This window comes from Agelaius phoeniceus, chromosome 1 (assembly GCF_051311805.1).
Source record: "Agelaius phoeniceus isolate bAgePho1 chromosome 1, bAgePho1.hap1, whole genome shotgun sequence".
NCBI lineage: Eukaryota > Metazoa > Chordata > Aves > Passeriformes > Icteridae > Agelaius > Agelaius phoeniceus.
Genome location: NC_135265.1, coordinates 3,782,976 through 3,927,154, shown reverse-complemented (window position 1 = coordinate 3,927,154; position 144,179 = coordinate 3,782,976). Strand labels below are relative to the sequence as shown.

At 41.3% G+C, this 144,179-nt stretch overlaps 2 protein-coding genes across 2 annotated transcripts; both read left to right on the top strand.

Annotated features, from left to right (window-relative positions):
- Positions 1–45,977: 45,977 nt before the first annotated feature.
- AQP1 (aquaporin 1 (Colton blood group)) lies at positions 45,978–64,437 on the top strand. The gene is made up of 4 exons (XM_054631145.2): positions 45,978–46,527; positions 60,621–60,785; positions 60,900–60,980; positions 62,467–64,437. The coding sequence occupies exons 1-4, from the start codon at positions 46,138–46,140 to the stop codon at positions 62,644–62,646; spliced, it is 816 nt and encodes a 271-aa protein (XP_054487120.1). The 5' UTR covers positions 45,978–46,137; the 3' UTR covers positions 62,647–64,437.
- A 28,022-nt stretch (positions 64,438–92,459) lies between these two features.
- Positions 92,460–113,341, top strand: GHRHR (growth hormone releasing hormone receptor). Its single transcript, XM_054646752.2, has 13 exons — positions 92,460–92,592; positions 97,009–97,114; positions 97,658–97,765; positions 99,399–99,499; positions 102,181–102,278; positions 103,761–103,893; positions 104,752–104,905; positions 106,202–106,262; positions 106,368–106,437; positions 107,949–108,040; positions 108,545–108,674; positions 110,115–110,156; positions 112,036–113,341. Exons 1-13 carry the CDS (start codon positions 92,536–92,538, stop codon positions 112,156–112,158), a joined length of 1,275 nt encoding a protein of 424 aa, XP_054502727.2. The 5' UTR covers positions 92,460–92,535; the 3' UTR covers positions 112,159–113,341.
- The last annotated feature ends 30,838 nt before the right edge of the window (positions 113,342–144,179 follow it).

Sequence of the window (144,179 nt, the reverse complement as noted above, 5' to 3'; positions counted from 1 at the left end):
TTCCTCTTCCATGAGATCATCTCTGTCTTTTTGCTTGCCAAACAGTCCAGATTTTCTTTTTCTCCCATTTTCTACAGATCTGGAAGTGTTTCAGGCCAGGCTGGACAGGGCTTGGAGCAACCTGGTCTGGTGGAAGGTGTCCCTGCCACGGCAGAGGTTGGAACTGGATGGGCTTTAGGGTCCCTTCCAACCCAGCTGTTCTGGGATTATGTAATTCCATGGCCAGTGGGTTTCTGATTTAATATTTTCTCTCATCTTTTCCATTATAAAGGTGAACAGTTATGAAATGCCAAACCAGTGTGTTGTGCCTCACATCCAACCCAATCACATCACATCCAATCACAAATCCAAGATTAAATGCCAGGTGTCTAAAACAAGTTTTGTTACTGATTTTTAACTCCATGGCACCCCACTGAAACTCTAACACCAGCTTCTTCTTTGCTGTGAGTTTTAATGGCAATTAGTATAAAAATATTCTCATTATAAAAAAATGTCCAATATCTAGACAGATACAAGCAAAGAGAATTTATATTATGGATAACTTTGATCTGTGATGAAAATCCAAAGGCAAACCACTGCCAGAGCCTTACAGAAAATCAGATCCACTCTCTTCTGTTCTTTATCTTCAGAAATATTTTATGCTTAGGTGTGCTTACCTGCTCTTCACCAGTGCATGACCTTGATTTTCATCTGTGGTTTGTGCTTTTCAGTTTATTGCTAAGAATTTTAAAAAATAAAGGACTTTTTTAATGAACAAGCTCATTAACTTATCTCAATCAGGGTTTCCTGGGAAAACTCATGGCTAATTGTGCCTTTTGTGCTATTAAAGTCTGCAAATCATACACAAATTTTAAGTGCGAAAACAGAGAACTGGAGAAAAAAACTATTCAGATCAGGAAAGTGATGATTAGCCAGGAGATTTTATCTGGGTTTAAGTCAAAATCATAGCTTACCTATTTCTTGTAATCACTTTTATGTTCAAAAACAAGTGTCCCTTCCAGCTGAAGCAAAGTTGCATTTTGTTTATTGCAGCATGGGTCTGCTTTCCATTTTACACCAAAAATGGGGCAAAATGAGGGGAAGAGCTTTACTTTTCATCCCCTCTGACAAACATAAAGTTCTCTTTGTGAGGGCTGTGAGGACGTGTTTGAAGAGCTGCTCTGACAATCTGTGTCAGGGGTCTGAGCACCTGAATTGGTACCTGAATATCAGAATTGTGTGAAATGCTGCTTTCCTTTTGAGGTAAAACCTGTCCATTTTAATTTTAGGTTTTTTGGAGCTCATCACCTGACCCAACTTTTAGGACCATCCTGACCCAGCCTTTGGAGTTGCCTTGGGAATCCACAAAAGCAAAGCCCAGCAACACATGATGAATCATAACTTCAGAGGCATTTTCCCTGTGCTCTTTCTGAGTTTGCAGAGTCTTTAACTGCTTGGTTCAGCATCAGGGTCGGTGTCTTTTATGCACGAGGAGCCCTTTATGCTCTCAGGGCTCAGAATTCTCTTTTCCAGGGGGGATTTTTGAGCAGTCCCAGTGCTGTGTGTAGGAAACGGCCTCTGGTGACATTTCTCTGCTTTTTGTGCCAGTGCCAACCTGTGCCAAGATGTTTGCTGCTATAACAAGTGAACTCAGCCACGGTGCACTTGCCCTTTGTGTAAATTAGGAGTGAGAAGGGTGAATGCTCCAACATCTTCCAGAGCTGGAGTGTAAAACTGCTGCTTTATCCAAAATGAGCAGCATTTGGAAGCCCCAATTTAGCCTTCACATCCTTCTGAAAGCACCCATGTTGTAAATGACATCAAGTTATTATTAAATTAAAATTGACTACTTAAAATGTCCTCTCTTCTCTAATTTGAAATTAAAATAAAGAATATAATGACAACAGCAATACATGATTGCAATAAGGGGAAGAGAGTTTGGGAGAAGAAAGAAAATAGCTTCAAATAAATTCAAATAAAGTGGTCTCATCCAGTTTTGTTTTTTTTTTTTGTTTACTTCTGTCCTAATATGCTTAAGGATATTCAGGGAAGTCTTTATTGACTGAGTTTAATATCTCAATTATTTCAATTATTTCTATTTCTTAACAGCATGGAGTGTGAGAACAAAACTGGCATCTTTGTACTCTAACATGCAGAATCTCATTGCAAAATAAAAAGCAAAATTCCCCTGTAATTTTGAGTGGATGCTGTAAAATTAGAAAGGAAACAGTTCAAGGCCAGGTTGGACAGGGCTTGGAGCAACCTGGGATAGTGGAAGGTGTCCCTGCCATGGCAGGGGATTGCAACTGGATGATCTTCAAGATCCCTTCCAACCCCAAACATTTTGGGATTTTCTCAGAATTAATCAAGGAAGTTCTGTTGTGCCTTTAATACTTTTCAGAATCCATCAGTATCATGTCTAAAGGGCCTTCTGTCCCTACTGGCAGAAGATGTTTAGAGTAATACATAGCAGGCCCTTACAGGCCTAGACATTCACAGAATTCACAGAATTCACAGAATTCACAGAATGACCAGGTTGGAAGAGACCTTCAAGATCATCGAGTCCAACCCAGCCCCAACAGCTCAACCAAACCCTGGCCCCCAGTGCCACATCCAGGCTTTGTTAAACACACCCAGGCATGGGGACTCCACCACCTCCCTGGGCAGCCATTCCAGAACTTTATCACCATTTCTGTGAAAAACTTTTCCCTGCTATCCAACCTGTATTTCCCCTGGTGCAGCTTGAGGCTGTGTGCTCTGGTTGTGTCAGTGCTGCTGCAGAAAGAGCCCAGGGCCAGCTGAGCACAGGCACCTTTCAGGAGCTGCAGAGAGTGATGGGGGCAGCCCTGAGTCTCCTTTGCTCCAGGCTGAGCACCCCCAGCTCCCTCAGGGCTTCCTCACAGGGTTTGTGTTCCCAGCCCCTCTCCAGCCTCGGTGCCCTCCTAATTCCCAGCTAATGAGTCTGGCTGATCTCCACCCATCACTTCTTTGAGGAGAAAAGTTTTATCATGGTGTTGAAGGAAACTCAGTGTGAAAGATGATGTATCCCATTAAAAGGATTTAAAAGTGAAACTCCACTCCTTCTGAAATCAATATGATTTGATTTCAAAGCAAAGATAATTTCACTAAAAATCGGCTTTGAGGTATCTGGAATCAAATAAAAATCCATAATTGAGAATAGGTTCTTGATTTGGTAGCTCCCAAAGCACAGAATAAATAAATATAATGGTCATAATCCAACTGACTGTGTGATATTCCATTGGGCTGGCCTATTTCAGCTGGGGTTTATGGCCATGGTGCACTTTCAGTGCTAAGTCAGTGATGGATGGTTCCTCACAAAAATAATCATATGGTCTTTTTCAGATTAATTAACTGGGTGAGCAATTACAGAGTCCCAGACAAAATGTAGCCTTGACTTAAACAGAAAAATTCTGCTCACTTAATATAAAAAAAGAAAAAAAAAAGTACAACCATTTGGCTACACGAAGATCTTGTTTTTTATCTGTTAATTTGGGTTCCCTATCAGGGAATAAATGTCTGCACCCATGAAGTTTTTACCAAAGAAGGAAAAATGCAGAGCCTTTAGCCAGGTGAAGATAATCACTCAGGACCTGACAACTGAAGGACTGTTTACCAAGGTTAGCAGGGAAAAAAAAATTAAGAAAACTTGGAACTGAAACAACTGAATCACTGATTCAACAAAAAGTGGGATATGAAAAAGCAGCACTGCTAGCAAGGCAAATGAGCTGAAAAACCAGCCTGGGCCAGGGGAAATGGGACCTTTCCCTGCCCCAGGAGGATCATTAGTGCCTAATCAGTCCCTCAGCATTCCCTGGGAAGCACTTTTACAGTGCATGCTCCTCGTCTCCTTTTTAGGGAAGCGGTGTGGAGTAGATGATCCCAGAGCCTTCTCTTGCCAAGGAGCCAAAAGAATAATTTCTCTGTATTTAATCAGCCTCCTTAGGCTTGTTCTGTAAGAGAAAGGACTGAGAAGAGGCAGGAATTCGTTGCATGTGGAACACTTTAATACTGGAATCTCCAAGAGATCCCAGCTTCCTGCTTTTAAAAGATATTTCTGAAAACTTAATCCCATTTTTAATTGGTTTTCACAATTTTGGAGCTGTCAAGGTAAGGGAAGCTTTAGGGACTGTTGATATAATGACAGAACTCCCTTGCTTTCTGTCTTTGAGCTTGGAAACAGCAGAGCAGGTTGAACCCATTTCCATTTTAACCTCTATTTGAGATGTCTCAGTCATGCTATAGCTGCCTTAAGCTTTCAATAATGTCCAGAGCTATTTTATTTCCAAAAAGTGATGCAGAATTCACATTCCCCTCTAATGACTGAGTCATTAGGCTGAGCCAATCATACCCTGGGCAGTGTGGGCAGCAGATTGAGGGAGGGGATTCTCCCCTTTTGTCCCTTGCAGAGCTGCTCCAGCCCTGGGACCAGCACAGGGAGGACGTGGAGGTGATGGAAGGAGGCACCAAGATGATCAGAGGGATGGTGCAGCTCTGCTGGGAGGAAAGGCTGGGAAAATTGGGATTGTTCAGCCTGAAAAAGAGAAGATGTGACCTCATTGTGGCCTTGCAGTGCCTGAAGGCAGCTACAGGAAAGATGGAAAGAGTTTGCAAAAGCCTGGAGTGACAGGACAAGGGGGAATGGCTTCAAACTGACAGAGAGCAGGTTTAAATGAGATATTAGAAATAAATTCTTTCCTGAGAAGGTGGTGAGGCCCTGGAATACATGACCCAGAGAAGCTGTGGCTGCCCCTGGATCTCTGGAAGTGTCCAGGGCCAGGTTGGATGGGGCTTGGAGCAGCCTGGGATAGTAGAAGATGTCTCTGCCCATGGCAGGGGGATTGAAAGAAGATCATCTTTAGGTTGCTTCTGACCCAAACTTTTCTGGGATTCTGTAAAAGCAGCAAGAGCTTGTTAACAGACAGTGGGGTCTGAGTGTTTGGCTTCCATATTTTGAATCCCAATCTCCCAGATTTTTGTTTTCTAACAACTTAGTAGGGAGTTGGTAAATAATGTTGAAATTCATGCCAAATACAAAAAAAATGTTCTGGTAACTAAGGGTACAGCAAGCCCAGAAGAAGCCTTAAAATTCACTCTTTTCCATGTCTCTCTGCTGATATTATGGCATAATCAAAACTTAGTAACCAAAATCTAAACTACACCATGGTACCCAGCACAAATCATTTTTATCCATTCCTGGCTCCACAACAGTTTGGAAATGAAAAAAATATATTTCCCTTTCTCTTCCCATAAATCAATGGTAACTTCTCATTAGGTTTTATTTTACATGTCAGAATAAAACTTGAATGAGGCTCCAGAGTGCAGAGTCCTAGGCAACACTTTAGTTTTATTAAAATTATTTGCATCTGTTAAGATGCATATGAAGATTACTTGATTCTTTTTTGTTCCTCTTTCCAAAATACTTGGCACTCAACCTATGTGATGGAATTTAGAGTTCTGACCCTTAATACTCCTGTCAGCAAGCTGAGGATACAAATTGCTTTGGGGTTATCATAGCTCTGAAAAGACTGAGCTAGATTTAACCTGGTATTTAAATCAGCTTGCAATCAAATAGAAAAGCAAAAATAGAATAATGGCTCATATTTTTTAATGTAGACATCTGAGATTTTTGTGGGTTTTTTTTCATCATATAGACCAGCACTGTTGGAACATTGGAGGGCTTTATAGATGATTTAATTTTTCATTTACCCAACAGGTTTGGTCAGAGATGTTGAAGATTTTTGCTAGCTACTTCTGGAAAGATATGGTTTGGCAGTTAGAGAAGATCTTACAGGGAGGCCTGAAGCTGAACAGAACTCTGTGTGCAGAGAAGATCTGCCTGTTCCCAACAGGTAGTTCTTGTCAAGGACCTGCAGGTTCAGCTCAGGTGATCTCTCAGAAGTTGATTATTCGGGTTTGAAACTTAAATGTCCTGGAAATCAGCCCAGAACTTGCATTTAAGGACAAAATCAAAACAAATCAAAACTTTCTGGAAGTTACTTCTGAGGTGATTGCCGTGTTCTGTGAATTTAAAATAGAACGAAGCTGGCTTAATTGTGTTGACTGGGTCTGAAATACCACGAATCCTACGCCTTCCGCATAATCCTGGCAGGTTGGTGTTCTGTCCTGGCCAAATCTCAGTTGTACCAAAGAAGGAAAACATGTAAGAAAATGTTATTTCACGGAATTAGTCAATTTTTCACATGTCAGGAAAGCTACAGATGAAAGCTACAGATGAAAACTGAAGTGGGTTTTCATTTGTTCAAAAGTAGATTATCATCAAAAGAACAGAGCAGAAAGAAAAGTCTGTTTTTCTCTAGAACTGAATCTATAACTTGTGAATAAACCTTTGACAACATTTCAGTTTATGTTGAGCTGGTTCAAATTATGTGCTCAAATTTTATGCAATATTTGGCTTCCAGAAAAAGAGAGAGCATAAAAGTGGGAGATAAATTGACAGGCAAACCACAGACTCTGCCTAGAAGTGCAGAATGTGCCTTGTGATTTCTGTCAAAGGTGTTTATGAGACCTTGTTATGTGCAGGTAATTGCAAGAATCTGCCACTAAATTCACAAAATGACTAAATTAAAAATTCTGAGCATTCCATCTGGGTTTGGGGAAAAATGCTCTTTTAGATAGAGTAGAAATACTACTTAAAGAAAAAATGAAGCAGCAAAAGCAGAACAGATTGTAAATGAGAAATGTATCCCAACAGAACTGCAGCAAAGAGTGCTACAAGCAAACCTTCAGCCAGACCGCCTCTGACAAAATGCTCTCCCAACTGCTCCCAACTATGTGCTTCTCTGCCAAGGCACATGAAGCAGTTCATTGGGAAGAAATGCCTTTATCTATTGGCCCAGAGTTGGGAATGTAGGTGGGGTTACACCACTGTGTCCCACAGAAGGGGCCAAGCTCCCACAAGAGGTGAGGTTTGTTGTGTGGTCGCTCCTTCTTGTTCCCCATTGCCTTTCGTGGTCAAATCTTCCACCCTGGCCTCTCCTTGTCCTTTTCCCTTTGGGAGTCACCTCCAGCTATGTCTCTCCTGCAACCCAATCTGCTTTCATGGTTCCACACCTCACACTACAGAACAACATTTCATCAAAACCCATTTCTAATTAATATGTGCTGGATTTGGTCCTGCCTCGGAGAGAAAGTCCAACTGATTTGGGTGGGAGGAAGATCAATCTTTGTTGTGTTCTTTTCTGTTAGGAATGTACCAAGATCCTGTGAAGCCTAATCAAATAAAGGGATTTGTCTCTGACAGTCTCTCTGTCTCTCCTGAGTCTTTAGGAGGCTGTTGAGTTCATTAAAAGCACCTTGGAAAATGTTGCTCTTGGAGACGGCGAAAGGCACAAACATGATTAGCTGCAGATGAGCAATTTCTTTTTAAAGATCAGGAAATTAGAATCCAGGCTTTGGAAATCTTTTCTGCTCTGTGGCACCAGCAGTTCCTTCTCGCTGCACTTGGGAAGGATTATCTGAGAGGTGATTCTTTCCTTGCTGTGTGTTTGGAAGTGCACCACCACAGCCAAGCCAAGCAATGCACACCAGCACTGCTCTGTCAAGAGAGTCATGCTCTTTAATGGCATTTCCACCTCATGAACTGGTGTAAAATATTCTGCTGGAAACACATATTTCCAGGGCTGGAAAACCAAGTAAAAAATGGCTGGGAGTGCACCAGAGCATGTGCTGGATTGTGTAGGGGCTGCCTGCTGCCTTCGAGTCGGTATTTTCCTGCTGGGAGGTGCTCATGACCAGGGATTCGAGTTAACAGAAGCCAAACCAAAAACAAAATTGGAAAAATCCTATTTCTTTCTTTTTCTTTCTCTTTCTTTCTTTCTTTCTTTCTTTCTTTCTTTCTTTCTTTCTTTCTTTCTTTCTTTCTTTCTTTCTTTCTTTCTTTCTTTCTTTCTTTCTTTCTTTCTTTCTTTCTTTCTTTCTTTCTTTCTTTCTTTCTTTCTTTCTTTCTTTCTCTTTCTTTCCTTCTTTCTTTCCTTCTTTCTTTCCTTCTTTCCTTCTTTCCTTTTTTTCTAGCAATACCTACAGGTCCAAATCAACCTTGTTGATTTGACAAGACAACCTTGCGTCTTTTTGTCTTGAGCATTGTACACTTAAGCCGGGTTTATGCTGTTAAAGATGACCAGGGCTGGGCCTGCAATCTTCCATAGTGATCTACTCCCTGAAACATTTTCACTCCGTGCCGTTTTTCTCTTTCCCAGAAAATTCTCAGAGATGGTTCAAATACTACCACGGGTCAGAGCCTGTTCCCAGGAGGAGGTGTGGGTGAGGCCACTCTTTTTTTTTTTTTACATGGACAAAAATTTAGTCATATGTCCATAAGATGAATCACACCACTTGCCTTCAGGGCCAAGGAACAGGTCCTGAACTGTTTGTCCTGCTTGTGTTGGTGTATCCTTTTGTAATCAGATAAAGGGCTTGCCTTTTAATACTTGCAATCTCAACAGAAAAGAAAATCAAAAGGGAAAAATAAAAGAAATATTATTTTCCAGATGGTACAGAGAGATTAAAGACATGTTTGCCTAGTGCAATGGAGCATTGTGCAGATGTCCTCGAGCTAGTGCTGACCTGTGGTTGATACATGCTCACCACAATGATGAATAGAATATCTTTGCTGGCCTGTCCAACTTTAGAAGTCGGCTCAAATTCCATAATAACCAAAGACCACTGAGAAGACAGTCAATAAAGTAGCAAAAAGACAGTTGAAAGGAGACACAAAAGGAGGAGACTTTATTATAATCCTTGTATTTCATCTGGAGTGTGACTCCAGCACGTTTGGTTCCATGCAAAACCTCAACTGCTGAGCAGTTGCTGGTGTCTTTTTCTGGTGGCATTTCCCTGCCTCAGAGCTGCAAGTCCCTTCAGCTTTTCATGGAAGGATCATTGGACCTCAGCAGTGCCTGTGATCTCCATTCGGCACCTTCCTTTTTTTATCTCCTGGAATTGTAAGTTTTTCACCTTTTTAGAGTTCTGAAAGAGTCTGAATCCTGATAGAACAGCAACATGAACTCTTTAATGTGAAAATTGGGTATTTATGCTCATCATGGGCCATTCCACCTTTTTTACAGAAGGACACCTCTAATCAAAGCATACTGAAACATCCCAGCTCAGTTTCCCTTTGCTGTGGGTGGATGAACTGGGGTTTTATGACCCTGTCCTACAGTAGTTTTAATGCTGACCACATTTCCTTGATTTTTGCCCCTTTGCCTTAACCACTGGTAATTTTCCCTCAAATCTTTCTGGCTGAAGACTTGTTCTGTATCTTGACTGTCCACCCAGTGAAATACTTGTGACTAAATTTATCTGCCTTTTAAGTTGTTTTTAAATTGCCCTTAGCGTGTGATGTTTCCTTATCTTGGACAAGAGAGAGGAAAAAGGAAGGAGGCTATTTCTGCCATCTCTTTCCTCCCTCAAGAAACCCTCCTCCCCCTTCCCTTCTCCTTGTCTTCCAAAGCTTTTGTTCATTTAAAATTAGCCCTTTGAGGTGTTCTTGGGAAAATCAGGCTGTGCACGGCGAGCAACTCCCTGTGGGGAGGTTTGCTGCAGTAAACACGGGGCAGAACCTCAGTGAGTCACCTGGCTGGCGTCCCCCCACTGCAGGAGGGACAGGCCAGTAGGAAACCCATAAAGAAACATGCCACCACCACCAGGGATACCTCAGTAAAACCATTTCCCATCCCATCCAGGCATCCTACCAGCAATTCCCTGCAAGCGTCAGTGCGCGCAGTAATTAGCGGGCACTGGATGCCTGGCTCTGATCTCATTGCCATTGTTTGACCAAAGGAAGGATTCAAAACAAGGCTTGGGGCCAAAAGTAAGGTCTAGAATGCTTTTAAAATTCAGGTTATCTTGCCCCCATGCTTTTTTTTTTTTTTTCCTAATTTCCCTTGCAGCTTAATTTTAGTGACACCCACTGGCCAAGACTCAGCTGTAAAGAACCCCTGGTAGCCCTGGTTGGCTGGGAGAGAAGGTGTTGTTGGCCTGCAGTGCAGCAGAGCAGTCTGCCCTATCTGTCTGCTCACACCTGCTGCTCAACCCAGCCACTCAGAAATGCTTGGGGTCACTGTTGCACCCAAAAATGCCTCTTCTGCAGCTTTTCCCAATAAAGGCATTGCAGGAGCGATGCAGAAAAACAAATTATCCTTTGCCAGCCTTTGATGAAAAAAAGAAAGCATGTGGGATGTTTTATTCAAACCACCTGTCAGGATCTTCCACAGAAGCTGCGTGAAACAGGAAGGAGAAGAAATACACAAAATGACCTTTTTTGGCATCTCCATTATCTGTTTTGTTGCTCTGCAGTGGAACACATGGATGGAGGCTTTGTTTTTCAGGAGAGGGAGGATGACAAATGCTAACAGCCTGCTTCAGGGGCTCTGCTGGGTGGAAGGTTTATAGCAGCTCCTGACAGCTTTGAGGACAGAGGGAAAGGGCTTTATTTGACATTTCAGTGGTACCTGGGCAGCTTGGATGATGAACTTCTTTCCCATTCTCTTGCTTTTCTCTACATGTAGGTCAAACCTGAGGTTCTAGGAATTCCAAATCTCACCTTTCTAACACTGCAGTTCTGTACATCTTCAGTGCTTGCCTTAAAACACTGATGACTTAAAGCTTCCTTGCATTTAGAAAACCTTGTTTTCAATGAGTAAAAGGGATTTTTTCCAAAGTCTTGCCCTGCACTGTAAATGTAATTCTGATACCATGGGATGAATTTATCACCTATTTTCAGCTGGTACCTTCAGCCAAGCCAGCTCTTGTTGTGGAAGTGGAGCAGCCAGGGCAGCAGAGGTCTCAGCATGGGGGGATTGTTCTGCCAAGGGGTGTTTTGGTCTGGCCCATCAGACACTGACCCCACAGGGATGGCATTCACTGCTCACAGCAAACACAGGCTGGGAACAGCACATGGCTTTGAGAGGCTGCATAAAGGAGGGGACTGTTCCTGAGCAAGGGCCCATCCCTGTGACACTGGAAATTTACAGCTCGGGGTGGAAATGGTTGTGTGTTTGCTGCCCCACCAAACAGAAAGCCTTTCTTCAGCTGGATATTTTACTGATCTGTTAGGATTTTGTGGTTTTATGGCATGGACACGCTTATCATGAAGGAAAAAAAACACAGAATCAATGGTAGGTCTGATATTTCATCCAGAATAGAGCAGTGGCTCAGAACCAGGACATTTCATATTACATTTTCATCTTCTGTTTTAATAGACATCTTTCAAATTTACATTTTAAAACCATCTATAAGTTCATTTTCAAAAAAATACCCCCAAAGACAAAGCAAGCACATATCACCTGTCAGAACTATAATAATGAATAGTGTTTTCAAATCAAAGATTTTATAAAAATGAATAAATATCAGAGTTAAGAAGTCATGCATATGTACACCACCAGGAAAGTATTTCCTGATCTAATTTTTTTAATAATTCCTTAATTTCTAAAGATTTTTTTAAATTAAAAAATCAATTTTGCACATTTAGCATTTCAGAAGATTGATCAAATATGATAAAGAAAAACAAATAGGAAGCCATGCCTGAGTAAAAGAATAATGAAGAAATAAAGGACAGAAAAATGTTGTCTTGAAGTAAAACAAACAAACAAACAGGGGAATGAACCTAAAGAAGAAAACCATAAAGAGTAAAAAAATGCACAGCTCAACTGTCTATGGCTGAATTCCACCAGATTTCCATTGTGGTGAATAATAGAAGGTGGACTTCTATCCAAAATAAAATTTCATCTACCTTAAAAGAATTCTGCTTGTCCTTCCCATATCTGGTGGGAGGACAAGTCACAATGTCAGTGTTTCTTCTGCCTCAAAGATTTTACATGGAAGAGTTGTTTGTGGCTCTTATTCTGATGATCTTGATATCACGCATGGTAAATGTTAAGACTGCTTAGGAATTTTTAAAGGAAAGTTTTCTCAGATTTTGAAACATTTTCCTTCCTGAGCACTGATATTTGATGTAATTTGATTTTGCTGCACAGAACTGTGCACACCTTTACAAGGTAATGAGGAATTCCCTTCCTTTAGTATTTGGAAACAAACAAAAAGGCAAAAAAATAAGTTTTGCCTCTTACATTTTGCTTAGTATACAGTTTCCATAACCTTTTCCTTTCAGGAACAGACCAGCAGATAAAACTTTTTCCTTAATATCCTTAATATCCTTGATTTCCTGTTGTATTCTGGTCCCTCTTGAGCCATGGCCCTCTGCTGACTAATTGAACAGGACGAACGGCGTGACATTGAGCTTCAAGACAACACACAGACAGGTCCTGTTGTTACCTACAAGGAAAGATGAAGCTGAGGGTTGTCTTTGGATTTCCAATGGCACCACCAAACACCGGCATCAGTCCTAGGAGAGATTGGAAGTTGCTGTTCATAGCCGGTCTCTGATGGGAGCTTGTTGACCTCAGTGTGAGCTCCTTTCTCAGGTCAGTCTCTTTCCTGGGCCCTGACCAGCTCTTCTGGGCTCTTTGATACCTCCTTGCTCCATCCTGCCTCTCTGGTCTGTGTATCTTGGAAATATTTCCAGTGGATGTGTGATAGCTCAATGAACTGTAAACCACCCACTTAGATCACCTTCTGCATGCCCTGAAATGAATTTAGCACTTGTCTTTAACAACTTCAGAGGTTTTTTTCTGAGGAGAGTAAAGAATTTAACCAGGTTATAGAGGATGATCCTTTATCCAGCAATGTCCAGCCCAGACTTCATTTTGAAGTTAAGTAAATACAGGTGCATGTGGAGCTGGTTGCAAAAATACATTATCACAGAAATATAAAATATTCTGTGTTGGAAGGGACCCACCAGGATCATGGAATCCAGCTCCTGGCCTTGCACAGGACACCCAAAAAATCCCACCCTGTGCCTGAGAGTGTTTTCTAAATGCTTCCTGAAACCAGGCAGACTTGGAGCTGTGCCCCTTCCCTGGGGATCCTGTTCAGTGCCCCACCATGCTCTGGGGGAAGGACTTTTTCCTGATATCAACCTAAACCAAAAATTCTATTTGTCTCCATCCAAAAAGGACACTCAGGCAAGAGGAACTCAGTGTTTTAGGGGGGCCCTAGGTCTGCCACCCCATGCACACCTGGGATACTGGGAACACTCTCTTTGTTCAAGGGAACAAGCAAAGTGATGCCCCCATTCCCTCTATTATGAATCCCCATGGCTCTTTGCTATACATGAAGGAAGGAGTGGGGGAAATAAAATAAAACATAAAAAATTCCAGAAGCATCTTGAGGAATGTCAGGAAAAATCAGGTGGGCCATGAACTCAAGCTCTGTAGCTACAAGCAGTACTTGTTGCTTTCTTTTTGGAAAATCACTGCAGATGTTCAAGGAAATTGAAGAAAACTTAGTAAGAGCCTGTGAAATGAAATCATGTCTTCCGTTATGAAGCTTGTTTGCTTTTTTTTCGGAGCCCCAGAGAGGATTTTAAAATGCTTTAAATTGTTTGTTTTGACTTAAGTCAAGATTAATTAAGTTTTCCTTGGATGTAGCTGGGCATGTCCAGAAACAATTGGATGAGTATGAAATAAAAGTGTAAATGGTAGGTAAGAACTCTAACTTTTCATATTATTTATAAATCCTGAGGCAGATGACTCCCAGTTTCAATATTGACTTGAAAATTATCAAAGGAATAGGGAACCTTTTGTTCTCTTGATGCTTTTTAAGCCTTTCTTTGTAAATAAATTTCTGAAAAAAAAATAGTAGAAACTGATATTGTCCCATGAATTCCAGAGAAGTTAGCAAGTTCAATAGCTGCAAGGATAGGTGGATTTAAAAGCTAAATGAGATCATTTTAATTATGTGGCTTGAACACTTCTTAACCCAGGCCAGCATATCTAAGCCAGTAATTCCTGTGGTGAGTTTCATAACATCTGGTTGAGATAACCCAAGTGTTTCTTAACTGGGTTTCATAAGGCACCTCTTCATCTCAGCCCTCACCTCTTATCAGTATATGCTGTTCTATGAAATATTCCTGTTTTATCAGTAGAATAATGGAAGGAATTTTCAGGGGCGTCTCAGAGAGGGAAGCCCTTGAATTTCAGCTGACAGAGACTTGAGCAACATGAAGGACTTCAATGCAGGTTTAAAAAGGGCGTCTCCACAACCATGGGCGTGAGGAGGTGGAAAATGAGGAAGATCTCCTCCTAAACCTTTCAAATTTGCCCAGAGTGCTCATTTCCCATCCCTTGGAAAACCTGAAGAATATCCTGCATAGCAGGAACAATTTTCTGAGCTGGTCAACACTTTTCTCCCTCTGTTTTCTTCATGTTGTCAGCACACTGGCTTTGGTTTCAAACCCAAATTAATCACCATGCAGGCAAACAGGCTGGCTCTAGAGGTCTGCAGCGTTTTCTTCAGAGGGTGGGTTTATTTTGGAGGTCAAGGGAAGAGTTGCCAAGCAGCTGCCAGGGCTGATGGATAGAAGGCAATTGCAGGAATGTCCAGAAATGTTTCATTGTTCTTCGGTTGTTTAAACAAATGGATGCAGGATGAACTCCAGGTTGTTCTGGGTGTGGGCATTGGCCAAAAGAGAGGACTTTGCAAATGCATATGTATGTATATTATATATAATATAATGTACAATATATATAATATAATGTATATTATTTTTTAATGGAATTTTGATGTTATTTCCACTGTTTCTGCATGCTGGAGAATTCCAGGAATATAATAACTTTACATTGTTGTCATTGTTGTTGAAAAAAATTATTCAAATTCAGAATTTGTTTGAGAAAGAATTTGTAAGAAGCTGGGACCTAATGGGCATAAATCACTTCACTCTGTTACAGTGATTGCTGAAAGTGCTGCTGATACCACCAAAAAAGCCTGACTATTTTTATCAGAAAATGGTAACTCCACATGCAGTGGTGTCTTTATATTAGAAGATTACATGAGCACACACCATGAGGCCATTTCATATTCTGGGTCGAAGAAGTTTCATACCCAACTGATTCCTGGAATAAATGCCCCTTCCAGGAGTTGGGTTGAATTAGAAAAGAAGTTATGTGGAAAAGAAAGTTGTGGAAAAGAAAGCACAGCTTTTAAAGCTGAAATTTCTCACATGCACAAACTGCATGTGAAACACAAATAGCTTATCCCTCCATCATGCCCTAGGATTAATTAATTAATGAGTATTAATTTACAGAATGAAGACAAATAATGATGACTGAGGACCACTGAAGTGCCTGATATTTAAACAATACTTACACTACAGGAAAACACTGAAATTAGCCCTGAAATTAAGCTTCAAAATCTGTCTAGAAACCAACTGCTGCTGGTGGAAAGAATGGTATTGCACATCTGGAAAGTCAGAGAGTGTTCAAGTGTTTAAAAATTGGGTTATGATTTAGCTCTAAATAAATGGTAAAAAATTCCTTTGCCTCACTGAGGCAGCACCAAGCCTTTAAACAGATTAATTAAACGTTGACAGTGGTAATGACAGATTAAGGGATAATTTGCCTATAGAGGATTTGCTGTTAATAATGGAAGCTGTTACCAGTTGTTAGGTTTTATAGGCTGAATTTTGCCTAAGTAGGAGAGTGAGGCCCGCTGTAAGTGGACTCATTCCCTGCTATCTTCAAAGGTATTTTCAAACTTTCTCATGTGGTTTTGGAGTTGTTGAAAAGGAATGCAATGACTCTGCAACCTGCAGTATGAAATATTATTCATCATTTTGACCTTTTGTGAAGGTTTGGGGTTTTGGGATGGTGTTCTTTATTGGTTGGATTTTTTTTTTTTGGGTTTGGCTTATTCTGTGGAAAAAAATGGAGATTAAAAAATCAGAGAAGGAAACAGTGGAGTGAAAAATGATGTTTTCTGAAATATTTTTACTGTGTTAGAGACAGGAGTTTCTTCTCCACCTCATATTTTGTTATTCAGGGCCGCCCTGTTTTCTTGCATTGACTTGAGATGTCAAGAAATCTCAAGGATATTTTGGTCACATTAAGCAGGAATGGAAAAATCAACTAAATAAGTCAGAATCAAGTCTTATCATGGGGAATATGGCCCTTGGAGTGTCTTAGTTTTCAGTTATCAAGTTTCCAAAACTATGTGCATCCCTGTGTAGGCTCCAAAATTCAGGGAATAGACATTGTGGGGAGGGAGATGTTCCTGTCACCTTGTTTTAAAACTCAAAGTTTGACACAAAAGTCAGCAGTTTAGGATCCATGCACTTATTCAAAGGAGAGGGATGTGTTTGTGAGAGCCTCTGGAGAAGCCTCTCCTTCAATCCAGGAGACAAATCCCATAGCTGTGATCCTCTTCCCATGATAATCAGTCCTGAGGGACCACAGCATGGGGATTTGCAGCCCAGAAAAGGCAAAACCTGAAGAAAAAGATTATTCTTTGGAAAGAGGACAACTTCCCAGGGAGGACCGTTTGTCCTGCTGGCATTGGCTTGGACCCAGTCTCTCTGAAGCAAAATTTAGGCCTTGAGTCAAAGATGTTATTCCTTGCAAGGGCTGAGTAAAGAAATGCTGTGTCTGGAGTAAATCCTCGTGGGTGATGCACCAGGGCTGGCTTTAGGGGCTGTGTGCAACCTGGATATTGGCTTGTATGAAGTGAAAGAAGCTTTAGTGAGGAAAAAAAACTTTCCTTCTTCTGGTGTGTTCTTAATGCAGCTGGTCCTCTGATATCCCCAGAGCCTCAGGACTTTCCCTTCTTTCTGCTTCCTCTGGCAAAAAAGATTTTCTCTCTCAAATCACTCGTCTGTCTTTAGTTAGCAAGAAGGAGTGGTTCCCTTTGGGATTTATTCCCTGCTTTGGGGCTGATCCCCCCATATCTGCATCAGTGACCATTGCATTCCCAGCTGGGCAGGGGCCTGCTCTGGCTTCCAGTGAAGCCAACAGGATCCATTTTGTGGCCTTCAGTGGCCAGCTTTGATTATCCTCTGAAGGCCAAAAGACAAACATAAATAAAAATGTTGATCTATCACATCATCAGCAACACAGAGTGAAGCATCAGGAAGGCATTTATTTCACATTAGGATAAAACTGTCAGAGAAGCCAGAATCATTAAACCTGACAGGACATTAACAGGCAGGAATGATTTAGAGGAGGCTGTCAGGGAAATCCCAAGACTGAAATATAAATTATGTTGAAACAGTGCCTATTCAGTGATAAGTTAATGTTCAGAAACACATCTGCAAGGTTTTCTCAGATCCACAAATCCTGAAGCAATTCCATATGAAATTAGAGCTTCTTCTATCAAGGCATCTTTCATCTCATATCCATCCCACTCTTGGAATGGTTTTAATACAGGCACAGAAAATATCTGGAATGACACCAGGAGGTGATTCATAGGCAAAACCCACGTGCAGAGGGTACACAAGTTTGTTTTCTTGGGCAGAGACCCTGCCCTTGGCTCTCTGGTCTGGAGATAGGTGGGTCTGGAGATAGGTGGGTCAGAGGCATGCACTGGGAACGAAGTTGGAAAATAAGAAAAAATGTTGTTCCTCTTCCTCATCAGCTTTGATTATCTTCCTTCTTGTTTTTCAGAATTTTCCTCATGACATTAATAAGTAATCACAATAATAAGGGAATTAGAATGTCCCTGTTAATGACAGGGCATGGTCTTTAGAGCAGAGCAGATGTTCTGGGCATTCCATGCTTCCACTCTTGGCTCCATCACATTCCAGGGTCACAGGATGGTTGGAGTGATCTGGTTTGGGAGATTGCATGAGCTGCTCTAGGAACTCTCCAGCTGTTTCTTCCCTTTGGACTGATGGCAAACTACTGCAAAACATCTCTGTGGCTCCTTCAATCCCCAAAGATCTTCACAAACCAGAGATGTGTTTCTGAGACCTGCTTTCACAGCTTTCTGAAAGTCTTCTTACCTTTACTATGTTTCCCACAGGAGAGGTCTAATAAATGCTCCCATTCCTTGCCAGCACAGGTTTTCTGTTCAGTGCACACTTGTTGGTTTGGAAAAAAAAAATCACATTTAGTATTTCAAGAAGCTTTATGCTCATCACTTCCTCAGGGCAGTTATTATGCAATAGGTCTTGTTGGGAAAGTTTCTCCTCCACCTTGATAATTTGTCCTGGATTTTCTCTTCCTAGGGGTGTATATATATATATATATATAATATACATGTGATATATGATTACTTTGTATGTATATATAATTCAAAGAAGTTCCTGATTCTGTTCTTTTAACACATCATTAAATCATATGATACCCTAGAGCCCTTCCTGTTCTACAGCTTGGATAAACTACTTACTCTCATGAGCCTTTTGCTAATATTCATTATTTTTCCTGCTTGCTTCTAGGAAGTCAGCACAGCCCCATGGCTGCAGGTCTGGGAATACCAAAATTCAATTTCTTGCTCTGCCATATTCTTTGAATCAGACTCTGAGTATTCATCATTAGTTCTCTTCATTCCTTGTCAGTGCAAATATTTTGCTTGCTTTCCTTTTTCTCAGCTTCATCAAGACTGAATCTCACACTTTGCTATTTTCAAGTCTCTTCTTGTCCCTATTCATCTTCAATTTTTCTTATTTTTCTTTTCTTTTCTTTTCTTTTCTTTTCTTTTCTTTTCTTTTCTTTTCTTTTCTTTTCTTTTCTTTTCTTTTCTTTTCTTTTCTTTTCTTTTCTTTTCTTTTCTTTTCTTTCCTTTTTTCCTCTTCTCTTCTCTTCTCTTCTCTTCTCTTCTCTTCTCTTCTCTTCTCTTCTCTTCTCTTCTCTTCTCTTCTCTTCTCTTCTCTTCTCTTCTCTTCTCTTCTCTTCTCTTCTCTTCTCTTCGCCTTCCCCAGATTAATCCCCCCTATACATGCAATAGAATTTAAAGGCTCCTATTTTTACTTTTTTTTTTTAACCTCCCTCTCTCTCTGGGAGGAAAAAAAAAAGCTTTCCTCAGAAACGTTGATGGTTCTGGCCAACAAGAGCTGCTCTAGAAAGGAGCAAAACTTTCTTGTCTTTATTTGTGGCATGTTTTTGGTACAGGAAATACCCCACTCCCTCCCTTCTCATCTGATTCATCCAGTGATTTCAAAGAAAATAACAGCAGATAATTTGAAAGGAATTACGGCAATTTATGCCTGGTGGGCTTGAGAAATTTTGCGGTATCTTTCCTCTACTTTTGATGAAAACTCTAAAGATTTCTGTGTGGGGAGAGATTGGCAGGTTGTTTTTGTTGTTAAGCTGAGACAGCAATGTGTGGGTGGAAGAAGGTTTTGTTTGATTCAGTGCTGGGAAATGGGGGGGGGCTTTAATCTTGCCTCCAATATCCTGCATTTCTCTGTTCAGTGGAAAACGCTTGAGTGAGCAGCTAAAAGTCTCTGGGAGCAGCAAAGTGCTGGACAGTCTTGGTCAGCAGCCAAGGACAATGCCCAGAGAACACCTAAAATTGTGTTCTGTGTCTGAAAGCCAAGGAGAAGAGAGGTCAGAAGGCAGCAGCTGCAGCAGCAATATTTGCATTGCCATAATTAACATGTAAATTAGGATATTTTAACCAGGGGAGCCTTAATGGGTCACCACCTTCCTTTTTATCCTGCCTGGATTGTGCAGATCCCAGAAACCTAAATGGGCCAGGGGAATCTGCTCCATGAGTTGCTCATATTGCACACGTGGAAATAAATGGAATTCTTCATCCCAATCACATCTTAGGTCTGAAACAGGTTACCTGATTTTCTTAGTTAGGGGCCAAAAAAGAAATTGGTAAACATTTTATTCGTCCTTAAAAAAACAAGAGAAAGAAACCCTTTTTGAATCTGCCAGCAAAGAAGAGTTGGCTGCATATGGTGCCCACCTAGTGTGGGCAGGGGTATGGGCAAAGGAAAACAGGAAGAAAATGCTTCTTGGGAAGAACACTAACCAAAAAAAGAATTGTATTTTTTCCACCAAACATGATTTTATTTCACATGAAGTGCCATTCATACTGCATGAGGACTTTATCAGGCTCTTTACACAATACCAAAGGATGCTCCATGTGGAAGTAGTCTGGATTAGCCTGAAAAACAAGGCTGGCTGCTTCAGTCCAGTGCAGGAATCCTTGATAACTCTGAGCCTTCTACAAAATTTAGACAGTTTAAAAGTGTATCTTAAGAGACAGGATGAAGTTGAGCAGAAATACAATTTAACTTGAGCCAAAGCCCACCTTTATAAATATTTTTTAATCTTGAATGTAAAGAGGTCTCCTCTCTGGCATTGTTTTATGTCTGTTTTAAATTGGTCATCCTGGCTGCAAAGCAGAAAATATAAAAACTTGGCTAAAAGCAGTGATTGAGCTTTGGCAGCTTTGGCTGGGTTTTTTTTTTGTAGTAACTTTGAAGAAAGATGGAGAAGTGAAAAATAATTGTTTAAGGTAAAGCATGGCACAGGGATAGTGGGAATAATCTGAAGAGTAATATATATGTGTTTTGAAATGAAATGTTCCTGGCCATGCTTGCACTGAAGTTTGGAAACAGCTTTGTAATGGGAGAAACAGAGGAAAGAGAGGTAGAGGTGACTGTGAGCTGGAGCTTTATGCATTTACTGAAGTCAGAATATGATATGGATTCTTTTTAACAGCAGTGAATTGAATTTAATTATGGAAGAGGTCATGCAACTCACTTCACTTCCAAGAAACAGATGCTGGCAAAACCACATGGGCCAGTGAGGAGATTGTGAATGTCATTCACATCCATGCAGAGGAAGCACATGGAATGAAAATGTATCTCCCTGTTTTTCTCTAATATTTGTGCTCCAGGGTTGAGATGGTTTAAGAGATTAAGGACAGGATATGGAAGATTTCAGCAGAGGAAAGCTTTTGAAATCAGGCTGTGGTTCTCAGCAAATGAAGAGGCTGCTGTGTGTTCAATAAAACAGTGTGGTTATCTCAGTCTATTTTATTTTATGGGGATGCACATGCAAGGCTACTCCTTCATGGCCCAATTCATTGCATTCAGCAAGATCAGAGCAAATTTCTCAATCAGCTCATGAATTTGAAATAGTGGAGTCAGAATTCAAACCAGGCTATAACTGATGCCATTGGAAAATCACTCTGCTCATCCCTGTACTGGAGACCACTGGCCAGTGCCAATTATGGTGACTTTTAAGTCAAATTTAATCCAGCTGTTCCTCTTTGGGTGCTTTGTTTGGTGTGCCTGAGGGATTTCAAGCTGCATTAGACTTTGTTGGCTTTCATGGTCAGAAAAGACTCCAAATTCCTTTATTCCTACCTCCTGTACTAGATGAACCAATTCCTGCCATCATGGGAATTTTTATAGTTCTTCTTGATAGAAATAGAAGTAGAAATATATCTGCTGTTTGCTAGTATATACTGCTAGTACACTGCTTGTAAACTACTACTGCTCTACTGGTCCAGTGTGAGGGAAAAGTCAAAAGCAGAGAAAAGTGGAGAAACTTTGTCTGCATTTTGCGGACTCTGGCATTTGTTGCTTTTGAACTCTGGACACAATAGGAAGAGAAAGAATCTGGAAATCATTTCTCATGCCCATCCTGCCTCCCTCTATGCCCATCTCCCTCCAAGGCCCCACACTGACTCTGTGAGTTATTAAACCCAGGTGATGCATCAGCCAGACATTAAACCACTTGATCTTTACTACCTGACACTCATGTTACATAAAAGGAAAAGAAAAAATGCAAAAGCCCTGTGGCCAAGCCAGCTAGAGGAAATGGAAAACCACAGCAGCCTGCTAGGAAGGAGGAGAGATTATTACAGTGCAGTGGGGCAGAGCCTCTCCTCTGGAATTGTTAGGAACAAACCTTTGGGGCAGGAGCTCTGTCCTCTGCCCTCCACTGCAGGAGTAACAGGAACCAAATCAAATGTCTGCCCTGAAGATGTTAATCCATAATTTCTTTTGCTGCCAATGCCAGCATGTGGCACAACTGGATGAATGGGAAATATTCCATGTCACCATCCTAATGCCTGCCCAGAAGAACTGAAAGTAGTCCTGCTGAAAGTCCACAGAGGAGATCCCACCACCTCATCCTCCTCTCTCACTCTCTTGGTTTGAACAGACAGGTGTCAGCTAAGGAAGGCAGGAGCCTCCCCTGAAATGGAAAATGTAAAACCCTTCCTCTGAATTATTATAATTTTGAAATTGAGGGGCTCTCAGGCAGAGATATGGGAATAGGAATAACAGTTCTTTATTAGGGAAGAAAATAAAAATAAAATGAAAAAGCAGTGATATAGAACATCACTGCCAGAGTGAGAAGAGGATCTGCCCCCCTGTGTGTCAGGGGGTGGCACAGCCCCATCCCATGGGGGCTCAGCCCTCCTGCAGTGCCAGCTGTGGCTCTGCTGGAGCAGGGATCCTGCACAAGGGGGGAGTTTTCCTCTGCAGCTCCAGGGCTGCTGCAGATGGGCCTGGGCTCCCTCTGGCCATGCAGGGCAGCAGAAGCTGCTCCTCTGCCAATGCACTGGGCAAAGGCTGCTGGGCTGGGCCAGCACCTCAGATTGGATCCAGGGAGGAATGCTTGGCTCCTCCCCTGGGCGGAGCATCTCCCCATGGGATGCTGGGATTGGCTCAGCCCTGCAGGGACACTCAGTGGCCATGGACAGCAGAGATCTCCTGCAGGGAGGATTGGCTGGGGGAGAGAGAAAGCAAAAACTGCCCCATGGACAGCAGAGAACTGCCCCAGCTCTGACAGATGGGAATAACAAACCCCCAGCCACATCTTCCAACCTAAGGCACGCACCTTCTGCATCCAGGTGATTGAAACTGCCTGTGTTTGTACAATAAAACTGAACAGGTCCAGGTCCTGGGGTGTGTCTCCTGCAGAAAACCATTTGTGTCGTAAAGTTTCTACCATCCATCATCTCTAACAGGGTGTGGCTGTCTCCACAATTTTTTCTCTGGGAAAGGTAGGCTGATAACTTTTCAGAAACACCAGAGGAGGATTTAAGCCCACCACACCTCTTGGCTGAAGCAATGAAGCTGAGAACCTGGTTGTTACAGGCTGGGATGCTGGAGTTCACTGGCTTCTCACCTGAACTTTTGGAAGGCACCCAGCTACATTTCTACTGATAGTTTGGCCTTAGTTTCCCCCCTGAATTTGTAGAGAAGCTGAGCCTACGTGGTGTGATTCACATATTATTCCCTCAAACAGCACATGCTCTGGAAGTGCTGTGGATACTTTCACAGGCACTTGGTTTTAGCAGGGCTCTGTAGTCTCAGAGTCACTCCTGAATATGGAGGGGAATGCAGAAAGATTTGAGACAAAACATTAAAAATATATTTTCTGTCATCACGTGGGGTCGTGCTCAGCTGAACACTTGCTACTACTGGTGTGTAGCCCAGTATACACAGTTATATACACTATAACTGGTGTATAGCCCAGCCCCAAAGATCCTTATTTTCCATCAGCACTGGTTGAAAAGAATAGAAAATAGCAATAGATTATTGATCACGTTTTTCTCTGCATGTTGACAATCAGTGTAATAAAAGCTGATCTCTGTGATTATTACCATGAGTCAGTGAGTGCCATCTGTCTCTTGGCACTGATAACTCAGCCAAGATCAATATCTGCATCATCCTACCTTCAAGTCTTTCTTTTAAAAATTGTTTTAAATTGCTCTGAGTGATCTTTTTTTTAAGGGCTTTTCAAGCTTTTGGTCTCTCTATGGAATAAGTGTATTTATAAATCCTAGAAAACAGCTTTGGAATTCTTACCCATTTAAGAATATCTGCCTTATACATTAGCAACTTACCATGCTCAAAATACAAACAGAATTTCTGAACGCTTTTGCAGGAGCAGGGGGTGTGCAGAGCAGTGGACAGTGAGCCAGGACTCTTGGATCACCCAGGAAAGGCTCTGAGAGCTCTGTGGGCCCCCCCAGGTTTGTTTTTACAAGAAATCCTTGACACCAGCCAAGGACTGGTGCACTCTAACATCCCATCCAGATGGGAGCAGGAATGTGCCTCTGCCAGCCCCTCCCCACCTCTTTCCCTTGGCTGCACAAATTCCCAATGGTTTGTCAAGCCATTTGTATTTTATTTTAAAGCACAAGGCTCAAACACTCTGTGACTACTGGAAGTCTTCCAAATACCAGTTAAACCCCAGCCTGAAATAAGCTATTTTCTCCTTATTTGAAGCCTTCAAAACAATGCAAGCAATCTGCTTTCACTCTGTATCATCCACAAGGCCATGGATCGCTGATTAATTTCTGTTTCTCATCTTCTAGGACTCTGTTTTGTCTCTTATCTCACATTTTATTTCCATGCATTGTTATCATGGAAGTTGCTATCAAGACTATTCTGCTGTTATTTAAATTTTAAAGATAGTTCACAAGAAGTGCAGCAAAATTAGAGTGTTTTTCACCCTGTGCCAGTCCTAGTTATAATTAAAAAAGAAAAATGGTGTGGCCCCTGAAAAGTAAAGGTTTTCTTCTTAAGCCTTTTCTCTTGAGCCCCTGCAGAAGAGATCAGCTGTGCTAATGTGGATTTGCCACATAGCAAGGAAGGCTTATGGTATATTTTTCATGGTGTGTTGTTGCTCTAAAGAAGCTGTAGATGGTATTTAACCACTCTGAATACAGGTTTTGCTGTAGGCCATGGCCTGTTGTGGTCAGTGGCAGAAAAACCAACCATGAATCTGCAATTTCAGCCTGTGAACTGCTGCCCTGGGAAGGAGCATCGTTGGAGAGCAATTTTAGGTTTGAATCAAAGGCCCAGGGCCAAAATCTTCACAACATGGGCAGGGTGAAGCTGACAGGCCCTTGGAATAAATTGCTGTGCAATGCCCCATTCATCATAATTCTGATTTCTAGAGAACTGGTTACAGCATCACAAATGTACCATGAGGAAGGCAGTCTCACAGCCCCAGCTCTTTTCACCACCAAAAATGCTTTTTCTCCATCATTCCTTCACAGTGCACCACCATTGTTTTCTTCTCCTGGAACATTTCCATTTATTGTCCTGGGAAGATCTGTGCTGGCAAATAATATCATGGAAGGGTTCTGAATTATTTTCCCCACATTCTGTAAGTTCTGTTTCCACAGGATTTTTGCTTATTCACATGTGGGTAAAAAGGTTCAGAGCTAGGCCCAGGACAGTTAAACATCCCATTTTCAGGTGGTGAAGGAAAAATGCAGCTGGAAACTCTAAGTTCACCAAGTTTATATCTAGCCGATTATTTTATTCTAATTTTAACATGTGGTGAGAAGGGGGTGAAAAAAGTGGATATTTTGAGTTCGCTGTGTTTTTGTTCTCATGAATAGCTGGCATATTGCTTTGCCAAATGGCACTGTGCATCCATGATGGAAAAGGTTATGCAGAACCCCTCATTTCTCTTCAGAATAGATGCAGCTCCTGACAGAAGAGAGCTGGATTTAAAGATGATGCAGGGCAGACCTTGGGCACTGAGGCTTATCATGTTTGTCCAATTGTGAAAGTTGCTAAGCATTCAGAAAATATCATCATCCTAAAATACAGGCAGGCAACCCACAGAATGAAGTTTTTGAGTGTTTAATAGTTAAATTTGACATGTCATGGCTGGAAAGAAATTGTTGTGAAATACATTATTCTTGATGTACAACTTCTACATAGACACAGCAATGAAACCAGAGAAACAGCAAAGGCTATGAAAAGGCTAAAACTGATGAAGAAAAAAGTTTCATAAATAACCTAATGCAGCAATGCTGGAGTGGCTTAAAAATAATATTGAAATAATGAGGCAGATAAGTGCAACAGAGAATAAGAGACCCAGTGCTATTAATGCAGAGGAGTTAGAACTGGATGATCTTTAATGTCCCTTCCAAACTAAACCATTCTAGGATTCTATGAACATCACCAGGAGGATAAAGCAATAGGAAAGAAAAAAAATGTAATTTAAACTTAATGCAATAAACAGCTTTACCTGTCAGACCCTAGACCAGTTTTCCAAGGGTAGTAAATAAATCTCCACAATGAAGAGATCTAAATTCAAGCTGGAGAGAGAAATATAAAAATACTCTAATAAAAAGGAATATAAAAATAAGCAAATGTAGAATTGATATATAAATGTTACAACTGAAAGACAATCAATACATAAACACTGCAATTGAAAGACACCCATAATGGTTTGAACTGAATGTATTTCCATTTTCAGTGTTTGCATCCAGGAATTATTTTGGAGAAGTTTCTTGGAACCAGAAATAAACTGGACCTTTCCATATGACTCTTCAGTTTTAAAAATAATTGGAATTGTCCACAGCATTTGGCTGCTGAACAAATCCTAATATATACTGATTTCACTTTCCTTGGCAGATCTCCAAACCTTCTGCTTAAATAACTACAACCAACAACCCTCAAAATATTTGGTATTTTTCTTCGACATGTGGCTTTTTTTCCAGCTGTTACTTGAAACTCTGACTTGTCAAGGAATATATTGGGTTGGAGACAGCGAAATTGGAACCAGGTTGTCGAGAAATATGTGATGGGTTTCACCTGAGAGATGAAGATATTTATATATTGATATTTATATATTGAGGTGCTTACATGGAATTGTGTCCCATTTCCCACTGCAGTCTGTGGATGTAATCAGTGGAGTCTAGAGAATAATTAAACTGATTGGATGTGTGCATTTTCCTCAATGCAGTGTTCAAAACTCCCTAAGTTCTGTCACTTTTACCCCTTGATTCTGCTGTCTAACGATGGGGTCTTGTGCCATTTGGGGTAAACCCATGTGGAAAAGGTGGGCATAATCAGGAGCTACAGATTTATGGACTATCAGCTGATTATCAGATGGAAAATGGAATCCCAAATAAAATCAATTCCCCTTGACACAAAAATATGGTGCCTTGGTACCTATATTTAGGTAATTTAGTTAAATCCCAGATCTCAACATACAAGGATCATATGCACTTAGTTTGCATGTAGATATGAACACTGAGGCTTCTGATTTTTTGAGCTGAATGACAACAGAAATCATCATTAATAAAAAAAACCCAAAGCTATAAATCCTGGTGTTCCTAACAAGTTCATGCACTTTCACACAGGTAATGAGTTTTTCAGCATGTAGGTTTGGTTTCTTTTGGCAGAATTCATGGATTGTTTAGTATAAGATGTGAATATTTTATCATTTCCTAGCTGGTCTTGGAAGAGAGATTATAGAACTTCCAATAATAGGAAAATAAAATACCTCAGAAAAAAAATACCATGGAGAATACCATGTTTCAATCATAATACTGCCCTGTTTTACCCCCAAGGATTATGTCATGTGGAGTCTGAGGGTGCATCACATGAAGTGAGGCTGTGGGAAAAAACAAATTACCTGGGCTTCTGGAATTTACTGACCATTTGAAATGTGTAGCCAAAGAAAACTCTGAGATTTGTCTCGTTGGTTTTATTGTCACAGAGATTTGAGCCATCATCCCTTTGTGGAACAGGGATGGACCAGATCCCCTCCAGAGGTCCCTTCCAGCATCAACCACTCTGGCATTCTGTGAACAAGCAGAGTGTAAAACAATAAAATTGTTCAGAACATTTCAAAAAATAATTTTTTTGGTGTATAAAACATAACCTGGGAGAAAGTCTAAGATCAGACCACGAGAAAATGGAATGAATAGGTGAAGATTTTTGTCCTCACTGCCTGCTCAGATTTTTCTATCAGCTTGTAAACACTAAATGATTGAAAAGAAGTCATTGAGAAATGACTCCTGAGAATGAAAGTGATTTTTCAGATTAGAAGAGTGGGTCTGGACTCTTCTAATCTGAAAATCCCTGAGAATGAAAATGATTTTTCAATCATTTGAATCATTCAAATGATTGGATGATTTTTCATGTGATAGGAAAGGAACGAGATGAGAGATCAGAGGAGGAAGACAAAAGATTAATAACTCCCAGTTAAGACTCATGGAGGATTTTAGATTTGGATGTTCCCAAGGCAAAGTAACCAAAATAACAAGGCAAGGTTGTGTAGCTTAAGATCTGGGATAAAAGAGAAGAGATGATAAGAACCCAAATGAGATCTGCCCTTCAGTGGATGGACAGAAAAAGCAATATTAAATAAAATATTATGTGGAATGAGGTGGGATGACTCAGGACATGAAAGTTTTTCCCAGTAACACAGAAACCTCGAAAACTGTGGAATTTTGCAGCTCATCTCTAGTTCCTCAAAGGGAGGTGAAGAGAAGAAGCCACCCTGAGCAGGGTGACAACCCTGAGTGGACAGGGCTGTGTGCCACCTGCACAGGGGCAGGAGCTGGGAAAGGAGGCAGAGTTGAGAGGTGGAAGGGGAAGCACGAGGTCAGGGGTGCTGTGAGTCATTCTGACACACCATTCATTATGCTTCCAAGCTTGGAGTGAGATTGTGTCAGTCCTGCACTTTTGTCAAGGTGGGAAGTGCTGGCATGAGCCTGTGTGTGTGTGTCAAAGAGGCTTCCAAAGGGATTTAGGTGAGGCTGAAGTGATTCCTTATGGGTGAGTTACATTCCATCCTCTCCCAGGAAGAGAAACAGTACTGCAAAAATGTGCACTGAGCTTGATGAAAGCTCAGGATGCATATCACCTTTAGCCATCTGAGGATGAAGGAGCAGCTCTTTAGGGAGAAGTTGGTACTTCCAGGGAATGGTTTGCATCACCTGTCTTGGATGCTGTGCTGGGACAGGATGCATTTCCATCTTTCAGTACCTTCAGGCTACAGAAATGTCACCCTTCCACTTCTCCAGGCTGAACAACCCCAATTCTCTCAGCCTCAGCCCCCAGAGGGATTCTTTGTCTTTCTTTTCTTTTCTTTTCTTTTCTTTTCTTTTCTTTTCTTTTCTTTTCTTTTCTTTTCTTTTCTTTTCTTTTCTTTTCTTTTCTTTTCTTTTCTTTTCTTTTCTTTTCCTTTCCTTTCCTTTCCTTTCCTTTCCTTTCCTTTCCTTTCCTTTCCTTTCCTTTCCTTTCCTTTCCTTTCCTTTCCTTTCCTTTCCTTTCCTTTCCTTTCCTTTCCTTTCCTTTCCTTTCCTTTCCTTTCCTTTCCTTTCCTTTCCTTTCCTTTCCTTTCCTTTCCTTTCCTTTCCTTTCCCTTTCCTTTCCCTTTCCCTTTCCCTTTCCCTTTCCCTTTCCCTTTCCCTTTCCCTTTCCTTTCCCTTTCCTTTCCTTTCCATGATAATTGTCTTTAATATTCTGCTTCACCCCTAACCTGCAGAATTATCACAGAGATCACAATTATGGGAAATGGTGCTGAAGCATCCAAAGTCTTGCCCAGGCTTCATGTCCTTTCAGACATGCACAGATGTCAAGAAACATGGAGCAGATAGAAAGTTTTCAAACCAGAGTCTAAGATGGTGTTAGAAACCTCTCAGTTTTCTCCTTTTCACCTCTGTAAATTGGATATACAAGTGCTCTTGGGTAAGACTTCCCTGTCTGCCACTAATAGGAAGCATATGTGCAAGAATACACTGGAGAAACAGTTCAAGAACATGTTATTCTAGGAGAAACATTATTTATGTGATCCTGCCAAAGATATCAAGACTTTTGATTACTGGCAATGTATCTGCTCACTGGACAATTCACTACCCACCCCTGTGCAGGCAAAAGTTCCTACAAAATATCTTTATCATTTAGGACTCTGCATTAGGGCTTATTGTCCCCTTCTTTCACAGGTGGTGTGGTTATAGTGACTCACTCAAAGTGTTTATTCTGGAAAAGTCAATGCACATGAGCCTTTAGAAGACCAAAATCTGAGCCTCAGTTCCACTGTGAGACCCTGAGCCCCAGCCCCTCAAGAGCTCTGATTTCTGTCCTTAGTGTGAGTGAAAGCAGTAACTGCAGAGTTTTGGAGTTTTGATGAGCACGGGGAAGGACAGAAGTGTGAGCCTTGGACCCCAGGCACTCCTCACCCACTCTCCAGACCATGCAGACATAGAGCAGCAAGTCACAGAAGCAATTTCACCATTGCTTGTTATTTAACTTTTGTTTGTAACTATAGCTTTTGGCATAAAGATTCAGAAAGAAAACTTTGGAAAGTCTTGTGTGAGTTAAAAGTGTTTCTCTTCATGTTGATAATCCTTCAGGAACCAAAGAGTCCAGCTCTCCATGAACTGCTGGCCACTTTGCAGAGGGTGTGAAGGACTGAGGTTGAGTTCCTTTGGTTTTCCCAGTGTGGGAAAATTGCACCTGGGTGCAAAAGGGTCAAGAGATAAGGGCAGACAGGGAGCATACAAACACTGGGAACCCCAGAGATGGAAAAACAAAGTGCATCTACAAAACCAAAAGCAATAAATAAAATAGCAGTCTGCAGGAACCTTCCACAGAAAAAGTTATAGGCATGGATGCAGGGAACTGAGAAATTGTTTATTTTAAATGCAGCAGATATTGGACCAAATTGAAAAGGCCTCCAGAAATGTGTAAAGTGGATAAACCAAAAAGCCAGGTTTGTCTTGTACTGAAACAATAAGGATTATATTTTAAAAATTGGAAAGACTGGACAGAATTTTTCAGTGAGCCACCAGCAGTGCAGTTGTCTGTTCTCCTGATGAGGAAATGAAAGACCCTTCCTCAAGAGCAGGTAACATTGTGTGGTCAGCAGAAGAGACACTTTTGGAAGTGGTTTGTCCTGTCAGCCAATGATTTTATTTTATCATATCATAAACATTTGTTATGTTATCAAGTGTTCCAGAGATCTTTCACATTCTCTGGGCTTCAGGAAACCACTGAAGAGAAGAAAAACTGAAGTTAATGTTGCTTCAGTGCTGTCTAATGGTAAGGAACCATCCCATGAGAAAACTGTGAGTTCAGTTTTCTGGTATCACAAGAAAGACAACTTAGTAAATAATCAGTAGGAAAGGAAAGATTAATTATTCAAAGTCCAATCAAAGTTGTTTTAATGAAGTCAAACTGAGGCTAAAATGTCTGGGAGAAAAGACTGCAAGTTCTGTGTGTGGGAGGAGATAAATTTATCTGGCAAGTGGCAAATGAGGCACTGATAGCTTTCTCAATGGCAACTATTGCAAAATAAAAACCAGTGGAACTTTTGGATGTACATGGAGAACATTCAGTAGAAGGTGGGAAGTGACCTTGCCTCTATAAACTGCTCCATTTAAAACTTGTTAAATGATGTGTCCAGTCATCTAAACAATGGAGAGAGTTCAAAGGAGAACTGCAAACACAATCCAGGGCAGGAAAGGAAATCTTTCACCACAGAGCCTAAGAGGCTTAAATTTCTCAGCAAAAGGCCAAGGAACAACGTCATCCCATCAAAACAGCTGCTGCTTCACCACCTTAATGGCTCTACCTGGAACTGCAATCCCCATCTCTTTGAGAAGGCTGGAAAATGTTGTAGCTTGCTTTATATGTGGCTTTCCAGCAGGTTAAAATAGAAAATGAAAACAAACACTGCCACTCTAACACCTTGAAGAATTGGAATTCGAGTATATTTTGGGGTAGGGTGAGGCATCAGAAGTTTCCATCCAAATCTTGCATGGTATTGAATATTCACGTGGCAGGGGATATTCTAGAGATATTCTAACCACCCACCTTACCTTCTGTGACCACAGTATAACCCTGACATCATTGCTTTTTAGGAGTGGGAGATATCAAATATAAACAAAATATTTCAAACTGCCAATCCACTGGAAAATCTGAAATAAACCTGCATTTAATTGGTGTAATTTTATTCAATATGCATATTTACTCCTCATTTCAGTCCCATTTCAGATTACTACATTGCATAGAGTGTTAAAAAGACTGGGGATTGCATTTGGTAAAACTATTATTTAAAAAAACTTAAATCACAGTCCCAGTTTGGCCAGTTGGGTGAGAGAGAATGTTCTTTTCAGCCATTGCAATTCCTTGGCCATGAAAGCCAAAATTTGTAACAATTTGATGGCCTCTACATGATTTCAGAGTGATGGAGACACAAGCCATGGTTGGTCTTTCACCTCTGTGGCACTACAAGAACTGTGGCCTGGAGTGGTTTGGTATTCCCAAAGGGTCAGTCCCTGATTCTGAAAGCAGCTATTTAGGAAGCCCAGCTGAGCTCAGTTATTGTTCAGATCTCAGAAAATTTGTGCAACAAAGCCAAAACTCCTGCATGTGCAGAGAACAATGTCCAGCTGTTCCTTTTTTATTTCCCTTGAGCTTCCCTCTCTCAGATAAATTGACATTTTTCCTTCCACCATAATCCAAGCATAATTCTCATCTGAAACATACACAGCTGAGGCAAACTTTGCAATAATAATTTCTTCAGTTATTAGCTTTCCACTCCTTACTATTCATTAGTCTGGATCAATGGTGGTGGATAATCAAAGGAAACAGGATTACACCCTAATCCAGGTCTGCAGCTGCTTTGCTAATAGAAATGTCACTCCTCGGTGGCAGTGGCAACTGTCCCTGATTTTGAGGGGTCCAGCTGTGCCTCAAGAAGCTTGGAAGGCTCTGAATTCCAGGAGAGCTGAAGCTCCCATAGATGTTCTTTACATTCATGCTGTAAATGTCCTTGCTCAAACTTGCCAAATCCTGTTATTTTTCTTGTCTTCCAGACCAGGGAAAATCATCCAGACCCACTCTTCTAATCTGAAGAATTTCTTCTTCTTCCTCTCACCTCCAGTGACCCAGTCATTATGGAAAAGTGAATTAATTGCTAGGACAGACTTAATTTATGGAACACTCTTGAGCCCCTATTGCTCTCCAGCTGAGCAGAGACACATCCTTCCAGGACCCACACCTTTCCCAGTGCCAGTTCCAAAATCCCTGCTCATTGTACACTTTTCCATCACAGATGTTTCATTCATCCACAAGCTGGAGCAGTTTAGGGGGCAAAAATCTAAAGGGATTGCCTTGGGAATCCCTTGGAAGCTGAAGTCCACCCTGAGGAGTTCTGCTGGGTGCTATCAGACTAAGAGACTTCTCCCCTCACTTTCAGGCCAGCTGAAGGGTCTGGGGAGGAGATTCCCATTTCCTCTCCTTCCCTCCAAAGGAAAAAAACAGATGCCGGGCCAGTACAATTGAAGAAAGTCATCCACCATCTAATTCCATGGTTTTGGGATCCAGCTGTCATGTGAGTGAACTCTTCCTCATAGAGGGAGGGAAAATGAATGCTGACATGAGTTTTGACCTTTTCTCCTCGCCCTGGAGCTGGTGGGTACACTATCCCATATGATGGGAGAAATCTGGTTGGGGTGAGAGCTGTGGGAGGGAAATGACTGCAGGTTGAGTCAAACCAGGCAACTGACTGTTTTTTCCTGTTTCTTCCTTGTTTAGAAGGTCTTTGCCATTGAGTGCCATCCTGCCTTCCATTTTCTCCACCCTTCCTGAAGACACGCAAGTCCTCCTACCACGTAATCCATGGGATAAAGTGGGAATGCAGAGCAGGGATGAGTTCTAAAGCCCACAAACTCCTGCAAGTCTCTCAAAAGCAGTCAGTTGGAGCCATTTTTCCTCTTCACTGGTATTCAGAGTTAAAATTCCTACGCTGAGTTGATTGTCCTTGGGCTTTGCCTTGTGAGCTTTGTTTCTCAGAATCTCTTCTTTCTTTTAAACCAATCTTATGGCAAATGGCAACGATTTTCTTTTTATTTTTAATTCTTTTTCTGGGAGTTGGACAGATCACTGCAATCTTTATGTGCTATTAACAGCAATGAACACAGACAAAGCATTTGAACTACTCACGGGTATCCTGACAGCCCCACTGGAAGACAAAGCTTGGAAAACTGTGTCATATAAAAACACACACACACATTTCTACAGCAGAACATAAATACTGAGTCTGGAATTACTGAGAGCTCTGCAAACCCTGGTGGGGGGTGTAATTATCCCAGCCTTCAGTGGCTGAAGGGAATGAATGCACAAATTGAGGGTGTGACCCAGCTCTCTCTGTGCCACATTGGCCATCGTGGGCTCCTCTCTGACTCTCTTTTCCCATTTGTTAAAGAAAAGTTTCTTCCCAGCTGGCTGAGACACACCACCACAGCATGTGCACATCCAAAATCTATTTCTGTCCCAGCCAAAGGGTTTATTTTAAGTTGCTGCCTTGTGGGCACTTGTGAGTTTTCCCTGGACATGGACCCTGACCCCAATTTACCCATGGGATGGGGACTGCAGTGCAGGGATGGCACAAACAGGTCTGAAACCTCCACAGAAAGCTCTGGAAAATCTCATTGTATGGCATCATCACTGTTCTATGCTCTGCTGCAGCATCAGTGTGAGCACACTCAGGGAGGTGCTACCTCACCCTTAGAGAGCACAAATCCATAAGCACTTGACACTGGAGTCTTATTTCCTTATGACATCAGGAAGGGATGGAAAATTAGGAAGGAATTTAATGGGGACCATTTGCTGCTGCTCAGATGAGAATGGAGTAGTGACAGAACTACAAAATTGAGAGATGACTTCGAAAAGGCCGAAAGTTTTAACACTTACTGGATCTCAGCTTTGCTTCTGTTATGGAAAGCTGGGACCCTGTATAATTTTTTCTTCTTTTTCTTTGTCTTTTTTTCTTCTTTTATTATTTTTTTTTTTTAGATGTGCATCTCTGTTTTTTGGCAAACTTTCTATACTCCATGGTGCTGCACATTGTTGCTTTTCTACAAGGAAGGAAAAGGGTGCTTCCTATAAATATACTCATATTTTTTGTGAATTTATTAGAATTAATTTAGAATTGCTTCTGCGAGGAATAATTAATTCATTTCAGGTTGTAATTGAAGGAATAATTAATCCATTCACCACTTGTTCCTGAAGAAATGGGGTAGGTCTTGCTAATAATTGGTGTCACAGACAAGCACTGTGGTTTTGTGCATCAGAGTTCACTTGCAGGTAAAGATCTGGTCAGTGTGGTTGATGGTGTCTCTGAGCATCCAAAGTGGATTTACAAACAGTCATGTGCCAAAAGTGCCTGTTCCTTTCCACTGACTGCAAGGGCAACAAATAAAATTAACAGAATAGGAAGTGTCTTATGTTAGATGGGGTGAATGCTACTATTTCTAAGGAATTTCTCTTTTTTTAAGTGATTTTCAATAGTTATCACTTGTTCTTAGTCAAGCTTTGAGTTTTCTGCTCCTGTAAGCAAAGGAAGATGAAAGAAGCTAGGATTCTGAGTTTGCAGTAAGCTGGAAAAATACAGCTAAGAGATAATATTCAACCATTCATGATCAAAACTGAGGAAGTGATGGAGGTAAAGGCTTTGCTGGGATCTTGTTCTGGTGTGGTATTTCCCATTGGTTTATGCCTGGAGTGGTGGAACAGTGAGCAGGAGTAAAAGTCACGAGCATTATTGAGTTAAAGGGGGCAGCCATACTCTGGAGGCACAAGGTTAGAATTAAAATGAGCCTTGAGGATTATAAAACTGGTCTGAAGCACAAAGGAGGTTCTCTATAGAGAAAATTCACTGTACTATGATCATAAAACATCTGATAAAGAGCTACATTGACAGGAGACAAGAGAACCGAAAGAGGAAAGTTTGCAAGAAAATGAGTTGATCAGTCTCAATAAAAAAAAAAATAAGATGGAGAACCTTTAAAAATCTTCCAAATTTTTGAGAGGGAGGGAATTAATATTTTCCAGTACCCATGTTTTTTAGCTTTTATTACAAGGGAGATTTGGAAAATCTGGATGAAAATACTGGAATCAACCATCTAAAGGGGTGCAGGAATCCCCCTCCTGGAGGAAGGTCTTTGGGACAGCCCAGAGGAGCTGCTGTCAGGGGCATTAAGTGTAATGAAAATGCAGGGAAGGCTCAGGAGCTCCCAAGGATGATCCATTCACTGCAATTTTCTGGCACAGCTTTCTGTAAAAGATACAAGTGCTCTGCCTGTGTTGATTTAGTTTGGTTGCCTCATTTCTGCAGCCTTTATTAAATGCTGAATTCCTTTGTTGCTGCAATGTGATCTCACAGATTTGACAATTCCAGCTGACGCTTCCCAGGCTGTGTCTGTGTGATAAACCTGACAAAGTTCACCTCAAGGCTTTTTTCTGCTTGGGAAATAGGTCACAAGTTTCACCTCGAGGTCTCCCTTTTATTTTCCCTATCAGTTCAACATCCAGTGCCCTATAACACTTGGCAGTTAAAATAAATTCATTATTCTGGAGAAGTCTGTGATGTTGAATCAGCACCTCGGACTGTGCCAGAGACAAGCTGTGAGCCTGAGCAGTGGAGCCACGGGGAAACAGAGCACAGAGCACACACAGTGATCAAATCTGGTGACAAAACTCATGGAAATCACATTAAAAACCTCCCTGGAAACAGCCAAATCTCCAGCATTACTCTCATGGAGCTTTGCAGCTTAGGGCAGCTGCAGCTTGGACTGTGCTTTGAAAAATCAGGCAAACTCTGATCCACACTGAAAATATTCCTATAGCAATAACAATGGTTTATTCACCTCCTGTGTTTGTGATGAACTACCAAGGCTTTCATTAGCACAGTCACTGGTGTGTCATGCCTCGTATTCCTGGCAGACTTATTATTTTATGTAACACAATGTGCGGGGCAAAAAAAAGGAAAAAAAAAATTGGTCAACCTCCCAGCGATGAACTGGGCACAGGAAATTCAAAAGGACAATTGTTGCTAAATATGTACACTAAGAAAAATGAATAATGTTTGGAGTTCAGCCCTCAATGTGGTGGTATTTTCTGAGATTGAGAAACAAAATATTTCACAAGAGAGCTGGGTTTAAATAAAAAGTATTTGAGATGGTTTGTTTGGAGAAAGACATAAGATTTTCTTCTCTTTTATGGTAAGTGTTCATACCCCCTTTCTCACAAAAATGGCTTTCCCTCAGTGTGCATTGATGTTTGTTTGGTTAATATCTATTGCTGATATTAGAAGGGCAATTATTAATATATTTATGCTGCTGGAAGTTTGCTGCTGCTATCAGAAGAATGTGTGGCTTCTCTCTCCAGCATAAGCGTGGGGAGAAAAATGCCCAGTTTGGAAGAATTTGTCTGAATTTTGCCTTCTGACAGAAGATATTCCTGATGAAAGAGAACTTTTCTGTTCCTTTTCCCTGGCACTCCGTGCTGTGTGCCAGAGAACAGGCAGTTGTGAAGACTTTGTGGTCCACATTACTGCATCCTCTGGAGAGATGCTGCCGTCAAACTTGGTGGCACAAGGAAATCAAAAGGATAAAGAGCTCTGCTTCCTGATGCAGGCTGGTTTAGCAGTTCTCTGGGAAATTCCCTTTTGTGTCTGGTTTGGAAGATAGTCATCTTTATTATTTCATGTCCCAGAAGTGTCAGAAAAAGGGTAATAGCTGTCCTGTCACTGTTTGGCAGCTGCGCAGCTCTCGTGGCCAGAGAATCAGGATTTCCAGAGAAGGGTAAGTGCTGACTCTGGAGCTGGGCAGCCCAGGCAGCCTAAAAAGTTGGTTAAATGCAGGCAGTGCAGTGTAAGTGTCTGAAATCAAGGGCTGTGATAATGCTCTGAAAATGTTCATAATGAGTATTCATTGAGGGGCAGGCAAAGAACATCAGAGCAGCTGCAGCTGTTTTCATGGTAGGCACCTACAACTGGGGACAAAATGCCACCCATGTGGCTTTGTTGTTTCTGTGATGAAAAACTCTGCTGTGCTGATGAATTTCTCTCTGCATTATAGCTGTTTTTTGGAAGTCCAGTGGGGTCTTCTGTTCTCAGAGGAGAGAACAACTTGAAATTGGAAGGAAACTCTCTGAGGACATTCAAGAGCGATTTTCTCTTCAGATGCCTTCAAAATCTCCTTCAAGAGAAAACAAATCTTAAATCATCTTTTCTATCATTCTGGGCTAAATAGTCGGTGATATCAGTATCAGCCTCTGCTGATACTGAATTTCTTTTTAATTTAATTGTACAAACACAGACTTTGCCCATTTTATATTCACTAATAAGCTTTTCTCTTCTATTGTTTTATTATGGTCTGGAGGGCAAAACCAAAAAAAAAAAAACAAAAAAGGAAAGAAAATGAGGATCATAAACAAGGAATTGCTGTAGCAAGGAGGCTCAATATGTAGTGAAAAGTTTTTTAAAAATCCATCAAAAGAGGATTATGTTATCTAGGTGAACATGGAGGAATGTACAGACACTTTTTGTGTATAAGAAATAAAAAAAATTGTTCAGTCTTCAAAACCTGCTTTGATTTCACTGAATCATGAAGTACCTAAATGAAAATTCATCATGAGAACTTTATGCCTTTGGATTTTGCTTGTTAGAGGGTGACAGCCCATCTTGCCTCCCAAAAGAGCAGGTGACTCATGTGGTGGATAAATAACTGCTGATCCCCCCAAGAGGAGTTTGTGAGAGTCCAGGTCCAGCTCCACAAAGGGATTTCAGTGTCCGGCCCCATGAGGGTATTGCAGGCTCTGAGTTTTCCATACAGGGTGTGGTGTTCCACTGTGGGGAACTGCAGAGAGAGTTCTCTTAAAAATGGGTGGTTGGGAATGAAATTAGGCCAAACTAGGGGTGAAAGAAAGTCAGTGCTTTATCTGAGAACTGCTTATTGGTAATGGAAACAAGAAGGAAAAGGAATCACCCAAACAAAAGAGGGCTAGAAGAGACAAAGGAAAGGGAATGGAAAAGGAATGGGGGAGAAGAGATGTTGCAGTCTGGCTCTCTGCAACTCCAAGACCAGTCCAGCTGGAGGGAGCATGGCAAAAATAGAGGGAGGGGAACGATGGAATTGCCCAAAAAATAAAGAACTTTACTAGCAAAATAACAAATGCAGAAACTGCATCATCTGAGGGCCAAGATCCAAAGACGAGGGGCATGGCAAACATAACAATTTATAGGGGTATTCTAAGGGCAGGGGTCCAATCATGAACATGAACTCAGAACATGACCTTACATGTTACAGGTCATGAACAAACTGAGAACAAGGACCAGAAACATGACCTATTCTAGAATAATTCCATTAACATACCAACTCCCATGAGCACACTCTTCTCACCATGACCTGACCTGTCGCAATAGGACACAAAATGAACTACACGCACGCTGAAACTTCCAAGGTAAAAAAGAAGGAAGTTTATTTCTCTACCTTGATATATATAGAATTCTAAAAGTGACCCTGGATTGGAGAATGAAATTGCCACCTCTCTAACGACACTGGTCAAACCAGCAGTCCATCAAATTTCTCTTCCTCCAGAAAGGAATCCAAAACCAATCATTATTTACATAAAAGTGTGTGAGAAACTCCATTACAAAAATGTAAACATCAGAAGGTTTAGAAGAACTCAGAAGAACAGGGTGACATTGACCCGATATTTCCCTTTCAGTGTCCTGCTTCCCACGGTCTCCGGTTGATGCCTCCTGTATTCGCAACCAGGGCTAAGCTACTGTTCATCCCAGCTGGTTGTGTTCCCACAAGGACAGAGGGAGAAAACAGAGGGGAAAAGAGGGTGTTCCCACCAGCTGATCAGGGAAGAGCTGTTGGTGTCCAGCTGGCCTGTGTAGCTTCACGGGCACGGCTTCCACGGTGGCGGCCGCACACGCGGTCAGTGGCGCTCGGACAGGAGGTGCAGGACCCTGGACAGAGTCGTGGTGAGGATGGCAGTGATGGGCTGGGTCAGGAGCCAGGACATCCCTCTGGCTGTCCTGAGCAGCCCAGAGCCCTGCCAGGGGGCTCAGAGACCCTGGCACAGAGCCCAAAACACCTGTGGTTTTGATTATGACCCATGGAGCAAATTACCAACCTTAGATGAAGATCTGCAAGCCATGACAAATTAAGTAGAATGACAGTGAATTTATCACAAGGTGAAAAAGTAGATTTTGGGGTTTTTAGAATGGGGGTTCAGGGCAGCAAGATGGAGGGAATTGGGCGTGTCCAGCCTTTCTCCTTCTTCTTCTTGGCCTCCATCTTCTGCTGTGATGTTGGCACTTTTAGATTGGTTTAGAGTAGAAGCTCACTGTCTAACACAGGTGATAGGTATTGGGAAGTAATTGTAAACATTGTATATGTAGTTTTTAGTATAAAGACATAACACTGCCCTGGAGGCAGGCAGAGTGCCTCGGACTGTCTTGTTGAGCAGACCTCAGTTGGACAGGAGAAAGAATTTTATAGATAAGATACAATAAACAACCTTGAGACAGAGAAATGAAGAGCTCTGACTCCTTCTTCAAGTGCCAGGCTGGGAAAAGAGACTGAAACTCTTCTCGTGGTCACTCTGACCAACTAGAGATCCCGACAGGCTGGGTCGGGGAGGGAGGGTTGAATGCAGGCCAGGCAAGGACATGGGGGAGAAGTGGCAGGGTATGGAATGAACATAAGATAAAATCCTCTGAATCTTCCCCCCTCAGGGAACTCCCCGAAGCCTTGCCTTGGGGAGACTTGCCATAGAGTGTTTCCCCACGTGGGCGGACAGAAAGGAGTTCCTCATGGTGGTCTGCAGCCCTATTGCCAATCTACATCATGTTGCTTTACCCATTGGCCAGTTGATCCTACCCACCCCAATTATTCATCCCTCATCCCCCCTACAGATTGCTGCCTTTTGCCCTGCCCTTTGTACCACCCCTGTGCCCTCCCATACTTAAGCTTGTGCGCTGCACATGTTCTTTGTCTTTTGTCCCTTGTTCCCCTTCGGCATGCTGAAATAAACCTTGCTGGAACTTGTCACCCTGATTTTTTAAGATTTTTTTAAGCTTTCTGATGTTTACATTCTTGTAACAAACTTTCTCACACATTTTCTGTAAATAACTAATTGTTTTGCATTCTTTTATGGAAGAAGAGAAATTTGATGGACTGTTGGTTTGTCCAGTGTCATTGGAGAGGTGGCACTGTCACCCTCCAATCCACTGTCGCTTTTGGAAAAATATAAATGTTAAAATCAGAAAATAAACTTCCCTTTTTCTTCACCTTGAGAGCAGCAGTGTGCGCTTGTGCTCTTTCATGTCCTATAGTGACAGAAAGTGACCATATATAAGGCCCTTCTTCCTCTCTTCACTGAGCTTGCCATGGTGACTGTGGTGTGCATGGACTTGACTGCTTTGCCTGAATGCTTAGCCAAATAGCTTTTCCACTGGAAATCCTCATTGGGAAATAAGATATAGGTAGCAGCAACCACCATCTAAACCCCACGCTGCTACAGCAGGGCGTTGGTCGGGGTACAGGGAGGCTGGACAGGCACGAGGGCAAGCAAGAGTCAGCCAGAGTAGGAGAGCCAGAAGGGCAGGGCAAAGGAAGCAGAAAATGGGCCAAAAAACAGCAGCAAGCCCCAGGGACAGTGGAGAATATTGGCCCAGTCCATCCTTTCTTTGCCACCTATTGATGGAGACCTTTCCGTGACCTGGTTGGAGAAGCCCCTCCACCGTGTCTCCTACCGACTGCCCCATGTGAGGTGCTGCCAGGCTGAGGCTTCCCAGAGATGAGGCTTCCCCCACTCCTGGCTGCCCCCTACAAGTGGCACCTGTGCACTCTTTCCCTCTCTTCCTCCCCTCTCATGTCTCTGACACCCCTGACAGCCAGCATTGAGACTGAAAACCAAATTGGATCATCACTCAGGGAGCAAAGCCAGCTGAGCAGCTCAGGAGAGAATTCCCATCAGCTGGCAGATGGAGCACACGTGGGTAGTGAGACTGGCTGGTAGTGAATCCCCTGGAGAGGGGGAAGTGTGTGAAATATTCCATCTTCCCCAGATTTAGGAGTGTTAAGTCAGGGATTCAGTCTAAAGCCCCTCCCAGTTTGCTCACACTGACAGGCGTTGGTTGTGATCAGGCAGTTGCTGCAGAGAAATCTCCAAGCATCTTTACCTTTTCTCAATTTCCACCCTGTACTTTTTACATCAGCAGCATGGAGAGGTTGTTTCTATCCAGAAAGTGATTTGAGTCCAGGAAGCAGCTTCTGAGTGTTGCTGCAAATCTGTTGAAGTTTGTGAGTGTTATTCTTGCAGGAGACTCCACCTGTGAACTACAACTTTCTGTATGTTTTCATTCTATCCGTCAGTGCTCAAATCCTCCCCATTTCTGAGATGTTTTAGGCAGGATACATGGATCCCCTCGTTCTTCCCTGCTCCATGGCTTTGCTGTCCTCCGTGGTGGTGAGAGTGGTGATGGCTCAGAGGGGTGAAAGCCCATGGGCACAAGTGGGAATTTCTGTTATCTCTGAAACTGGAGGTAAAAAAGCTTCCCCAGAACTGCTGCTTGCCTGCTGAGAGACTCATCTGGCAGGGTCACAGCATAACTAATTCTTCTCAAGAGAGGAGTAATTGTATTTTGCTGAACTCCCCCTGGATCTTTCAATCATTTGACTGCTGGATTTATGTTCATTCCTTCTACCCTTAGACTTTGACTGTTCCTTCATCTAAGAGGGAAATTCGCAGAGATTTCATGTTAGCCAAGACTTTGACTGTTCCTTCATCTAAGAAGGAAATTCGAGGAGGTTTCATGTTAGCCAAGACCAAATGTGAAGTCACTGACATTTGTTTCTTGTTCAGAAAGCAGAGATCCTGCACAATCTGATGGGTTGGATCCCAGAACAAAGCCTAGCACTTCAACAAGTACATTTGTTTTCTGAATGAAATGTTAAGGGACATTTGTGCTTCAGCCCTCCAAAACTGGATTTGTTTCACACAAAAAAGGAGTCAGCCCTGAGATCTTGGCAATGAAAAACCTATTCCTATGAGCTTGATTTTTCACTCAGCTGTCTCTAGAGTAAGTAATCAAAGAGAGGTTGGGAATACTCTGGTCTAAGTCACATGTGAAGAAACACCCCTCAGACATAAAGCTCATTTTTCTTTCTTGTTCCCAAAAGATCTGTTCTTAATTGCCTGTCCTAAACATTGACTTAAGTTGGGCAATCATCTCTATTTCTAGACAAATCCCAACTTCACCTTTGTGAAGTAGTGTAGGTGTATCACTTGGAGAGAAATTTAAGTTTCAGGATTTGTAGTATGTTGTGGATGGAAACAAGATAAAAGGCACAAGGTTTTGTTCTGGGTTTCTTCTTCATGCTTCTTTTTCCTTCTTCTTCTTGCGTTTGGGTGGCATTTTGTAATTGGGCAGAAAAGTCCACATTGCAAGCTCTATAAAATCAGTTATTGAGTTAAAAAAGAAAATAATCTAAGTGTCAGTTCTTAATTTGATAGTTTAGTCTTAAAAGACCTTGGAACAAGAGATTGTTGGTCATTTTGTGCCTTCTAATGAAAAGCTACCAAACTCACAGTAGTAAAACTATTTTACTAATAAAAATAATAAACACTTGAGTCCAAACATAAACTACTGTCTCAAGTGCCTTCAATTCAAACACAAAAAACCCAACTTATACCACCACAACCTTCAAGTGTGATGGATAAGTCAAAACCGTGCCCAGAAAAGCTGTCTGCAGAAACTCCAGCTTATCTGATATGCAGGAAATTGGATTTTGGCCTTTTTTGGGGGGCTTCTCCTGGTTTTGGGGTCTGAGTGTACTTTTTTTACTTTACCAAGCTCCAGGGTCTTTGCCGTCAACCTGAGCAACATGGGATGGAGCTTGGTTTTTGGAAAAGTGACATAGTGCCCTGGGCACCAGTTAGATTTGTGTGGTGGTGGACATTTTGGGCACCAGTTAGATTTGTGCTGTGGTGGACATTTCTGAAGAAGTCCAACTGATGTGTGCTTTCTCTGCTCACATTTTCTCTCCCCTTTTTCCTTGTTACACTCACACAGTTGCATAATTTAATTTGTCCACAATTCCCTCTATTTGTGCAGAATATTTGTTCTTTTGTTGCCATCCCTTTCTGTTTCCTCACTTGGAGGTTCTTCTATGTACAGGAAAAATCTGTCTCTTTTATTTGTGTGTGTTCCCTGTGGTTGTCTTTAATTTATTTCAGATTTTTTTTTTCCTTTTCTGTCTGAATGACCGTTTTGTTGATTTACTGTGGCACAAAGTTCCAAAATATAACAAGAGAGGTTGGTAACATTTATGAAAAGACAAAGGGAGAGTCCCAGAAAATGCAAGTGTGAGGTGACCAATGGGTTCCACACCAAGGTGGTGCCCCATCTTCTCCTCTTGAGGTACATTTAATGTTTGTGTTCCTCATGTAAAGGTCTGGCTTTCCTGGGCTCCTGTCTGTGGCACAGGCCAGTCAGGGGTACCAAGAGGAGACTGCAGAAATCAGGGGAGCATTTTACAAGACTTCCCCGGTCTATTTTCCCACCTTCTGCAAGTTTTCCTTGGAGGGGCTCTTCCTCACCTTATCAGTACTGATACAGAGGTGGCTTGGTCATCCAGTTCCTAATTGTAGGAAGAGGTGAGTAAAGAGGGAGTTTCCTGTGGACAAGGGTGACTATCTGGGTAGCTCCATCCCACAGAGGCCAATTTGGGACACATGGAAACTCTTGCAAACCGTTCACAGAGCTCTGCTGTCTCACTTCCCTGAGGTGTGTGATACATGTCCTGCCTGGGTTTTGGGCACCCTCTTGGAAGGACCAGGGAAGCTGATCACTGCAGATCTTTGTCTCAGATAGTGTTTGGAGTAAATAAAAAGTTCCACTGGACAGGATACAACTACAGTCAACTGTATCTTATATTAAAATTCCACTGCATTCCACTATTTGGCTAAATTAGATTTTTGGTTTGTCTGTCACTTTGTTCCTCATTGAAGTCCCACTCTTTACTTTTTCCTTTTTCACTGGTGCAGTCCTGTTGTGTAAGTGTATCATAAAACAAAAAGGAAATAAAATTGGCTATGTGAAAAATCAAGAACATCTGATGCCTAGAAAGAATAAGAATTTGGGTATGTCAAGCTGCAGACATCTGGGCTTTTATTTAAACTGTTTTCAGCTCTGTCACTGAATCATCTTTTGAAAACCAAATATATTTTAAAACCCCCCTTATTGGCTGTCTAATACTATCCAGGTGTGTGCTCAATTTTTTCCTTCTTCCTGGCATATTGTCCACATGAAAAAGCCTTGAATTAATTTAAGAACAATTCAGAAGATGTTACCAGTGCATTAAAGAAAGAAGAGAAAAAAGGAGAGGCAGAGAAGCAGGCTGCTTTTAAACACCCATCCTTCAAGAGTTGTGCCTGGGGAATTACCTCCTCCTTCTGGAACAGATTTTCCTTGGTTTGAAGTCAGAGCAGACCCCGGGATTTCCAGCTGGAGGCACCCACAGCTGCAGAGCAGGCAGGGATCTGAGAGCTCAGGGGTTAACCCGAGCCCTGTGGCCCAGCCCCGCCGAGGTAAAGCCAGGCACTGGGACCTTTAGCTCCGAGAGGCTCTGGCACTGCCGGGAGGTTCATTTTGTCTGCAAAACCAAGCATGTAATTTCCCTTCTCCCTTGCTGTCCCCTCTGTCTGGCCAGTCCTGTGCCTCAGCAGCAGCAGAGTCTCCCTGGAGACAGCCAGGGCAGCTGAGCTGACCTTCAGCAGGGTGGTGAGAGATGGGCTCTCCCTGCAGGACCTGGGCTAGGAAGCCCCCAAATTGGCTTTTTTCCTTCCAGTAAGGCTGGGGAAACCCCGAGACGCCTCCATGCTTGGAAGCAGAAAAGTGAAGAAATGACATAAATTTAAAACAATAACTTTAAAAAAAAATCATCCTTGGCATCCAAATTACATGCATTTAAAGCTTCCAGCTTACCACAGTGTTATGGCAGATTTACACAGAGATTAAAAATGATCCCTCACGAGTGAGCAGCAGCTCGTGTGAGCTGTGTAAATCCAAGAGTGTCCGTGCAGCCGCCAGACTTGGCATCCAAAACATCTCCGAGTCCACGGAGCCAGCAGAAGGGACATTTCTACCTTTTGTTTTTCAAAAGAAACAGAGCTACTGAAGCCTCTGGAGTGTGGATTTAGCTGTCAGTCTTATTTACTACTTTCAGCTGTTATCTGCTGCTGCTGAAGCTGAGTGTGAATAACTTACCAGCCTGCACTGAAAACTTTGCTTTCTGTTTCAGCTCCAGACAGAAATCCCATCAAAGCTTTCATCCCGATCCACACGCTGAAAGATGACACAGGAGTGAAAGAAGTGAGGCTGAAATTCCTAAGGCTCTCCTAAGGATTTTTCCAAGAATTTCAAAAAGCCTCTTAAAAACGGCGGCAGAGATCGAACGCCGTTAAGGGAGGGGAAAAGAAAAAAAAAAAAAAGGAAGAAAAAAACTTTGGCAGGGAAACAGTGTCTTACATCAATCTAGCAGTCAGCATCTATGTAGATGTTCTTTCCTCCTTTTGTGCAACACCCCTTCCCTCCTACAGACCACCCAAAGCCCTATAAATAATCCAAGGACTGTATTTTTCCTTCAGATTTCTCTTCAGACCTCTAAGGGAAAATATCAGGCAAAGGAAGGGAGAGAGGGAGAAGGGAAAGTGAGGAGGGAGAGAGAGAGAGAGAAAGAGGAAAGATGGCTAGTGAATTCAGAAAGAAAATATTCTGGAGGGCAGTGGTGGCTGAGTTCCTGGCCATGAGCCTTTTCATTTTTATCAGCATTGGCTCTGCTCTGGGCTTCAACTTCCCCGTGGTGGCCAACAAAACATCAACGAGGTCTCAGGACAACGTGAAGGTTTCCCTGGCTTTTGGGTTATCCATTGCTACCATGGCTCAGAGCGTGGGCCACATCAGTGGGGCACACCTGAACCCAGCTGTCACCCTGGGGCTGCTGCTCAGCTGCCAGATCAGCATCTTCAAGGCGCTCATGTACATCCTCGCCCAGTGCCTGGGGGCAGTGGTGGCCACGGCCATTCTCTCAGGAGTCACCTCCTCTCTCCCAGGAAACTCCCTGGGGCTTAATGCTGTAAGTACAAACTTTGAATTCCTCCTTTATTTTGTTGTTTTATTTTTTTAGAGGAGAAATGTAGCAGCTGTAATTTACTAAAGACGTGGGGGTTCTGTTGGTGCTGGTGAGCTCGGAGAGCTTGGCTGTTTATTGTAGGAGAGAATCCAGTCCTGACTGATAACCAGGATGTCATAGGGATGGTCCTTCCTCCCCACCCTCATTTTGGAGCTTTAGGACATTCTGGTCATGATCAGTTTTGCTTATGTTCAGTTTTGTACACCCAGGTTGCTGAAAGGTGGCTTTTGATGCCAATTTAACACTGAAATCACTGGCAGTTTAGTGGTTCTGAGGGTCCCTAAGGTGACATGTTGATTAATGTGTATACACCAGTGTTATTTTGGCTTCTGGGAGTGTGATTGATTTTCAGTACTCAATTAATGGTTTGTGTGTACTGGTGATGGCTGCAGTGAAAACCCATGGGAGCAGAGAGGTGTGCAGCAAGAGAAATCCCAACCCCAAAGATGTGAGCAGTACCTGTTGCTTTAGGCAGAGTGCTCAGATCCTGCCTGGCAGAATCCCAGCTGCCCTTTCTGTGCATTTCTGGGCAAAAATTGGAAAAATCCTGAATTCTCATGTGTAAACTGGAGGAAAATGTGAGGCAGCTGCAGGTAACTGGGGTGCAGGTTCCAGCTCTCTCCCAGGCAGATGCTCGCATCACGCTGCCTAAAAACTGGCTGGCCACAACTCCTCCTCCTCAAAATGTCATTTTGCTGTTTTTGTTGCAGGATAATAGGAGAGAAAAAAGGATAAATACATTTCTAAACTTGAAATCAACCCAGTGTCAGAGCAGTGCTACAGCCACTGCAGGACACAGAGTGCTATAAATGGAAATTCCTTCTGGTCACTTACTTGACCTGATCTCTTAAGAACAAGTACTTTACATATTTTCCTTGGCCTCTTTCTTTCAAAATATTCCTGACTGCAGTTTGTAAATTGAGCTAATTTGTAATCTTCTGCCCATTTGTTGTCACAAGGGCATTTGGGACGTAAAACTGCAAATGCAACCTCTCTTCTGAAATAACTTAGGCAAAACAGCAATATGGTTTTGCATACTATAATTTGACATTACAATTAATTCAGAACATGAGTCAAGTTTTTAAAACAGAGTAAAGTCTGATATTAAGGTGATTCCTGGGCAGCTCAGTATCATCCACCCTCATGAGTTGGCTGCTCACCTCCCTCTCTCCTGGTGCCTGCAGCTATTCCATCCTGCCAGCGCTTTGGAAATTCTGATGGGTTAACTCAAAACATTTTGAGGAAGAGGAGCAAATAATTTTATTGACTCCAGAAGGTTCTGGCTGCGAGTGTGATACTTGATCTTTTCCTCTGAAACCACTGACAGAGGGAACAGCTCAACCACATGGGACAGGGTGTCTGCCCAAGTGGTTTCCTCGAGAGGTCCAGCTGCCATTAAACACGGGAGGTCTGGTTTTGGTAGCACTTAAGCTTGGCTTTTCCCTTTTGCTTCCATAAAATCCTGATGACTGGTTCCTTCCTCTTACCAAAGCTCTAAACCTGGCCATTTGTGAAGGGGGGTGAAGCTATTCTTGCCCCTTAGTCAGTAACTCCTCAAGTTACGAAGGCAAAACCAGGCAGGGTGAAGTGTCCATCATATAAATTTTACAAATTGATCAGCAATTTCTGTGCAATGAAATAACAGAGTAAGGTTTCTAAAAGCTCTGGTCTCACTGTTTGCCATTGGAAAATAGTCAGATATTTGTTTCTTTTTTCTTTCACATCCACTTACAAATGTTCTGGCTGGAGGAGCAGTGGGGAGACCCCCCTGGGGATAGTGAGGGCAGCAGCTGTTCTTCTGCCTTGAGAGAGAGGAAAGGAAAGAAAAGGAAAGGAAAGCAAATCCATTCATTTCCCAGTGACAAGCCTGGAGTGCCTGGGGAGGGGAGGGCTGTGGGCCTGAGCCCAAGGCAGGGGGGAGCAGCAGCAGAGGGGCTGTGCTCAAGCAGGGCTGATCTCAATGGGGCACAGCACTGAGGTGCCTCCTCCAGCAAAGATCTGGCAAGGAGGAACCCCAGAGTTGCTTTTATTATGGTTTTTAACCTGAGGATAAGAAGGGGAGGCTCAGAGATGGCGTCCCTGCCAGCTGCTCTCTCTTCTGGCCCTTCTTGTGGATAACGAGGTGTGGATTCCCTGCTCAGAAAAGGAATAGAAAGAGAGTGCTGCTTGTTTGGGAAGAGGGTCTGGATGTTTGTGGCTTTGTCCTCTGTTCTGACCCTGCTGTGCTCTTGGAGAGGTGTTTTCTACAGGAAAAATGTGGTGGGGGCAGTGTGTAATGGAGTGAGTGGCCATCCAGTGTTCCCAGTGGATACTGGGTGGGGTTGTGTGCCTGAACTTGGATTTCTCCTGCCTGGCTGCAGGTCCTGCGCTGAGGGACCAAGCTGAGAACCCATTTCCACTGGCTGCTCTCTAATCCACAGGAATGAGGGACAAAGAGAGGCACCTCAACCTTTAGACCTGTTGAGTTGCTTCCAGAGACACCCAGCTACTCTTTGCCACGCTGAGGCTCCAGGCTTGGAAGCCTCTGCTAAGAATCCAAAATCAAGTGGGATAAATCTGTGTCTTTCTCATTGCACAAAAGGAAAAAAAATGTAAACACAATCAAATGAAGCACAAACCTCAGCCATGGACAGTACAAGGCTGAGGAGAAAGAAAGGAGGATGAAAATGCAGGATGTGCCTTTAACAGGTTCAGTATTAAGGTCTGGTTTACACTAAGACAAGCAAACCAGTCACACATTAGGATTTTGATCCAAACTGTGCTTAAGTCAACAGACATATTTTTAGTTACTTTGGCTGGTCCCAAGTAAGACATTTTGGACAGCACTCAGAGATGTATTTAGATTACTGAATCCTTTTAAGACACTTAACTTCCAATATATTTTAGTAGTGGCTTGTGCTCCAAAGTAAAAACTTTGAGAATTGGAGAAGCTGGAAAAGGAGTATGCAGTGTGTTTGCTCTTCTAAAAATTTAAATATTTTACCTTACATCATCTTGTATCTTTTTTTTTTTTTTTTGAAAGTTGGATTACTACACGTTACAAATTTCCATTAGGTAAAGCTGTAAGAATAGAGAATACCAGATCCAAAATGCACTCATCTGCCAGCAGAGCTGGCTATTGTCTGGTGAGGACAGATCTGGAGTTTAGATAATGGAACAAACTACTCAGCACAGGCAGTTAATGACCAACAGAGAGCTCAAGCAGGAAAGAGAGGAGAGAAGAGACTTCTGTGCTGTAAAGTAACACAATATTTGCTGTTGAACAATGTTTATCTGGAGAACTTTCAGCAAACTTTTGAAAACATGGTCAGAAAATTTCTGAACTCGGGTTATTTTATATTTTTATATCTATTTTTCTATCCAACTATCTGTATATATATATATATATATATATATAGATATATATATATAGATACATATGTATATATATGAAAAATAGTCTGAGCTAAATATATAGGTATAGATAAATAATTAGAATTTTGTGACAAATGCAGACATCACTTCACAATTTTCACAATTTCGTAGTTTTCTGTATTTTGGCACAGTGATGAGAGTGCCAGGAAATATGTCCCCACACTCTCAGGGCTATAATTTGGAAACTATTTGAAAACTCTTCCTTTGAGTTTATGATGAAAGATATTATTTTAAAAGTTATAAGTGGATCAAAAATTGTAGGCAAGAAAAACAGACCTGAAGGTAACGTTGCTCGGGTAGATAAAGGGACAAGAAAAACAACCAAGAATAACAAATAGGAGGCCTTGGGTTTAGAAAACACCCAGTGGACTGATAAATGTTATTTGTGTAACTAAGGAGCTCTCTGGAAAAGCCAGAGGAGATCTGTGGTCAGTGGATTCAGAGGTCATTTTAAGACAGGTGAATATTCATATGGATGCTATTCCTGGAGCATGGAGAGTTCCTTGTTGCTGGAACACCCTTTGAATTTCTGCTGTGACTGGCTGTGTCTCTGCTGCTCCCTGGGGCTGCCCAGGTCAGGATCAGCCATGGCAGGGTTGGTGCACACCAGGGTGCCACGTCCTTTGTGGATAAACACCCCGTGTCCAGCTCTGGATTGCTCAAGGGCAGGGAAAAAGGAGGCCTTTGCTGTCTTTGACTCCTCGTACCAGGCCAGTATCTGCTGCTGTGACCTTCCAGCCTCACCAAAGGCACACCACAGGGCCACAGAATCATGGAATAGTTTGGCTTGGAAGAGACCTTAAAGATCCAACCCTCTGCCATGGCAGGGACACCTTCCACTGTCCCAGGCTGCTCCAAGCCCTGTCCAACCTGGCCTTGAGCACTTCCACGGATGGGAATGAATCCTCTTTCCACAACTACTCCCACTTAGCTGGACTGTGATCCAGCAGCATCAGAACAAATTGGAACCTCAATGCTGGAGTTTTTTAGGTTTTCTTTCCTTTACTGCCTACATGCTCCATGTAGTTTATTCTGCTGCTTGGGGAAGATGAACAATCTTTTGTCTCCAGGAGAGTGGAGCATAGGATGTGCTAAGATATGTGGATCCTTGTCATCTGCAGATGACCTTTAGAGCATCCAGGCTGGTGAATTTTCTCCTAACAAATTTCCAATTTGCATTTCCAGTGCAAACATAATGTTGCACCAGCACTGGGAATTCCCTTTTGTGTAGTTGAGACCTGCCACACCTTTCACTGGTGTTTGTGGGATAAATACTGAAGTATTTACCCTGATGTTCCCCATTGGATGCTTCCCATCCTTTGGAAACTTCTCTCAGAGGGGATTCCCCATGGGGAATCCCACACTCCCCACATTTGGTCCACACCAGTGGCCTTCTCACCATGGGGAGCAGGGCTTGCCTGGTTGCCCTGGGTGACTCAGTGTTTGCCTTGTGATTTCCCTGGCTCCTCGTGCCCGCGCCCTACGAGCCCGTTCTCCAACCTCCAATTAAACAAAGCCAGCTCCAGTTGGAAGAACATCCAAAATAAACTGAGAGCTTGACAGTGTGAGGGGACAATTGAGTAAGTGATGCTGCTTTTCCTCTGAGTCACTGTGGAAAATTGCAGCTCCAGAGGTGCTGCTGGATGGACGAGACACGCAGCTGAGATCCTGACCTTTAGTGCTTATTGAAAAATCCTTGGATAACTTATTTGTTTTTTTCAATGCAGATAATATTTTGTACCATTCTCAAGTTTAGGACAGTGAGGAGTTTCATTCTCCCTGTCTTTGCCTTGCCTATTTTTGATCCAGGTTAGGCTTCTACTGCCAGCCTTTCCTCTGCATGCTCCAGGACTCAAACATTCACAAGGGACAAAAAGCTGCTCCATTTCTAAAATGAGCAAAATGGTTCCGGTACATGACATTGATCTGGGATTTTTATTTCTTAACAAAGACTGTCACAACAATAGCTCATTGTTCACTGTCAGTTTTTGCAGCAGAGGGCTTTTAAGGCTTGCCAGCATTGTACTGAGAGGCCCCAGGCAGGGCAGGTGGGACACAGGAAAGGCACCTGCTCAAAACTGGCCACGCTCTCGGCCTCTTTTTAATGAGTTCACACAGTGACAGCAGAAACATCTGGGCTGAGATGTAAACCTGATGGTTATCACCCATCCCCCAGAGAATTTGGGGTTATGGCTCTAATCCTTATCTCAGATCTCAGAGCTTTTTATCTGATTTCCATTTCCATGAAGATTTGCTTAGCGCCTCTCCAATAACAGAGCCGTATCCCGGGATTTTGGCAGGGAGCATGGAGGGATGCAGCAGCACAGCCTCTTCTGGGACAAGGAGAGGCCCTTGGTGCTCATCCTCCTGCAGCCCTGTCCTTTTGAGCTAAAACAGAGGAGATCAAAATGGGTTTTGTGCCAGGGGATCCAAGGATGAGCATTTGGAAAATGCTCTGCAGGCCTCAAAGGTTCTCTTCATTTATTTCTGCTTAGAAATGGTAGAAATTCCTGAAAAGGATGCACAGGGGTGTTTAAAACAATTAGTTGCCATAGATCTAAAAACATCATTAATTTGGTAGGTTAGTTAATATTAATCTTAACAAATATTAATACAAATACAAATGGAGTGGGATTTTCAGAAAATAATTTTTTCTGTGTTAGATCAACTGTCAAGCTAAGTAGGATTTAAGTAAAAATTCATTTTGGCATTAGCCTTCCTGAGTGGTCAATAAACCATTAAAATTGGTTTCCTTTCCATAGAGTTCTCTGATCACACCAAATATATTTGAGTATTCTGTGTATATTTGTGAGTTTGCACACCCCCAAACACACTCACACACCAGAGACAGATGGACAGAAAGATTCGTGAGATGAGATGAATCCAAATTTCAATGTTTAATCTAAATTAATTGGAAAGTTAAAAAAAAAAATCTAATAATAGGTGTGGGTTCTGAACCAAGATCTGACATGGCAAGGACCACAGCCCAAGAACAAATGGAAATGTCCACAGCAAGAGAATGAATATTATGGATTAAATCTGGTTAAATTGGTGCTCTGGTAAGGAAAAAAAATCTAGGTTTTTGTAGCAGGGCTTGTGGGTTTTAGCAGTTAATGTAAACCTTCAGGGAGCTGAGAAAAACATTTCTTTAATCAGAGAATCCTAAAAAAATCACTATCTGTATAGATATTTTTAAAGGAAGCATTTTTAAAGCAAGGATACCAAACCACATCACAAGTACTAAAGGAAGAAAAGATAGCCCCTGAAAAATTTCCTGTTTGTGTCCAGAGGAAATTGCCTGTTTTCTTTAGGGCAGTAGTACATTTTTGCTTGTTTGTCCATTCTCCAGCTTAATGGGGAGAATTCAGTAACAGAGGGGTCTTTACCTGGTACCACCATTGTCTCCTGGAGGTTTTTCTGGCCTGGCTGGGAACATTCTGAGCCCTGAGTATTTATTAATGTGTAATTGATGGGAAAATGCTGATCTTCCTGGCATCCAGAGCTGGGGCTGGTGCTTGACTGCTGCACATTCATTGAACTGAGGAGATCTGAGGCTGAGGCACAACATCAACCTGTTAAATCAAATATACAGAGCCTGACAGGCATCCTGGAGGAAACCATAAACAGCAGGAGGGCGAAAATGTGGCCTGAGAGCTTTGCAAGGCACAACTGGACTAGAAAGGAGTAAAGAAATCCTCTGTGTGCTTCCCTGGACGAGTCCTGTGCATCCCCTCTCTAGGAACCACTGGGAGGTGTCACAGAAAACTCAACTTTTCCAGGCTAATTCTGTGCCAGGTGGAGTCAAGGAAGGCTTTCAGAGCAGAAGGGTGGCACGTTTCATTACACATTTACACATTTACACATTTACACATTTACACATTTACACATTTGCACACACAACTCCTCCTGAGGGCACTGATGGCTGTGCTTGGAATGGGTAAGGTCAGGTTTGGCCCCTTTTCCTTCCTTTGTTAGGACTTCTTGCTTGATGAGCAAGGTTGGAGAAATGGAGGAGTTGGAATTGTTCCCCCAATTCCTGAAATGCGTTGCACAGGCTCAGAGCTGGTTTTTAACCCCATGGAAATGCCAAGTGTTCAATGCTTATTTATGGCTCATGAATTTTGAGAACTTCACAGATTTGCTGGAGTTTGTCTAAAAATATAAAATGAATATTACTTTAGTGGAATTGCCAACAACCATACAGTGAGGTTTGTGCAAATCCAGGTGTTCTTCCAATAAGAACATAAAAAGGATGATTCTATTTGGCTCAAAATTCAGATATGCCCAAAATTCCCCACTGAAATACTATCTCCTTCTGGGCTGGTAATAGAGGAGATAATAAACAGCTCTGTCGTATAAATGAGTGCTTCAACTATTACAGAAAATTAACTATTTGCTTGGGTTTGCTGGGAAAAGAAAAAAAAAACCAACAAAACCTCACAAATCCTCATCCTCTGAATAGAAGTTGTTTATTTCTCAGCAGCAACATTTAACAAAAAAAAACCCCAAAACTTTCTCCCAAGCAACTTTCCCAGAGGCACATCAAAAAAGTAAAAGTGTAAATAAAAAAAATTGTCTGTGTCTGACCAGCTGTGCTAAAAACAAGTCCAGTAGAGGAACTTTCACTGCCTGTCTTGGTCTGACATGCAAATTTTATGTGCTCTGGTTTAATACAATAATCATTCTCCCCTCTTTCTCTCCATGGCACTAAAACACAAAGCCCTGGATAATTTCTCCTCGGCCTGCAGAGGGTGGGAGGAGGGAGCTGAGCCTCGTTCCTGGAGGGTGTCTGCTGCCTAAGGAATGGAAAATATGATCTCTGCTTTGGGAATTGAATGAGTCCCCTTTAGGGCTCTCAAGGCTGTATTTATAGGAAGGATAATCTAGCAGAGGACAATGTATTTTGTCCCCAGGCTCTGCTGAATGCTTCCATTGTTGATGTAGGATACAATCCAAAGCTAATTTATAAGCAGCTTCTGAGTCCTCTTGTCATATAATTTTGAGTGAAACTCTTGAGATCTTTGCCTGTCTCTCCTTACTAAAGAAATGAGACTTTTGTACTTCCTGAATCCCTAATACTCAATTAATGGGTATAGAAACATCCATTTCAGAGTGATACTGTTAAATAGCAAGGGTAGAAGTGAATAACTGTAGTGAAGCAGCCAGGGATGAATCTCTGAATCAATTCTGACTATCACTCATGGTTTATAGCTGTGGAGGTGTGGGATAGACTTCCAGGAGAATAAAGGTATGTTATCAATATGGAAATCATCAAGTTCTTTTCATGACAGAGTTGGAGCTGAAAGAGTGAGAAAAGTCAAACAAAATGATAGGCAAGACAGTGGGATGTGGTTTGGAGGGAAGTAGAGATATGAATTTCTCACATCTGTAGAGCATCCCATTAAAGAACTTTGCCAGCCAAACACTTAAATGATAGCTAGTTGGCATAAAAAAGAATGATTAATATTTCAAAAAAGTGGGGGATGAATAGAGAATGAACCATCTAAACTATTGTGAAGAGTTTTCCTTATTCAGTAAAAGAAGGAAAGTCAAAGAAGGGAAATTTTAAGCTAGAAGAAAAAAATGCTGTAAGACGGCAAGAATTTACTTGAATAAAATGCTAATTTTAAGAAAAATGTCTGCCAAGGCAGACAAAAGGTAACAATTTAGGTAAGATGGTGAGGATATGCAAGGAAGAGAAGTCTCAGCCATTAAAAATGCTGTGAAATGCTGTGGCTTAAATTTTCTCCCTCAAAACCACACCAGCAGGCAGGACTTGCTCTGGTGTTTCATAAGAATGGGGAAAGCTGACATCCCCCTGCTAAAAAATAGACTTTTGCAATACCAGAGGCCTCTCTTTTTTTCTTTTTTTTTCTTTTTTTTTTTTTTTTTCTGGTACAATGAGAAACTAATCCCTGTTATATGAAAGGAAGCTGGGCCCTGGAAGCTCCAATCCAGGGCTGAGGGTTTGTTGGATGAGATGGAGCTCAGCCCATCCCACGTGGTGGAACCACCTTGCATAACAAAGTGTCTTATCCATGTAACGGGAAACAGGTTTGAACTTGATATACTTTCACTGGTAATAAGAAAAATATGAAGCCACTAGAGAAGTACACAGTGGGGTTTACCTTGGGCCAGTTTAATTTCCTGTCCCCGTTTCTTCTTCCAAAGGCGGACAACTCATGAATATCCTGTCCTAGAAAAAAAAAAAAAAAAAGAAATTTAAAAAAAAATTCAAAAGGAAAGAAAACATATCATTAATTTGCCCAAATGATTGCTGTGGGAGGCAGTCAGCTAAACATGGCAGTTAAGGGCACTTCTGGGAAAACAAATTCTGTAGTTCCCATCTCCTGTGTGATGTTATGGAGAGCTGGAAGTGATGTGGCCGCTGCCCATAATCTAAGACATAAATCAGGTGTTCTTCTCAACTAATTGCTCTCATGTTCATGTCTAGAATATGTTTTTTGGGGTTTAACATTCTTCATTTGAATGTCTCTTGAGCCACTTTGCCTTCAATGCTTCCTTAGTTTCCACTCAGGTACATCTCAGGAGTTTTCTGAATAAGATGTGTTTTCTGTACATTTACTGAATTTCAGTAGATTTTTATTACATGACCTTTTTCAGATTCACAGTGAACTGAGGGGAAAAACTATTAATCATGGGATTGTTAAGGGTGGAAATGGTGGAATTCAGCTCATGGGAGGATGCACCTCCCTTGGGGTGTCTCCATGTTCTGCTTCTTGTCTGGGAGCTGTGAGGTCGAGGAGGAATTGCTGCAAGCTGCTGCAGCCAAGATTGATTCAGCTGATCATAAAAATGTGTCCACAGACAACTCTCCCATCTTGCCAGTGATTCAGCTCATTTCTTATGTGTGTTTCTGGTGCTTCTTCTGTCAAAACACTGACAGTAGAAATGAAGTTTAGTGGAATTATTCATGTGAACAAAAAAGGAAAAGAAGCCTATGTAGACTCTCTTGGAGATGAATATGGGCTTGTGTGTTTCATTTAACCCCTTAGAGCATGTTTGGTTCCTTGAAGCTCTGAATCCACTCCTCAAGTGTCCCAGATCTGAAGCCTGAAAAGCTCAGGGAATTGCTGTGCTCTTCTCTGCCCTCTGACAATTTTTCTGTTACCTTAATGAGGATTATTGGACTGCAAAGAGAAGATGTCAAAGATTTCTCAGCAGATGCATCAAGGTACCAGTACAGGGAAAAAGGCAGTGTGGGTACAGATTGCAGTGTGGGTACAGATCACTGGAAAGGGTCCTCTTCACCCCAACACTGCACTAGAAGTGGTTGTGTCTCATTTCAAAGCATTTTTTTGTCTATTTAGGAAGCAGAGATATTGGACACCTTGTATTTTGGATATTCTCAGCAACAGAATGGCAGATGTTAAGAACAGCTGTTGATTTTTAGTCAGGTCTCTAAAGTGTGGTACTGCTTCCTACTAAATTCAGATTAAGCTTTAGACAACACTGAAGCTTCTTCTACAAAATCTTCCACAAAAGTTCAAACGTTCCTTAAAAACCTGAATAACATCAAGAAAACACAAGCAAAGGATGACAAACTTGTGTTGGTTGTGCCTCCCTGGTTCTGTCAAGAACTTCAAAGAGCAGATTCAAAAGGTGCAAAATGTTATCTGGGTAAGACTTGCAAATCCACTGTGAATGGAGATGATATAAATATAAATATAAATATAAATATAAATATAAATATAAATATAAATATAAATATAAATATAAATATAAATATAAATATAAATATAAATAATAGGTACATGTACATTTTAACTTGACAGAAGGGAATGTACCTTCCCATTCCCTTTCTAAACCTTTTCTGGGGTGTGCTTGGGATGGTGAACCCCGGTGCTGTTCCATGTGTACCATGGATGGTCCAGGCTGCTGCTGCAGTGAAAATTTACCTCTGATAAGAAGGCAAATAAATATTCTGTTATCCTACACTTACACACTGCAGATCCACAGGCCCCAGCAAAGCAGGACATCCAAGGATTGCCAGGGTTTGTCCCATTTTGGAGCATGGCCCAGAGTCCTTGCTCTCACAGGAGAATATTAATGTTTCTGGCAGGCTGTGTAAAATTACATGGCTGGAGGAAAGCAAAAGGTTTCCTATGATATTTCCAGGTTTTCTTTGATCCCACTCAGCCCATCAATAGGTGTTGATTAGCAGGGAGAATGACCTCAAGTCACGTCAGCTGTAGGATGTATTTTTCCTGGAGGGAAAGGAAGAATATGATTTCCTCCTCTCAAAGATAAGGATTATCACAGGTTTTTAAAGAATAATTTTGCTCTTATTGTCTTTTACAGAAGCCCTTCAAGTGAAGGGAAAGCCCAATGGCTGGCCAGTGTTTAATATTTTAAAATGTCAAGGCTTTGTCAGATGCCAACATTGATGCGTCACACATCAGCTCTGGGTTCTCTGGGGTTGCATTATGATAGAAAAGAATTTGGTTTCTTATCTGCTTTTGGGCATGTGCACATCAGTCACTTATTTGCTACCTGGCTTTTAAGTGTGGCCATTTGGCCTTCCAAATGTGAGATAAGATTTTCCAGAGGGTACATAGTCCACATGCTTAAATTGGTTTTGATACAAGGAAACACACTGGAAACATAATTTGTTGAGAGACAAAAATCCCACAGTTTCTACAGTGAAAAAAAAGTGTTTATTTTTAAAACTTACAAAAGCAATAGAATTTTAATTCAGAGATATCAAGCATGAATTTCTAGATCCTGCAATTTTCAGTGCATCTTGTATGGATGCATTTATGTCAGACTCACACTTCTCACATGTAAGTGCTAATAATGAAAGGTTTCATTAATGGAGTTCAGTTTCTACTCTGTGGATGCTGAAGGAACCAAAATACCCATCCCTTCAACCAGAATTCCCTTCTATTTGTGAATAAACTACTTCCAACTCAGGATATCACTCCTGCAGGTTAAAGAACAAGCTATAAGAATACATTATTAGTGTTTCAGAATAGCAGGCTTTAAAAAATCAGATTTATGCTGAGAAAAGTCTCAAATGACTTTTTCTCATTGCTTAGGAATTTGATATTCAACTTTGTTACAGAGAAGAAACAAGAAATGTGAACAGCACCTGTGGAAAGTGAAATAGTTCAGTTAACCATCTTTAACTTTTAAGGTTTTTCAAATATTAGCTTTGGGGAAATTAGGGCATAAACCACAAAATCAGATTAACAGCAGGATTTCCCGTGGTTTCATTGTTCTGGACAGGTCACAATAGCATGTAATTATGGTTTTTTGCCACGAATGACCCAGCAGTTTTTAATGCAGGGGCTCTGACAGATGTGATAACCCACTGATAGCACAAATTAATACAAGTTTTGCAGAGTTTGCTTCCTACTCTGAGTCACATTCTCAGTTCTCTGACCTGTGGCCAAGCTCATGTTTCATCCCCTCCATTCAAGTGAGTTATTTCTGCTTAACATCAAGTTATTCAGCTCAGTAACACACTTGCCTTGCCTTAATGGAGACACCACTGAGTACAGCAATTGAAAGCAGAACTCAAAACTTGTTATAACATCAAATGGTTTACCTCCATGGTTTCTTGTTAGGCAGAAGTTCTTAGCAGTAGTCCTGAAATATGGCAGCATTTCTGCTCTGTAATGTCCATTTCTGTGAATCACCATGGTTTCAATATGCTCTACAGCACTTACAAGAAACTCTGCTGATTTCATGACTAATAATTCCATTGGAATATTTATCCCTGACAGTTTCAGTTTTTCTAGATAATCCACTTCAGCAGGAAATTGAAGCACTCCCGTCAGCCCCTTGGGATTCCTTAACTGGGGATTTTTTTTTAAATGTATCCCAAGGAAGTTAAATGAGCTTCAGTTTGAGTCTAAGGAACCAAAAAGCAGTTCAGCTGTGAGTTAGGTGTTTAAGCTCTTTGTAGTCAAATGAGATCTATTAAAAAAAAAAAAGGACTGAGCTTTCAAATGATCCCCTTCACATCATGAGGTGAATGGATCTCATCTCCACTGACTACACCATTATCTGTGCAAATTAGAGATACATTGACTAAATGTTAATATCTAGAGGTGTTTTACATACTTTTGGTCTTCTGTCACATCTACCAGTCCCCCATGAACTCCATGGAAATCTCAGGGTATTTCCTGTGGCATGTTAATTTACAGTCTAGGTGGAACATTAATATCTTTAAATATTAATGTGGAAGTCCCTGAAGCAACGAGTGACTGTCCTAAGGCACCAGAGTTCACTTCTGAACAGTAAACTCTGCTGAAGGTGTCTCTCTGGCTGATTTGTTTCTCACCCATAGATCATTTCCACTCTCACTGTGCCCAGTGGCTGAGTGTTCACTTTGGCTGGAAGAAGCAACCACTCAAAAAAAACCAAACAACTGCTTATGCCTAGGCTTCAGTACAGCAGGGAGTGTTCCAAAACTAACTTCTCTTCAATTTTTTCTATTTTTTCCTATGTTTTACCCCTGTTGAGCAAAAAAGAACCCCAGGAGGGAAATGGATGTGCAGGTTCATATTGAAGAACTAGATACCACAGAACTTTGTTACACTGCTTGAGGTCATGCAGGAATATGAAATAACATTTTCCTTCTTGCCTCCATGCAGCTTTCAGAGGGAATCAATGCAGGCCAAGGGCTGGGAATTGAAATCATTGCCACCTTCCAGCTGGTGCTGTGCGTCCTGGCCACCACAGACCGGAGAAGGAACGACGTCTCGGGATCGGCGCCTTTGGCCATTGGTCTCTCCGTTGCCTTGGGCCATCTTCTTGCTGTAAGTTTCAGCCCTCAGAGGTTATATCTGCCCTCTCCCACCTCGGGGTGGGCCAGTGAGATGATGGGGAAGCTTCATCTGTGCCTCACCTGTGGTTCTCTTTCCACCTCCTAGATTGATTACACCGGCTGTGGGATTAACCCAGCCAGATCTTTCGGCTCAGCGCTCATCGCCAACAACTTTGAAAATCACTGGGTAAGTTGAGTAAATTTGTTTAACTCACGAGAGGCTCTGCAAACACATAACCTGCAAGATCAGAAACATTTCAACACCTATCATTAGGACCAAGTCAAAGAGTTGGCATTTCCATTTCACCTAACAAAGAAACATCAAGTTATTCAGCTCCTGATTTCTCCTTTAAATCCTGACCACCCTCAGGCAAACAAAAAGTCCTCAGGCTCATTCAGTCTCTGTACTTAAAGTAATACAGTAGATTTTCTTTGGTTTATTCCCCTTTATGCTTATTTATTTCAAACATTTTAATTGGTTAAGCCTTATTACACAGAATCCTGTACTGTGTATTTATTGTTTAAATTAAATTTGTAAAGTGCTACTGCTTAATTTAGAAAGATTCTTAAGCAGGTTTATAAACTTAAACGGATCATCCAATATTTAAGAGCTAATAAAATGTTCAGCATCTTAAAGCTGAGTGTCTGCTTATGTGTTTTCAAGGATAAGTGCTCTGGAAACACTATAAATTTTTAGATTATTCCTTGTGTTTAAATGTGGTTAAAATGAGGTTCTTCACAAAAATTTACTTATTTCACTAAAGCTCAATAAAGAAGGCTGATATAAAGTTGTAAATGAACATGTGTTCTTGAATATATAAAATGGGGCTTGTTCCAACTCTCCTACTCATGATTTTGGCAGCCAGTTACATAGGCACAGGTGGAAATTTAGTGGTAGTACAATGGGGTTGTGAAAATTTTGGATATAGATTCCATTTTCATCTAAAGAGTAAAACATAAAAGGAGGACCCTGGGGAAATTTTGGCAGTGTCTACCACTTAAGCATTATTATTAGGACACAAAAGGGAAGTAACTAAGTGAGGAGCTGATATTTTCAGAATTTCATAGGAAAATTATTATCCTTTGTAGATACAGAAGAAGATAGATGTAATAATTTGTGTTAAACTACTGATATTGCTGAATAAAAGAGTTTCCAGACTCAGTAGTGCTTTGGCCTTGCAAAGACTTCAATATCTTCTGTTTTTTCCAACAAAATCAACTTGTCTACTAAAATCCTTTTATTACCTCTTCTTCTAAATTTTAATTTTCTTAAGTGGTTAGGCCAGTTCAATCACAGCAATATCACCAGCTAAGCAGCATCTAGGGGTAAATTAAGCCCCTAATTAAGCCCTCATTAAGTATTTCAAATTCACCTATCACTGGAATTTAATAGAAGAATGGAAACTACTGCCCTGTTGTTTTAGAAATTAAGCTCCCCTGCCAACTCTATCTGGAATAGCAGAGATGTTTCAGCAGTAGGCAACTGATTTTAAATATCACGATTTGACAGCATGGTCACAGTTATTCACCTCTCATGGTGACAAATTCCTGGTGTTATGTCATGTGGTTAAACAAACATTCAGGTGGACAGGCTGCAAATTTCCCTGTGAAAATCCTCAGAGGAGCTTCAAATGCAGAAATACCCGATGCAATGGCTTGGATTTCTATTCCAGATTTTCTGGGTTGGCCCAATCATTGGAGGAGCCAGTGCTGCCCTGATTTATGACTTCATCCTGGCGCCCAGAACCAGCGACCTCACCGACCGCATGAAGGTGTGGACCAGTGGCCAAGTGGAAGAGTATGACCTGGAAGGGGATGATATGAACTCCCGGGTTGAAATGAAACCAAAATAAAGAAGGGCATGGAGAGAGGGGAAAAAAAAAGCAAAAAAAAAGCAAAAAAAAAAAAAAAAAAAGCAGCACATTGGTTTCTGAAGATTTTATCAGTGTTATAGACTCTTTGTAAACCAGCAAGCAGTACTTTGTTTTTTTATTTCAATATGGTTTTCCTTTTTTTATTATTTTTTTTCTGCCCCCAATCTTAATAGCATTTTTTATATCTGGGGTTTTTCAATTACAGAGTCTTTAGGTTGAGAAGTCATGATATAAACAAAATGGGGTGAAGTTTATTTAGGTCACCTTTGCACGACCTAAATAAATAGAGCTGAAGTTTAACCCTTCCCTTGGTACCACCCAATTTGAGGTGTATTTAGCAGGGGGGGGGTCTCCTACCACATCACTCAGTAATGATAAATAATTCCAATGACCAATTTGTTTCCTGAAAGAACAGATATTGATAGAGAATCATCTGTACCAATAACAGAGGCCTTACACTTGAAAAAACAGTATTTATACAAAAATGCAAGGCTGGCATCTAATGCCAGCAATGAATGGGAAAAAAAACCCAGTCTCAAATCAGTGCTCAAAAGCATCTTTTGGAAGGAAAGGTTACTAAAGATTAGTTGCTATGTAAAATTACCCATAATTTCCTAAATGATTGATCATCTTTGAGAAAAAAAGGGCCAGAAAAGTAAGGCAGGGTAAGAATTTCCAGAGTCACAGGATCTTTCAGACTTTCTAGTGTTTCATTCTCCCTAAACTTACATCCAGCTGCTTGTAAGGGAAGAATATATGTGACCAAAAAAGAAAAAAAAAAAAAAGATATTTTAACTCCTGGGAAGTAATAACTAGAATTCAAATTGGAGAGTAGCAACAATGGCAACAAGAGCGACATGGTGCCAGTGTGCAAACAGGATCTGATGGTTGCTGTGACTACTCTGCTTTTGTTCACCTTGTGAAATTTATCATGTGATTTAAAGCAAAACAAAGAGAAAAGAAGTCCCCTTTCTCTGTGACCCTTTCCTAATAGCCAGCGCTGTGACATTCAGGGACCACAAACAGATGAACACATGGTTTATTTTCTAATGAGGGACAAATACATACCTGTAAGTCCATTTGGGGGGTGGTTGCTTTGTTTTTTATATATATATATATATATATATAAATGTTTATATATATGTTTTATACAGAAAGCCTAGTGTACTGTTTTGTAAGAAAATAAGAGCATAAAGTGGAAAGAATTGCAGCAGTGCTTAGCAAAATAAACGACACTGGAAATGAGAAAGAAAATTAACAGTCTAAATGACGTGGAAGATTATTTTCTGTTTAAATTTGTGTGTGTGTGTGCTACTTATGATTTCCTGAGTAACCCAAATCATTAGCTGGTCTTACCTACTAACAATAGAATATAGTTCAAGCAGACCCGTGCTGATATACTGGTTCTGCTCTAAAAAAATTTCCATAAGAAATGAGGCCCAGAGGAACTGACAGAAAATCAGCACATTCCAGCATTCAGCAGAATCCCCCAGAGGTAATGGGATGGATTCTCCTCCCTGAGAGACAGTATGGGATTGGGAGGTGAGGTAGGATTGGCAGAGGAATCTGTATGGGTTGGATCATTTCATCGACTTGAGCAGATGGACAATGAAAAAAGAATAAAAATGAAAATTACCAGCAAAATAAACCAGAATATATTTTATCTTTCTTGTCTACATTTGGTGTGCTATCCCATGTATTGCCTATGTACATAGAGCATGATTGGATTTTGGGGTGGTTTAAAAATAAACAAAATCAGTTGTGCTAACATGTGAGCTGTTCATGATTCTTCATTTTTAATATGTCATGTAATGCAATTAAATTTTCTGCACCATTTTTCAGGTGCCCACCTGTAAGCCTGCCAATTTCTGCTTTTCCGCTCTTCACTTGATGCCTCTCTTTAGGGAAGATGTTCTTTGTTTTTATGGCAGGCAAAGCAGATCCTCAACTGGAAGTGAACTCTTCCAAATTGTACTTGGAAATGAAGCAGAGAACCAGGATCTTGTACCCACTTCCTAGAATATCTTTCCAATTTTATCTGCTGTTGTCCCAGTACCTCCATTGACTCCAAATTAACCCTTTTTTACCTTACAGAATCTCTGGGCCAGAGAGAGAGCCAGAACAGTTGCAGGACTCACCTGCAGTAAATAGTTTGTTTTGACAAGTTTCAGGTAACTTAAGAGTTAATGGTGCAGAAAATGTGAAATTTGCAATTTGTTCCTTAGCCTACACCTTGCAGAGAACTTGGCTTTTTTTTTTTTATGCTTTAATGTCCAAAACTGTGAAGACAAAACCCACTCTCTTTCCATTTGGGTTGTGATAGGACTGCATCATATTAGCTGCTCTAGATTAAGATCATTAAAATAATAAATAAAATAGATTAAAGAGGTACAATAATTGTTTCCCTAGTGAAGAAACAAACAAACAAAAAAAATCAAAGTAAATGAAGTGTGATTTGTTTGTGTATTTTGTAGAATAGCAGAATCATTGAAAGTTTTGTGTGGGAAGGGACTTTAAAAATCATTCTATTCCAATCCACTACTGTGGATTCCACTAGACCCTTTATTCACAGGGATAATGTTTAAACAATTTACAGTAAAGCTCTTAAGAAAAAAATGTATTCAAGGTGAATTCCAGGCTTAAACCCCTCCATTCTTCTTAAAGAAGGAGAAGCTAAATGTGTATTTTAAAGTGCTTTTGTAGCACTTAGACCCTGAACTGAGAGCAGGGATTCAGGGCATGGCTGCTAATTGTGCTTCCACTCCTGGCACAAATAGTTTTGCTTTGTGCTAGACAAGCACCCTTCAAACTTATCATTGGCTCATTAAAATAGTTGAAACATACCCAGCAAAGGAATTAAAGGCATGAAGCAGAAATATCGAAACTGCTAACAAGTGTCAAGTGGGAAAAGGTGATTGCCCAGAAACTCAACAAAATGTCCCTGACAAAGCAAGCCTGGGACACTGTTCAACCAGCTCCTGAGGTGTCTGCACTGAGAGCTCCTGATCCATGGACTGATGGGGGCTGCCTGTGCCCTGGTGATTCCCTGGGCACAAACCTCTGTATTTATCACACATTCGAACAGGGAAAGGCCATAGAATCCAAGTGGTGCCTCAGGTTTAGCTTTTATATTTTTCAGATTCTGTGCTGCTTTAGTGTGTAGTTCTGTAGTTCTTCATATCATATCAGGGGATGCTGAGCTCTGTGCACAGAGCAGGGAGACAAAACAATTCCTGCTCCAGCTGGGCACCAAGGACAAATGATCCAAATCTCAGCCCAAGAGCACAAACACCGTGGGCTGGAGAGAGAAAAACAAGCAGGGTGGGACTGCAGGGGCTAAAGCTGGAATGGGACAATGAACTGCAAGATGCAAATGGAGCAGAACTGATCCCAGGGAGAGACCCCGGGAGCGCTGGTGCATTTTGGGGCCATTTTGGTTCATCTTGGGTGCAGCCCTGGCTGGGCTCTTGTGCTGCCCAAGGTGCATCCATGGAGGCCTTTTAATAAATCCCTGCTTCATTCTTCATCCCAGCCTTCTCAAGGCATCAGTTTCTGGTGACTGCAGCAGGACAGAAGGCATCTGGAAAAACCCCCTGGACCAGAGTCAGAGGGATGCTTTGGATTGGAAGGGAGCTGAAATGTCATCCAGTTCCAAACCCTAGGAACACCTAGGGACACCTTCCACTATCCCAGGTTGCTCCAATACCCATCCAGATTGGCCTTGGACACTTCCAGGGGCAGCCACAGCTTCTCAGGGCCACCTGTGCCAGGGCCTCCCCACCCTCTGAGTGAAGATGATAAAGGTTGGATGCTTCCCTGGATTATCCAGGAACCCCCTACCATGGCCTCAGGTATCCCACAGCATCCCAAACACCCACACTCTCTGGAAAGAAAAGAGCACAAGGAAACATTCCCACATACAGGAATATGTTGTCAGTGCCTATATGGGGCACCCCAAACATCCCAAATTTTTCCTGGGCAAAGCTGAGCAAAACAAAGATGTTCCAATTTGCTTTTTCTGAGGGCAGGGTGCCATCCCAGGAGTGTTCAGGTGTTCCCACTCTGTGGTTTGCCCAGGTGACAAAGCATCCTCTGTTTATTCCAAGGCAAGACAATTTACAAAAAGCCTGAGGAAGGTGCTTTGGATTCATCCCTGAGAAACCCCTGTTCCTCCACTGACTCTATAGACAGATTTGGGCCCTAACTTTTACCCACCTATCTTTAGAACTAAATGCATATTCTGCCTCCCCATTGTAACTGCTGTAATTTTAATTTTAGATTTCATCTTGCTCCACTCTACGTAGACTTTTAACACGTGCAAGGAAAGAAAGGCAATTGAAACCTAACATAATGACAGCCAGCACTCCAGGAAACTTCCATTGTCCTTCCATATCCACCAGCTGCACCAGTCACAATTCACAGCTTAATGTTTTTAAAAATTAGAGTAACACAATAATACAAATATAGAGTTTCTCATCGTATTTCAATGTTTTTGCTGCTTTTACCCAGCTGAAGTTTGGACACGCCAAGTATTACACAATAAATTATATTAGGAATATGGATGTTATGATTCAGTTAGAGCCTGGGCTTGTGTAAACATCTGTGTTCAACATTTGTGTCAAGAAAGGTTCTGGGTTTCATTCAAGGTTGATGTCCTTGAAAGTACCAAATTTTTTGTATATAAGTTGTCTGATATTACATAAATTAGCCCAGAATTCTTTCTGGGGGCAAATGCATCATTTTATAGACTTTCCAAAGCTGAACCATGAAATAGAAACTCTTCTTAAATAGATTAATTGCTAGTTAGACATTAGACATTAGCCATCTATGAGATCACTTCGCTTTAGGTTCTCAAAATTAATTTGCCAGGCAGGGCTGTGAAAATCTTCCTGAGAAGGCTCAGTCCCTGTTGACTTCAAGGCTCCCCTTTGCCATTGGAAAGTAAAACTTTCCAGGGACCTGTACTCCTGACCACTCCCAAGTAGCCATGGATGCCTGCCCATGGCCATTCCTGTTCCTCTACAGGCTTGCTGCCTGTAGTTCTGTGATAAATTACTGTATAGTCCAGGATTTGGTAAGGGCAGAGCACAGAATAAACACAGGAACACAGAATGGATGGAGGGAAGTGACACAGGGCACACAGGGTGACTGGTTTGTGGATTTTAATAGCCCTCAGAAGGATTCATTCTCCTTTCACCTTGGCTGAACTCTGTGCCCTACTGCCCCAGAGCTACACCTGTTTGAACAAGAGGTTTTCACCTTGTTCAATCATTTTGTTATCAGGTTTATAGGTTTGGATTAAAAAAAACCCCACAAACTCAATACACTCCCCTGCTCATGATTTCCTGAACTTCCTGATCTGTCATGCCCTAAAGTTTGCCATGAACTGCCCTCATTGTGCCTTTTCCTCTGTTTTTTTCTATTCTTGTCTTAGAGCAGGAATTAAGAAGCTGGTGGAAAATGATCAATGTAGTGCTAATATTGGCCCAATTTTTGTAGCATTTCTAGACAATTTTTACCTCTTTCTCACCTTTTCCTTTACGCTTTATTTTAAGGTCATGAGAAGGACCATTATCAATTAGAGCTGATCCCTGCATTTAATCTCTTCTCCCTTCAGCTTGTGCTCAATTCCCTGCATTGAAGGGTGTATCCTTGCTCCTAGACAAAACCCTGGAGGGACCATACAATAATTCATTTTTCCTTTGCCATTGAAAGCAAACAGAACAATGTTTCCTGGAAGCATGGGAGCCAAACAGAAACTCTTGACTAAAAGTGGCTGTTAAGTGCAATTGCTGGAAACAGTCATAGTTTTTCTTTTTTTTTTTCCCTCCCTGAGAAGTAAATGGAGCACTTGCAGGTATCCATCTGTCCAAAAGACAGATGTGACTGTAAAAACACCAAGCTGCAACACACACTTGATTTCCTTTGGGGATCTCCAACTTTTTCTTGTTTCGCCATTTCACATTATTGCTTAATCAAGAAGAACCTGGCATGAAATAAAGGGGAGAGAGAGAAATGATGGGCCTGCCTGATGCTATATCCTATCAGTGCTGTGTGGGAAGAGTGTTACTGTGTTCTCTGTCTTGGAGCCAGATCTGATTTACTCAAAATTATTTAACATTGTTCAAGGAGTGGAAGAGGAACTAAATTATATTCCTATCTGGCTTAACAGTGGTTTGTGTTGTCATGGCAATGTGAAATGGTTTTTTTTGATACTAGGGAGAGGCAGTTCATGCTTTCATGTGGGCTGTAAGAGACCTGACCTCAGCTCTGTCAAGACTTGAGCCAGGCAAGGGAGTGAATCTCAGACACCTATTCCAACCTGTGAAAAAAAGACCTGTGATGTGCCAATTTTACACATATTCCTTGCTAATCCATGTAATTTGATTTCTGTTAATCTTCAAAGTGTGCCTCAATGAGCCTTTCTTTGTAAACATTATCAATAAAGGATACCTGATCAGATAGACTGTGATTTATTTGCCACAGGTGGGTATTTTGTGGACTTTTTTTTCCATTTGTGTCATTTCTGAGGCTGCCAGATTTACATCATTTTTAATTAACCTTTGCCTAGAGAATGCACAGAAAATGCTTTATGACTCTAGGTTCACATTTCCATTTCCATGGCTTGTAGGGAAAAGACTGGAAGGAATGGGAGAGTTGTACTTCACTACCAAAAAAAAAAAAAAAAAAAGAAAACACCTCAAGAATACTCAATACTCAAGAATTTTCAAAATTTGCCAAAAGAACCTTGGATGAAGCCACCTTGGAACAGGAGGGTGTGTGCTGGTTTTGCTAGACCCACCAGAGGGGTAGATTTTAGTTGTTTTACTAGAAGTCATATCATACTACTTGCTCTTGGCTCTAACAGACAAGAACTTGATAATTTTATTTACTAATATGAACATATCCTGAAGTAATGTATCTTGGTGACATTTTAGGAGGGTGTCATTCTCAGTTGTCACCTCTCTCTGCCCAGTGTGTGCACAGAAATGAGCTTTTCCAAAACTGAACTCCAACAAGGTTGTCCTCCTGTTATGAGCAGTCTGGGAGTGGCTGCTTTTGGAGAACTTGGAGAAATGACTGATTTCTGTCTCCTGCTCAAGTTTTGGTGGGAATGAAGCAGTGAATCTGCTCAGAATTTGAACTTTTGGCTTTGAGGGGCCCTAAACCAACCTAGTCCCTGTGTGAACGCTTGGGTGATTTGGGCACTTGAGATTCACATGTTTGAGTTGTGTTGCTGTCCTCACTCAAGTCCTTTGGCTTGTCACATGAGGACTCCTCACATGGATTGCAAGCACTTCATGCTTCTATTGCATCTGACCTTTTGTCAAAGCATCCAGAGTGGTTAATTATTGTGCTGTGGTTTCCAGTGCATGAACAATAGCCTCTTTCTTTCCCTAAAGGATTGTTTGTCCAATTAACTGCCTTTGTCTGATATTGTTAAAAAGCCTTGACTTTGACTCCTTGATACATAATAGCTCTTTCCTGAACCCATTCAAACTTTGAATTCATTGTTAAATTTTAATAATGGCCTCAGAAAAACCGTAGGGTTTCACCACTATGCATTTATTCCAAATATAAACCAGCATAAATGATCTAAATTGTGCCCAGTCTTATGAACTTTGCTTAGTAAAGTCACTTGGATGATTTGCATGAATAAAGAAAATGGAATAGAAATGGAAGAGCTGCAAAGTCTGCAGATTTAATTAATTGGCAATGTATGGGATTTAGTGGTAGCTGAGGTATGGAAACCAGTGGGATCCCACACTGTGCCAGGCTGGATCCTCAGACCAGCATCTGACTTCCTTGTGACTCAATAAAAAGTGGGTGTAGCTGTATAAAACTGTCCATGGAGTCTTACATATGGAAAAAACACAGATGTGGCCCAGAGTTATGTAAAATTACTGATGAGTCTGTGTGGAACACACATCTCCAACTCTTGTTAGCCCAGTGAAGATATAAAACAATTCTTCTGTATTGGAAATGCAGGTGGCAGCTGATATTAAGTTCATAGACATGATTTGGAGAGCAGTTTTTATTGTTTCTTTAAAGGTTTTGGATTTTTTTTTTAATTATAGCTTTTTTTATTTGGGAGGGAAACATTATCTCTTCATACAGCATTCTGTCAATGTTTTGAAGCAGATTATTATTTTTAATAATGTTAGGACACTGCATAATTCTGTTATTCCAGGGAAGATGTATTTTGACTTGCAAGCCAAGACTTATAAATTTAGAGGTTGGCAAGGCAGGACTTCACTTGTGAGCTGATTTTCTAAAGGCCCAATAAAGTCACTGCAAGTCTACTGAATTCACTTAGTGAAACATGAAAATTCTTCAAATGATAAAATTAGGATTAACTGGAAAACTGAAAACTTCCCTGACAATATTGATGGGATCCTGATAGACTCTAATAGAAACCTATCTCCCTTGTATATGCCTGTACAGATTTATATAATCAGGACACCAAGACAGGATCTGTAGTTATGAAGAGAATATTTTTTAAAACAGCAAAAAATCCAACAAAAATAAAAGTATTTGCAATATTTGACATGGATCTTTACACTCCAGTTTTTACCTTATAGCTAAGTTTGACAACTAAAAGGCAAATATATAAATTATCAAAAAAAAAATGTATTTCCTTGACAGAATGACAAGCACTGGAGAAGACTTTAAATGTAGTCTTGTCTGGTGAGAAAGAAGGATTTTATATTCAACTGTGTCAACTGCCTCTCAATCACATCTAGATATAGACAGGAATTATTTGCCAGTCCCGAAATAGAAATCCAGCAGAACACTAAAATTTTAGTACACAGTTGTCTGATTAATCCGTGCCTCAGGCTGGTGGAGGCAGTTTGGCTGCTCTGCAGAGATTTTCAGGATCTCAGTCTTCCATGAGACCTGGGACAGAACTGGGGGCATTCCCTGGGGATACCTGGGGCCAAAATCTGCTCTAATGGAGATGGAAGTAGGAAGGACAGGCTATGGGGTCCCAGGCTGTAGGAGAAACCTTGAATTTGGATATAGAAAACAATGTTTCTAACAGGAGGGTAAGTGAAATGTCTTTGTATAAAACTTTCTCTGTCCATGTCTGTGGCCTCCAGCAGCCACCTAAAGCCAAGAAATCTCTGGCAGTGACATAAAAGTTCCATTTTCCCATATCCAAATCCAGCTGGTAGTTCACTCAGCAGTTCCACCTTCTGCCTGATGGTTACATGTGGAGGCCTGAAGCCTCCCAACCCCTCTGGAGCTGAGATTTCAGCTGAGATTGCACCCAGAGGGGGCAATGAGGCTGGAGAGGGGCTGGGAACACAAACCCTGTGAGGAAGCCCTGAGGGAGCTGGGGGTGCTCAGCCTGGAGCAAAGGAGACTCAGGGCTGCCCCCATCACTCTCTGCAGCTCCTGAAAGGGGCCTGTGCTCAGCTGGCCCTGGGCTCTTTCTGCAGCAGCACTGACACAACCAGAGCACACAGCCTCAAGCTGCACCAGGGGAAATACAGGTTGGATAGCAGGGAAAAGTTTTTCACAGGAAGAGTGAGAAAGTTCTGGAATGGCTGCCCAGGGAGGTGGTGGAGTCCCCATGCCTGGGTGTGTTTAACAAAGCCTGGATGTGGCACTGGGGGCCAGGGTTTGGTTGAGCTGTTGGGGCTGGGTTGGACTCGATGATTTTAAGGTCTCTTCCAACCTGGTCATTCTGGGAATTCTGGGAATTTTCCCAGGAATGGATGCTCCCTTAGACACCCTCATTTGTACAAAGTCGGCCCTGGTGCCTTTCCTGCTGCACTTCAATCCCTCAGGATCCCTGGGATGCAAACAGGGGCCTTGCTGCTCTCTGCACTTCTGTTTAAGGCAATCCCAGAGGAGTGGTAACTAAGGAAAACCGTCTGCAACCTGGAGTTTTAAAAATAGAAGCAGATGGCTGGAGCTCTGCAACCAGCTGGGCTGCACTTTGTAAAAGCTCGTGAGCGATTTTAAGGTCAGGCCTGCACTGTGGGAACAAACAGCCCCTGTTGTGTTTGAACTGGAGACTGAAAAATGAGCCACAGCAGGAGCTGCTCTCTGATTCTTTTCAGAGCCTTTCAGGAAGGTTGTCCTGCTTTGTTCCTTCAGCCAAGCAGACTGGAGATGGGACAGGGCTGGCTGTGCTACAGAGAACATCCCTTGTCAGAATGCTGAATTCTTTTTCCATTTCTCCCTTTCTTTTATCTTTGATTTCATATATTCTTCATTAACTTTTAACCTGACATGGTTTGTTTCTCCTCTTCTTCACACTGGAATATGTCATTGGGCCAGCCTCGATTTTAAAATCATAGAATGTTTGGGTTGAGAAGGAGCTTAAAGGTCATTTCATTCCAACCCACTGCCATGGGCTGGGACACATTTTGCTGAACCAGATTGCTCAGCTGCCAATTCCACCTGGCCTTGAACAGTTTTAGGGTTGAGGCATCCACAAACTCTCTGGTCTTGGTATCTTTCTTTGCTTAGCACCTGTCCCTGATGATGATGATGATGATGATACCTCAAGTTTTAGCTTTTATATTTTCAGATTCTGTGCTGCTTCAGTGTAGTATGTAGTTCTGAGCTTCATCTTAGGGGGTGGTGAGCAATCACAGAGCAGGGAGACAAAACCATTCCTGCTCCAGCTGGGCACCAAGGACAAATGATCCAAATCTCAGCCCAAGAGCACAAACCCCGTGGGCTGGAGAGAGAAAAACAAGCAGGGTGGGACTGCAGGGGCTAAAGCTGGAATGGGACAATGAACTGCAAGATGCAAATGGAGCAGAACTGACCCCAGGGAGAGACCCCGGGAGCGCTGGTGCATTTTGGGGCCATTTTGGTTCATCTTGGGTGCAGCCCTGGCTGGGCTCTTGTGCTGCCCAAGGTGCATCCATGGAGGCCTTTGAATAAATCCCTGCTTTATTCTTTAGCTCTGTCCAGCCCCTGTTCTAATCCAGCCTTCACAAGGCATCAATGATGATGATGATGATGATGATGATGATGATGATGATGTATTTCACATCTTTGTCACTGCCTTAAAAGAAATTTGTTTTCTCCGTTCTGCAGCATCTTCCCTCATTGGCTTTCAGAGCAGATGTTCTTCACCCAGCAGCACACCAGGCCAGCAGCACTGGGCTGCTCAGCTCCCACCCTTCTCACAGGGCTTCTGGCACATCCATGTATTCAGGTCATCCATATTTTGGAGTAGGTAAAATTAGTAGTCTCTTTTTCATTTTCCCTGCCAAAATATCCAGTAGCATTCCCACTGAACAGCTTTGACTTGGACTGTTAATGATGGACCATTTATTTTGGTTTTATTATCTTTGTCTTGAATTCCTTTATATCTTTTTTTCCACAGAAGAAGGACACTTTTCTTAAATATATCAGGTTTGAAAAAGATGCCCTAAAACATTTTATAGACCTGGATTTCCTCCTTAATTTGTGTCTAGAGCATTTCCATAAAATGCTGTAGAAGTTGCTGTCTCTATTTTCAGCTGGCTGAAAATATCTGGATGTCCTGCTTGATTTCTTGCCTTTACCCAACCATCTCATTAGAATTTGAAATGACAATAAATATTAGGCTAATAAACAAATAGGGACATAGCACAGGCTGAACTCCCTGAAGGCAAAGCTTACATTTCTTCCAGTGAGCAGCAAACCTTCAATGACATCCCAGTGCTGAAGGACATGTGTCATCCTTCGGTGATGGAGTTCTGAAGAATATTTGTGTTGAACAAGAAAACCACATCCCTGAGATGTCAGGACACGACTTGAGGCCTCTTGCAGAGAGATATCAGTGCAATGTGAGCAGCATAAAGGCAGAAATCATATGGTGGGTACAGTATCCAGCCTGTGTTTGCTGCCATTATGTCACCGAGGAACACACCTCCTCCCCTGAGCTAAGGGAGAGACAGGAAATCTAAAACCAGCATTTATTCCAGCAAATGTAATCTTCAAGAGTTTTCTCCATGGATTAAGTCATTTCAAGGCTTTGTCAGACAGTTTAAAACAATCTGAAGGGTGGCCAAAAGAAATGACGGCCGCTAGACTGGGCTGCAGCTGGGACTGAAAGGTTGACAATGGCTGAGGGGGGAGAGGGAAGTGCTGCTGCCCACGCAGATAAGTCACTGGATGGAAAAGCTTTGCCAAGCCAAGGCCTGCTGCAGTGGAAAGCACATTGGCTTCAGGGTTCTGAGCTGTGTCAGAGCCCTCCTGCACCACCAAGGGAGTTAATACCTTGAGTTCTATCAGTTTCTCTGGGTCTGGATTGAAGGCACTTGAGACAGTAGTTCATGTTCAGACTCAGGTGTTTATTATTTCTTATCACTAAAACAGTCTCACAACCATGAGTTTGGCAGCTTTTCATTAGAAGGCACAAAATGGCCACAATCTCTTGTTCCAAGGTCTTTTCAGACTAAATTATCCAGTTAAGAGCTGACACCTGGATTATTTTCCCTTTTAACCCAATAACTGATCCCTGGAAGCCCAAAAGGGGGACTTTTCTGTCCAATTACAAAACATCAGCCAGACCCATCAAGAAGGAGGAAGAAGGTAAAGAAGAACAACCTGCCTCCACCCTAAAACCTCCATCTTGCTTCATATTTATTTCTATATTCTAAAACCCCAAACTCTAAGTTTTCCACCCTGTGATATCACACACTTCTAACCACCTACACACCCACAATCCCAGTGCTATCAATCAATTTTGGAAGCCTTCTCCACATCCTCAGGTCAAATGCAGTGTTCCCTTGGGGGTCTGTGCCTTTAAGAACAGAAAATTTAAAATTCTCAGCATCCAGGATTCTAACAAATTCCTTTGGATGCTTCTTGCCCAGTGTCCTTTTTACTGGCTGGGAAAGAGGGATGAGCAGAACACACTCTGATTTAGTGAGAGAAAGGCCCTTTGAAGACAATCAGAACACAGCCTGAAGATACTGGGAGGGGATAAGACCAGTGCAGCTTGCCAAGGGAAACCTCCATGATTTTGGCCTCAGTGCATTGGATGCAGGGAGGTTTCTCCCAGCAGTTGTCTCTCTCATGTCCAACTCTTACCAATGACAAAAGCCAATTCTCAACCTCCCAGTGTGACAGAGACACTTTGGGGATGGAGATTTCCCTGCTCTCTCTACCAGGGCTGGCTCCAGTGAGGTGCACAGACCATTTGACAGCTTGACAAATGTTTTTCAGCACCATCCAAGTGCACTTCTTGGTCAGGCCCCTCTCTCTTCTTCACAAAGTGGCTCTGTGTTGTCCCTTTGGCAGCCAGAGACAGGGCTTGTTACTAACCAGTCTGAAGGACTCTGCTCTTTAAAGAAAAGTAAAAATAGATCCTTCACACCAGCAGAATAAGGAGACAGGGAGACCCAAGTAACTTGCCAGGAAGTTCACATGGGTGGGATGCCCAATGTGTTTTCTCCATCCCTACTAACAAAGATTTGGGTGCCTGCCTTTCATAAATATAGCCAGCAATGAAAGGAACTGGGAAAGGAAGGGGTACCACCAGGGATGTGCTCCAATTAAAGGAAAAAATAGTGATTTCTTAAACCTTTTTTTAAAAATTTGAAGCAAGTCTTCTACAGGGAGAGAAGAGGTTACAAAATGCTGGTGTCTGAAAGGCTTCAATGACCTCACAGCCACCAAGAGTGGGAACTGGTGTTTTCACACTGGATCAAGGTGGCTTTTTTTCGTTTTTTGTTTTTTTTTTCTACATCTCAAATAAGTCTGCAGCGCTTCTGGAGGGTGCATGGGGATGTATTTACAGATTTCATTTCCCAGCCAGGGCACAGGGTGCAGAGTGCCAGCCTGGGGCTGTGCCAATATTGTTGTGTTCTGGGAAAACGCACAAGGAGAGCTTTTTTTGGGCTGTGATAAGGGGTCCAGTTAAGCAGAACAGCAGCCAAGTCATCCCAATTTACAGCATAATGCAGGCTGTGATAGCAGTGAAGGTGCAGCATGAAGCTTTCAAATAACATGAGCTAATGTCTAGAAAGTGAGAGTGGAGGAAAGGTTTTGCTCCTGGCCCAGCCAATCAGTTCCATTCATGTCCCAGACAAATCATGTTAGCCAATATTTGCTATCCTGAAGGTAAAAAAACCCCAAAACTACCACCACCACCAAAAAAAAAAACCACCCAAAAAACCCAAACAAACAAACAGCAAATCAAAACAAAAAAATCACCAAAACAAAGCAAAACAAACAAACAAAACCCACCAAAAACCCAACCAACCAAAAAAACCCCACCACCCAAACCTGGAATATTTGCAGGACTTCAGAGTATTCTGGTGTCACACTGTAAACATGCCTCTAAAGATGGATGTACAAGACAAACACACAAGTTGTACTTTTCTTCCTCTCAGGTGAGATTTTGGAAGATATTGGACTGAATTAGGAGCTCAGATCTCAACCTTATTTTCTGGGAACTTCTGGTCCTAATTTACTCACATTTCTGAATGCCTGTGATGTGTAATTTTCTGTGTTTTCCTATCTCTGTCTGGGACAGGGGTTGTGTGTGAAAAAGAATTGTATTTTACATCAAATCTATCACTAGGAGCAAGACCTCTCTCAATACTTTAATATTAAAATAATTTAATATTTTAATATTAAAACTGCAAAGCAACATTTTATTACCATGCAAGGTTCCTGTGAACTTTAATTACTTAAGATCTGCAAATACTCTGAGTTACAGTTTCCATATAGTACTTATTGTCATTTTAATGGATATAATTTCACAGGATGAAGTTATAACAAATATTCCTAGCTTAATATCTATTTCTTCAGGTTTGAGGGTTTAAATCTGGTCCTTGCTGCATTGTAATCCCGTGTGTATCTTTAATATTTTAAAAAGGCAGGGCAATGCCCTAGCAAGATCTACATCAAACAATTTAATGTGTAATTAATGAAAAGGACGCTCTGGTGTCCCAGTCAATTTGGTATTTTTTTTCTTTCTTCACATTGTGAGGAATTATTGTTTTTTTTTGGTTTTTTTTTAAATTTAGATATCCTCTACTTTTGCATTACTCAGAAAATATTCTATGTGGTGACTATAAACAAAACACCACAACGTGGTACTCTCTGAAAGTTGTGCCAGCTCTTCTCTGGAGGGCTATTAAGGAAGAAAAAAGAAGAAACAATAAAATCTTGCTTTGAGCTGAGTTATTCCAATTTTCTTGTCCAAGCTGGAAGCATAGAAAAGAAAAAACAAAAAGAAACACTATGTATTTGAGTATTTAAATGCCTGACTGTTTATGATAACACTCATCTGGTACTTCTGCTTTCTTGGAGCCTTTTGAGGATTTTTTAAATAACTCTCTCCCTTTCACAATTTAAGAAGTGCTTCAGAGGACATGAAGATGCTACTCATGTAGTTTTGGGGGTTTTTTTAAATACAGTTTTCAACTCACTTGTTCACTTTAGCAGATACTTTGATGTCACTGATGGTTTACAATTAAAATTGCTTTGTAAGTAGCTCCCTCTCTTCCTCCATAACTGTTCCTCTTCACCCTCTGGAGAATTATTGCTCAAACTCTCATCTTCAGCCACAAATCTGCCTTTTTGCCCAGGTCAAGTGGGATGAACTCATGACCTTTTCAAACTCACAGAAGATGGATTCAGCAGTGAGGGACTTACCCACAAGCAGACACAGTTCCTCTGAAACTCCCAGAACTGTCCCCCAAGCAGTGCTGATGGCCTGCACGGGCTCTGTCAGAGGGAATGAGGAGATTCTGACAGAGGGGTGAGGTACCTTGCATTCACAGCTGGGTCTTTCTGGTCAAATTCCAGAGATTCCAGAAGAGAGAGAAAAAAAAAATCCCAAAAACCAAAAATCAAACCAAAACAAACAAAAAAAAAACCCCAAACCAAACCCAAAAAACCAAAACCAAACAAAATCCAAAAAACCCAAACCAAACCAAACCAAAAAACCCAACCCAACCCAACCTAACCCAAACCAAACCAAAAAACCCAACCCAACCCAACCCAACCTAACCCAAACCAAACCCAAAAAAATCAAACCAAACCAAACCAAAGCAACAAAGAAACAAACCCAACAAAAGTAAAACAAAACAACAAAAAACCAAAAAAACCAAACCAAACCAAAACAAACAGAAAAACTCAAACTCAATCAACCAACCAAACAACCAAAAAAAAAAAAAAAACCCCAAGAAAAAAACCCCAAAACAAAACAAAAACTGAAAAAGGAAAAAGCTGTTTATTCTTTAGCAACAAGGAAATTAACTTGAAAAAAAGAAAAACAACCCAACCAATATTAGTCACATAGCATGTAGTCTTTGGAAAAAGGTTTATATAGAAGTATGGACAATGTACACAATAGTAACACTCATGGAAAATCAAATATTTCCTGAAAAAGAAAAATAAAATAAACAAAAGTCAGCCCTCATGGCCTAAGTGGAAGTGATTATATGTGTACTGAAAAGGGAGAAACAATCCAATAGCAAAATAAAAAAAAACTAAACCCTTCATCTAAAAGGCTTTCTGAAATTTTCTGGGTTTGGCTCAGGGAGAGTTAATTTTCTTTTAAGTGGCTGGTTCAATGCAGTGTTTTGGATTCAGCAGAAGGATCATGTTGACACCACGCTGATGTTTTGGCTGTTACTAAGCTGTGCTCACCCTAAATCAAGGATTTTCCAGTGCCTCGTGCTCTGCCAGTGAGAAGCTACACAAGAATCTGGAGGGAAGCATGGCCAGGACACCAACCTGAACTGGCCAGAGGGTGTTCCATCCCGTGGGACACCATGCCCAGTGAATAAACTGGGGGAAGCTGGGGCTAATCACAGCCAGGGGATGGGTTTGGGTGGTTTCAATCACTGGGTTTCAATTTGGGTTTCTGTCACTGGGTGGTGACAAACTGCATTGTGCATATCTTGTCTTTTTGGGTTTTATTGCACTGTCTTCCTCTGCTATATTGTAATGACCATTATTAATTGTAATAATTAGTATTATCATTACTATTATCTTTTATTTGTTTCAATTATGAAACTGTTCTTATCCCAAACCATGACTTCTATTTTCTTTTCCAGTTGTCCTCCCCAGCCCATCAGAAAAGGGAAAGAGAGTGGGTCTGTCTTGTGCTTTGTTGCTAAACCTGGACAAAAATTTCTATAATGTGTTTTATCCACAGGACACCAGTTCTTTCTGGGCTGATATTCAGAGTTTCAGCAACCCCACATTAATGGGTGTGATCAGAGGCAAGCAGTGATTTAATAACCATGGTGAGATGCCTGCTGTAAACATCAAAGGCTGCACTTCTGGAGACAGAAATTCCAGCTGGGACATTCTTGTGTCCTGTGTCACACAAATCAAGATGTTCCCAACACTTTGCTCTCTTATCCTCATCCAAACTTCCCATCCTGGAGTCACTTTGGTGTGAAAATCACACGTAGTTCTTGGGCAGGGCCAAGGTGTCAGGAATGATTTCACTGCTTGGAACTTCCCAGGAAGTGAGATCCACACAGGGGCATTGCCTGAAATGGTGAATCAGTTTGGGAGGCAGATTTCTGCTTTATTCTTACTGTTCATGGGGGGAAATGGGTGTATCTTTGCACCCATCAGGGCAAGACAATACATTTCACTGCTCATTTGTATTGTTCTTACACAAGGAATGCACACTCACACTGATCACTGCACTTCACTGCTACCACATGATAAATAAGGAAATTTTTGAGCCTTCTTGCTTATCCTCTAGGAACCTACCTGATGAGAATTGCTGTTGCACAAATTCTGCCCTCCCTACATCCTATACCACCAACTTCCCAGAAGTGAAGCAGATTTATAAATGATTTCCTGCTTCTGACAAGGCCTCTTGGCTAAGTTTACAACTCAGCTTTGTTTGCAGTTGTTTGATTTCTTCCTGTAACAAGCCTCTCCCCACCCCAGCATGGATGTGGTGATTTGATAGTTGGGTGGCTGTCCTGACACAGCAAGAGGGGAATGAGAGGGGGAAATTGCTACACTTCCCCTGTTCTGAGCAGAGAACAAACGGGAAGCTCAATGACTTTTGCTGTTTCAGAGGTCAGTGGGTCACACTGTCCATTTCCAGTGAGATGGCTCAGTCATTCTCTGCCCTCTCCTTTTGTCTTTACGAGGAACAAAGCTTAGAAAACCACATAATCCAGATGCTCCCTGCAGTTTAACTTCACAGAATTCCCAGAATGACCAGGTTGGAAGAGACCTTCAAGATCATCCAGTCCAACCCAGCCCCAACAGCTCAACTGAGCCCTGGCCCCCAGTGCCACATCCAGGCTTTGTTAAACACACCCAGGCATGGGGACTCCACCACCTCCCTGGGCAGCCATTCCAGAACTTTCTCACTCTTTCCCTGAGAAAGTTCCAGCAGGCTTGTGATCAACTGGGAGAAAATAAGGGTAGAGCCACCTTCTTTACAAAGAAAATGTCAAACCCTCCAGACAACTCATTGATGTGGAAGTCCCAAAGTTCTACAAGAACTGTCCTGTTCTGTGAGCAGGAGGGACCGGACAGCTGGAGAAAAGGTAGAAAATTCTCCAAGTTGTTTCTTACTCCCTATAGCCAATCTTTGGCAGAATTGTCAGGGTTTTTTGGTCACATTAAGGTTGGGAGCAAAGCTTTTGACACATTGGCTCTTACATGGAAGCATTTAAAAGAATCTTTAAAATTTTTGGTTTTTGGGTTTTTATTATACAATATACTTATAAATACTGCAACTCTGCTATTAAATAAAGCAAAGGGAACAGATTGAGCTCAGACAAAGCTGCAAGAATGGAGAAGCTGGATAAGGAAGATCCAGAAGAAACCTTAAAGAACTGGGTGTGTGATTCCAGAGGGAAAGGAAGATTCGTGATTTACTGAGGATGGCTAAAATAGATGTTACATAAGAGACAAGCATCACTTATTCCTTCTCATCATTATGGGCAGGAGAAAAGGGTTTACAAGGCAGCAGGGAGGAATTAGACCAAACATTAAGAAAAACATCACAACTACAAAAAAATCTTCATAGCTACAAGGAAAACCAGGCAGTGGAGTAGGTTGCCAAGGGGAGGATGTGAATCACTGTCAGAGAAGATCTCTGTAGTTGAACAGCCATCTGTTGCAGAATTTAATCTCCATTGTAGTATTAGAATAGGGTTGAAATTCTTAGTTATTGCTGTTATTGCAGTTAGAGCAAATCTTGCATAACTGGTATTCATAATTATGGGTAACCCAAGTGAAACCTGTTTTTTTTGTTTTTCGTTTCAGGTTTTGTTGTCTTTTTTCCCCCTTTTGTTATGCCCTGTGTCTGTGAAGGATTGTGTAATAAAACAGCTGCTACATTTTGCTTTTCCTTCTATTTATCCATTACAGGAAACCACCAAGATACAGCAAATATAATGGGATAGATGGAGAATATGTCTCTTGGTTCTTCCAGTAAACTTCCAAAATCTGTTTGCATCCCAGGAAGCTGAATAAGGAATTCCTTGTAAGGAAAAGAGGTACAGATATGCCTTAGTCTAAATTGCAGTGAGAAAAAAGTCATGGGTGAGCTGTCCCTTCTCTGTTTATCATAGAATTATTAAAATATATTAAAATTTGAAATTTGTCTCTCCCTTTCTTCTCTGCTGCAAACATGGATGGTTTTTATCCTTACACAGGGCTTTAGTTCAGAAAGACACAAACTTCTGAAGGGTACCAGGAGCTTTAAGGAGTAAGCAAAAAGAGCAGTGATCAATTCTGATTTTTAAAGATAGCACTTAGGAGTGGGACAGTAGAAAATCTGTGGAAAAAAACCCCCAATTTCTCACAGACAAAACCCTTGAGTCTTTGTAAACTCCTGCTAAATTATGGAGCTACTCAAGGGTTAGATAAAATATGGCAATCATATCATAAATATCCTGATCTGTCTGTAGAGGCTGAAACAGAAACTTGGCTTATTGGGTTAATTTTATCTTTTGTCCTTCTACTGAGCCCTGAAGTTGGTTTCAGGATTTCAAATATGCAGTCTTCAAAATTAAAATAGCTCTTGATCTTTCTAGAAAAGCAGTTCAAACCTGTGCATGAAAAGACATTGGATCTGGTGGCTTGTTGGAAAAGAGTCAGAATTTATTCTTCCCCCAAACTTGAAAACGTATCATAATCATCACAGTTGAACCATTTCCACACTCATCTCTACTTTTATTTGTATATATTCCTTGCTGTTTTCCTTCAAAATCTTTTATTCCAGTTTTTCCCAAAGGTGAACAATTTGTCTGAGCTGAGAACTATTTCTATGGCCCTTAGGTTTGTAAAGAGAGAGCCCTTCCATGTTATTATGTCATTTCCTCAAATAAGGGTCTGTGTTGCAAGATAGAGGAGTTAATTATGGTTCTCTTTTCTCTTTAGTCAGTCCTGAATCACCATGTTGTGTAATTACTCAGCTACTACTGTGCAATCAAAATAACAATATCTTTCTTACTTTTCTCATCACTATTGTAACCAGAACCCTTACTTTTTGGCCTAGAATGTGAGAGTGTGAAACCATTTGCAGAATGACCACAGACATGGGCTTATCTGTGGCCCATGGGCCCCCAAGAGAGAAGAGTTGACTTAACTCATCTCATGCCACTCATAATTAACACCACCATCACCAACTGGGTGTCACTGACTTCATTATTGGTCATTTTTCCCTTCCAGTCTGAGCCCCCACTCTGATGGGTGCTGTGTGAAGATGTCTGATAATTACTGAGTCTCTAGAAATTAAGATCTCTGAGCAAGAGGTTGGTCTCTGACCTCACTCAAATTTTGACCCTTCTTCTGTCCATTTATTCTAGAAGCAGCATATCATAAGAACTTTTAAATTAGTGTGATTAGCAACCCTCTCTGGATGTGAGGTTACCACCAAGCCACCCTATCACTCCCCTCCTCAGCAGGATAGGAAGGGAGGGAAGGAAATAAAATGGATAAATGTCACAGGTCAGGAAAGGCCTGCTCAATAAAGCAAAGGCCTCATGCAGAAACAAAGAAAAACACAAGATTTATTCTCTACTTGGTGTCAGAAGGGGCTGTCCCACTCCCTGGGAAATGGGGCTTTAGTACACTTGGTGGCTGCTCTGGAAGACAAATGCTGTGACATCAAATGCCCTCCCAGCCCCTTCCCTTAAGTTTTATTGCTGAGCACATGTGATATGGTGTGGAGGATCCCTCTGGTCAGGTGCTAGGTTGTGAGTTCAATCTCTTTATGGACCATTCATTTCAAAGTTGGACTTGAGGATTCTTGTGGGTCCTTTCCAACTCAGAATATCCTGTAAGTGAGGTTTGGATCAGTTGTCCTGACTGTGATCTTGGGAAACCAAGATCCTGCCCAAACCCTGCCTTGTAGTGAGAGAGAAATGTTGGACAAAATCATAGAATCTCAGATTGGTTTGGGTTAAAGAGAGCTTAAAGTTCATCTCATTCCAACTCCCCTGCCATGGGCAGGGACACCTTCCACTGTGCCAGGCTGCTCCAAGCCCTTTCCAACCTGGCCTTGGGCACTTCCAGGGATCCAGGGGCAGCCACAGCTTCTCTGGTTGTCTGTGCCAGGGTCTCAGCACCCTCACAGGGAACAATTCCTTCCTAAAATCTAAACCAAGTTCCCCTCTTTAGTCTGAAGCCTTTTCCCCTTATCCTGTCACTCCAAGCTCTTGTAAACAATCTCTCTTCATTCTCTTGCAGGCTGCCTCCAGGTACTGAAAGGCCACAACAAGGTCACACAAATCCTCCTCTTTTTCAGCCTGAACAGTCCCAATTCTCCCAGCAGAGCTGCTCCATCCCTCTAATCATCCTGGTGCCTCCTCTGGACTCACTCCAACAGGCTGATGCTCAGCAGTAGCCAAAATGCTCCTGTGTCCCCAACACCTTTCTAACCACCAACACACAGCTCAGCTGCTCTGTGGAAAATTAATTCCACCTCAGCCAGGCCCAGCAGAGCCAGGGACAAGGTCCAGACTGAAATCTGGATACCTTTTTTTTTTAGCACCTAAACATATGTGTGCAGAGGGAGAAATTTCAGACCCAGGCACTCAATGTCCTTGTCCTAACATGATGTCTGTGGACATTTGAGAAATGCCAGGGTATTGAACACACCCATGTTGATGGATTCAGGGAACACCTGTGCTATTCCTGCCTGGCTTGAGGCTGAGCAGGATGAAACTGAACAGCTCAAATATCAACAACCACATATGTTCAGGTAACTGAATCCCATCCCAGATGTCTGGGTGCACATGGAATTCCACAAGGACCTTTTCAACGTGTCAGGAGGCAGTTTTCCATTAGGAAGGTAAAAAAAGTCACTGCCAAAAGAAAGATATTCAGCCATCCTTTATAGGTCTCATCACATTGTTCACCCCAGGTCATGAGATGGCTGCACTCTGTGTTCTTGCATTAAAAAGAGTTGGATGTGTTAATGAGCAGCACAGAGGGTGAAGCAGAACCACGGAGTCCTGGCTTTTCCAGCATCCATGGTTAATGAATTCCATTTTTGAATGCATAGTACTCTGGTATTGTCATTGGTCAGGGGGAAAAAAAGACCAAAAAAGCCTCATTGGTGTCTGTCATCAGCCCACTTTTTTCTCAGCCTCTCCCATGATTATGATGTTCAGGGATTTACTGATTATCTTAACCTTTGGCTAATGATACAATCAAAAGAACAGCCACTGCCCTTCCCAAAGTAAAACTTGGCAGTGCAATGGCTCAAAAGAAATAACCCTGTAAAAGAACAGGGTTATAATTTAGGTAATGAAATTGCTATCCACCTGCTTAATTAAATACAAATGTTCCTTCCTGAGTGAATTTTGCTTAGTCCCTGGCAAGGATAGCAACAGTTTATTAGAGAAGAGTTAGGAAAAAAATACCTAAATCCTACTCTACTCAATGAAAAAAGAAAGGCCCCTAAAGACTGCTTCAGTGAGTCTCTTTAGTTTATTATTAATATTCTAGCACTATCTGTGATTTTCTGTATGGTGTATCAAGAACAAATGGGTTTACTTCTTACTGAGAGCATGGCAAACATTCCTATTTCCACTGACTAAGATCTTTTTTTTGCCAGAAATTGTTCCATTAATTTAGAGAAATAATATCCCTTTTATATCTTATTCCTACTCATTCTTTCAGTAAAAATATTTTGTGATTTTACAAGGTTTGGAACATTTGTACAATGGAGCTCATACTGAAGGTCATCTCAGAGACATGAGTGGTAGTGACAGTTTCAATCTGTTGTCTAGAAAAAAAAATGGATAGAAAAATTGTCTTTTCTCTCATAAGTTTTTGAACTTAAAAAAATAAAAAGTAGAATAATTAATTCTGTTTTTTCTGCCAGTTTGCTAGGAAATGAATTCCTGGTGTGGAAGAGGAAGTATGACGCTATTATAAACTGTTTTCTCCTCTCAAATTCTACTCACTTTGCCCACCCCTAAAGACTGCTCTCTTGGCACAGCACTTCAAGGACTGATCTTCTGTGACTGACAAAATTCCAACAAAATATAGGAAAACAGCTTGAAAAGACTTCAAGACATCAACTGAGCCATTGTCCAACCTCCAGGCAGTCTAAGACCTCACTCCCATGGTGTTTGATCTTTTCCAAAACCCATCCAATGACAGAGATTCTACATTTTCTTCTCTTCATTTCTTAAAGATTTTAACAGTTTTTACTGACACAAAGATTTTTCCAGACATCCCATCCACAATTTCCCTCTTGTTCCTTTAGCCAGTGTCTTTTTGCCTGACCTGACACAGCAAAATAATTCCTGTTTCCTTTCCAAAGGTCTTTTAAAGTACCAGATATGTCATGTCACTGTGGTGTAGTGGAAGGTGTCCCTGCCCACAGCAGGGGGTTGGAACTGGATGGTCTTTAATGTCCCTTCCAACCCAAACCATTCCATGACCCTGTGCTTCTGTGATGTGTCCACTTCATCTTCTCTTTTGGCAAAACCATCGCTTTCCTTCTGACCTTTCCCCTTACTCTGCATTTTCCTGGCCTCTCCTCAAACTCTCTGCTTGCCTCTGGATTCTTTCCTGCACATCCAAAGCTTTCTTGAAAAATACTTCCTAAAAAGGCTTTATTTTAGACTGGCCAAATTGCTCTGGCAGTTTGACTGCTTACCACCATAGGTTTTGCTTCATGCGGGAAATAAGTTGTCGTAGACATCTTTTTGTGAAAATCCTTTCCTTAGGATTTTTTCCCTTCTGAGAAGCTGAGAGGCCTCAGAAACAAAATGTAAACAATGGTTATCTGCTGCTGTGGAATGCAACAGGTGCATCTGGGATTGGTCTCGTGTGGATGTTTGGAATTAGTGACCACTCATGGCAGAGCTGGTTCTCTCTCTCTGTCCAAGCCACTTTGTTTTCATTCTTCTCCTTTCTATTAGCTTAGATGGCCTTCTGAGGTGAAACTTTTCCCTCTATTCTTTTTAGTATAGTTATAATGTAATATATATATATCATAAAATAATAAATCAAGCCTTCTGAAGATGGAGTCAACATTTTCGTCTCTTCCCTCACCTGAAAACCCCTGTGAACACGGTCACAATAAGCGATTCCTTCATTTTTACACCCAATAATTTTGCCCTTTCTCTGGTATTATGACATCACTGACATCACCTTGTGTAGCCACCTCAACCCTTGGGTGCTTTCTTGGAGGCCTGTTGATTTTTGCAGCTCTTTCTGTCATATTTTATCCCAAAATTCTTAATGTAGAAAGTGAATTATTTTCCTTCTCTGATGTAAGGCACTGGTTGAGTATGACCACCAGATAGTGAGGAATTGTGAATTTAAGGACCATTTTTAGAACTTGAAAGGTCTTAATGAGTAACTGATTAAAAGAGGAGCAAGAGAGATATTTTGGACCACACAGTAACAATCTTCCTGTATTTCAGCATCCCAAACCTTCTGGTTTTTGGGTTTTTTTTCCTACCACATTAAGAGAAATATTAAATGCAGCACTCAAATGGCAAAGCCTGTTTGTCTGGAAATATCACCTGATGGGCACCTGCCCTCTCCTAAAACTGGCCCCACTCTCTAACCAGCGGCTGCCTTGTCTCTTCCACTGCCAGCATTTATGAGGTGCCCTGGGGAACTGATTCTGCTGGGGGAAGATAATGTGTATTTCTAGTCTGGATCAGGTCCCTGCTCCTGCTCCCTGCAATGCCCACAAATGGTTGTGGCAGAGAGGGAGCAGCCCAAAAGAAGTTGAAATGGGAGAGGAAAGAAGAGCTGAAGCACTGTGTGGGCAACTAGCTGCGCCATAGCCTTGCTGCCAAGCTAAAAAATATTATCCCAGTGGAAATAAAACCAATCAAGCACGCTGGTACAGGCCCCATATTCTTAAACAGATTTAATTTCAAGTGCTTAAACAGATTTAATTTCACATGATAAAGAGTTAATGTTCTGCCTTTTTTGCTGTTTAAGCAGCCTTAGTTGAAATCCATCAGCCCATTTCATACATGATATGAGCAAAATGAGCAAAATTACCAACCTCTTACACTGCAAGGAAAAATTAATTTGACTGCATGATTATTGACTCTGCATATTTTTCAATCTTAAAAAATGATAATTCAGGGCTTCACTTATAATTCTTCTTTGAGCTCTGGGCTGTGTAAAGTTTTGAACATTCCCTTTTTTCCTGGGAAATGAAATATTCATCCGTCACATCTGCAAAACCGCCTATTCTTGGAACTGTGGTTAAATGACTTAGGCCCAGCCTTCCTCCTCCCCTCCCACACCTTCCCTCTAAATTTCAATAGTATTAGAGAAACATCATGGCAATAAGAGACTGTGAGACACCAGTAGAGACTGAAATTTCCTTTTATTTCTCTGTAGATTTGCTCCCAGTATTACAAATTTCACCACAGCAGTCTGTGCCCATCAGAGTGACATTGGTAGCCCACAGAAGCATTTCTAGCTCCATTTTCACTTTGGACACTGCTGGTTGTGTTAGTGACTTCAAGAAAAATCCCACCTGTAGGTTTTTTTCCCCCCAGTAATGAATTTAATACCTTTTTTTGGTATTGGTATTTCTTTGGTATTGGTATTTCTTTGGTATTGGTATTTCTTTGGTTCTTTGGGAAATACGAAGCTGCAGCAACATCATCTCAGAAGTTGTAACTATTCAACTCGAATTATTTGCTTTTAGCTTTGGAAAATCCATGGGGTTTATGTGTCGATGAAGTAAGTTGTTACCGCCTTTTTTTAGTTAAATTGTGAAATAATAATTTAGAGTGTTAAGGTGTCCTTCGTCTTTCCATCATCATAAGAAAACTAAAATCATGAATTATGGACTGGGTTTAGATCAAAAGGGACCATCCAGTTCCAACCCCCTGCCATGGACAGGGACACTTCCCACTATCCCAGGTGGCTCCAAGCCCTGCCCAACCCTGTTGAACATTTCAGCTGTAGATTAATCTATGTGTAAATTCTTTGTAAGTACAAGAGTTTCCCCAGAGAAGTTGTGGAAACCCCATTCCTGGAAGTATTGAAGCTCAGCCTAGATCGGGCTTGGAGCAACCCTGGTGTTGTGGAAGGTTGGGACCACATGATTTTAAGGTCCTTTCCAAGCCAAAGCACTCTGTGATTCTGTGATAATGGAGAGGTGTGTTGTAGAGGGAGAAAAAGTGGCAGGAAAAAAAAATATCCAAGAGGTTTTTATAAGTTTTGGGATGTTGTTCTATGTGTAGGGACAAGAGTGCAGAAACAGGGATGGCAGGGTTGGGAGGAGGCAGCAAGTTGTTGTGAAATCACCCAATATTTTACAAACTGTGCAAACTTTCAACAAAAACTAAAATCATTCCACAAAAAGCTGCAAGGGAATCCTTGAGAGAGCTGTGAAAATGTCAGGTTTTCACCTTTGGAAAGCTCAAGGGGAGAAAAGCAGCTCCTTTGACTGCATATCCAGTGTCTCCTCTGCAGCTGTGCCATCCTGAAGGCAAACTGCCACCACTAGAAAACTTGGCAGAGGAGCTGCTGGAACAGGGAGTGAGTTGATGGTGGAGGTGATGAGTGGAGAGAAGATGTAGTAATTACTGATCTACTACGTGCCTGCCTCTGCTCAGGAGGAGTGTGGGAGCCCGCTTGCAGAGGTGGTGGTGTTCCAGGACTGGTAGGAAGTGAGAAGTTTGTGCCTGTGGAAAATTGGTCCTTCAGATGTGCTTTTATGGTGAAGCTAAGCAGCTCAAAGTTCTGTTGGTTATTGTGGAAACTTTTTTGTTTAAATGTAAAAAAAAAAAAAAAAAGAAGAAAAGTTATTTAAATGAAATAATAATAATAATAATAATAATAAAGACCCACAAGCTCATTATTTTCCTTTAGACGTGTCTTTCTCCTTAACCACAAACAGCTGGAAATTTGCACACAACAGCGACAGTAGGAAGGAACTCATTTTAATGGAATGTCTGAGCTGCAGAGTGGCAGAATCAGGCTGAAAACACAGAAAAGCCAGGTTTTCCAAGATGATCCATGGGGATCAGAGCTCCTATATTGTAGATTTCAGCATAAAACCTCTCTATACCAATATTCATTTTGCCTGAAAAATGAAAACCTTTTGAGATATCTTACACTGGGCTTTCTCTGTGTTCCCTCCTAGGATGAAAAGTGGCAGGCAATGCCTTCTGTGGTTTTTATAGCCATGACTTCAACAGCACTGAATAAACACACAGAGTGCTTCAGATGTGGTGGCTGAAATGGAAAATTCTGATGTGGACACCAGAAGCTTACTCAGAGGCAATTTATTTTTCTAATACATGGACCAAAAAAGTGCATCCCTGAGGAATGGGAGACGTTGCTCCTCTGAAATGAGTCTTGATCATGATGTTCATGATCCTTCTTCAAACACTGGTTGAAGTGGCTGTGGGGTGCATGGTCAGTAGACAATTTGTGGGACAGCCTAAAGGTTATTAACCTTCAAGCACTGAGGCATTGCATGAAACCTGATGGGTGCTCAGCCAGAATTTTTTTCTTAAATCTGCAATGTTTTCTGGGAAGGAGGAGAATGTGTCCAAATTCTGGCATGATCTTGTGATGACAGCACTGGTCATGATGGTTTTATAAGATTTTTGAGGGTTATAATAATATTAAATGTTTGTAAGACATCTAACTGTTGCAGTCTTACTACTGAAAGCACTTGGAATTCAGGACAACCTGGATATTTACATTCTCCCCAAGTGGGAATACAAGGTAATCAGCAAAATGCAGGTAAGAACTGAATATTGTCAGCAAACATTATTTTGAAGGTATGTGTGATGGTGAATTAAAACTTTGTAGGTTTAATTTCTCTTACCAGCTTTTTTTCATTACTACTGAAAAAGTAGATGTAACATTATGGGCTGAATTTTTTCCATGTTACACCTCTGCAGGGAAATCTTGCAGTTCTTGAGATTCTGTAGCTTCTGAAATGAGTTTAGGAAAAAGTACGAGATTTGCCCATGATAAATACATTTACAAGTGTTCATTTACCAGTCTAGGGCTTCATCCTCTGGAATGAGCTGATTAAAACTGACAGGAACACAGCTCTAATTTTGTTTTAGACAAGCCTTTGAAAGTTAGCATAATTAAGGAAGGTATAAGGCTTCAGAAGAAAATGAAATAAATCCTTAAGCATACACTACAAGGAACATTTACCCACTTCAGCTCTCCAAAGACACTTTCTTGCATTGGATATGCTCAGTTCCCTCCCTGACCCACCCTACAACCAGGTCCTGGAGGCTTCAACAGATATTCCCAAAAGCAGGTACAACTTCAGTTCCTCACAGCTGTAGTGACTCTGGGAGGGGAGAGGCTTCTTTCCAGGCTCTCAGCATCCCCACAATCTGTGTAGGGAAGCAGACAGAAAACATCTGAAAGAATTGAAAAAGATGAGCAGGGTTGATGGACAAAGAGCCATGCCAGAGGAGAAAACAGGGTTGTAGGATGGACTTTTGTGTGGAAAGCTGGGAGCTGGGGGTTATAAATTAATTTAAGGACTGACATGAGATGAGAATAGAAGAACAGAGAATGATATTTGAAAGAGATTTCATATTTTGAGTCTCTGATCTTGCAATGTTGACACTTGCCTAATGTTGATGGGGAATTTGAAGTCCTTCAAGAGGATATCAAGATGATACAAACTGAGAGACAAATGAAATAAATTTCCCTTTAGTTCTGAGTAAGAATGGGTATTTATGAAATGGAATTCTGCTGGCCTGCCTTGAAGCTCAGGATGAGATGAATGAGCTGAGTGTTTGTATTTCTAGACTTTGGCTAAAAGACTCAACTCATTGACATTCAGACACTGAACTTTCAGAAGTCTGAAGCAAACTGGGAAGAATCCTCTGTGAATTTTGCCTTCAACTCAACGCCCAAACAGGTACACAGCAAAATTTGTGTTCGTGTGCCTGTCAGGAGGCTTTGATTTTTGCATTTTAAAGTGTAGCATGGCAGTCATTACACTCCATAAAAACACCCAGATACACTGGACCCATATAAGAAAAAGGTTTCATTATAAAAAATGAATTGATACTAACTAATTGATACTAACTCTTAGGAGAGTGTTTCTCTTATGCCAATCATGTTGATTTAATATGGGATTAGTAACATTTAGGACTGTCCATCCCCCCAAAACCATTTTTGTATTAAAAGAAAGGAATTAGTCTTGCCAGGATCATAGAGAATTTCCATAATCCTGGCATCAATCACTCAATTCATCCAGTCCAGTCTTTGGGAAAAATCAAAAAGTTGCAAAGCTTGAATGCAGCGTGGAGAATTGTTAATATTTATCTCCCACTTCACATCCCTGTTACGTCACTTCTGTGCAAAAAGATAAATGCTTCAAATCAGCAACTGAGAGGAGAAAGAGAAGCCAAAAAGCAGGTGAAAGATGCTAAGAGAAGCTGAAGAAGTGAGGTCTGGCTCTTGCTTTGGAACATGAACTCTTATTCTTTATATCACTGTGCCCTGCACACCCTGAGTCTGGCAGTGCTTGTAAGTAATTGCATGGAAAAAAAAAAAGCTTTTACTTCATTGTGTTTCAATAATTGTTCATTTCCTTGTGGGAGCAGATGGTCAGATACAGCTTTATTTTAAATTTTTTTTTTTTCATGAGTCTCTTTTCTCTCTGTTTGCTTTGGATTCCAGTTAAACAAGGCAAGATGCAATGAAAAGTGTGAACAGCAGCAGAAGGGACCCACTTTGTGGGATCTTCATATCAGTTTATTTCTCTGCTTTCTTATGACACACTCAGTACAGAGAAACACATAAAGAGAAACTCTTATTTTTTGTGTGTGGGCTCTGAAAGACAGTGACAAAGAAGAAAAAACTGGAGGAGGGCTGTTACACCAGAGCAGCTGAGTTTTGACAGAGTTTTCTTTAATTTCAGATTCTGCAGGTTTTTTTTTTTGTTACAATTTCATCTGCCTTGGTGGTAGCACTGATATTATTTGGCATGTGAGCAGCAGAGATGCTATGCTGCAGGTAACAAAGGAGTGGAACCAGCAGGGATGTTTAGGGCAGATTTAGAAAAATCCAAAGGCATTAAAAAGCTTGGAGGTCTTGTTGATATCTCACTTTGGACAGAGATTGGCAAACCAAGATCCCACCAGTATCAGGAAAGGTTTGTGCAAATCAGGGGCAGGATATTATCTTTGCTTTTGAGAACAATCACATCTTCAGCATCTTCCTTTTGCCATGCCTCCTCTACATCCTTTTCTCCTTTCCTGGGAATCTCTTCCCTGAAGGGACATTTCATGAGGGGTGGCACAGCAGCTTGAGGGTTTTTTTTTTTTCTTCATTGAGGAAAATAAACCACTGTGAAATGACTGAACAGACTTTTTACTGATGTGAAACAAGAGATTCCTTTGTATCACCTGTGTGACAAGCCCACTTCTCTGTAGTGGGAATAGATCAGTGTGATTGATCCTAAGTAGAATATCAGGATTCAGTGCTAATGGTTAAACATATGACTGAAGGTCTCCATAAGAACCTGCCTCATTTACCCAAGAGAAACAGAATTTTCTTCTACAAATTTGGGTTGCTTTCTATACTATTATTATTATTATTATTATTATTATTATTATTATTATTATTATTATTATTATTATTACTATATATACAATTATATACTGATCAAAACCAAGTCTATGTGTTAGTGTAGAATGAAAATCTCCTAGCCTGGGTTGCATACTAGAGGATAGGTGAACAACCCTCATTTGAGTATCAAATGGTGGAAAAGCAGCTCTGTTTTTGTTGTGGGTGTAATTTCTTCATGTGCTTTCTCTGGAAAACATGAACTCAGCTCCTGGAGAGGTTTGGAATGCTTGAGAGACTGACTCTCATCTCCTTAAACTGGGAGTCTGCTAGAGGTAAAGTGGTTTGAGATGATAAATATACCTAATACACAGCCTGGGAGTGGAATAAATCTTTTTAGTTTATTTAACCTGAGTTTCTGTCATATCAGATCTGGCACTCAGTGTCTGCTCAGGCAGTGGTTAGTGCTGACTTGAAAATAAACTGTGACAGCACCTCCTAAGGCTGGCTCTTCTTGAAGGAAGAGGCAACAATTTAAATACCTGGTACTGGATCAGCCTCATCTTTACATTTGAGATGCATGTGCTAAATTAAGTGTTCTCACAATCTGGAGACTTAGAAAGTAAAAGTAGAAAAAAAGACTTTCCTGGAGTTTCCTGGACTGGTGAATGAGCCAAACAAGCTTTGCTCTTGCCATGAACATTTCAGAGAGCAAAGGGAGTTTTGCCAGGCAAAATCTCGCAATGCTTTTTTGCCAGGAGAAATAATTTAGAATAGTGAAAATGGGTGCATTTCCTCCTGCTGAGGTTTTTCTGGGCACAGTTCACTGAACCAAGAGAATGTTGTAAAAGAGATTTTCAGTAAATGGTTTGACTGTTTTTTCTACTGACTAATAAAGCTGCTTCTTGCAATAGCTGTCATACACCGTGGTTAGGGAATTTTCCTGCAGTCACTGTCCAGGGTGAGCACAAGGGGAGAAATAATATATGTTGGCATGAAAAGAGGCATCAAGACAGCAAAGCTTTTCAAGAGAGATGCCAATTTTCTGTAATTCTGCCTGCCATTGCATTTCTTAGTGAAGAGAAATGGAGGGTCTCTCTAGACCCCCTGGTTCAACTGATCTGCATGACACCCCTGGGGCACCTCACAGGTCAGATCTCCCCCTCCTGGGGCAGGGCAATGTCTGTGCTCTACTCCATCCATCCATCCATCCATCCATCCATCCATCCATCCATCCATCCATCCATCCTCCATCCATCCATTATCCATCATCCATCCATCCATCCATCCATCCATCCATCCATCCATCCATCATCCATCCATCCATCCATCATCCATCCATCCATCATCCATCCATCCATCCATCCATCCATCCATCCATCCATCCATCCCTCCATCCATCCATCCATCCATCCATCCATCCATCCATCCATCATCCATCCATCCATCCATCCATCCATCCATCCATCCATCCATCCATCCATCCATCATCCATGCATCCATCACCCATCCATCCATCATCCATCCATCCATCCATCCATCATCCATCCATCCATCCATCCATCCATCCATCCATCCATCCATCCATCCATCATCCATGCATCCATCACCCATCCATCCATCATCCATCCATCCATCCATCCACCATCCATCCATCCATCCATCCATCATCCATGCATCCATCATCCATCCATCCATCATCCATCCATCCATCCATCCATCCATCCATCCATCCATCCCTCCATCCATCATCCATCCATCCATCCATCCATGCATCCATCCACCATCCATCCATCCATCCATCCATCCATCCATCCATCCATCCATCCATCCCTCCATCATCCATCCATCATCCATCCATCCATCCATCCATCCATCCATCCATCCCTCCATCCATCCCTCCATTCATCCAAGTTCCCCTCCTCTAACACACACCAAACTCCATTCAGCCTGGGGAAGGAGCTCTGCTTTTCACTGCTGCCTTAAACTGATCCATGGCACTGCTGTCTGCAAATTTGGCAGGAAAACCACATCCTCCTAAAAGTGCAGTAAATGAGAAGCAGATGATCTTGCAGGGCAAACATGTGGAGATAATGACATTTTTAACTACCAGGGCCCAAGCCCCAGAAAAACAAATGTTGTGTAATTAATCCACTGCTCTCCAGCAGCCTGAGAGCCTCGATTTTTTGGTCAATATGCAGTTCAAATGCTCTGCAGGCCAACAGGAGACATGGACATTAACATGGAGGGGAAAGACCAGCTTATTGGAAAGGACACAATCTGCCCTCTGAATGAACTGAAAGCCAGAGAGTTATTTTCCAAATTCCCTGAATATTAATCTTCTCTGGTTGGAAGAAAACTGAGCCATATGCCAGCCACCTGTTCACCATGCAAGTCTCATCCTGGGTTCATTTTCTGTTTTGTCTCTGTGTTTTTGTGTCTATATTCACAAATGCAGAGCACGCCAGTACCAGTGGCCAGGGTGAAGAGATAAAAGTCAGAGTGTCTCTGATCACAACTCATCTTTTGGGACTGGGGACAGAGGTTAAGGCTGGACAAGCACATATTTTTTTTAATTTTTGTGAAATAGTCCTGTGCACTTCAGCTCGGTGGTGCATCCTCAGCATCCTGGGTGTAACAGCCTGGGCAGATTTTGTCCTTTACTGCCCAAAGTTCTCTGTATACCTTCAGATCCTTCTGTGGTTCCCATATAAGTCTAAATAAGGACTAAACAACTGAATGTCTCCTGCTGTTCAAACCCTGGGTGTCACTTTTTTCTTCACACCATCATACCAAACCAACAAATGCTTTGGTGCAGAATGCTTTTTTATTTTCCAATAAAGGAGTTTTGCCTCCCACCCTGTGTAAAGAAAGGCAGATGGCAGAAAGGAGAGAACAGATTCACTCCTTTTGGAGTGAAGAGCTCTTTCAGGTGACAGTTTTGCAGTAATTGTCTGTGATTTCATGATGATGCTGCTTCTTTGGAGGTTGGCAGGGCTTTGTCTGTGCACAGGTTCTGCAGCATTTCCTGCAGCACTGATAAGAAAATGAGCCTGATCAGGGGCATTGTGCTTTTCTGGGGCCTTATTTAACAGGGTCTAGCTTAAGTTAGGGTGTAAATGAATCCTGCACTCAAACTCAGGCTCTAGCAAAGAGATCTTTTATTCTGAATGTAGCCAGAGGAATTGATAAACTTTTCAGTACAGAGCTGTAACTACCAGCTTGTGCAGAAACAAGCAGCCTTTGGATGGAAACCCTAAGCACTGTTCTGTGTCCCTAAACCTTTTTAGATGCAAAAGTAGGTCTGGACTTAATGCCTGACGAGATCCCATCCAACCCCTTCTAACTAATCCCCCAAAATTCTCCTCCTGGTAGGTTGCTGGGAATGTCCACCCAGAATGTGATTTTATGGTGGAGCTGAAGAAAAAGGAGGCTGAATGTCTGGATGCCCCACAAGAGCATGGAAATGCAACATCACCAGGTATCCATCCATGTGTGAGGGAGAGGGAAAGGACCAGAGTCAGGACATGGCCAGGCTGCCAAAGGACATGAGAATTTTATTTATGCTCCCACATGCTGTTGTGTTGTCAGCTCTTCTTCCATCTACTCCCATTCTTTCCCATTTTTTTTTATTTTTCCACAGTCCTTCACATTCAAATATTTACCAGAGTGAATCCTTGTGACCATGTCCAATTCCTTGGCATCATGCTTGCTTGTTTGTGAGGATGTGTTGATCTTTAAAAATAGGGCAACCCCTGAACAATTATGGTGATCTGATCTTTCTTCCAGCCTCACTCTTCATTTATTGCATTCTTTCTGAAAACTCACCTCAGTCTAGCACAGGGGTCTAACTAAAGCAGATTAAATAGCAGTCTGGGGGTGTTTATTTCTCATAATAAAAACTGTGGCTAAACTATTTTTATAAGATATGGAAGGGGTGGAGTGGCAGAGTTTAAAAAGGTTTGGGGTTTTATTTTGCTCAAATTTAACCATGCTTAAAAATATATTTCACTTTCTGTCTGAGGTTGCAAGAGAACTTGGGACAAATTGTTGTGCTGGCCAGAGGCAGATGCTGGAGAGATTCTTGCCTTACCGTGTCCAAACATCCTCTTTCACTTCATGAAGGAGCCAGGTGATGTCCTACCATGGTTATTCCTGATGTGTGTCTGGCAAGAACATTTCTAAAAAGGGAGGGTGAAGACAGAGAATTTCATGTTCCCATGAGCTGGATCAGAGAATTACTGCAAAGGTTTTAGGAGGATCTGAGGGACCTTAGCAGTTCTTCTCATATTTTAAGGATTATCCACAACTGGATTTGATTTCCATAGTCTCTGATGAGGCCCTGGTTCAAAAATATGCTGAAACACAAGGAGTGATTATTGTATTTGTGGGGTGCCCTGTGGCAGGGAGGAATGATGAATCTGATTCCATGTTCTCAGAAGGCTAATTTATTTTTTATTTATTTTTATTTATTATTTATTTATTATATTTATTATTTATTATTATTTATGATATTATATTATATCAAAGAATACTATACTAAACTATACTAAAGAATACAGAAAGGATACTTACAGAATGCTAAAAGGATAATAATGAAAACTCCTGACTCTGTCCAGTCTCGACACAGCTTGGCCCTGATTGGCCAAAGAGTGAAAACAACTCCCAGCAGAATCCAATGAAACAATCACCTGTGGGTAAACAATCTCCAAACAGGTTCCAAAGGAGCAAAACACAGGAGAAGCAAATCAGATAATTATTGTTTTCCTTTTTCTCTGAGGCTTCTCACTTTCCCAGGAGAAAAACCCTGGGCGAAGGGATTTTTCCAGAAAATATGAACGCCACAAGTAATTCCTTGGTTTCCATTGTGCTTTGGGATCAGTTTGTTGTGTGAGTTTCCTTCAAAGCTCATCTGGAGGCTGTCTAGGTCAGAACTTAAGCTTGGGGTTTCTTGAGATTTATGCTGTGATTGGTGTGGGATGAAATGAAAGGCAGAGGAATGAACAATGTGATTGCTCTTAAAGACCAAGGTTGGAGATTCAAAGCAGAATTTAGGCCTTGGAGCAGCACATTTGCTGCAAAACTGCAAACAAATGCCTTTGTTTCTGCTCCCTCTCTGGGTAAGCATGGCCAGTAACAAAATGTAAGCCCACAAGGAGCAAACCACCTTCCAGGAAAGACCTGGATTTGGCAGTTCCACAAGAAAAAGAATCTGCAAAGCCCAACCTCAGCCACATCCAACACATGCTTGTTATAACCGAGGGATAAGGAAAATCCCTTTCATCTGTGCAGATTCATTTCCTGCCCTGGGATTCTTGACTTCTGCTTCATCTGACTCATAAATATTGTTTGTGGAAGCATGGAATGGGCTGCTTATCCCAGCTTCTGATCTGCTAGGGAAGAGTAAGCCCCAGGGCCGGTGGGAATGAGAAGGGATATGGTGGACAGATGACTGCTGTGCAGAGCAGAAATTTATGGAGCAAGTACTTCCCAATCTTCTCCAGTGTGCCTGATATAATTTCTTCCTTGTCCTTCCCACCTCTACTCCATCACCTCTTCTCTCCCTTCTTCCCATTGTTTGTCTATAAATAAAATACAAAGTTTTGTATCTGAATGTGCACAGGAAAATTTTCCTACTGACTCTGCGAGATGCTAATGATCATCTTCTCCTGGTACAACTTTGTACCAGCCAGAGGTCTTCTCCTGGTTTTTATTTCCCGTATTATCTTGCCCCTCATTGAGAAAATTAAAGACTTCTTTTCCAGCTGGGATGATAAAAAGAAACTGCACAAAAAAGGGCTGGTCTGATCCATTCCCTCCCTACCATGTGGCCTGTCCAGTAGAAGATGAGATTCCTCTTGAAGAAGTAAGTTCAATTACACAAATAATAATAATAATATGTGAGTGGTGTGCTGATATTATAGTATTCCTTTCTATCCCTGAAGAGAGAAACTCAGAAAGAAGCTGCAATTTCTTTCTAAGTATGGGATAAAATTCCAATTTTTACTCTGGCCACTTATTTTGTAAGATAACTGAGAATGTTTTATTATTCAGGTGTAACAATAACAAAGCCAGCTGTAAATTCACAAGTATAACAGACAAAGATGTACCACAAAATGCTCATAAAATGTGAATTAAGACATTTCAGTAATATCAGTCAGCAAGATGAATTTGTAGTATCACAGCATCTGTACAGAAAGTGTGCTGTTAAAAGACCACTGTTCCAAATTTAGCAATATCTAAGGAAAAGAGGGGTTTTGGGTGTCTCATGCTGCATTAAATATCTAATTCAACAATGGAAAAAAAAAAGTCCCAAAATCTCTGTAATGCAGATCAGAATTTGACATATTTCTTCAGCCAGATTTTCACTGTTGGTGATATCTTGAGGTTACAGACAGAGGAAAAATACAGTGCTTTAACTAATAAGGATGAAACATGGCTCATATCACCATGGAGAGATCTTGTACAGGTTCCCAGAGTGGCTGTGGCTGCCCCTGGATCCCTGGAAGTGTCCAAGGCCAGGTTGGACAGGGCTTGACACAACCTGGGATGGTGGAAGGTGTCCCTGCCCATGGCACTGGATGCTCTTTAAGATCCCTCCCAACCCATTCTGTAATGATTCCATTATTCTGCCTAAAGGAAACTCCTCAGTTGTGGATTTATCCACTTAAGAAGTTGATTATTTTCTGTTTTACACATCTGATTTGTTGCCAGCTATGGTCAGCCTAGCACAGTTTTGATGTTTCTCATGGAATGGTGCATCCAGACTTCCTGGCGAGATTTGGAGCTCTGAGGCACTTCAGTGAGCTCTGGCTGGAATTGTGCATAGTCAGAGATTTGGGTAATCCTATAGGACTCACAGTTCACCCATTAGACAGAAAAACCCCATTATGCCTGGTTTCCACCCCATTTAACTTCATCAGTCTCAAAAGAATACTGTGAAAATTGGAGCCAATCTCTGCACCATGGATCTGTCTTAGTGCTTTGGTCAGGATCAGGTGGGAACTTTCCAGGGATGTCTCTTGGCTGTCCCCACTTACTGCATTCACACTGAGGCATGCTCCCAGAAAGGATACTCTGATTTCTTATGGATAAAATTGAACTGGAAGGTAAATTCAGGGTGCACCTGCTGTGCTCTGAGCAGTAACAACAGCTCAGCACATTGGGTTGGACTGTGGATAATCATAAATCTGCACACTTGGATGCAAAGTCCTTGGCATAAAAGGTTTCACTCTACTGATCCAGGAGTTGGAAGTAGATGAAACTGGAGGTCCCTTCCAACCCAAACCAGTAAAGGATTTATGATTCTATGACCTGCTCTTTCTAAGGCAGTTGTAGTGATAGATCCTTTTTGTGGGTCACAGAAACCAATAAGGTCTCATTTTCTAAAGACTTGGATTGTCTTCTGAGAGTGTTTTCCTTCATTAACTATAAAAGTAAAAGGATGAGAAAAAACAGGTTTGTATTAATAATTAAACAGCTCAACCCCGTGGCCAGGCTCTTCTCATTCTACTACAGACTCATATTTAGGCAGCTAATTTTTAAGCACCTAAATAAATTAAATAAATATCAGTCTTATAATGCCTGAAGTTCCATTTAAGGCTCAAAATGAGCATCTCCCTTTCCCCAAGTGAACTGTAGGAATGCACTGCACAGCTGTGCAGATTTTAGGTAATAAAAGCATTGAAATGGGACCCCAGAGACAGATCATGTTAGACTGGAGTTAGATTTGCAGCCTAGAGCTTATTCATTCTGTTTTCTGCTTTCATCTGTGATAGCTGAAGTCAACTTATCCTCACTCAGGGATTGTGTCTGATAGAGGAGCCACTTAAATTGAAATGGATTTTGACTGGCATTCCAACTGAGCAGCAGCTGAGTTTGGCAGCAAGAAAAACAGAGGAAAGAAACAACCCCAGGAAAAAAAAATACAGAAAAACCCCAAAAAAACAACAACAAAAAAAACCAAACCAAAACAAAACAAAAAAAAAAAAAAAAAAAAAAAACCAAAAAACCAAAAAAACCCAAAAAACCACCAAAACAACCCACCACAACACAATAAAAATTGAAAGGAGGAATAGACAGCAAAAATGGAAGTAGGGAAGCAGAGAGCAGGAAAGTGGAGAAAAATAGAGAAATGCTGATAGAATTCTGTATTCATCATGCTGCCAGAAGCATTGTCCTGCTAACTGCTGGGGAGAAAACATGGAGCAGAACACAACATTTATAAAAATTGTGTAAGATTTTGAACAATGCCTTTTTGAAGACTGGTGAGGGTTTTTATGTTTTTGTGAATGAGCTTCAAACTACCCAGATCAATACATATTTCAGCATCAGATTGGGCTGCATCCACACAACTGTGGAATGGGATTACACAAAAGAAACAAAATGAGTGATTTAAGTTGAATTTTGCCGTGGGAAAGAAGAGGGGGAAAATTAGGCAGTTAGGGATGTCAACAGAATGGAAGCACCAAACAAAGTAAAAGAGACAATTTAGTAAAAACCTGTCATTTAACAGCAACTTGTGTGACAAATTGTTCTCTTTTCTAGCAATCCTACTTTTCTACTATAAAGATCATCTACACTGTGGGATACAGCGTGTCCATCTCCTCCCTCATCATTGCTGTGACAGTTCTGATTGCATTCAGGTAAAGGTGTCCTCTAACCAAGATTCTTTTCACAGTTCTTAATTTCTTAGACTGTGGAAGACAACATTAGACATAACAAAATCATAGAAGTAGAAATTCAGGCGAATAAAAGTTTAAAAAAAATTCCAGCTATGTTGGTTAAATAATATGAAACTGAAGCTGGAAATTAAAAGGCATCAGAGAGAGCCAGGAATAAGATTCAGATCTGGGGAATAAACCCAGGCTGTGTCTTGGCAAAACTCAGCAACTCACTTTGATCCTGAAGAACCAACAGAAAAATTTACTTGCTTTAGGCTGGAATGAAGATTTTTTTTCATAAACTATGCATGCCTGCCTGTTATGGCTCCAGGGAATTTTTAATAAGAATATACACAAAGGACTTGATTCTGAATTAATGAATGTTCCTATCCTGTTCATTGGATTGATTACTATTGATATATTTACCACTAAAGACATGTTTTAAAGTTAGTTTCAGAATTTGGTCACATTTGGTGAGAATTCTTTCTTACTGAGTTAGGTATTTTATACATATTTATAGATATTTTCAGGTCTAATTAAGAGTAAAAGTATTTTATAATTTCATGTAGATTTAATGTCTGCCACCATGTGGGATTTATTTTATTAATTTTTTTATTTATTTATTGTATTTCTGTGAGACAAAAAAACAAATAGAAAAAGAAAAAAAAAGGCAGGAGTTTTATTATTATGCTGTGAGAATCAGGGTTCTCTAGGGAAAATTTCTTGACCTCTGCTGGTTCCTAGTTCATGTCTGGAAGCCACCAGATATGTTTATTGACATCCACTCTGACCTCAGGAAAACAAACCAGCCCAAATGAGGGGAAAGAAAGAAACAATGGACATAAGGAGACGCAGTAATAGGGAGGAAAAAGTCATAATTAACAATGGGGTTGACATTTGAGGTCAGCAATAAAATTCTGCACACTCCAGGTGAACTTTCAGATTAGGTGACCCTCAGATTACTGGGTCTGGATAGAATTTGGCTTTTAGTGGAACTTTGATTATTAACTCAAGTCCTCATCCCCAAATGAAAGCATGAAGCTGTATAACTCCCTCAAAATCTGTATATAATAACAGCAAAAATTTAATCTTAGTTAACTGGGAATTTAAGGTAGATGTGTGAATTGAATTTAAAGTAGATGTGCAAATTGAATTTAAAGCAGATGTGCCAAATTGTTTTAAAGCTCTTCTGTGCTTTTACTTAATTCATCAAAATAACTTTGGCAAAGTAAGGAAAAACCTATAATTCTGCTTAACAAGTAAAGAGATTAAAATGTAGATTGGGGCTGATTTGCATCACATGAGGAAGTTTTCTGCCTCTCTCTGCAAGAGCTCAGTGGATCAAAATGTTCTTCCTAAATGTGTCTGGAAGTACCTGAGATAAAACAAGGGTTTATTGTCTATTTTATTTACTGACAGCAGAACAAAGTTAATTACCTCAGAGTGACCTCTCTTTTTTCCCAGGAGGCTTCGCTGTCCCAGGAATTATATCCATGTACAGCTCTTTTTTACATTCATCTTAAAGGCTATTGCCATTTTCATTAAGGATGCTGTCCTTTTCCAGGAGGAAGGCATTGATCACTGCAGCTTCTCTACAGTAAGCACATGAAAAGCAGGATATTGTGGTATTTGATGTTTTTATGTACCATTTATTTATGGTTTCACTTTTCATCCCTCTTTTTTACGAATTTTTCTGATAATGAAAATGATATAATTTTCATTCAGTATATTTTACTTCCATAAATATGTACATTATGGTCTCCTAGGTTCTTAAAGCATCCATTTGTGATGTTGCAGCGCTCTAAATGAAATTTGGACTTTGACATAGCAACAAAGTAGTATCATTACACTGTTATGTGCCAGTAACCTGAAGTCTAAAATTGAAGATCTCTGAGTACATCAAAGAACAACTTTTAAAGCTTATTCTTCTGGAAATGTTGGGTTTCCTGTTCTGGTTGGAAGCTCTGATCTGTAAAGCACAAAGCACTCAAGGTACCAGGCGATGAATTTAGCATTCATCCAGCCCCAGATCTTGGCAATGTTTTCAAGGGAGGTTTATGGGATGGTTCTACACTGCTGACAGCCACACAGAATTTTAGAGCTGAGCATAAGGAGAAAAATGGGTCCCTGAACCTTTATTGAAGGAGCATTTGACACTGAAGGTACACTCAAGGCAGTGAACTTGTGAGAGAACTCACATGCTTGGGAGCCCAAGTTACATTTCTAACATGGAGATGGAAAGCAAAATGCAGAGGGGGTTCCAAAGTGTTATGATGGCTAAAGCCTTACTACTCAGAAATCCATTTTACATTTGAAGCTCTCAGTTTAAACATCAGTTAATAGTGAGATCTTGTTCTTGGTAGAACCCAGCCAATATCAGAGATGTGTCCTCCATGGTCAAACCAAGAGATGTGTCTCCAAGCAATGCCTAAAGTGTGACTTTCCTGTTCCTCAGACTGAATGCAAGATCTCTGTGGTTTTCTGTCACTACTTCATGATGACCAATTTCATGTGGCTGCTGGTGGAGGCTCTCTACCTGAACTGCCTGCTGCTCTCATCCCTTTCTCATGGAAGAAGATATTTTTGGTGGCTGGTTCTCTTTGGCTGGGGTAGGTTTTTACGAATTTTAAAGGAAATTAGTAAAAGGCAGGGTGTTAAATGAGGCTGGAGAAGATAAGGCTTCACAGAGACTACAAGAGCAACTTCCAAGGGGTACAAGAAAGCTGGAGAGGGATTTTTCCCAAGGAATGGAGTGATGGGACAGGGAAATTCCATACTGTGAGAGTGGTGAAACCCTGGCACAGGTTGCCCAGGGAGGCTGTGGACTCTCCATGCCTGGAAATGTCCAAGGCCAGGTTGGATGGAGATCTGAGCAACCTGGGACAGTGGAAGGTGTCCTGTGGGTTGGAACCAGGTGATTTTTAAGGTGGCTTCTCCCCCAGGCCATTCTATGACTCCATCATTCCATGATTCCATGGTTCTATGATTCTATGACTCTATGATTCCATAATTTCATGGTTCTATGACCCTACAATTTTATGATTCTATGATTCCATGATTCCATGATCCATTCCCATTAAAAATACTGGATGTGGAACCTAGTTGATCTAACTAAAGAACCTAACCTGGGCCTTGCTTCCATTTTATTTTTATGTGCATACTAGCCAGAAGCAATCAAGTTTTTTTATGGCAATAAAGCCCTTGTGAAAGGGGTGGAAAATCAATTATATTTGAGAATGCACAAAGAGACATCCTGCAGTCTCAGCCTTCTTCACCCCACTGAAAACACCTCTAAGGAATTATCACAAACACCAGAATTCAATATGCCTTGTTCTCTTTGTGCAGAATGGTTACACAGGTTGGGAAAGGGAATTGTTTTTTTCCTAATCAGGAACTTTTTTATTCCTGGCATTTCTACAGCCCATTTTTTGCACTGAGATATTGTATGAATGGAGCAGCTCTGTCCACTAAATAACAGGACAGTGAAACAGCAACATCTCCCCTCTGATTTTGTTGTTGTCTGGAATAAATTCATTTTTAGATTCCTAAAACACTCAGAGGTGTTTTAGGAATCTGAAACCAAGTGGGTGCCCACAGAGAGTTGCTGGGGAAGGAAAAAGCAGAGCACTCCTCCATGGCAGGTGAATGCCCTTGGCCAGAGGAATATTTCATTGCTTCAGGGAGGGAAATCCACCTCTGTTGCCATCAAAGATTGAAAGAGGCCAGACAACTCAGCAAATAGAATCACCTTTTGTGTTTTAGGGACTGTGTTTAAAACAATTCCTGTTACAGGAACTGACCCCAAAAGATAATTCCAGCTCTCAAAAATGATTGATCTGTATCATTGCACCAGAGTTTCAGTGGACAATTGGATTAATTATACCTTATTTTGAAATGTCTGTCAGGTTTTCCAACACTTTTCACCCTTATATGGATATTGACAAAATTCTACTTTGAAGACACAGCGTAAGTCTTTGTTTCCCACATTATTCCACATCCTTGAGTTATATTTTTAATTGATTGCAGTGATTACATACTTATGTTTTTCTAAACTTATTATCATGTTCACAGATGTTGGGATATTAATCAAGGCTCTCCTTATTGGTGGCTAATCAAAGGACCAATTATAATTTCTGTGGGGGTAGGTACTTCTCAGTTTGCTGATATTACTTAGAAGAAAAAAAGGCTTTTGAATTAAAATTGAGTTTCTTTGCTGAGTTGTAGGAACAGGAATGATAAATTTCTACTGTTAATTGCCTGGGTCCAATGCAAACTAAAAAGTTCATCTTTCAAACAAATTGAAACTTTCCTAGAACTGTCAGTTTAGTTGAAATTAATAGCAAATTAGTGGACTCAATATTCCTTATATTTGAAAACAAAATTTTAGCATAAGAGCTCAGAATCAGACATAAATTTTAATACAAAACTGTCAAGGGAAATAGGTTTCTGTTCAGAGCTGACAACTGATAACAGCTCTTGAGCCTGGCATTTATGGAATAAACTGATGGGCTTTAAATGATCATCATAAATGTTTACTCTCACAAGTCATTAAACCCAAGCAGTGTTTGAGAAAGCAGTTAATGGATGACCTTAAGGTCAGCTATGAAAGCTTAATTTAATTGGAGGACAGATGGATGCAAATGAGGGGTATGGAATCACAGAGTTTGGGTTGGAAGGGACCTTAAAGATACACACAAACAATGTGAGTGAAGAATCTCTAGTTGAATTCTGGCCAGAGCTTGCTGTGTTTCAATAAAATATTTCATGTCCTTCGACCTCTGTTATTTCTTCTGCTGGAATTCACATAGAGCATCACTAATGGATAGAATGAGAGTGGACTTTGTGGTAAAATGAGGACATTCTTAGACAAAATTAAACATTCAGCCTCACCTAAGGAAGATCTGGTGTGCACAGACACTCCAAAAATGCTTGGGGAGAATCCCTCTGATCATGAAAAACCGAGCAGCCTCACAGACTTTGCATAAAGCTGTGCCAAATTACAACTGCAGAAAAATTTATTTGCAAGTTAGGATTGACCTTGACTGCTTTAGAGCTGAGCTAATGCTCCTCAAGGGCTCCTTCAGAGCCAACAAAGGGAAATGTGCACTTCTGGCAAGTTTCAGATGCAGATTCACCTGAATATCTGCTTTGGGAGGAGGTGAGCTGCCCCCAAGCCCACCTGAAGCTCTATTCACTCTCCTGGCTGGTACTCCACTGACTGCAAAGGCAGAGCAGGGTGATCAGCTCTGATGGAAATACCTCATTGTAGAGGTATTTAGGCAGAAAAATTCTAATATTGCCCAGAGAGATCAACCAGAACTTAATGCAATGTTTGTCTCTGAGGAGAATCCAACGGATTTGTGCTACAAAAGGTAAAAGAGGTAAAACATAAGTGATGAAAATATTTTGCTGAACAAAGTGCAAGTCTCAAGTTTTCACCTTCAGCCATTTCTTCAAGCAGGAATGCAACTTATTTAAATACTTGTATGCTGCCAGCAGGGATAGCATTAACAACCTTACATTAAAACTGCACAAATTACATTGTAACTAAAGTAAAAAAAAGAAGACTTACCAGATTTTCTCTGCAAAGTTTTCCATCAGAAAGTAACCTTTTCTTTTTCTTCCCTCTCACCCCTCAAATGTTATGAACAGGTCAATTTTGTCCTATTTATCAACATCATCAGAATTTTGCTGAAAAAACTAGACCCTAGACAAATCAACTTCAATAATTCTTCTCAGTACAGGTAATGTATGGAATATTTTTTAAAAAATCAATTATTTCAATATTAAGAATAAAAAATTATGTTGTCTTTTCTAAACAGAGAGGTACTTGCTCAGTGTCCCAGACAGGCTCAGTTTAACTGGTATTAAATTTTAGAATTCCCAACCTTATCCCACTCCAAAGGAAACTAGTCAAAGGGTGAGACTCAAGCCACCTCATATTGGCCAATGGGATTTATTCAGATCAGCTCAGATGTCTGCCTTCCAATTAAAATCAATGGGGAGACAATGAAATTCATTCAATTGGAATTAAATCTCTTATTTAGGACAGGAAAAATTACCTTCTATATCTGCCTTTCTCTGTATGAGAACTGCAAAGGAAGACAGCATATTTACTTATATTTTATAAATATATTTATATATACTAGTTTCTTTTTCACTTCTGTTCACCACTGTGGCTCACTGAGTGCATTAGCTTTTACTCAGAAAAATAATATTACCTTATTTCTTCTCATCTCCTGTGCTAGACGTCTGTCAAGGTCAACTCTGCTTCTAATTCCTTTATTTGGAACCCATTACATTGTCTTCAACTTCCTCCCAGAATATACCAGCCTGGGGGTTCGTCTTTATTTGGAGCTCTGCGTTGGATCTTTTCAGGTAAAATTACCACAGGTCCTTTGGTTCCTTCTTACCAGTTTTTCTATTTTAGCCTTTTGTCCTCATCACAAGAATTGCACAAAAAAGAACCCTCAGATCCTGAAACCAGTGTCTGCTCACAAAGTTCCTGGTTCTCTGCTGAGTTAAAATGTCTGAAGAGGTGACAAATCCTGCTTGTCTCTAGGCTGGCCTCCAGATTTTGGAAATACAAAATTTCAGATAAGTGTGTAAATCGGATGGGGGGGCCAAAGTCAAGCATGGAAAATCTTGCTTGCTACCAGTACTTGTCCACCTGCCTTCCCTGACTCCAGTAACAAATTCAAGCTGACTTGGGCTGATTTAAATCCTCCAGAGGCAATCAAAGCTGTGTGTCCAGCTGCCTTGCTAATTCTTTGTTAAAGAATAAATTGATAATTAAACATAAGCATCCAGCAGTGCCTGGTGACAGGCTGCTGTCCCAAGGAATGCCACGTCCCTTCCCCTCCTGAAAATATTGGGTTGATGGCCCCCACTGCTCTGGATTGGCACACAGGGCATGGACAGCTTGAGGAGCTTGATGCCAACAAGAAAATTCCTGCTCTGGTGTCCCCTCCAGGTGGTTTTGCTGCCTGAGTTATGAGCTGGGCAGGATCTGATTTCCCTTTGCTTCCCTCCTGTTCCCTGTGCTGTGCCTCAGTCCAAAGCAGCAGTTGTGGGAATGCCTCCAAACCTCCCCAGGGACCAGATCTCTCCCTGGATGGGTCCATGGGATTCTTCATGGGATGGTTCTCAGGGAGCATCACCAGCAATCCATGAGTTTGGTGCTGGTTTATTCCTCTTGAGGATTGACTCTGCTGTGTCAGTCCTGCCCAACAAACCCTGTCCATCAATGCTGACCCTCTGTTACAGGGAGGGGACCTTCGCTGAGCTAATGAGTAGTTAACGAATAATTTAATAGAATAAAAGGTCAAGGTGTTGAGCCAGGATCTGGTTATGTAGATCCTTTGACCTCCTAGGATTTCTCCTGGATTTATCTCAGTTCAGAATCTTAACAAACACATTCAATAGCACAGAATTGGCTCTCATCTGGTAGTCTACAGAAATACAGAATTTGGCTGGAGAGGTGTGTGACCCATCCATGGATCTGCTTCAGCAGTCTCTGTTTTACTTTCTTTCCAGCTGTCAGTGAGTTGGGCTGGAGAATGGACCACACTTCCATAATCATCAATCACATTTGTGAATCCATAGCATGTGCCTGATTTTGATGAAATGCCCCTAACCAGGTGTTTATCTTTAAAGCCATTCAGCTTTATTGGAGATCCATAAATTATCTTTCAGCTTCCAGCAATCTCCCACCTATATTGATACTCACTAATTCACATAACATTAAGTCAGATAATGTTACTGGCTTTTTCAGACTGTGTTAACCCTCAAAACTTTTTTTTTTCTGGCCTTTTTCAGGGGTTTATTGTGGCAGTTCTCTACTGTTTCCTGAACCAAGAGGTAAGGGAACTATATCAGATATATTTTCCACAATACTGCCTTCAGTGGCAAATATATAGTTAACAATCAGTTTCATACAAAAGATAACCAAATCTATCATTTTCTTATGTCTGTTACATGGGTAGCAATGTTGATGAATTTCATTTCAGTGATCTTCATGGGAATGAAGCCATCTAGTGGAGAAATGAACTTTTACTACTTTGCTATTCTGTCAAGCATTTTTGATCCTTTCTGCACATTTTTGACCTATAGCAGGGCTTGGAAAACCCCTGCTAAGTCCAGATCTGAAAATACAGCTTGCTTCAGTGATGCAGAGGGATCTCCATTTACTGAAGGTCTATGTTTAAATTGGAAAGAATTTAAATACATACCTTTACCCAATAGTGAAATATATTTTTTAGTATTTTTAATAGTCTCATGAAGCATCTCAGTATTTTTTCATGTTGGTAAATCTGATTTTCTGTTTAGAATGTATAAGTCATAATTTTAATGTTGATGGGAGAGGAGTCTGTCTTTTAGCTTAGTGTCCATATCCAGTCTAGATGTGATAATAATGCATCTTAAAGGAATTCTACAGAAAACGTGCAAGTTTATCCTCCACATTTTAGAATATGTTGAAACTCTGGGATTTTCCCTCACTTTCTGACTCCAGAGTAGCTGAGATTGCTCCTTTGGGATATGACTGGGATTCAGTTTCAGACTAACACTCTGCTGGATTCTGTCTGCAGCTCCTGAAAAGGAGAATCCTGTTCCACATATGTCCACCCTTCTCCCCAGAAAGGGCATCCCTGGAGGGTCAAAGGTGTTTTTAGGAGATGAATCGTGCCCCTGATCACTCTAGACTCCCTAGACTGTATTGCTAAACCTTCATTTTCCAGTTTAAATTCAAGGGCTGATTAAGCTTTCAAACAGTATTTAATTACCTACATGTGCCATGGGCCAAACTTTCTGAACTCTATCAGAATTTTCTGAAATATTAAATTAAATATTTTAAAATATATTAACATTCTTAGCCTTTTGGTTGAGTTTATGGCCATGAATTACTGGTTTAATGATGCTTGTGTTTAGATAAAAATCCTGTCATTAGTTTATTAATAACCCTAATCCCTTCTAACCACAGACCACAGCTGCACATCTAGACACACAGCGCTTCCATACAGAAATTCCCTCCCTATGAAACATCTGGGGAGTCACACTCCTAACAAGAATCAGATGTGACAGGAGGCTTTAGTGGGTGGCCTGGACCCTCTCTGTGCTCCTGTGACCATGCCAGTACATGACACACAATGACACAGCTGTCAACAGTACACAGCAAACCTCTCCTGACTGCTGCTGGCTTTCCCCTCATCATCTCAGATGGCAAAGCAGCATTATTTCCCAGCCACAAATTGGAGAATGCTGATTAAGAAACTTGCTGCAGATTACACTTTTCTAGAAGCAGATGGAACCAAGAAAACATCCCTTAGCAACTGAGAAAGAGCAGGCAATGTGGAGAAAATATATTTCGTTGTGTAGGCTACGTTGGTGAGATCGATGGTAGAATAAATATTCATAGGAATATTTAAAAAAAAAGGAGAAGGTAGATGAAAAAAAAGCTGAGATGTTTTAGAAATGGAGAAAATGGTTTACAGTGCTAGAGACCTCAAGCTTTCTACTGATAGAACTTCAGGAGAAGTTTCCATCAGTGCAGAAAGATGGCCATGCTGAGACAGGATTCTACTTCTTTCTATCAGCTAAAAAGGAAACTAACTTGTCCAGAGATGTCTAAAAGGTTTATTCTTTTCTAGCCCCTTTTTCTGTCCTGCTTCTTTCCCACTGTCTGCTCCCCAGAAGAATTCCACCACAAAAATTCAACCAGCTTTTTCCTTTTGTTCCTCAGGTGCAAACGGAAATCGGCCGGAGGTGGCACAGGAAGAGATACGGGCTGGTGCCAGTGTGGAGGAGGACCAGGTGGACTGTGCCCTCCAGCTCTGGGGTGAAAATGACCACATCTGTGTGCTGAAAATGGCCTCAGGCTCTGGAGGGAAAAAATCCAACCAAACAAACAAAATTTTACCAAACATAACTATTACAGTTTATCCTGAGCAAATTGGAGAAGGATCCCCCAATTCTGACCATGGGGCTTTTCTGCAGGACAAGCATTGCAAGGACAGATTAAATTAATTAATTAACCTGATTCATCTTCTAAAACAAAATAATCCTCTCAGTGATAACTCTGTGTGCACCACAGCACACATAAAAATCACCTGTTCTGGTTCACTTCTACACTTGCACTGGTAGAGCACTGTGGTGTTTTCAGGGTCCCCCATCAAGGGCAGGAAAGATGAATCTGACCCCATGTTCTCAGAAAGCTAATTTATTATTTTATGATATTATATTAAAGAATGCTATACTAAACTATACTAAAGAATACAGAAAGGATACAGACAGAAGGCTAAAAGATAATAATGAAAAACTCCTGACTCCTTCCAGAGTCCCGACACAGCTGGCTGTGATTGGTCATTAAGTAAAAACAATTCACATGAAACCAATCAAACAATCACCTGTTGGATAAACAATCTCCAAACCACATTCCAAAGCAGCAAAACACAGGAGAAGCAAATGAGATAATATTGTTTTCCTTTTTCTCTGAGGCTTCTCAGCTTCCCAGGAGAAGAATCCTGGGCAAGGGAATTTTTCAGAAAATATGATGGTGACAGAGCACAAAGTACTTATGAATGGACACCAGTAGCACCCTCCAGTGACACCATAGATGGCCAGCTCTGGAAAACAGAATTAAATTCTAATTTAGTGGGAGCTGGAGTCTATCCAGCTTCTTCAAGCTTTGTTCCATGTTCTGATTCCATAGGCATATAAATAAGAAGCCCAAAGTCTTGCTGAACTGCATCAGAGAAAAAGCCCTTTTATGTTGTCTTTTTGCATTTTCTCTTAAGTAGCAAAAAGATTCAATTTCACCATAAAACACCCTCAGGTTCTGAGGTTATTTCAGGAGTTACAGGTTAGAAAATTCCTGACAGCCAAGTAGCAGGAAAGGGAGGCATTGGGAAGGCCAAAACTCCATATGATAATCATTAAGGAAATTCTTTGCAAGGAAATGAAAAGAAAAAGCCAAATTTTTCACAGAAAGAGAATGAGACCCCCAGGATGTGGACTGGGAGACTGCTGGGAATATTGCTAAATATTTTCTTATGTGTGACTGTTTTTGCTTTCCAGTGTTGTAAAAGATTCAGAAGCTTGAAAATAAACTTGGATTCCCAGTGTTTGTACTTGAGTGGTTTTGTTTTGTTTTATTTTGTTTTTTTTTTCCACAATGGTTATTGTAACCTGTAACTTAAAAGATTGATTAAACTTTTTGATGGGAATATCAGGGCTTGGAAAGGGGTGAAGAAAGTTAAGCTGTACCAACCAGTGAGGATCATTGCATCAATACACTTCATCCTGCTCTTCTGGGCATTTCAGTGAGCTGCTAGATCTGATTAAAAACCAGAAATTTCCCTTTGCTGTGTCCAGGTAATTACACCTAACTTGAAGAAATGGAATGTTGCTTTACCTAATTTTTGAACAGAAGTTCACTGCCCATGATTTTCCTCTTCCAATTTAAAAAATAATGATTTAAAAAAAAGGTGTTAAGGTGTTTTTTTAAATTTTTTTTTCTTTGTTATTCTTCTACCTGTGACAATTACAGCAATGGCTGGATTCAGACCTAAGGGTGGGAGAAGTTGTTTATTTCCATTTCTGAAGTCACTCCTTGGAACACATTTTACAATGTGGAGCCCAAGACATTGTTTTTTACTAGTTTCCTTCCATTATCCAGAAGAATTCCAGCTGATCTGGGTGGAGAGGAGGAATGAACAGAGAGAAGCCTTCACATGGCTCTCAGTGTCCCACAGCCCCCAGCCCTGGTGGAAAAGTGGCACAAGCAGCAGACATGAGCTCTTTCCTGGAGAGGAATGGTTTTCAGCCTCCCAAAGACCATGGTCTCTATCAGCTAAAATGATAACTCAGGAAGGACAGATAAATTTTACCCATCTCTCCCCATAAATCTTTAGATAGAAAATTTCTTGCAGCTGCTGCATTGCTGCTGGTGTGAAAATCAGCAAACACCAGTGAACACCATCATGCTTGAAAAGCATAACACAAAAAGCAATAAAAATCAAATAAAATTCCTGAACAGATCAATCACTGTGAGGCTCAGCTGATTTCTGAATGTGTGATGACACTTTCTGGTCTCCCTGTCTCAAATAATGTTTTAAAGTGTCATATTAAGACTCTTGACCATATCAAATTGGTTTTTTGGATTGTAATTAGCCCCTGAAATTCTGAAATGGGGTTTCCACGTTGACTCTGTCTTTAAAAGGATGGGTTAGTAACAGATATGCAGACACCTGAACACAGGGACTTCTCGGGGCTCTTGTTTTTAGAGAAATTTGGATTAAGGGATTGACCCCAAAACCAGTTGGTCTGTCCAAATAATTTCCATTGGCTTTGTATCACCTATAATAGCAATTATTTGGCTGCATTCCAGTACCTGTGGCATCCATTGTCACCTAAATAGGGTTATTACACACTGAGTCTTTGTCCTTCTCCAGTCATCTCAGCTTTTTCTAGCATTGAAAAGAGCAGGAATCTTAAAGATATCAATTTCTCCCTTCCTGAAATAAACCTTAGCTATTATCTAGGGAATGATTTCCTTGGATATTGCTGAAACTGGAAACAGAAGTGGTTAAAATCACCAGATATGACTCAAAATATTTAATTAGAGTATTAGTATCAGTTATGACAAGGCATGAAATGGAGATTAGGATTGCATTACACTTTTACTAAATCCCATATTGAATATAAAATGTTGAGCAGGATTCAAAAACTGAAGCCATTCAGCTTTTCAGGATGGGAATTGCATTGAATTTAGATTATTTTTATGGCCTTAACATGAGTTTAGGAGCATGTGCACACTTATCACATAAGATTATTTTTCTACATGTTCTTGTCTGTCACATGCAAGGTTTGATAACAAAAGTATGAAAAGTATAAGCAGCAGAAACTCCTTAACCTTTGAAGAATAAATTTGGCTAAGTGTGATTTGCTTTCACTTGAAGTAGGGCCAGAGCAACAAAAGCTGGGTTGTAGACAGAAAATTATTCAAGGGCGTGCAAATTGCTACAGGGTTTATAATCCTATGAGTAAAGAAATAAAAAGGTGCTTCCAGGTCTGGGGGCATGAGATGATCTCACTGCAGGCTGCAGAAGTAAAAGAAATTCAGTTTAAGGTGTTAATTTTCAAGTTTCTGCTTGTTTAGGTGTAAGTTAAATTACTTGGCCTCAAAATAATGTCTTACCACAACTCATTGTATGCTATTGGTTAACTTTTCTGCTCCTATCCTCAAAAACACCTGCCAGATACCTAAAAATAAGCAATACCTTCCCAATAGTTTTTTGAATGAAAATATCCCATTTTTTGTGGGAGCACTTGGTTAGTTTCTTTTCTGTTCACATTCAGGTGGCATTTTCTGTTGGGCTTTTGCCCACTAGTTTTGTCATTATTTTTTCATCTTCACTCAGTCAGGCAATAACCCTTTTACACTGATTTTTTCTGTCTAGCTTAGTGCCTTACATGCTTCCCCACACACTGTAACTGCTAAGTTTAATGGCAAATTCTCTTCTACCAACAGCATATATTTTATATGAAAAAAATTAAACAGTGTATCTCGTAACAACTATCAGAGAACACTCCTGGTTCTTCTGTCTTTATCTGACATCAAGGAGAGGTCACTATTATGTTTTTTATGTCATCAAATAATTTCAATTTTCAGTGAAGCAAAGATAACTGTTCAATACTTTGTTTTATTTGAATTATGATTCAAGCTCTGATGCAACAAATCCTTGGTACCTCTTCCAAGGGATGTCCCACAGTGATAACATTGATCTTAGAGTAGGACACTGGAGAAGAAAAAACATAAAAATATTAAAAGTGGCCCAAAGGTCCTTTAGATTGATTATTGTAATAAAAATTCTACTGGCATCCTTTGTTAACCTGAACCAATTTGTAGCTGAAATCGTTCCATGTAAGATCCCAGAAGTGCTGTGGTGCCTGGAGGAAAAGGGAGATGTCCCTGTCTGTCTGTGGTGGCTTGGGAACAAGCCTGGAACATCCTTTAATGATGATTCTGCTGTTCCCTGCTGGTCAGGGAGAGCTCTGCAAACTGAAATTGAGATCAGCTTTGATAGCAAGAGACACAATCACATTTACACCAGCACTGTCTGGCCTCAACTGTGCTCTGCTATTATCAAATTAAGATGTTAATATGGTACTCTTCAGTTCTGCCATTGTCCCTAAAGGACAAAGCTTTTCATCAGATCCTGCCCACTGCAAAATTTGTCAGATTGATGGGGAAGTTTTTTGGTCAGTGGAAATTGTTTTATGGCACACTATGAAAATCCTATATCCAAAGAGCTTTAAAAAAAAAAAGAATTGCAGTTTCTATGAATATTTCTTGATTTTTGGGCTTGCAGAATGTAATGTTGTTTAGCTGCAAATAAAAATACATTGTGTTCATATTTTGTAACATAAATTACATGACTGGAATGTTTATTTCTACTATATTTTGCTTCAAATGCCACCAATTTTTAATATATATTAAAATTTAAGAGTATGGCAAAAGAATGCTAAAATATTCTTTGTAATTTTAGGGATCAATAGGATTTTCCTGTCATTTTGGATGTGACTGAACAAAACCAATGTGTCAAAGTGGACAATAAATACCTTTCTTAAAGCAACAGGAACACATACAATATATATATTTTTTTTAACACAAATGTCTGCAGTGGATCTGTGTTTCTTTATTTCCTCTATAATACTCAGTTAACTTTTGAGATAATTTTATCTATATTGCAACTGGGTCTTTGCAGAGCTGACCATGGAAGGGGTTGGATCTAAATGATCTTTAAGGAACCTTCCAACTCATTCTAGGATTCTGTGGTTCAGGACAAACTAAAGCCACACCTTTAAACTGGGTGTGGGATTTATCTCCAGCTGTTTTAGCTAAATCAAGTTTAGGAAATGATGAGAGGATGAGGTAGTGCCTCTCCTCCCCTTCCTAAGCACAAGCTTTATTTTCATAACTCGGGTTTCCAGCCAGAAAAAGCCCCGTGTTCCCGAGGATTAGGTCTACAGGAAATTGTAGAAACACCTGGTTTCAGCAACAGAGTTAATTTCTGATGATTTGAAGGGATTTTAGAAACCAGAGAAATACCCACACCTAATCCACAGAGTGCCTTAACAAGTTAAGGGTTTTCTCCATCTCCTGAGTGAACAGATAATGACAGTGAGTAAAACAGAACTCTGAGTCCAAATCAGCTTGATGGGAAAACAACCACCAGATATTCCCTTTATTCTGTGTTAACTGTGCTTTCTTAGCCACTGAGGCCTACAGAGAAAAGGTAAAATGCCATAAGGGAAAATGAAGCATTTTAAAGGAAAATGAACAATGTCAGGTTGGAAGTGAAAGGGTTTTTCCTTGAAAAGTTCCCTCACACCCTGCCCAACACTGAAAGCATTGCCAGAGAGGCAAAGTCTAAGTGGGTTCAAGACAAGGTTGGAGAAATTAATGGAAAATTTGGAAAATGCCCAGGGGGAATCTGAAAATCATATCACACACCAGCCCTAAGCTTCCCCTCTTCTCTGGGTGTGAGGTTTGACCATCATCACTGATGAACACATTAAAAAAGTGCTGATCAGAAAGTTCCAAAATGAACTTCCAGTTAAAACATCTGCCCCCTTTCCTAGAAAAAAAAAAAAGTGCAGTTTTGTTGCAAAGAGCACACAGTAGCCCACAAACTGAGGAACTGAAATTTCATCTGATTACTCAGAAAACGGCCCAAATTTCTGTAGTTTGAATGAAAATCTTTGTGTGGTTTCCCATGGAGGTGAGAGGGAGGATGCAAACTGTTCCAGAAAAGAGTGACAAGGGGTTCTTTTACCTCCTGACCTTTCATCCCTCGTTTCCTGCAATTACAACATGGTTCTGTCCCCATTTTCACTGGTTTCTAGGCTACTTTATTTTTTATGCATTTTTTCTCTCGTAAAGACGCGATTTATCCTACAGATCAGAGACTGGTTCTCTGTGATATATGCTTACTATATATTTATTTTAGTCCAAAGACACACCCCTACTCCACTAGATGGCAGCCAGGACCTTCCCAGAGCCCATCCCTGTGCCACAGGATTCTCCTTTTGCCGGATTCCCTCGGCACACACCAATTAAGATGTTCCATCCAGCGGGTGAATTATCTCACCACCCTTCCAGTGACACCCTCAGCATTCCACACCAATGAACTCCACCCTCCATCCTCCAGCCAGGACATCTTTATTTCCCTTGCTTCTTGTCCAGGTTGGACTCAATGATTTAGATGTTTTTCCCAATCTAGACAATTTTATGGCTGCAAAAGCACCTGGATGAGGCAGTCATATTTTCTGGAAAAATTGCTTTGCCCAGGATTTTTCTCTGGGGAAGCTGAGAAGCCTCAGAGAAAAAGGAGAACAATATTATCTCATTTGCTTCTCTTGTGCTTTGCTGCTTTAGAATGTGGTTGGAAATTGTTTATTCAACAGGTGATTGTTTCATTGGTTTCATGTGAATTGTTTTGACTCATTGGCCAATCAGTCCAGGACTCTGGAAAAAGTCACAAGTTTTCATTAATATCTTTTTAGCCTTCTGTAAGTTTCCTTTCTGTATTCTTTAGTATAGTTTAGTGTAGTTTTAGTATAGCATTCTTTTATATAATATAGGATCATAAAATAATAAATTAGCCTTCTAAAAACATGGAGTCAAATTCATCATTCCTTCCTTTGTCTGGGAGCCCCACAAATACAATACCTGGAAGTCCCTCAAGAAGGTTGTGCCACCTATTTTTGCTGGACATCCCTTGGTGGAGTGAGCCCAAGCAGCCCTTGAGGCCAACCTGCCAAACCTTGTGCAGGTTGTGAGATTCCCAGGTGTGGATTTAGGCATGGCTGGAGGTCCCACTCATCCCAGAATAAAATCCAGAGTTGTCACTATAGGACACGAAACAACACGGTGCAGACTTGCTGCTCTTTCTAAGGTAAAAAAGGGACTTTTATTTTTCTGACTCCAACATTTATAGATTTCTAAAAGTGACAGTGGATTGGGCTGTGACAGTGCCACCTCTTCAATGACACTGGACAAACCAACAGTCCATCAAATTTCTCCTCTTCCATAAAAGAATGCAAAACAATTAGTTATTTACATAAAGCATGTGAGAAAGTTCATTACAAGAATGTAAACATCAGAAGACTTAGAAAAACTTAAAAAATCAAGGCGACACAGAGTCTCCTGGACCATCCAGCACATAGCCTGGGAGCTGATTTTGAGGACATTGGTGACTGAGAGCCAAGTGGAAGATGTGTCACTTCCCTTTTCCAGCAACACTGGAGCCCACCCTTGGGGACACGATGACATTCCATGGCAGCAGACAGACAAATCCAGGCATGGTGGGAATAAATTGCACTCCCTTGCATTGCTGGTGGAGTGCCTGGGAGGGGATGGTCTGTGGGGCCATCCCCTCACTCTAGAGAAGCAGCAGATGGCAAAGTTGCCAAAGCAAAGGCTGAATAATTTGGGGGGATTAATCAGTGCCTCAGAGCTGGGGTTTGAGGTAAAGCAGCTCCTGACAGGAGCAGGGCTCTCAGGCTACATCCCAACACCCAGGAAACGTGGGTTTGGAGCAAAAGCCTGTCTCAGGTTTCTGTGGTTGAGATGACCCCCAAGGCATTAGAAAGTCTTTTTTTCCCAGCCCCATGACCAAAGAAGAAGTTGAGATTCGTGGGTTCTGCTTTTCAAGGTTGTTTATTTTCTCTTATCTGTTACATTCTTTCTCTGACCTGCTGAGATCTGTCCAGCAGGTTGGGTTGTGGCACAGTCCCTGCCCTTGGGGTGGTGTTGGCTTTTTATACTAAAAACTACCTGTACTTTATTTACAATGATTTTCCAACACCTATCACCTATGTTAGACAGTCTGTCTCTACTCTAAACCAATCCAGAAGTGTCACCATCACAGCAGAAGATGGAGGACAAGAAGAAGAAGGACAGGACATGCCCAGACTCCTCCATCTTGCCTCTTGAACCCCCCTTCTAAATCCCCAAAATTCTACTTTTTCACCCCGTGATAAATTCACTATCATTCTACTCAAACCCTTGTGGCTTGTAACTCCTTACACAACGTTGGTAATTGTTTCCATGGGCTAAAATCAAAGGCACAGGTGTTTGTGACTCTGTGCCAAGGTCTCTGAGCCCCCTCCCAGGGTCTGGAGTCCTCCAGGGCAGCCAGAGGAATGTCCTGGGCTCCAACCATCCTGGAGCTCAGTGCAGGCAGCAGGGTGGTTGTGGTTACATAGAGGTCAATCCAAGCTTTAAATCCACCTGAGATGTCAAGAAAAAAAAAAAATTAACAGCTGTCCTGGGCTTAGTGCCACAGCTGCTTGGCTGCTCAGCTGTGGGAAATTCATTCCTGTTGTCCCCTTGGTCATTTGGTTGTGACAGTAGTGAACACATTTATGATGTCAGCTCTAGTAAAGTGCCACCATAGTATTGTGACAAAACCTCAGCAGTTCCCTGCTATTTTGTTTCCTTAGGGATTTTATGTTATTTAAATACATTTCAGTGGATTTTTGGAGAGAAAACTTTGTAAGTTTATAGTGACCTCTGTCAGAATCAGTTTTGGCAAAACCTGGACCTGAAGTGAAGATGGATTCTGGTTTTGGTGTTTGGTGGGTGGTTAGATATCTTTAGGTTTTATTAAAGTAAAAAAAAAAAAAAAAGGATTTTTAGGATTTTTTTTGTGGATAGAGAGAGGAGAGGGAAGGGGAAGGGAGAGGAGAAGAGAGGAGAGGAGAGGAGAGGAGAGGAGAGGAGAGGAGAGGAGAGGAGAGGAGAGGAGAGGAGAGGAGAGGAGAGGAGAGGAGAGGAGAGGAGAGGAGAGGAGAGGAGAGGAGAGGAGAGGAGAGGAGAGGAGAGGAGAGGAGAGGAAAGGAAAGGAAAGGAAAGGAAAGGAAAGGAAAGGAAAGGAAAGGAAAGGAAAGGAAAGGAAAGGAAAGGAAAGGAAAGGAAAGGAAAGGAAAGGAAAGGAAAGGAAAGGAAAGGAAAGGAAAGGAAAGGAAAGGAAGAGAGGTTTTACGAATGTTGATGGATGTTATGGAATGATGAATGTTAATGGAAATATTTTCCACATACCACTGTCACAATCTCCAGAGCTCTTACATTTTATAAAGGGGATTAGAAAATATCATTCCCATTCTGACTGAAAATAGCTTTTGCAATTTTCTCCTGATAAAAAAAAAGGCTTCAACAATGCAAGTATTGGCAAAAGTAACTTCCTATTAGTGTCATACCCAAGGCTAGATGGAACATTTTGGAAATATTGACATTTTATTGAAAATGAACATTTTCTTTTCAATGATTTTAGAGTCCCTGTAATGTTTCTGAAGTGTTGTTGCATCTTTGGGCAGCAATCCACACCAGCTGTGGGAACCAGATTGACCCATTCCCATGTTCAGTGCTGAACACAGACTTAATTCTATATTATTCCAATGCAATCATTTGGTTTCATTTCTATTAATGTTAAATTTGCACTAGTATTTTTAATCAGGAAATGCAGAAAACATTTAAAATCAAAATACATTTCTCATCTACTGCAGAAAAATATCCTGGAGTTCCCTTCTGTTGGCCACCTTTTATTTTTTCCCTGCTGAAGAGATGTCAGAGGAACTGTGTGTCTCATATTTTTTTTCTTAATAGGAGAATAAAACTTTTATCCTTTTTACCATCTAGGAAGGTGCAAAGAGATGAGATTCATCTGACAATATTTAGTAGCCTAAGAGGTAGGTGCCTAAATTCAGCCCAGGCAACCCAGGCTGCCTTTATAGACAGAAGAGAACATTTTGAGGTGTGATTTACCTGATCCATTTTAGAATTTCAGTGTAAAAATGAGATGAATGGCACAGTAGGCTCCCCTTGCTGGGTCTCCTTGGCTTTCAAGGGAATCCCACCTGGGTCAGCTGTAGATGCTTTGGCAGATGGACCCTCCCAGAACACATTGCAGGAAATGGTGGCTGACGCTGCACAGGACAAAAAATAAAGGCTGCAAACTGACAGAGGGAAGGGTTAGGTAGAACATTAGGAAGAAATTCTTTGTTGTGAGGGTGGTCAGGTACTGGGATAGGTTTCCCAGAGCAGCTGTGGCTGCCCCTGGATCCCTGGCAGTGTCCAAGGCCAGGCTGGGCAGGGCTTGGGTCACCCTGTGATAGTGGAAGGTGTCCCTGCCCATGGCAGGGGGTGGCATGGGATGATCCCAAAGATCCCTTCCTACCCAAACCATGCTACAATTCTCTGAAAGTTACAGTTTTCAAGACCACCCTGGGGTCTCCTCAAAGCTGGCTCCCAGCAGCTGTGAGCAGTTTTAGCAGTCAGCTCTTCTGCTTGGCACCTCCTGCATGCACAAACTCTGCACTGTGTGTCAGCATCCCCCAGGACACCTCAGGGCTCACACCCAGGACACTCCCAGAGCCCTGCATGGCCATGCAGGCACTGGGCTCATCCCATCTCTCTGTCCTGGCTCCACTGCTGCTCAAGAGCCATTTCCTGGGGCAGCCAATTTTGTCACAGATCAGAAAGTGATAGCCCAGCTCTCCCTGCTTTCTGCTCTGGATGTTGGAGAAGCTCTTCTGACCATCTTAAAAATGCCCCAGTCTTGGCTACTAGTGCAGTTGCAAGCTTGAGATTAAATACACCCAATGTTCTTTCACATCCTGATTTCTCTCACCCAACTACACAGACAATCCTGAAGGGTTTTTTCAGTACTAAACTAAGCATGTACTTACCTGTTTTCCTGGCACATGAAACTTGCTTTGTTTTCCATTACATAAACATGGGAACAGGACAAAATACACTGCAGTGACCAGGTGCAAGTGCTGTCTGTCCTCCTGCCTCAGCTTTTAATGCATCTGTTTTCTGAGGGCTCTTTCAGAACCTCAGTAACAAAAGGAAAGTAGCTTTTAACTACTGGTTATATTTTAATCTCCATCTGTCTCTGCTTTAAAAGCTTTGCAGAAAAAAATAGAGTGGCTTTTAATAAAGTAGAAGCTTTTGAAACACCAGTAATTTTCTTTCCTCCCAGAGATTCAGTGGAGGACATTTAATTGGGTTAATTCACCATTCACATTTAAAATGTTGGGTTCTTTTTGTTTCTCTCTCTTTTTTTTTTTTTTATTTTTTCTGCCTTTCCCCCCTCCTCTCCTCTCCTCTCTGATGCTTGCATTTATCAGCTATTTCACAACAATTCAGATGCTTTTAGAAGGAAGTTGTTACCTCTGTACCCAGCAAGGGAACTGCCAGAACATTGGTAGCTCAGCTTCTGATGTGTGATGGACAGGAATATTTGGTGACTCATGTAATGACAGACTGAGACAACAGGAAGTTAAATTCCTCTAATTTTTCTGCTTTTTTGCTTCACAGAGGACTGCTCAGCTTTTGGTCATGTACTACTCCTCTCTGAGTGCTCCAATTGTCTTTCTTTATAGCCACATATTTGAGCAATGATTTATAAAACAACAAAAGAAAAATGAAATGTTCCCATTACAGTTCAATGTGTGTGTCAAAAATCCTTCCTTAATGAAAACAAGGTGTTTTTCACAGATTTGAGAAAAGGTTTTCAAGTGCATGCTGAAATCTTTGATCTATCTGAAAAACTAAAATTCAGATGCAGATGTCAGACCTGAACAATTCAATGCAATTTAATACCATGACTAATTATGAACATCTTACTTTGGCATTTTCCTTAGGGCTCCTCTGAGCAGTTGGAACAGGTATCTGCTCAATATGGGTTTTGTTTATGACACAAGACCAGGCTGGATGGGGCTTGAAACAACCTGGGATAGTGGAAACTGTCTCTGCCCATGGCAGGGGCTGGAATGAGATGATCTTGAAGATCCCTCCCAACCCAAACCATTCCATGATTTTGTGATTCTCTAATCCCACATCATTTTTCCCCTCCATGTCTGTTTACCTGAGCACTTATAAAATATCTCCAGGAGCTGTAACCAGCAAAAAGTCTCAATAAAGAGATTATAACCAGTCTGTGCCAGCGAGTGCCATCAGCAAGAGTAGACACAAGCAACAATGGAACATATGCTGATAAAAGATCCTCATAAAAAACATGAGGCTTTTGAGATTTTGAGTGCTGAGGGCTTTTTTTTTTTTTTTTTTGATGAGAAAAACAAGGCTTTTAGCAGCAAAATTGGGCAAACAGCAAGCAGCTGGTTTCCCACTGGGTGAACATGTGCAGAGGAATCAGCAGCAGGGCAGTCCAAAGCCTCCGCGGCTGCTCTGTGCTCACCTTGAAAGCCAGAGAACTGCAGGGATTGACACGTGCTGGGGGAAAAACACAGAGTGAGAGCCCTTTGCTGGGGGGGTGTGCAGCTAGATAAATAACCCAGCAGGGCCAGGAGGCACAGGCTGCTGTGCTGTGGGTGCTCAGCTGGAGAGCAGGAATCAGTCCTGCAGCAGTGGGGCCAGAGGGATGCTGGCAGGGGAGCCCCGGGCTCAGCTCAGCCCTGGGCAGGCTGTTAGTGCTGGGGAGCTGCTCTCTGTCCATTCTTTACTCTGCCAAGGTCAGGATTAAATGTGTGAGATGGAATTTCTTGTTGGGACTCAGATGTTTATCAGTTCTTATCTCTGTCACACTCTCACAAACCCTGAGTTCTGCAGCGCTTCACTCCAACAAACTAAAAATGGAGCCCATCTCTCTCTCTGCAAGGCCTTTGAAGGATCAACTGTCCAATTCAGAAATGACACTGAAATTATTTTCACTTTTAACCCAATAACCAAGCACCCATGGCTGCAATGGGGACTTTTTATCCAATTACACAAAACCACCCAAACCCATGGAGGAGAAGAAGGAGAAGGAAAAGAAGAAGGAGAAGGAGAAGAAGAAGAAGAAGAAGAAGAAGAAGAAGAAGAAGAAGAAGAAGAAGAAGAAGAAGAAGAAGAAGAAAAGAAGAAGAAAAGAAGAAGAAGAAAAGAAGAAGAAGAAGAAGAAAAGAAGAAGAAGAAGAAGAAGAAAAGAAGAAGAAGAAGAAGAAAAGAAGAAGAAGAAGAAGAAGAAGAAGAAGAAAAGAAGAAGAAGAAGAAAAGAAGAAGAAGAAGAAGAAAAGAAGAAGAAGAAGAAAAGAAGAAGAAGAAGAAGAAGAAAAGAAGAAGAAGAAGAAGAAGAAGAAAAGAAGAAGAAGAAGAAAAGAAGAAGAAGAAGAAGAAGAAGAAGAAGAAGGACCAGCCTCTACCCCAAAACCTCCATTTTGCTTTATATCCATTCCTGTATTCTAAACCCTTAAACTCTGAGTTTCCCACCCTGTGATATCACACACTTCTATCCAAACTCCACACCCACAATCCCAGTTCTGTCATTCCATTCTGGAAGCTTCTCCATAGCCTCAGGTCAGTGCAGTGTTCTCTTGGGGGTCAGTGCCTGGCTGCACAGAAATCTGAAATTCTCAGCAGCCAGGGTTCCAACACTCTCCTTTGCAAGGTGTGCTTAAAAATCTGCCTGAGGTAGAAGTCACCAAAACCTCCAAAAAAAAGTCCCAGTCAGGCCAAAGCTGCCTTGCCATTTTCAGCAGAGGTGCATCAGGAATTCAGCTCTGAGGTTCAGGATGGATCTTTGAGCCAAGATATGAAATATAAATGAGATCAAGCCTAAGAAGCAGAGTGCAACTCAAGCTCTTCCTGGTAAAAGTCAGCCAGGGAAGGCAGCTCAGAGACACAGAGTATTCTTGCTTTTACAGGGATGCAAAGTTTAAAAATTACTATCTCAGACCTTCTGACTCATGTGTTCCCTCTTCTGATTCTCCTGACAACTGTTCAGCAAAACTAAACTACAGTGGCTAAACTTTGGGAATCTGATGATTGCTAAAAACTTGTCTTGGACCCTATATACTGTCCCACATTTATTGGATTTTCTCTAATCCAGATCAAGGTGTATGTCAGAGGCTTCCTAGGGAGTCAGCAGGGTATACAGGCACCTCTAGGGGCTGGTTATTTGGTTATTTTTTCCTAAGCAAAATGTGTAAAACAGTGAGATGAACCACACTGCAGATGTGTTATCACTCAGCAGTGGCTTTTAAACTGTTCTCTGTTTAATTTAGAAGTTTAATTTTTAGGCATCTGACTTTTAAAAGTGTCTAAATTGCAGCATTTGAATCCCAATTCAAGAATCACAGCTGAATCCTATCTCTACTGCATGCATGTGTAAGTGATTTTTTTTGTAACTGAATTGCAGCTGAAAGTGGGATGAATCTTTTCTACAGAATAATTTAGGAGGGGAAGAAAAAACTCTGTAACACCACTGAGTCCAACAAGTAACCCAGAACTGTAACTAAACCCCATCCCCATATGCCACATCTGTGTCTTTTGAACACCTCCAGGGCTGGGGACTCCATCACTTCCCTGTCCAGCCTGTTTCACCTTCCTGTGAAGAAGTTTTTCCTAATATCCAATCTAAACCTCCCCTGGTGGAACTGAGGGCCAAGTCCTCAAGTTCCTCAGGACTTTTTGGAGAAAAAACTGCCCTGCTCTGGCTACAACCTGCTCCAAGGTGGTTGTAGAGAGCACTAAAGCCTGGCCTCGTCCTTCTTTGGTCCAGGCTGAACACTCCCAGCTCCATCACTTGGTCCTCATAGGATTTATCCTCCACAGCCTTCACCCTTTCAGTATCCCACTGCTTCCTAAGGAAACAAGAAATGCAGGGTACTAAGAGTGAGAGGGAAAGTTAAGGGAGAAGCAGAACGAAGAACAGAGGCGCTCTGTGAGACACTGCAGGCACAGAAGCTGAAAAAGAGATGGCAGATGGAGCTGCCCACCCAAGAAAACCAGAAGAGACAGAGCTACACATTAGACAGAAAATCAGGGCAGCTTCTCTGCAGCAGGTGAGACACAGTGAACTTGCTGAGAAGCATCAAATCCTGTTCCATTGCCCCTCTTGTTTGCTGTGCTGCTTATTTCAGTCTCCTCTGCAGCAGACTCAGGAGACAGCTCTGGACACATTCAACAAGTGAAATGTTTAATTTACTCCCCTCACATCTCAGATGTTCAGGGCTGTGAAGAGGAGAAACCTGTTGCTGCATGTTCTGAATTCTTCCAGAGAGCAAACTGAAAATATCAAGCAGATCTGCGACATGAATTGATTTTTCCAATCTGCTTTTCTCTACAGCTCTGCTTGGTCAGTGTTCATGAAACAAAGTTTTACATAAACAAGAAGCAATCAAACAAAGAAAACCTTATAATCTGCTTTATGAATTCTTCAGGATTTCAGCTGTCTAGTTTCTGTTATTCTCTAAAATAAAGTTGCCTTAGAACAAGCTTTTCCATACATTCTTTCTCTCTATATTTCACATATGAGTGTATCAATTTTCACATGAAAATTAGGTTTGCACATGAGGTTTGGGTGGTGAGGGCTACAGAGGTGGCTTCTGTGAGAAGCTGTGAAGCTTCCTCCGTTGGAACCCTGGCTGCTGAGAATTTTAAACTTTCTGTGCTTAAAGGCTCAGACCCACAGGAGAACATTGCATTTGACCTGAGGCCATGGAGAAGGCTTCCAAAATTGATTGATAGCACTGGGATTACAGGTATGTAGTTGGTTAGAAGTGTGTGATATCACAGGGTGGGAAACTTAGAGTTTGGGATTTTAGAATACAGAAATAAATATGAAGCAAGATGGAGGTTTTAGGGTGGAGGCAGGTTGTTCTTCTTCACCTTCTTCTTCCTCCTTCTCCATGGGTTTGGGTGGCATTTTGTAATTGGGCAGAAAATTCCCATTGTGGGCTCTGTGGGATCAGTGATTGGGTTAAAAGGGAAAATAATCCAGGTGTCAGCTCTTAATTGGATAATTTAGTCTGAAAAGGCCTTGGAACAAGAGATTGTGGCCATTTTGTGCCTTTTAATGAAAAGCTGCCGAACCCATGGCTGTGAGACTGTTTTACTGATAAGAAATAATAAACACTTGAATCCAAACATGAACTACTGTCTCAAGTGCCTTCAATCCAGACCCAGAGAAACCAATATTCCCCCATGTCCAATGTGGCTCCAGCATGAGCCTGCCACTGTCCAAGGCCAAGCCCATCAGTGACAATGGGAGTGACTCTGGCATCCCAGAGTTAAAAAGGGGGGAAAAGCCACCTGCAACTTCATCCAGAGAAAAAGGAGTGAGGCTATGTGAGAGGAGCAGCTCTGCAGGCCAAGGGCAGTGCAGAATGGGTCCCACAAAATCTGATCTCAGCCCTCACCCAGTGACACTGTTACCAGAGAAACAGGGTTCCAGTGTTAGAGTTGAGAAAAAGTTTGTTTTATTTTTAATGCCTGTCTGGAGGTTAGAAGCCACAGGCAAGGTTTGGTTCTGGCCTTTCTCTGTAGTGTCTCCTCAAGAGGATGGAAATGAAACCACAGAGACTTCAAGCATTTCAGAGTCTCAGGAAAAACAAAGCCTGAAAGAACTGGAACAGCAAAAGTTGAAGAAGCAGCATCTTCTTTTATGAAATATTTATTATAAAGCTAAAATGCAGCTTTGGAAAGAGAACCAAACATAATCCTAAGAACTGGTGGCAGTGCTGAGATGATGAAGGAAATCTGTTTAGTTAGGTATGCAAATTGTGGGGGAATTAATCAAAATTCATGGCCCCATAGAGCATCTCTGTAGCGTTGAGTCCTCTCAGCTGCTAAAGGCCTGAAAGCAGAAGAGAGCCTTTGTGTATCTTTATTGCTTAGGTGGAGGGAAAGATTTTTCAAAGGTGCATAACAGATGATGCATAAATCTGAGTGCATGGCAATTAAACCTACATGGCTAATTGCTGGAGCAAGCATTAAATCCCCAATTTAGACATTACTGTAACTTTTAGACATTGCCTCAGGGAAGACCGTGGGAAATGGTGGCAGGAATATGTTCAGGAAGCCTTCAGAGACAGAAAAGAAGTCTCAGTGAGTGATGGAAATAAATTAGTGCAGACAAAACAAGTAAACAGGTGAAGTTCTCTTGCCTTCTTTTAGCTAGCCTGAAGTTAGGAATCAGATCCCAGCTGGTTGTGCAGAACATCTCTACTGTCATTAAAATGAAATCCAGGGAGATGGAATCCAGAACTCCCCACCTCTACTTCATCCAACCTCTTTTGGCCACATTTTAGAGGGAGATTCAAGCGACATTTGAAAGAGTCTCTGTGTTTCCCTTGACCACCCACAAATTTGGCTTCAAAAATTGACTGGAATGGAATGGAATGGAATGGAATGGAATAGAATAGAATAGAATAGAATAGAATAGAATAGAATAGAATAGAATAGAATAGAATTTCTCCACTGGAAGGGACCTACAATGATGACCCAGCCCAATCCTCTGATGAATTCACTTGAAAAGACACTTTGCTTTTAGATTAAATAAATTCAGTTTCACCTGTCTGCCCAAAACAATGGGTTTTTCAAAAGATGATTGTTCATTCCCACGAGCAGTTTGTAGTGCAGGACAGTGAACATACAGAGAACTCAATTCCTTCTGGGTACCAGAGGAGGTGAATGCAGAGATGAAGAGTTGACTCCAAGTTTATTGCTTTCACCTTTAGATGATTGACATTTTCCTTCAGAGCTTTCACAGATTTTTAAGTTTCTATTTCTCTCAATAAAGAAGCCCTTACTCTGTGTCAGGAGTGAGAGTGCTTTAGAAGCCAGGAAATTCTGCAAAGGACAACCAGAGGGAGATACATCCATAATTTATTTTCCCCTGGGTGAGGGTATGAACCAGATTAATTACTTTTCATGAGCAACTGCTGGCAGATTGACCCCAGCTATTATTATAACCATTAAGTATCGAGGAGGAAGATAATCAATCAGTCAGTCTCTTACACTTGTAATCTTGGCAGCAGAAACAGTCAGGGAGCAGCAGATCTATTCATCTGCTGCCTTGTCTGACTGTTTTCCTCCGTGCTCATCTCTTCCAGGCAGCAATATCTGCCCATCATCTGGCAGCCACTGCTCTGCAGGACTCGTTGTTGTCAGCTGGTGGCAAACACGGAGCTGCTCAGACCACTTGAACATCAGCACTTTTCTCTCCCAGGTGGAACAGCCCAGAATGATTTCCTCCCCGCAAAGGGAAAGTTGGAGGAAAATGAAAGCAATTCTCATTCAGAAGAGCTGAGTCAGGGACAGCTGAAGCAAAGAAGCACAACAGAAACCCAGCATGGGAGAGGCGTTCTCTGAAATATGGAAGATTTTATATATTAAGGGTGAGTGCTTGATTTTTATTGTGGTCAGGACTTCACTGCAGATGCAGCCACTAAAAATACCACGGCAAACAGCTGTTGCTGTTAATTTACAGCATAAATCATCTCTCCACACATTAATCAAGTGGATGGAATTTTGCTCAGAAGGAGCTCTTCCTGCCACCTTTCTCTTGCCACTCCAGACCTAACGCCTTCCAGAATGTCTTTTGTGGAAAGCACAGGAGAGAAAAGCTCAGGGACTGTTCCCAGCCTGGAATGCCAGAAAAGCTCTTCCCCCTGCCATTAATTCATGAGAAAAAGGAGCCATTTCCATGCCTGTTTATCCATAGCACATGCTGCTCCAGGAAATCAAGCATTTCCCTGTCAAGCATCTTCCAAGTAGCCTAAAAAGAGCCAATTTATTTGTTCTGTGCTGTTAAATGATTGAGGAGGCTAATGGAGGAATAACAACATGTTGATATGATTGGGAGATCATACAAACATGAAATTTGAAGCTGTAACGAAGCTCCAAAGTGATCATTGTGCATTTTGAGTCATGTATCACTAACAAGGAGCTCAGCTGGCTGGTTGGAAGCTCTGTGTGCAGCCTGGCTCCTGATTTCCTTCAATTTCCTCTCAATGAAAGCCATGGCCTGACAGACACGCTCTCTAGATTTTCCTTGCAGCCAAGCACAAAACCAAAAAGATCATTGGAAAGCAGCTGGGAAGCCCTCCAGAGGATGCCTATATTCCTTCTCCAAGGAAGGCCCTGCTTGCCTAAAGAAGTATTTTATAAGATAAATATAAAATAAAAAAAATAAGATAAAATTATGAAATAAAAGATTATTTTATAAAATAATTCTATTTATGCAGTCTGCCCCTGCTGAAATCCCAAAGCAAAAAAGGCAAATAAAAATATTTGTGTTGTGCTTTTTTTTTGTTAATTGACCACATAAATGACAGAAAATAAAGCTGACAAACCTCAAAACTTTCGCAGTTGTGGTTTTTTTTTCTTTTTTTTCCTTGGTTTTGCTGCCAAATGCAAACCACAAGATCTTATGCTTCCCCAAGCTTTAGAGAAGGATTCAGGTTGATATGTTAATTGATCACAATTAATTTTATCATGAGAGCTCTCAATTTAAGCCACTTAAATAAGCAACATATTAAAAGTGTTTTTGCCCGAGGTCCTACTTATAAAACATGAAATTCACCTCACCTAATTATAAGTATTTAAAAGTTACATCTCTCAGTCTATGCAAGTCTTCCATTTTTTTAGAGTGACTGGGGAAAATAGGCACCTAAGAAGGTAATTTTTATCTTAAAGGATGACTAGTTCAGGCTTTGAAAGGCAACCAACCTACCTTGCATTAATAAATCTCACCCAAGACTAGAAACAGAAATATGGACACGAAACAAATTAAATTTCATGAGAATTTTCAACGAACCAAGACAAAATCAAAAGGGGATTTACCCAAAACCGTGCCACAGCTCAATGTCAGAGTCAAGAATCAAACCCATTTCTCCAGAGAGGCCTCCTGTTGTGACACAGAGCAACAAGGAATTGTGAATCCCTGGCACTATGATCAGTTGTTACTCCAGAGTAAAAAATTAAGGCAGGAGGAAATGAGATGAGAATTAAAAGCTGGTGCTTGATTTTAGAAGCAGTTACCAAAAGCAGAAAGTGAAAACTAGAAAGTGATTGGATAGCAGTAGGATAAATGTTCTTTAGGAGTATTATGTGTCTCAAATATTTGAGATACATGTTTATCCAATATAAAGCTTTGGGGGCTGGAGCCCCTCTGCTCTCGAGACAGGCTAGGAGAGCTGGGGGCTGAGGCATTCATGTTCTCTGAATGTGATTCCTTCACCCAGGGTTTTCCTCCTGGGAAGCTGAGAAGCCTCAGAGAAAAAGGAAAACAATTCTTATCTCATTTGCTTCTCCTGTGTTGTGCTCCTTTGGAATGTGTTTGGAGATTGCTTACCCACAGGTGATTGTTTCATTGGATTCTGCTGGGAGTTGTTTTCACTCATTGGCCAATCAGGGCCAAGCTGTGTCAGGACTCTGGAAAGAGTCAGGAGTTTTCATTATTATCTTTTTAGCCTTCTGTCTGTATCCTTTCTGTATTCTTTAGTATAGTTTAGTATTTTTAAATATAATATAGTATCATAAAATAATAAATTAGCCTTCTGATAAGATGGAATCCTCCTCATCATTCCTTCCTTCATCAGTGGCCCTCCATTTACAATAGGGGGTGCTCACCTGGACAGGAGAAGCTTCAGGGTGATCTCAGAGCCCCTTCCAGGGCCTGAAGGGGCTCCAGGAGAGCTGGAGAGGGACTGGGGACAAGGCATGGAGGGACTGGACACAGGGAATGGCTTCCACTGCCAGAGGGCAGGGATGGATGGGAGATTGGGAATTGGGAATTCCTGGCTGGGAAGGTGGTGATGCCCTGGCACAGGTTTCCCGGAGAAGCTGTGGCTGCCCCTGGATCCCTGGAAGTGTCCAAGGCCAGGTTGGATGGGGCTTGGAGCACCCTGGGATAGTGGGAGGTGTCCCTGCCCATGGCAGGGGGTGGATTGGGATGATCTTTAAGGTCCCTTCCAGCCCAAACCATTCTGTGATTCTGTGATTTTTTTACTTCTTACATGACCTTCCTTCCTTCACTGCTCATTAGAAATGAGAAACCTTGTAGCCCTCCCTGTAAGAAACTCTCAGACTAATGTACCCTCTGGAATTTATGGTCTGGAATACACAAAGCAAGAGCTTCAGTGCTCACATCCTGTCCCTCTTGTAGATAATAGCAGCCATTATCTCAAAATCAGAGTGACCTTTTCTCCGTGCTCTGCTGGAGAAGGAAATTGTTCAACCCCAAAGAGGCAAATATGGTCTGCAAATATTTTCCCATGTGAAAGCAGACAGGCTGCAGTTCTGATCCCTCTCTCCAAACAGCCTCTTGTTCATCCACAGTGGACACTGTGTCCAGACCCCACTCCTGATTCTGTTGTTATAACACAAGTGTCAAGTGGTCCTGGAGATGCCCACACTGAGTCATCCACAGTGAGTCACTGATGGCCCAAGGGACCAAAAACTCCAAAAACCAAGCTCAGCCCGCTGAGGGAGGTGCTGGAAGGTCGAAGGTCCATCCTGGTGTTCCACCCTCAGCCTGGTGCCTGGGACAGCCCTCTGGAGTCCACAGCATTGATCAGACCTTCACTGGCCAGCAGGAGCACTCAGATACTTTGCACATGTGTAGATATCTGTGTTTAGACAACTAAATTTGTATATTTTAAACTACAGAACAAGGTTCAAGCCTTGCCACTGGATGCATGGGTAGTGATAGCTTTCATCTGCACTATTTCCTTCCTTCCTTCCTTCCTTCCTTCCTTCCTTCCTTCCTTCCTTCCTTCCTTCCTTCCTTCCTTCCTTCCTTCCTTCCTTCCTTCCTTCCTTCCTTCCTTCCTTCCTTCCTTCCTTCCTTCCTTCCTTCCTTCCTCCCTTCCTCCCTCCCTTCCTCCCTTCCTCCCTCCCTCCCTTCCTCCCTCCCTTCCTTCCTTCCCCCTACATAAATATTCATGAAATGTTTATATTTTTACAGAAAGGAACCAAATACCTCCTTTCCACTGCAATTTTTTTTTTTTTAATAAACCTGCCTTTTAACTCAGTTTTTTTCACTCTAATTCACCCCAAGGGATCTATTAGCAAGACCCTCACTCATTATCCCTCAGAGGTGGGTCATAAAAGGGTTCTCCAGCCTTTGGAGCATCTTTGTGACCTCCTCTGAACTTTCTCCAACAACTCCACATCCTTCTGATGTTGAGGACCCCAGACCTGGAAGTGAGATCTCACAAGAGCAGAGCAGAGAGGGAGAATCACCTCCCTTGTGGTTTGTTCAGATTTATAAGGATAATCATACTGGTTTTTTAGGTGTAGAATGGCTTTAATTTTTGAGGACTGAACCCTCTAACACAGAATAAAATTGATAGTGTAAATGAATGGGGTTTTAGTCCAAATAATCTTGCTCAGCTACTTTTATTTCCATTGAGGGCTTGAGCCTTGTTGGAGGTATTGCTCTTCTCTTTCAAGCTTCAGTAACCAGAATGAGAAGTCCCTTGTATGCTGTGTTAGGAAAAAAAAAAAAAAGAAAAAGAATGGGGAGAAAAAGAAAGGACTAATCCCATTTTATTGCATGTGAAAAATGTTTTAGGAAAATAATAATCTTTTCCAGGTGAAGTAGGAAAGGAGCCATCAATACATCAAATAGGACAGTCAAGTTACATTTCACATTACAAATTGCCTACCCAGGAAGCAAAAAGTGAAAAATAATTGTCTTTGATACCACAAATCAGAATTTGACCAGGGCAATATGTGCATGACTGAATTCTGAGACATTAAATTGTAACTGAAAGGCATCTGGCTGTCAAAACTTTCAGAATTTAAACCTTCAGAGAAAGCACAGTCCAGCAGATAAGATATTACATTAAGGCTCAGGAAACAGGTTCAGCCCTGCCATTTGCCACACACTTCCTGTGTGAGAGTTAATAAATCCCTCTGTGTCACAGGTGAGGTGGTGGATAATGTGCTACTGGGGACAGTGGCCTCAGGTGCCAGGCTTCTGAGCACAACCCAGAGGCATCCAAGCTTTTGGAATTGCAGGAGGAGGAGAGCTAAAACAGCCAGTCCTGCCCATAGGAAAATGCTGGCTGGGCAAAAAGTAACTCTAAAGAGGGTTTGTCCCTTGAACTGTGAACTGATCTGGAGGATTTCAGTGTTTTATGCTGAACTGTAAGGACCTGCCTTCTCTTTGTGGGGAATTCACAGTTATGTATGCTCCTGGAATTTAACAACTTAGTCTTTTGTCTGTATAAAAAAAACCAAACACACAAACCAAAAATAAGTCCCAAAATCGAGGGGAATCCTTTCTTGCATGGAGGAAATGCTGCCACCCTTTACCTGGGCAGCAGAACCTCTCCCCTGATGGTGAGAACCCTGGCATAATCCCAAAAATGAACCCTCTGTGTGTGCACCAGACCCTGCAGCCAAAAGGCTCCCAGCTCCTGGGGACTTGTCTGGTGTGTGGGAAGCAGATGTTCCCACTCTCTCCTTAAGCTCCTCCACTTTGCATGAAATAATTCAGCATGAATTGGACCACTGAGAGACAGAGAGAGATTAGTAAATGTGATTTTGAGCCCCAGAGGCCAGTTACTTGCTGGAGGAAAGGGAGCAAGGTTTCAGTCCCTCTTCCAATTAATATGTGTAATGTATGCATTCATCAGAGCATGGTGAACACGCAGCTCCCTGTCTCCTGGGTGCATCAGCTAACCACAAATCCTATTCCTTCCTTGAGCATGGGTAACTGGTAATTAGCAGGAATAACAAAAAAAAAAAAAGTCAGGAGAATTTTAGAACCCACCAGACTTCAGCTGAGTGGTTAGGAAAGGTTTACGTGGGTTTAGCTCTCCTTGGCTGAGACAAATTTCAAATCTCACCACTAGTTACTGGATAAAAAAAAAGAGAAAGAAGAAAATGCCTCAATTTGTTGAACATACAATTCCAGCCAAAATGTTCTTTCTGTATGTCTTTTCACTGGACTGGGAGAAATGATTGGGTTTTAAATCCTGACAGCACATAAATATGAATTACATGCTTGGCTGCTCTGCGTCATCCAAATGTAGATGGCTGTGGGCACGTCCCAAAGGGAGCATTTATCTGCTCCTGGGAGCTGCCTGCTGGAAGTGCAGCCACTGAAGGAACTCTTTCTGGTAGTGGGAAGGCTGCTGGTGGTTGCTGCTTGCTGCTTTCCCCAAGATTGGCTGTTTGGGAACCAGAGGAATATGGTGGAATATGGGCTTTATATGCAAAGTGTAAATATTTGTAGTTTCAATATTTATATTCGACCTCTGACTCCCTCTGACAGGGGAGATTCAGTGGATTGTGTGACCAACTCACCCCTGGCCAAATAAATATCCAAAATAGATTAAACCAACCATGTCCTGAAATAAGTCTCTCTTTCTTTTCCCCTGTTAACTATAAAGGAAGCCAAATTGGCCTTTTAAAAAAGAAAACAGAGTTTTCCTGAGATTTCTGCGGAGGTTTAGGTTGGATATCAGGAAAAGGCTCCTTTCCCAGAGGGTTCCACTTCACACCACACCTGGCAAAGCAGCTTGGACATGGTCCAACCACCACTTCTTGGCTAAAGGGCAATATCAAACACTTCCTCATCTTCATGCTGCAGTCAGGAAAACAAAAAGCCTCAAAAAGGATCGTGGGATGGAATTTCACAGAATGACTGAGGTTGGAAAAGCCCTCAAAGAGCATCAAGCCCAAGCTGTGCCCAATGCCCACCTTGTCCCCAGCCCAGAGCACTGAGTGCCACATCCAGGCTTTCCCTGGACACCTCCAGGGATGAGGACTCCAGTATTTATTGAATCAGAAATTAGATGAATTTAGAGGTATTTATGTACCTGGAGAGGAGCTTAGGTACCCAGCTCCTTTATGGAGGTCTCAACTGCAACACCTAAATTTACACTTCTGGAGCCTTTAGAGAGAGGACCTGAATTGCACCCCTAAAAATAAACACCACAACTTCTGTCCCTCTTTTCCCAAGAAGATATTTTCTCTCAGTCTCATTTAAAGGTCTTAAAATTTTAGAATGCAATGCTACCTCCCTGGGCAGCACATGCCAATATTTAACAACCCTTTTGGTGCAGAAATCCTTTCTGGTGTCCAGCCAGAACCTCCCCTGTCACAGCTTGAAGCCAGGTCCTCTCTTCCTGTCCCTGGCTGCCTGGGAGAAGAGGCTGACCCTCCTCTTGCTACATTCTCTTTTCAGGGAGTTATAGAAAATGATAATTTCGACCCTTGTCCTACAAATTAGGAGCAGTAATTTCACCAAGTCTATTTCTTCTTTGTTCTGCAGTCCTGCAGCTTATCAAAGGTGGTTTAGAAGAGACTTTAATGAGTATGAAGTCATCATGTGATGGGCTGATGCTTTCAGGTGTCAGGAGAATTAATTTGGCCGTGTGGTTACTGTCAGGCAACTCTCGAGAACAGCCCAGCTACTCCTGCCAGGGATTCATTTTAAGAATGAAGGAGCTCAATTAAAGACCTTGAAACATTCCTGCTCCTTTTCACAGTCTGTCACCAGCATGGCTCTCCACGTTCATTGCCCTATTTTCTCTATATTTCTTTGAAAAAGAGAGACCCTACACTCCTGACTCACTGCACATTAAAATGTTCTGCTGTCTGGTTTCAAGCAATGTTCACAGCCAAAGCTGGACTGGGAAATGCTGTGGGATTTTAAAAGCCACAGAATTTTATTAAATAAACACAATAGACAAGTGTAGGTTTGACCATTTCTTCACAACAATGGATTATTTAAATTATTATTCCTCGGATGTCTCAGAATGTAATAAAGTTTTAGAGGAAATCCCCCAATCATTAATTTTATCTTCCTTTACCCATTATAAGATGAGATTGAATTGTCCAAACTCTAAAATTTTAAGACCTTTAAATGAGACTGAGAGAAAATATCTTCTGGGAAAAAGAGGGACAGAAGTTGTGGTGTTTATTTTTAGGGGTGCAATTCAGGTCCTCTCTCTAAAGGTTCCAGAACTGTAAATTTAGGTGTTGCAGTTGAGACCTCCATAAAGGAGTTGGGTACCTGAGCTCCTCTCCAGGTACATAAATACCTCTAAATTCCTCTGATTTCTGATTCAATTAATACTGCAAAAGATACTTTATCTATAGGAAATTCTTTGAACATGGAGCTTTAGAGACTGCAGAGCAAGCCTGCACTTCTGCCCCTTTTTAGGATCTAGTTTTGTCTTCAGCAAATTAATTGTATTGGAATATTCTTACTTTTCACCCAAAAGAAATTAGCATAAATCATGCCCTTGGTAGAAAAGAGGTAGTGATGGCCAGCTAAGGGTCTGTCCCTCCCCAAAAATAAATTCAATATTAATATATAACTATTTTAAAGGTCTCCTTGAAGAGAAAGCCAAGCAAAATCAGATTTATTAATAGCCCCCCATTTCACAAAAGCACTGAAGAAACCATATATTCTCATTGCATTAAATAACAAAGTAGGTTGAAGCTAAATAATTTGGGCCTTATCAGCCAACAGTAATTTATTTTTAACAGAGTACCACTTGGATTTTTAATAAAAATTGATAAAATGCTTCTAGGTAATCTAATGAATTTCCTTATTAAAACTAATGCTCCTAACTTATGCATATGTATTAGCCTCTCTGAATAATAAACTGTGCTCCTGAAATCTTAATTCCACTTCTCACATTGCACAAACAGGCAGAGTAATGCTCCTTGGTATCCAAAGCAACTATCAAGGGGTAATAGCTGGCATATGGCTGATTTTTCACTCACTGTACTTCATGCTCTGAAAGCCCTTCCCCTTCCCTCTCAGCTGAAGGTTATAGTCTGCTTGTTTACCCTCACATATTTGTGTTTCTCCAACAGGATTATTCACTTTGCTAGGAAATTAACAGTTACCCATGTGAAACTGATTAAAATTAGAGGAGCATCTCTTCTGAGTGGTTCACACTTATTAACTTGTTTCTGTGCCAAACCCAGTTCATATTTAATGTAATTATTGGGAGAAGTGGATGTCTGTGCTCCTAGAAAAACATCTTCCAGAATTCATCTGAAGGAACTTTTTTCCTGAGCTTTGCTTCACCTTGGGTTGTACCTTCATGTACAAAACTATCAGAAATCTATTAATTCAGGAGAGTGTATGAAATTCTGGGGGAAGTAACTCCTGTTTGTTTTTTTTTTTTTAATCTGGAAGATATCAAACTCTTTCCTCTGTGTTTTCTCTGTCAAATACATCAATGATCACCTTCTGCTCTCTTCTGTCTCTGGAAGCAGTTTCCCCCAGAGCTCACTCATGTGATGAATTTTTATGATTCCATGGGAGTGTTTATTTCCCTCTGTGGATGTCAAAGGCAATGACTGTCTCAAGATTAGACCTCTGCCTTTAAAAGGATTAAATTAGGGCACATCTATCCCATCCTGAACTCTTTTTTCTCTCTCCTGCTATGAGTTAAGTGGGGTACAACCCTCCCCAAATTATCCATTAGGCTGCACACTTCCACTGTGCCTTTGCATGTGCAAACTCGTGCTCTTTTACCTTTTTAAATGGGTATGGTTGGTTAAAAAAAAAAAAAAAAAGAAGTACACACCCAAAATAACCAACCAACCAACCAACCAACCAATCAACCAACCAACCAACCAACCAACCAAAAATGCCAACACAAAATTGGTTAAAAGTTGAGAACTTGTTTCAAGCTAGGGAACTGATTTTCCCTCCTTTTCAAAGAAAAGCTTGACTTCACCTCATCTCCTTATCTCCTGAGTATTTTGGGCCTTATCCTTATCACTGGGATCATCCCACGGGCCTGTGGTAGAGGATTTAGTGCATTATAGAACAGCTTGGGCTGGTGATGGGTTCATCACAGCATGGGGAGGATGTGGAGCTGCTGGAAGGAGTCCAGAGGAGGCCACAAAGATGCTTTGAGGGTTGGGGAACTTTGCTCTGGAGCCAGGCTGGGAGCTGGGGATGCTCACCTGGATAGGAGAAAATCCAGGGAGAGCTCAGAGCCCCTGCCAAGGCCTGAAGGAGCTCCAGGAGAGCTGGAGAGGGATTTGGGACAAGGAGGAATGGCTTCAAATTGAAGAGGGGAAACTTGGTTTAGAGTTTAGGAGGAAATTGTTCCCTGTGAGGGTGCTGGGGCCCTGGCACAGGTTCCCAGAGAAGCTGTGGCTGCCCCTGGATCCCTGGAAGTGCCCAAGGCCAGGCTGGACAGGGCTGGGAGCAGCCTGGGACAGTGGAAGATGTCCCTGCCCATGAGAGGGAGTGGCACTGGATGATTTTTAAGGTCCTTCCCAACCCAAAGCATTTTATGATTCCCTAATTTTCAGGATCCTGTACTTCATACTCTGATCCTCCTCTTCATGGCATGGTGCCTTTCCATCCACAGGGATTTTCCAGAGGTTGTTGACAATTTGCTTGATGGAGTTTCAGGTTATACAGAACTCAGCATAAAGTTATATGACCTCTGCACTTTCGTGTGGATGTTGGTATTTCTCTCTTTGTTTTTCACTTAAATCTCTTATGAGTTCCTTCCAAAAGTACAGTTGCCATTAGGATGGAAATTGTAACAAAAATCACCCTTGAAAGCATGAAAAAGAAAACTAAAAAAGAAAAAAAAGCCTTATCAGTCCCACACATTGTTTTGATCATTGGGCAGATGCAGTGCATTTAAATTAGTTTATTCAAATTGTATGAAATCTCTGCTTTCCTGACTCTTTTGATGTCAGCCATAATAGGCTTTAGAAAACATATCCTGTATTTGGTTTGGAGCATTCTATTACCAAGTGTATAATGACTTTGGAGGAGCTGGATCCCAAAATGAATTACACTGGAGAGTAACTTGCAGAGTTTCTGCTTTATATTTTTTGCTGTGTGCATATTATGCTGCTTTAAGGGTAGCTTAAGAGCACTTTTGGTTTTGGTAGACATAATAACAGCTCCAGGCAAGTGAGCTGTTTCTTTTTTTTTCTATCAAAAATACTTTCTTCTCAAGCAAAATATAATTTATTTCCTGTTTTGCATTCCCAGGATAAAAGCATTTCACATTCAAGTGAAAATCAACATAAAAAATGGCTTTCTGATTTGATGTAATCTGAATAGTATAGAATCACCAAAATAGGTTTAGCTTTAGCAGGGCAAAAATGCACTTTGCTATGAAGTGAGGGGGGGCAGTGGCTGTATTTCAACCAGGCTGGTTGTAAATGTCTAAGTCAAGAACCTGTGGGTGCTCCTCTTGCAGTTCTGCCAGAGGCTTTCAAATATATACAGAGAAAAAGAGGGGGAAATCCTGCCCTGGGCATTTCTCTGGGTGTCTGTAACTGCAGGAGACATCTGGAGCACAGGAAAATTTGTCATTGCTGCCCTACTTGGCAGCAAATACAGCAAATACAAATTCAGGAATACTCCAATTTACCAGCACAAGCCTGGTCTCCCAACCCTTCTGAAAGTGCAGGAGGATAAATATAAAAATGGTGTTTGTTGTCCATAAGATTAAAAACAGAGCAAAGGACGTGGCAAAACCTCAGTAAATCCACTTCTCTTAACTCCAAATCATTGGACAATGATAGCAATGAGAAGATTCCTCTTTCTTTGTATGTGGCATTTGAGGAGAAAACAAATTTAAATGGAATCTTGGATTTTAGAGCTACTGGTGTTAAAACAATGACAAAATAAAACAATCCAAAATGAAATTAAAAAAAAAGAACAGTGGATGGAAAGCATCAATGTTGGGGAAGTTTTCTGAAAGTTCTACATTCACAGTGACAAAACTAAAAGGAAAAAAAGCTAAAAGAAAGCAAAAGTAATTTGTTTTTTTCTTCCATCAGGTCTTGCTGAGGACAAAAAATAAAATGGCTTCATTTTTGTATAGCAACAGCAGAGAACTGAATGTTCCTTCTCGGACAATTTTTTAAGTAGAAATATTCATATCTTACTGAGAATTTCCCCAATCTGCTTTTCTCTCTGATCCCCGGCCTGCAATCAAGCAAATTAGAGAGCTGTATGTTGTTACTATAGTAATAAATGTGGCAGTGCATAAAAAGAAATTGGGCAGTCTCAGATCCATCCCTCCCAGGGAAAATGGAATACAATTTTTCATAATTTTGACCACCCAGTGCTTTTGTAGCTGAGGGTTCTAAGAAACCAATGTCCCCATGTCAGTGGAAATGTTTTCCTACTCATTTGTCATTTTCAAAATGAGCAGACATTTGAATCAAAGCTAAAAGTTGTTCCCAAATTGGTGGTGTAAGCAAGGAGACAGCACTGACAGTACAATTCACATGGACTTGTGTTAGACATATCTCAGTATTTATGCTGTCTTCTATGCCAGCTTTGTTTTCAAGTTTTGAATTGAATAAATTCAAAAAGAAATAGAAATAAATTTACAGCTTGGTTTTTAATCTGCATTTCTTTATGTCTGCACAGATGGATTTTTGTCTACATTTTTATATGTAATAGATCTGTGCTTCTGAATCTTCATGGGTAGTTTGTGTGTTGAAATAGTTGTGTGCTTATACATAGCAGTCAGATTATAAAGATAAATTAGTCTGGATTAAATTGAAATTAAAAACTACCATGATGTCAAATAGAACTAAAACATAATACAGCAATCCGTATTCTAAAATATGAAATTAATAAAGATAACTTAAAAATATAATTTTATTCACGATTTGCATGACAACAATTGCAAGTAGAAGACAAGAGGACTAGAGGTGACAGTGAATTCCAGTCCTTATATTGAAACACTAAATAAAAATCTCCATTTGAGACATATTTTTTGGTAAATATTGGCCCACTAGGACCATGAACCCCTTTGGATTAGAGTGTCTGGGTTTGGCACTAAATACAGCAAAAGGCCTCAACAGGGCTTATCTCAGTGTCCTGCAGTACAGCATACTGAGCTTGTCCCACTCTTTGTCCATCACCCTTGTGAAAAATAGATCATCCTTATTCATTATATTTTTAGAAAGGATTGCTGTACAATGTCTTAGTTCCATTTGACAGCATGGTAGGTTTTAATTTCAATTTAATCCAGACTAATGTTTGGTTTGCATTCACTTTTGGTTTTGCACGAGGAGAATGCCCTGACCTGAGCAATGAAACCCCCAGTGTGAGAATCAACCTCCACTGACCAGCTCTGCCTCTCTCTGATCCTCCTCCCATGTTCCAGAGCCAGAGCAGAGCTCTGCCTCCCACAGCACTCCCAGTGCACATCACAGAATAAAGATTTCCATTTGTTTAAATGATGTTTTGTTGAAACCCTGGCTGCTGAGAATTTCAGACTTTCTGTGCTGCCAGGCACTGACCCCCAAGAGAACACTGCACTGACCTGAGGCTGTGGAGAAGCTTCCAAAATGGAATGATAAAACTGAGATTATGAGTGTGTAGTTTGAATAAAAGTGTGTAATATTACATGGTGGAAAACTTAGAGTTTAAGGTTTTAAAATATAGTAATATATATAAAAAACAAGATAGAAGCTCTAAATCAGAAGCTAATCCTTCTTCTCCATGGGTTTGGGTGGTTTTGTATAATTGGAAAAAAAAAGTCCACATTGCAGAGCATGGGTAGTTGGTTATTAGGCTATTAGTAAAAGTAATTTAAGTATCATTTCTTAATTAGACAGTTTATCCTTAGAAAGCCTGGCAGAGAGAGACTTGAGGCCATTTTGTAGCTTGTTAAAGTACTGCAGAACTCACACTCTGTGAGACTGTAACATAGATAAGAACTAATAAACATCTGATCTGAACAAAAAATCCCATCTCACGATTTAATCCCAACCTTAGCAGAAAAGAAACAAAAAATTGCCAATTTTTGGCAATGTTCATTTCCTAGATTTGCTCCACCCTGCTGAAGGTCCATATTTACATCGCCACAAATGGCCAGCATCGTGCCAGTGCCACCTCCAATCTGTTCTCATCCAAAGGCATGAGCAGCACCCTCTGGAGTCATCCCTACCTTCTTCCACCCTGCCTCCCTCTGTGCAGGTCAGATGTACCTCCCCTGACACAAATCCTGCCTTTAAACCCAAATCTCAGTGTTAAAGCAAGGGGCACAGAATTCCCAGAATGACCAGGTTGGGAGAGACCTTAAAATCATGGAGTCCAACCCAGCCCCAAC

What these genes read in the sequence shown, in the direction of transcription:
- GHRHR (XM_054646752.2), top strand. Translation starts at nt 92,536, where the DNA reads ATGAACTCTTATTCTTTATATCACTGTGCCCTGCACACCCTGAGTCTG. An exon ending in TGGAAATGCAACATCACCAG is followed by an intron (nt 97,115 to 97,657) that starts GTATCCATCCAT and finishes TTTCTGTCTGAG; the next exon opens with GTTGCAAGAGAACTTGGGAC. An exon ending in ACAGTTCTGATTGCATTCAG is followed by an intron (nt 102,279 to 103,760) that starts GTAAAGGTGTCC and finishes CTTTTTTCCCAG; the next exon opens with GAGGCTTCGCTGTCCCAGGA.
- AQP1 (XM_054631145.2), top strand. Translation starts at nt 46,138, where the DNA reads ATGGCTAGTGAATTCAGAAAGAAAATATTCTGGAGGGCAGTGGTGGCT. An exon ending in ACTCCCTGGGGCTTAATGCT is followed by an intron (nt 46,528 to 60,620) that starts GTAAGTACAAAC and finishes GCCTCCATGCAG; the next exon opens with CTTTCAGAGGGAATCAATGC. An exon ending in ACAACTTTGAAAATCACTGG is followed by an intron (nt 60,981 to 62,466) that starts GTAAGTTGAGTA and finishes TTTCTATTCCAG; the next exon opens with ATTTTCTGGGTTGGCCCAAT.